The sequence below is a fragment of the Motacilla alba genome, chromosome Z (genome assembly GCF_015832195.1).
Source record: "Motacilla alba alba isolate MOTALB_02 chromosome Z, Motacilla_alba_V1.0_pri, whole genome shotgun sequence".
NCBI classification, from domain to species: Eukaryota; Metazoa; Chordata; class Aves; order Passeriformes; family Motacillidae; genus Motacilla; species Motacilla alba.
The window spans coordinates 10,573,985-10,695,880 of NC_052046.1; the positions used below are offsets into that span (position 1 = coordinate 10,573,985).

The 121,896-nt window shown below is 39.7% G+C and overlaps 2 protein-coding genes across 6 annotated transcripts; one reads left to right on the plus strand and one right to left on the minus strand.

The window, feature by feature from the left end:
• Window positions 1-51,716: 51,716 nt before the first annotated feature.
• NPR3 (natriuretic peptide receptor 3) lies at window positions 51,717-93,933 on the minus strand. 3 transcript variants are annotated; one of them, XM_038123838.1, is made up of 8 exons: window positions 92,919-93,932; window positions 88,187-88,309; window positions 84,120-84,286; window positions 67,388-67,523; window positions 63,495-63,589; window positions 60,478-60,613; window positions 58,905-58,989; window positions 51,717-56,034 (listed from the first exon to the last, which is right to left on the minus strand). In XM_038123838.1, exons 1-8 carry the CDS (start codon window positions 93,616-93,618, stop codon window positions 55,923-55,925), a joined length of 1,554 nt encoding a protein of 517 aa, XP_037979766.1. In that variant the 5' UTR covers window positions 93,619-93,932; the 3' UTR covers window positions 51,717-55,922. The 3 variants fall into 3 exon arrangements, with proteins under 3 accessions (XP_037979766.1, XP_037979765.1, XP_037979767.1); XM_038123837.1 differs by having other exon boundaries at window positions 58,905-58,992; XM_038123839.1 differs by lacking the exon at window positions 58,905-58,989 and having other exon boundaries at window positions 92,919-93,933.
• A 12,745-nt stretch (window positions 93,934-106,678) lies between these two features.
• TARS1 (threonyl-tRNA synthetase 1) lies at window positions 106,679-121,416 on the plus strand. 3 transcript variants are annotated; one of them, XM_038125052.1, is made up of 19 exons: window positions 106,679-106,756; window positions 106,997-107,074; window positions 107,888-108,078; window positions 109,096-109,219; window positions 110,293-110,414; window positions 110,634-110,751; window positions 111,489-111,553; window positions 111,636-111,714; window positions 112,298-112,444; window positions 113,352-113,450; window positions 114,154-114,320; window positions 114,821-114,983; window positions 115,072-115,209; window positions 115,887-115,964; window positions 117,623-117,723; window positions 117,838-117,942; window positions 118,609-118,681; window positions 119,412-119,526; window positions 120,158-121,416. In XM_038125052.1, exons 1-19 carry the CDS (start codon window positions 106,736-106,738, stop codon window positions 120,304-120,306), a joined length of 2,133 nt encoding a protein of 710 aa, XP_037980980.1. In that variant the 5' UTR covers window positions 106,679-106,735; the 3' UTR covers window positions 120,307-121,416. The 3 variants fall into 3 exon arrangements, with proteins under 3 accessions (XP_037980980.1, XP_037980982.1, XP_037980983.1); XM_038125054.1 differs by lacking the exon at window positions 106,679-106,756 and adding an exon at window positions 106,771-106,897; XM_038125055.1 differs by lacking the exons at window positions 106,679-106,756; window positions 106,997-107,074 and adding an exon at window positions 107,162-107,368.
• Window positions 121,417-121,896: the final 480 nt, after the last annotated feature.

Here is a 121,896-nt window from a genome sequence, read left to right on the forward strand (position 1 = left end):
CATAAAGAGCTGCCATATGCTTTCAATTAACATTATTTTGATTTTAGATTAAAACAACAAAATCAGGAATAAAGTTTCCATGAAAAACCACAATATCTGTGTATTTCTTTATCTTTAGTGAACTCCACAAGAAAGTGGGTGTCTCAGCCTTTTCCTTGTTTAAATTAGAAAAATAATAGAAACAATCCAAAAGCTTAAATATTTGTTTTGACTTTGCAAGTTAAATGAGAAGAAATTTCAGGCTACAGCTATCCACCTTCCTGAACTCATTCATTCTACCTCACTCAAACTCTGTAGTATAAATCTTAAAAACAGGAAAAAAAAAAAAGTTTTCTGGAAATTGTGACAGCTATTTCTTTCAGCTCTTTAAATGTAAAGGAGTCATGCTAGATATGTAAATAGTAATGCTTATACCTTTATCTGAATGCTAGCAAGAATTTATATCCTTAATTCTGCCTAAATGGAAATGATTACAATTAGAATGTTTTCACTTTCTCTCTTTGCCAGGTGTGGATGTCATAGGAAGAAAATTACGTGAGACGGGTTTTATTTTATGCCCTGAGTATGCCACTTTACGTGACAGATTTTAGAACTCTGTTTACAGAAAGCAAAACTCTTTTTGTCAGAGGGAAAAAACAGCCACAGGAGTCAATTAAAGGATCAAACTGCTTTCTTAAAACATACCAGGCGCTTCACAAAGTGCACCAAAACATGATTTTCAGAAGGACATGAAGAGTTGTTACTTGACCTGCCAAATAAACCAACAAAAGCTTCTCATCCTGTTATAATATTCTTCCAAATTGAAGTTCATGATGCACTGGGGTAAAATCTTCATTATTTATGAACGGCAAGATGTGATTAATAGCCACAGCAGTATCCATTTAGGTACAAAGCTCCATTGTTTGAATCAATAGGAACCTCAAAATAAATACATGTTTTCTTCAAGAGTTTCTATACAATTTTACATCTGTTGCATATATTGCTCTGCTGCCCTACCTTGCATTTTTCAAAGAATTGCAGTACTCTCACCTACAGAACAAAATAATAGCTTTGGATTTTAACAGCTAATTCTGACAATGCAAATAACATACAGCCGTTACTAATCAGAACATCTTGCAATGTCCCAGAATAATTATCCAATCTAGGAAGAAGTTCTGCTTGGATTTTTTTATCTTTATCCACTATGCTGTGGTGGATGACAGACCTCAGCCATGTTTTTAGATGAAGACAGTATATATTTTAGGAGCAACTTCTATGAGTAGAAGAGGCATTCAATGCTTTGGGCATGCAGTTGAGTTTTGACTAACTACAAGAGTTGTTATGTCCATTAAGGATTTGATCCAAAGAGAAGTTGAAGGACACTTTTAAGCCAAGTTAATGATTGAGAACTGGATCAAGTTTGAAGTGATCTAAATTAAACCTAGTATTTTTGAAAAAAAAGATTGTATTTCCTTGCTAGATTCCTACTGGGAGGCCATCTAAATTTGTCTTTGTAACCTGTTTTACCATCTCAGATAATTGATTAATTTTCCACTTATCCATGGGCTTTTAAACGTCCAGAAAACACAGTAATTTTAGCCAGTAACAGGGTAAGTTATTTGCTTTCTTTAGTTATTTTCATATGACTCTCCTAACTCTAAGCTCTTTCATAGTTTAAAATTCATAGCTAAAGCTACAAAGCTTCTTTTATCCTCTTACTCAATGACCCTGATATTGGAGTGCCTATTAAAAGCAATAAAACTAGTACTGCAGATCCTGAGACTCCATATTCACTGTGCTCTTGTCTGTATTTTCACTAATTATGAGCCCACATTTCTCCCCAAAACACTTCAAAAATTATAGCTTATCATACTCAGTTGCACACACTAAACTTGATAAGACTGAGTCATCACTAAAATAAGGAGGAGTTTGCACTATAACTTTTTACATACACCTAAAAAACTTCTAAATTACTTCAAACCTAATGACTGATCCATGTGCTTAAGAATAGCTGTAGTATAAGAAGATTACATTAATGGATGAACCAGAATGGATATTTGCCATGTTTGTTGTGAAGTCCTTCTTGTCCATATATGATTCTGCATTGTGCAAGGTGAAACTCTGTCTGCTTTATTTCTTTTTTTCTGCGTCTGTGAAAAAAAGGCATAAATGGAGAGCTTGTTCCTACACATATATAAAAGGAAGTCCATGCCACTTAAGTCATGGCAGACAAGTGACTGACAAGGCATTTTTGAGACATGGGTTCATTTCTTCTTTCTTCTGCTTTGTGAGTTTGAGAAAGCTATCATATCCCTCTGAACTTCAAGTCGCCTTCCAAAAACTAGGAACTTAGGAAATAGGCATATTGACAGTAATAAGAGGTTAGATACCCATCTTGCACATAAATGCCTGTGTTTAGACATCTAAATACTAACAGGTTATTGTAAAGCTTTCTATGTTGAAATCCAATCCCATGTAGGAAAAGCAATTTCTGAAGGTGTATTTCATGCAGAAAAAGCAGTGGAATTGCTGTTATGGAAGATGCAAGCACTCTGCAGGTGATCATAAGAGACTGAGCTAACAGAGCTTCATTAAAGTTTAAGACAGCGTTGGTAAGGTAGGTAGGAATGTAGAGGGTTAGTTTGTATTATAAAGGCAGCATCAGAATGTGATTTAAAGCAAGTTTTCTACTGAGAATTAAGTGCTACTGTGGCCTTCAACCTCCCCAGATAAATAATTAAGCCCAAAAAAATGCATCTTCCTGCACAGCAAGGAATAACTATAGTACTGTTAGTCATGCTGTGCTGTTTATTCTCCCATGAAAATGGCAAATTGCTGACCCACCTTCTGGTCTGTGTCTGCTGCTTGACATGATTCAGGCTTGCATATTTAAGTCCTACTTGAAAATAGGACTTTGAAAATTTATCCTTTGAAAACAAAATTACACCCTTTACAACATGAGATTCTGAATAATTCTGCTGTCATAATTCAGACTGAACACAGCTAGAGCTAAAGAGAAAACAAAATTAAGATGCTGTCAGAAAACGTGCATCAAAAGTAGGAGCTTTGAAAATTACAGCAAAAACTGACTTGGATGTGATATATTTTGTCAGGAAGGCCTTTGGATTTACATTTTGTATCTTCAAGGTGCTCAGTCATGTTGAACAAAGGTATTTTTAATACAGAGTTACTCTCTTTTCAGTTGTATATGAATTATTATATGAGGTTTCTTTGTTCCTCAATAGATTTGAATCACAAATTAACTAATTGAGAATAAAAATATTAAAATAATCTTAAAAAGGAAAAGAAAAAGAAAGAATTAAGCTATATGATCCCTGGGAAAGATAGGAAATCAGTAAATTTTGTTTCCTATAAACAGAAAGGTAGAGTTGATCTATCTGTTTATTAGGGTAAATACTCTGAGCAAACAATAATTACAAGCATGGGGGGGCAATATTCTTCTGATTTACACAAATCTAATCCTGCAGAGTAGAGCTGAGCTCATTCCATAAAGGCAATTATGTGATCACTAGCAAGTTGGACTTGTCCCTTAGCACAGATTTACTGATTCCCAACAATTTTAAAGCATGAGGAATACTGGTTTTGATTTTTATGACACATTATCAGTTCAATGCACACTTCTTAAAGGATTGGTATGAGTAACAGCATAGCCTGATTTTTCAGTTTCTGTTCCAGTTTGCTGGGAATATGAAGGAATTTCAAGATGGAGCATTTCACCTCCTGAGACTGAGCCATTTCTAGAGCTGTGTAGTTAGAATTGGAGTCAAGTCTGTTCAGCAAGCATTTAAAAAAATACATTTGATGAAGGGCAGTGGACATTATGAGAGCTGGCAGAAAGGCAGAAGCAGACTTAGAAACAGCCGTATCTGTGCAGAACTTTTGGCAATGAGCCCACATCCAGAGCGAGGCACTGGGGGATGCTCCAGAGGGGACAATTACATGGAAGAGCTGAGAAGCCATGCAAAGGAAAACATGGCATGGAAATCCATGAAAAAGACTGGAGCATCCTGTCCTGATATCTCAGGTAGGATATCTGTCCAAACATAGCCTTCTACTGAGCAAGGTGCACATCAGCCAGCTATCCAGGTTTCCTTGGGGGATGATGGAGAGAAAAGGACAGTTTACTGGTGTCCATGTGAGCTGGACAGCCAGCTCTCCTGAGTGCCAGGGATATCTGTGTGTTGGATAAGAGGGGAACACAGACAGCCAGCTCAGATCACAGAGTTTTCACTGTAGACTCCTAAAGTTGGATGAGGTGAAATTTCACTTTGCATCTGATAAAGCTGGGCTGTTGTTTCAAAGGAACTGCAAATGATGTTCAGGGTAAGTTGTAGTCATAGCGTGGGAAGCAGTGGCAGTGCCCAGTGTCTGTGCCTGTATGCCAGGGAACAAATGCAGAACAATACAGACTTGGAGGGAATGAGAGAAATTAAATGGCTTTTCTGAAGGAATAATTACATTTAATTCTTCTCAAATGTCTAGAAATGTCTTAAATTTTCTAGAAAGAGAAAATAAAAGGCACTGTCACTAACAAAGTTGTGAGCACTCCATGTTTCTCTCTCTGGCATGCTGGGCAGCCTATGACCTGTTAATGCAACCCCCCTGAGTTTAGGAAGCTGCACATTTTTACTCCATACCATTTGCCTTTTCTATTAGTTGCTGAAGGTTGAAAGGGATGAATGATGCAGTCACTGCTGCTATGGTAATTATCTCAACACTCATGTGCACAGCACATTAGGATATTTTCTTCTTATTTAGCCTTCTAATTCAGGAGGCAGCACCTGTTGCTGCTAGTGGGATGCTATACAAATGCAGCAGGAATGACTCTAAACTTCTTTAAACTTAAATACCACAGCCTTCTGCTCTGCCTCACAGCTTACTGTTTTCTGAAAACCACTGGCAGCCTGGGTTTTTTGGTCTACACTACACTACACCTAAGGAGTTTGCATCCTTCTACCTGGATCTTTGTGCTCTATCTGGATACACAGTGATCCCACAGAATAAGTACAGCGTTTTCTTTTGTCTGTGCTCTCTCTGCCATGAGAAAAATCCGCATCTTTTTAAAAGATTAAATTCAGGCCAATAAACGTTTCACACAGTCCTCATTGCCCTTCCAGTGGGAAGATCTGTCACATCCACACTCTGCAGTTGCTGATAACAGTAACTGTCAGGCTGAACTAGAAAAAGTAGTAAAGATTTGAATTTGTTTGTTTTGGCCATGTCACAGCTGAAATCTCTCTCTAATCATTACAGAGTTTTCCCTGACCACAGAAACTCATTGCTTCTGATACACTGAACAATATACATCAACTCCCACTGCTCAGTGCAGAATTACATTTGGAAACTATTGTTGTTTCAACAGTTTTCCTGTCAGATGTACATACACTAGAAATTTTCTATAGGGAGCGTTGATAAATAGGTTGGAAAATTTGTTTATAAACTTATTTAGACTACATACTCATAAGGTGTTTGGGTTAATGTTTCTCTTTCTTTTGATCACAATTCATTCCCAAATAAATCCAAATCTCTGCAAATGTATTAGATATTCACAGAATATCTACGAAGGGAGGATGAAGAGCTTGTCCTTGTAACACAGTATAGATGGTTCTTTATAATTCACAAATTAGTGATAAATTAGAGATGACAAAATGCAGGTTCAATAGTAGAGTGTCCTCTAAAAAAAGCCTACAATACTAGAATAGCTTTCTTGAAAACACTCGAGAAAAAATAAGTATTTTTAAATGTAGAAAAAAATTACCACTTCTTTCACTGATGTGTGATATCACATCTATACTTCTACAGACTGCAGAGATTCCCAAATTGCATTAAAATTAAGCAATCCAGACTGTGCAGTCCATATTTCACAGAGTAAAATTCCACAGACTTGGCTCTTCAGAGCTGACAGTTCTCATGAGACAATTAAAAGCATCCTCACAAGGATTAATTTTTCTTAACACTGTCACACTGCAGCAATTTGATCCCACTGAACACGTACTGACTACTGGAGAAAGGTTTTAGGAACCTTAATCCTTCTCGGGCTCCTGCTGCAGTGCTGATACCTCTCCAGCTGCACTAGCATCACAGCTTCCCATACATCTTTTTGTATGGGATGGCAAATATTTTGTCATTTTCTTTAATTCAAAAAACATGATGGGGAGGTGTCCTTTGATATATGGGCAAAAACTTGTTTACAAAATCTTAATGGACATTTATCCAAACACTGATATTTGTACATGTCTATGAAGAAAAAGCCTGTCATGAACAAAAGAAAAGAGATGATTTACAAATTAGTGTAGTATCTCTCATTAGACTACCTAGGGTTGGTAGAAAAAAAAAATAGCCAAGCTCATGGGCACAGCAGTCATTCTCAAGGTTTTGAGGAGAAAGATGACAGCCTGTACTTGTAATTATTTTAACACTTATTTCTATGACTCAGGGTTTTACCTTCCATTTTATTTGCTTTGTATCTAGACTGCAAATCTTGTGTTTATGAAGACATAAGCACCATGAAATACTTTGACACTCTCAGTTTCCTTCATCTGAAGCAGCAGCATTATCTAAAATAAACGAGCTGCCTGGCCAAGGAAGGAGACAAAACGAGTGCTTTTCCCTGTGTTTCTGCCAGGGACTCCAAGGAGAGAGCAAGAGGGGAAGTGAGGCAGGGCCTGCCGGGGATGCTGCTGGAACAGCCAGGGTCCAGAGAGATACAGCTGCATAAATTTTACAAACATAAAAGAGAGACAAAGGGGTGAAGGCAAAAGGGTGTGTTTGTGCCAGTAGAGATTAAAAAAAAGAACTGCTTGGCTCAGCTTGTGTTGAGGCTGCAGGTTATAGCTTGTGTACCAAAGAAGCATGAGTATTCTCACAGGCTTTTTGTACTCTTTTGAGATACAGGGTGGCTGCACTTAGAAATAAGTACACAATGTACCCTGAACATTGTCCTTTCCACAAGACAAATGTTCATGTTCCCCTCCGAGGACAGTTTTAGTCCATAGTCACGGATTCTTCCATAACAGTAAACTCTTGATTAATATGTTTACTAGGAGATTTTGATTAAATCTGAATTTGGAAATTCAGTCATTCCCTGGCATATCCTTCATTCTTACAAAAATTCTGTTTTTAGAGTCTCCAAATAGTGCATTACTATGACCACTTATCTACCAGTACTCGTGGGAGAAAGAGCAGCAGTAATGACCCACTACAGAAAAAGAGAAACTGGGAACCAATAACAGAGTATTGGTTAGACTGCCCAACATTGTGTCTTTTCACTTCATCCTCATGCAGCTCTTCCCTTCCTGTTATTAAGATCCCCTCCTGCCTAGTAAAGGCAAAACTCTTGCTGTCTTTTCTATAACAGAGTCCTACTTGAAGCTTGCTCTGTCTTCCAGTTGGTTTGTGCCATATGAGCTGCAGAAACAGATTCAGGAGCTCTTACACTCCAGTCAGCCTGGAAAATGGAAATGGACAGGTTGTTCTCTATCCTCAAGCTCACGGAACCATACAGGTCGTATATTTTCCATTTGTTTTCTTCCATTAACATTACTCATCCCCACACAAGCACAAAAGTTAGTATCTTTTTGGCTTTTCTTTGATAATTTTATTAATGCCCTTCTCAATCAAAATCAATTTTCATTGATTTTCTTCGAACAAAGTAAGTTCAGGAACCTCACTTACAACCCTGACATGTAAAGCCAGTCTCAACAATAGAAAGCATATTGTATAAATGATCTTCCTAGATTTGTTGCAGAAACATGAGTTCAGGTCATTGCTTTTCAGCAGTTGCTACTGCAGCAAAAACAACAACAACCAGTAGGAAAATTAAAAGTAGTCTTACCTCAGCATGGCATATTGGGAACCTGTTTCCTTGCTCTTCTTGCTACTGGCCTCATCATTCTTCTCAGGCAGCACTGAGGTTCCACTTAATGCACAGACTCACTGACTGGACCAGTAAATATTCTGCTGGCTTTTCTAGAGCAAAAATGTACATTAAAAATATTTGTCAGACCTGTGTACAGTGATTCCAAATTCTTCTGCTGTATTCTAAAAATGAATGTCAAGTGATCCAACTGGAACAGATACCTAATTTACTTCTCCTCCCATGCTTCTGTCCATGTGTAAAGCTGGGGTGAAGACACAGAGACAGATGTTTAGGTCCTTGCACGTACATTTTGATCTTGTAAGAGAGAATTCTCTTTGGTGCTGAATGTTTCGTTTTCTTCACTTGCTTTTAACTTCTTTTAGCAGACTGATTTTCAAGTGTGCGAAGAGCAGAATTTTGGGCCAAGCAATATGGATGCAGTAAATATTTTAATAACCTATCTATGCCCTTTTTAGTATTTGGGCTCCATCAGCTAATATATTTGAGTTCTTTAGCTGAGCTCTTTGTACTCACTGATGATAATATTATGGGTTTAAGAAAAGAAAATTTCAAAGTAAAAGCACTGAGATTAGCCATCATCCATCAAACAGGTAGCTAAATATTTGCTGAATATGAATATTTTAAATGCAAAACTAAAATTAATACAGCATCAGGGTGCAGTGTAATAACCATACAAGAATACTAAAGCCAGAATTTATGAAAAAGAAAAATTACAAACTATACAATCACACAGGAAAATAAAAAAGGCAAGGACAGTAAATCGTGTAGAAACTACAGCTCTCCTTTATTTTCTTTAGGTGTTTCTGTCCTGTCCTACTCCACCAGTGAATCTGTGCCTGGCTTTCTTCCACACAGAGCTTTCAAGTTTGCATTGATCCAGGACAGTCTCTTACAAACTACCACAGAAAATATGTAAGAGTATTACATTCATTCTTTAGTCCTCCTCCTCCCTCCCCTGTAGCATTAAGAACTGCAGAAATCAACAGAACGCTGGTAACTGAGTAAACACTGATAAAACAAACCACTACTGCTTCAAGTGGCTGTCAGGAGAATCAGAAATACCTTGCTAAGCAGCTCATCACTGAGTGGATGTGTGGGTTTGACTGCAGTTCCTCTCCACTCCTATTATTTGTTACAACTCTTTCACATCCTATTTTAATAAACTCTGTAAGTTCTCTTATGGGGCAGGGAACATACCTTCCCCTGTGCTGGTAATAGTACCTTGGTTCTGTGCCCCGTTTCATCCCTCTCTTTCTAATGGGAACTGAAGGCGTGAAGATATTTCCTGTACCCAGCTCTGTGCCAGTGCTAGCTTGACTTTGAATCGGTCATAGTTACTGGCAAACAAATGTCAAAACTAAAGGCTAACCTCAAGAAAGTGAAGCATCTGCATTCCACTGGCTCATGTGCACACCTTGGTTCTGGAATACTGCAAATCAGATCTGCCTCAGGTTACTGGAGGACGAGGAGCACTGATCTCCAGATAAATTAGCTCTGCTGAGCTGTGGTCCCTGCAGCTACAGTGCTGCTGCTATCTCTGCCCTACACTGCAAGCAAGTAGAAACTTACCCAAAAGCCAGAAAGGGTTATCCAGTCAGATCTCCCAGAAAGCAAAAACCATAGAATTAAAGAGTAATTTCAGTTCTAAGACTGGAAGAAACCTCAGGACGTCATCTTGTGCAACCCCCTGTTCAAAGAGGGACTGGTTTAGATTAAGTTGCACAGGCCCTCAAGAATTAATTCCCATGTCAGTGAAAATTAAGTGACTTTAAAAAATTCTGGGAATTGGAAATCCACTATGAATCCACAAATCCTTCTGTAACCAGTTGCCACCAACTTTTGTTTTTGTTCTTGGTTTCAGTTTGATTTGTTTTTTTCCCCAAAGACCCATTTTTAGCCTTTATTTGTCTAGATTTATCATCCTCTCTTTTAACTCTGATTTCTTGTTTTGATACTGCCTGGCAGAGGCTGTCATCACACAACCCTTTGAATCAGACTGAGCTTCATGAATTTGTTAAAGTATTATGTTGTTCATGTTCCAATTACTTTTGCAACCCTGCTCTGGGCTTTCTCTAATGTATCAACACACGGATTACAAGAGGAACTGTCCAGATAACAAGATCAACTGTCCAGTCTTGGGCAAGAGAGCTGGATAGAATTTTCATAGTTACAGCACCAAATACAGAGGTAATTTATGCCTTTTCTATCTACTGTAAATGTTCCCCTTTATATTTATCCAAGGGTTTCAATAGCAGTTTTGGAAATGGCATCATGATGGTAGTTCATATCCAAGTTAGCTGTCTGCCATGAACCCCAATTTACTCTTCCCTAGGAAGGCCATTCATATGCTACAAGAACATTTCTAGGTATCAGAGTGCTCATTTAGATATGTTGATCCATTGATTCCATTGATTTGTTTGTGACTTCCTTGTGAAATTATGAAATTATACAAAGCTGTTCATTCATTACGTTATTTAAATATTTTTTGTGGCATCTGCAAAATTGGTCAGCAGAGATTTCATTATTTTCTCAGACCATTATAAAATTTGATAATCATCTCAGCATCAGAAAAGGGCTTTTGGAGTATCACTAAACGGCAGACTATTGAGGATTCTCAATTTGCATCTATATATCAAGAACTAATATTTGCTGTTTTTTTTATTTAGTATGTGCAATATTGGTATTTTAATTTTTATCTTTCCTTAATCACAATTCCAGCAGGTACCAGATGAAATGTTTTAAAAACCCTGGACTATATTGCACTCATATTAATTTGGTGGTCACATGTAAATGTCAGAGTTGGGGCTACACATGGGACAGAACTGTCTCTCCACAAACTACCAGTGTGAACTTTCCTTTGAAAACCTGATTAGAAGAGAGTTTTGTCCCTGAGAATTTCTCAGTTGCTAGGGATAGAAGCATTTACAACAACATGTACAATTATTCTCCAGTTATTACTTTCCACACGGACTGCTTTCTTGCACAAATATTAAAAGCTGCACATGTTTGAAATACACTCAGGTATTTCACTGCTTCTAAAGAAGGAGAGAAATTTTTTTTAAGTTTTGTTTTTTGGTGTTTGCTTGATGTTTTTCTTAAAAGTTTATCTTAAATGAAGGAAGGGAAATATTTACAATTGCAATGGAACAATGGCCTGGAACTAAGGAAGGGAAAGTTTAGGTTAGGTTGTAGTAAGAAGTTCTTAACTCAAATAGCCTTAGAGTCCAAAAGAAGCTTTTTGAGACAGCATCATGGAAGATTTCCATTAACTGTGCAGGTGAGACACTCTGGAGAAATACTTTATAAAGAAGATAATCTGGTGAAAGTTGAATACTAGACAATCGTCACCTTTTAATATAATCTATCTTTCTTTCTAAAGAATTACCTAAAATTTTATTAGTGACACAAAGCAGATTTAAATTTGAAGCAAATTTTAAAACCTGACATACTTAAGAGGCATATCCAGCATTGCACAGATCCTGTTGAGAATGAAAGCTCAGTGAAAAAATCCAGATCCAGTTTTTTATTTGTTATGTTTACAATTAAAGAGGAACATTCAGGTGCTGGATTATCAAAAATCTCACCTGTGCAGTACAGCCCCTCCAGAGTGCCGTAAGGATACATTGGCCTTTAGAACTGCCAAGACACCAAAGATTAAACAAAAGTGTAGGGGGAGATTAAGGTGGGACTTTCTGTGAATTTTTAAAAAAGACAAGAGGCAGTACCAGACAAGTCAGGAGTTCTCACTTTACTCTTTCTAATTCTCTGCATAAAACAACTAAGTGAGAAGTTTAATTCACTTTGGTACTTAATTCTATTTACCTATTTGAAGAAGTATGGAAAGTGTATTTAACAAAATTATCAAGTTTCCTTTTAAATCAGAATTTAAATATGCTCTCTTGCATGAAACTCAATTTTCCTAGTTGTACCATATACAATTGGCTGGGGGCTGTATAGTGCTTGTTCTGAAGCAAGTCCATTTTATGTGGTGAAAATGCTGCACATTTATGGTAGCAGAAAAGTGTTCCGTTCTGCTTAATGATACCTGAAATTATCGATTTCAATATTATGAGCATTCATTTCTTCTTTTCTGTCACATTCATACTTAAATTGTTAAATTTAAACAACTTCTCTGGCAGTTCTCTCCCAGAGAAACATCTGTCTGAGCTGAAGGGAAAATGTACCTGTATGTATCTGTATGTCAGATAACTTTGAGGTATTAAATTACTTTCTGATTTTAGAAGATGAAGAGTAATGATATTTGGCCTGCTACATGCAGGATCCACTACAAGCAGTGCCAAAATTACTTACTCCTTGAAGCTGCACTGTCTTTGACTGTGACACATGTTCAGGACTGAAGAAAGAGTAAAACTTGTCCCCCTAGTGTACTGTTGTTGTAAAATATTTAGCTCTCTAACCTGCTGGAGTTTGTCTAAGGGTTCATTGTGACCTCTTCTGTATATTCAGTGTGTTTTTACTGCACTGAGCACAACTCCAGGTGAAGGACATATCTCTTGAACAATTTTCTTATGACTCTAGGCTTCTGGGATGGAACAGATTCCACCTGGTAATAAAGTTCCTATGGAATGTAAGAAAAAACTAGATAATATTTTGCTTCTGTTTATCAAAGCTTATAAGAACTATATTGGCATTTATTCACGCTATTAACATCTGTATTTTTGTTATAAAATTTAATTTTAAATCTGTGTGTATATATAACAGTTTTCATTATGTATTTCTAAATAGCATTTCCACTGCTTTGAAATACTGAGCTAAAAAAAAGGTCAGATGAGATAGGCAATGAGTCAGTGACTTATTAATCAATATTTTATTCTGGAAGATGGCTCTTACAGTCAATATTAATCTGGTATTATTATATTATTGGAGATATATTTTCTAAGTTATATTTATAGTAAATTATTATGTTATTCACAGAGTATCAAAGACAATTTAGTTGTTTTATGCAAATGCATTGTACAGAATGCTGAAAAATATTCTTGACTATTCAATGAAGAGCCTCACTAAACCTTGAAGGGAGGCTGTGAGGAATATGTAAATGAGTGAGTACCAAAACAAATGCAAATTTGGAAATTTACAATAAGATATTTAGTAAAAGAAGTTTGACTAGAATGGCTACATGCTGCATTAGTATTGCAGAAAATATTTAGCATTTATTTGGAATGTAGTCTGCGAGTCTGTGTCTGGCAGTTGTTTGTGTAGGGGTCTGTGGAAGAATCTACACTGGGAAACAGATCCTTATGAATCTAAAGGGAAGGTAGAAGCGTTTTGTTGCCTTTCTGGCTGAGGTTGTTTGGCCTAGGAAGGGAGTGATCGGGGAAATTGGAGTATGTGCACAGTGTAATGCAGCATTGTGATGTGACAGCCAGCTCCTCACCCCTTCCTGGCAGCCACCTCAGACCACCCTGCTGCACCCACAGTTGCTAGTCTGCACCTCAGGCCATAGGAGTCTTCTCCTGTAAAGTAGGAAGAAAAAGGTTTAAGCCTAGGCCACCAGATTAAGGGCTGCCAACAGGTGTCTCTACCACCAAGCAGTCCATCCACTGAGCTTAGGCATATTTGGGTTGGGGAATCATCACCTTCATGTGTATTTTGAAAACATTCAGCTTTTTTGGATAGATTTTGGATGAGACCAGTGTTGACAGGCTCACCCTCAGAACACCCTCAGACTGGCTCTCCAGCAAGAAGGTTGAAGAACACCTCGCTGGTAAATCCCAGCAGGTTGAAGTCATAAGTTAAACAGGAGTTATCACAACTGCCATGCACAAGAGGACAAAGATACTTCCAAAAATTTCTTCTGAAAATCTGAACTTCCTACAGGCTTTACAATCTTCCACATGCTGTAGTAAACTGGAATTTGGTTTTGCCATTTAGGCATCAAATACTGCTACTAAAGTCCTGTTTAAACCAACTAAATCTAACTATACATTTAACACAATACTTAAATAAGTACCCCTTGCATGCTGTTGCAGTGAAGAATCTCCACTGCTTTTCATACACTGAGTTACCCTCAGTGTGTATCCTTGTTTGTATCAGAATCAGGTGATGGAACTTAACAAGAACAGTTTAAAATAAAGAATTTGATGGACCAGGGATGTTTCTTGTCTAGAAAGGACATCTGCAGGGACAACTAGGAAAACAGGTAATTTGCAGCCCTTCACTTATTATCTGTTAATTGTGGTTTCATAGTAGTATTTATTGAAGCATACCTTATGAAAAATATTAAAATTATCTAAATAAACTGGCCACTTTCAGGATGTTCTCTGTGTATTCAGAGCATTGGCATGGGCAAAAATCTATACATGTAGCACTTATGGCATATAAAAGATATTTTCTCTGGGTCAGTTATAGAAAGCTTATTAAATAAACAGCTAGAAAAATCCTAATGTTATTTATTTTTGTTATCTCAAGATTAATTTGTTCACATTAAAGGATAGTTTATTCCCAGTAATTTACTTGTAGATATAGGATATTAGCTCAGTTTTTCAGAGCATGGTACTAATAATACCAAGGTTGCGGGTTTAATCTGAATATGGGCCATTCACATAAGAGTTAGAATTCAATGATCCTTTTGGGTCCCTTCCAACTCAGAATATCCTGTGAAATCCTGTGAAAATCCTGTGAAAATGCCATGTCCTCCCTGGAAGATGGAGAAGATTTGGATTTAGATCTTTAGCAACTCATTCTACCTGCTTGTCTCAATTAGACTATAAATGGGAATTCCAATCACCTCAAATTGTTCTTAGAAGAATATTTTGTCTCAAAACCCTTTCAAATATGCTTGCACCATGTATCATTTCTACAAGCAGCATGTTTCCTTAAGCCGCCTGAAATTCCTGTCTCCACACACAGAAAATGGCACATGAAGGATTTGGCACAGTCGCCTCCAGGACAGAAGGTGCCTGCTCATTTTGCCCTCTATCTCACCCTAGGTAGCACAGCTTAGTTCACTGCATGTGTGTACGGATGGTGAGCTCTGTCTTGGATGTGTTTCAGATGAACTCCCATGGAATCCCAAGCAATCTTTCTGGCAGAAGATTTTCCAGTGAAGAATCAAATTCATCATATGAGGGGAGGACATTTTCAAAGCTGAGGGTACATTGCAACAAACAAGGCTGTCAGCCTTGCCCTCAAGGTCAAGCCTTAATTTTTCAGCCTAGTGATAGGGATTGTTTGATTTAGAAGAAACTCTGCATGCTAACTCCTTAGAGAAGAATAACTGAAATTTCCTTGCTTCGTATGTTACCTAACAATCCTTTGTATCACATGGTGCTACATTGTCTGATACTGTGCCAAATCCTTGGCTATTATAAATAATTCTTATCAAATTAATCTATTTTTGTCATCTGAGGTTCTGACTCTTCTGACTTATGCTCTCCTCCTATTTAAGGTTAAGAAAATATCTCTCCAAGTTGTACAGCCCAAATTTATGTCTTTTGAAAACAAAGCTGATAAACTCCCCCTGTTAAACCAACAAGTCAATGGCTGGAAAAGAAATACAAGCATTTAAAAAGAATTATTAAATGCATCCCAGGGTAGCTGGTTTACAGGCTTTTCTCTTAACCAATTCCATCAATATCTGAATAAAAACTTGCTTACACTTCTTAGAGGCAAGAAGGACATATCTAAAGAAACATTCAACCTGAGCATGGTACAGATCATATCAGGAGAGAGTGAGCAACAAATTCCTTAGAGAATTTGCCTTCTCAGCTGGTGTTTGCGGCTAAACTGAAATGAATGTGATGCAGAAGTGTAATACAAAGAGTAACTGTGTGAAAATAGAGAAGCATGTGTGACAGATTGCACATAACCCTGTAAAAAAGACACAGACTGAATTTGATTTTTAATCACTTCCCTGTGAACCTGCTGAACCCACTAGGGTTGCCTGGGGATAAGTGAAATACAAACCTGATCCATTTGGTTTGCTACAGCATCTGGCAGTCTAAATGTAATTTCAACCAAATCAGAACAGCAGCAGTTTATCCTTAGCCAGCACAGATGCAAGAGATGACTCAAGAAGAAATGAACCACTAACACATTTTGGAGCAGGAGGATATCTCTGGCTGTTTTTGAATTCCAAACCAAAAAGGAATGTAATTTGCTCCCCATTTTGTAGCAGCTGAGGGCTATTTTCCATGTGAAAACAGTAGTTGTAAAAGGGACATCTTGCGACATTATGCATTTCCTTTCTTTGCTGCAGCAATCACTCATGTGGCTCTTAAAATTGGAAATTCAAGTTCCAGTTTCTTGAGATCTTCTACTCTTCTGTTGGAGTTGAAGAGCAGCCTTGATGCCTATTCACTGGTCATAGAATTCCTTTAACTGGGAAACAGGTTCTGCTCTGAAAGAGCAACTGGGACAGACACTGGATTGTACCCTTGCACACACTGGGCCTCTGCTCTCTGTGGCCCCAAGGCAGAAACACAAAGGAAAAAGCAAAAAGGGCCTGGACAGGGCCTGAGGAATTCTTTCAGCTAGATCTACCAGCTCCCACACTTCATTTGCTTCTAATCAGCAAATACACTTTCACATGCTGATGATAGCACATTAGCAATTAAGCAATCTGGAATCAATGCTGGCTTTAGACCAAAATGGTTGCTGTGGATATATCAAGGATAACTGCTGAACTACTGCCAGCTCATGTGCTCTATGCTGTATTTACCTGTCTGGCAGACACAAGCAGGGAAAAAAACTTGTTATTGCTTATCAAGAAGTTGAGAGCACTGCCACTGCAGGCATGAAGGCAAGAGGATAGAAACCCAGCAAGATTTGAAATGCAGCTGCTGAGCTTTAAGAACAGAAACGGTTGCCTGAAAGTAGCTCAGTGGACGAGCTGATCTATTGTTTAAAGTGACAGAAAGTACTGTTCAGACAGGATTCAGAAATATTTCTTCCTGTTTTCTAGGCAAGGCACAATGATTGCTTTAGTTCTCAGTTTGGAAGAAATGGCTAATTCTTTGGAAGAAGCATATGATGTATGTCATATCTGATTTTTAGTTCAATCCAGTGGAAATAAATCAATTCCAAAATGTCGGTATTGGATCTCCTTCCACATATTTTATTAAAATAGAGATTCCTTGAAAGATTTTTATTTTTTGAGAAAAATAATTTAATGTTAATGGAAATATCTGAGTTTCAACAGAACTTGAAATACCTTTTAAAAGTAGAAATATACTTAAAATTTTTTCAAAATTTTTCTCTCACTTGGCTCTTCCCCAGAGCTTTTTCAAATTAGCAGGTATTTCACTAGAAATCAGAGTAGAAGGGCAGTGCCTAATATTACTCTTGTCATCACAGACTGTAATGTAAACTTGCATATTACAGAGATGAACAAAGGACTGAGGCTTAAAAAGAGAAACTGAATGATTTTTAGAAGGTAGTAATCAACAGAATTGGTGTTTTCTATTTGCTTTTGAATCTAGGAAAGAGAAAAGAAAATTTCTTCTCCAGGTTTGTTATGACATCCAGGTAGGATGGGTTCATTCCTCTGATTTTGGAGTATCCATAAGGTGCCTAAGTTACTAGCTCATTTGCTTCAGCTTCTGTCTACATTTAATAGACAGGTAGATGACTGGACATTTTCAAAGGTGATTTTGACTTAAAGGTGGCTGACTAATTTACAGCTCCTTTCCCTCCATTGATCAGAAAACAGACTAAGGAAAAAGATGTCTTTAGTAGTGGAGCACTCAAACAAGCACTTACAGTTAAATGGAATCACTCCAGGCCTACAGGGTTTTGTTTTACCACTGAACCTATCTCCCCCACATTTCTTTTCTGTATACAGCTCCATTTTGAAACTAAAATTAGCAAAGATACATGTCTTAGGACTGCCAGCCTTAAATTTCACTGCCAATTTATTCAAGCATAGCTTTTGGTTTTCTCAGTGTTCCTTCAGGCAGTGACACTTAAACTGAAAATGCACATTTTCATCAGGATGCTCAAAATTTGTACACACATTTTAGAAACAAAACTTATACATGTAAATCATATTTCCTCATGTAACTAAATTTCAACAATCTATTGAAACTTAGATCCGCCCAAGGTACATATGTAAATCTGATGTCCCCTTATAAGCCATATTACTTGTTCCAACAAACATTGATTACCAAAAAAAAAAGCTGTAAAAGAAATTTTGAAGTGGATTATGTGTCTATTTGATAGCCCCGGAGGATTTTTTTCTAAATGCATGCCTAATTAATGTAACAGGTTCAATAATTCTTGCTGTTTGTCCAGGACGATAAAGCACGTGTTAATGGGGGGAACATAAAAAGTAAATCATGATTCTTCCATTCTGCTCCCTAGTGTCTCATAAAATTTCTTTCATCTGAAGCAAATTACTTCAAAATGTGTTAGACTTGTAAAGGTGAACTCCATAAATTAAGCTTTTACAACCTAGTTTTCATAAAAATGGGCCAAGAAAGTTATGTCATTGCACATTGGTCAGTGGTGATCTTGAACTTTACTATATTCCTTCAAACAAACCACCCCATTCTGGTGTTCTGAGGACCTAAGCTGTTCTCTCCTCACATATTTCTACAACTCTAGCTTAATATTTAAGCTGATATTAAGGTAAAATTTGTCCTTTTCTTCTTCTTGGGCTATGCCTTTTGCACTGAGCACTAACAACTTGTGGTTCTGCAAATCTAATCTGCAGCTCTGGATGCCTTTGAACAGGACTATACAGTCACCAAGCAGCTCTCTAAACAGAAGGGAATTCTTTTCTGCACAGAAAGCTGAAATATGATACCAAGCAATATCCTATTTTACCCTAGAACCTTTCTTACCCTTGGAGGGGATTAAGGTCTGCCTAGTTTAGAAGAGCTTTGTAGGGCAGCCTGACCCATGCCTCATCGTTTGGCCTCCCATATCTTCTGAATTTGAGGTGGGGAGGAACACAAAGGCAGAAGTACACATTTAAGTGCTTACCAGGTTTGAATGAAGGCAAATTTTGATGCAACCACAGTCTTTTACCTTGGTTTAATAGATGGAAACTAAACTCTTTCCACCCTTTGGCTCTCCCCTAGATAAATATTCAAAATATTTAATTTTCCAGGAGTCCTTTAATCTAAATTTATAGATCTTGACTATTCTTAATTGAAAAGAGGGGGACATCTGGATGTAAAATAATAAAAAGTTAGTAGCTTTAGTATCATTCCCACTGCTAAATATTAGCTGATATTTGGCTCTCTCCTCCTTGTCCGCATCAGTCCCACACACCTGAGTAACTGACACATTCCACAATGCCAGGAAAATACAGCAACTTGATATCCATCATAACCCCAGATTCCTGTTTATCATTACTCTACACTAGGTCCTTAACAAATAAAAAGGAAAACATCCTGTCTCTAGGAGTTTTGCAACATAAAAACATCAGGAAGAGTTCAAGAGCAGATGGCAGAGGATGCGGAGTACAAAGAAGGAAATCAGAATTCTAGTGCACGCTACAGATGGTAACATTCAGGGTCAGACTGGACAGGGTTTTCAGTAATCTGATCCAGCTAAAGATGTCGCTGCTTGTTGCAGGGTGGCTGGCCTAGATGACTCTGTAGGTCCCTTCCAACCCAACCTGTTCTGTGATTCTGTGCCCTTGTGAATCTGTTTGCACCAGCACAGACTGGGGCACTACAGCAACACTGGGAAAGAGAAGCAGAATAAAAAGGTGAAAGCAAATAGCCTTGCCCTGAGCTCAGCTGAGCAAAGCACATTCCTGGGGATCGCACAGCAGGACTTGCAAAAGGCTTTCTAAAGTTCCATGCATTTTTCAGCTGGGTTTTTTCCTAGCGGTGTGACGCACTTCAAAAAGCACCTGTCGTCAATAGGAGGTTTTTTTATTTTTCTTATTGCAAGTATACGAAACAGAAGATTTCTTTGTTAGAGAGGGGCTCTGTTGAAAAGGGAAAACAAATCAGAGTCAAAGGATGCAGTCCAAACCACAGGTTCCCATCCCTTTGCTCACCATCTGTGTAGTCAAAGATAGCAAAGGCTTCCTTGCCATTGAATAATGCAAACTTGGGGACTTCCTTGACGTCATTGTGAAGGGTGGGTGGTCTGTGTGAGACTGCTGGCAGCATGCCAGTGATCAAACTCGTTAGAAGACCTTCAGTGGTAAAACATAAAAAGTAGTTCATGAAGAAACTGTGCAAGTCTTTAAGCAAACATGTATGGTCCTTATTTTTTTAAAGAATATTTAACTCAGATGTACTATTTTTCTAATAAATGAACTCCCACAGGCCAATCTGTAAAGCTGCGCTGAAAATGTTTTAAACACCAAATAGATATCCAGAGAATAAGATCTAGAATGCCATATAGATAAGTATAAAAAAAGATCTGTTTCTGAGAGTCTTTGAGCTATCAAAGCTGCTAAAACAATGATGGAAATGCTGGAAGAATTGCAGCTGTCTTCCTGTTCCAATTCCAGGCACAAATTCTGCGAGGAAGAATGATATTTTATAAATCATTTCCTGCCCCTTTGCAGAAACAATGCAAGTACTTGGAAGTTCAATATTTCCTAAAGCCTGAAGTGACCTCTGAGAATGAGTTTAGGAAAAAAAACTTTTTTTTTTTTTTTTTTAAGCTAGCGAGCACCAAGATGATATTGAATGCAAAATCAACAGTTACAAACTGAGACATCTTTTCAGGGTTATCAAGGTTTTATCTGGCATCTGATTTGGCATATCTAGAAGTCAGGGTAAAGGTTTTCCATAATGTGGGAGTTAAAAGAGATTCTTTCATTATGTTCACCCACTGACGGAATCTCCTTTTTTTACTTTGGTACTTGGCAGTCCGAAATCAATCCTCACTCACACCAACAGTTTCAAGAAATACATTTATCCTATCTCTTCCTTGGATTGCTTTTAGATTCACCTGATAAAAACAGGGAGATTAGGCAAAAATGGACCCAGAGCAAAAGCAGAAATGGTAGGGAGGAAAAATAAATGAGATTCCTGTGGTCCAGCCTTTTCCTTCAAAAAGGAACCCACCAATTACAAAATATTACCTGCAGGTATCAATCATTTTGGTGTTAACTTGACCAAGGAATCACCCTAGATCTACAGCCTTTCCCCAGGGAGGAAGATCAAGACTCTAGGCCAGGTTATTCTTGCAGGAGAAATCTGGCAGGTCTGTTCTCCACAGCTTGATGATGTGCTCAGAAACACTATGAGGCACCATCTGTTCCTTGAAGAAGTTTGTGAAATGGCTCAGAGATTTTGTTGGTAGTCACTAAAGAATTCAATAATAAAGAAGAACCAATTTTTACCTCAGCATAGAAAATGCAGAAGTCTATTTACAGGGTTTAAAAACATACATATATAAGTATGTCCTAAATGTAACAAATGAGGCAGAATGCCTATAAATAAGGTTATCATGTGGTAATTCTGAGTATCTCAAGTAAATGTTAAGGATGGTTTCCACAACCAGTGCAAGTTACTTCCAGAGGCTGGTATCAGCACTGATAACCTCCTTGCATTTGCAACTCTCTTTAGTATCATCTTGTTCATCCCTGAACACTTGTAAGCAGTGATATCATAGCCATCCTTTTTCACTGCTCACCTGGAGATGATCTGAATGTGAATGTCATGGCAAATACAGGACACTCTTGCTGCTCTCACAGCCATTGCAAGTCAGCCTTCAGATAAGGGCAGATCAAAGCACACTTGAGCCATCCATGAGCACTTTGATGTGATTTGTGACTGCACACAACCCATTCCTCAATCCCCTCAAGGCCCAAATTTGAGATGAAGTAACCTCATCTTCACCTTCCCTGCTCTTCAAATGATTTGCATCTCTAAAGGTCAGGTCTTGAGCAGAAGACATTACTGTCTTACACTGAGTTTTCTGAAATTACAGCAACTTTGGCTAAAATTGTGCAATGAAAAATGTCAGGCATAAGTGGATTTCAGAAGGAAGAAGATGTTAAGAGGCATGAAGGAACAGAATGGAGTCAAATAATATTCCTAAAATACTAACGAATAACTCAGATATCAGCATCTTTACAGGAATGTGACATATTACAATCCAAATATCATTCTTGTGGTGTACAGAAATATGTTTAAAAGACATCTTAGAAGCATACAGTTGAAAGATGTAGAATGATGTGTAAATCCCTTGGCAATTTTTTTTCATCCCAACCTTACAGCCTCCCATTTCAGAACAAAAAATCCTACTCTTCATCTTCCAGTGAAAATGAGTGTCACCTAAAAAGTCATAATTCACCATGCACTAGGATTTGTCCTCTGTTTTTGCCAGCCTTAATGGAAGAAAAAAAATGGAGAAAAAGGCATTTATGCTCTATCAGACCACAACCTACTTTCCAAGAATGTCTCAATGCTGAGAGACATACATCTCCCTTGACATCACTGCTATATTTATCCTAACAATAAAACAAAATAGCAATGCAGTAATATTTCATACCTCTGTGGTGCTATTTAGATATCAAGATCAAATGCTTCACAGTTAGGCAGTACTTGCAATAGCAGTAGCTTAAAATAACCATGAAAACCTTGAATTTAATATTGGCAGTGCAAAGAGGTCAAGTGTTGGGTGCAAAAAGTGATTTATTTGCACTTTGAAACAGCTGGAATGACAAAACACTTATTTTCACCAGAAGTTATCACATGTTAAAGTGACTCACTCTGGATAGAAGAGCAGAAGATGGTCCTAAAAAAGCTAGCAACCATGTAAAAAAATCCACAGATTTTACTGTGGATTCTGTGGAGAAAAGCCCCCAAACTTCAAGACCTCAAGCAGTCTTTAGGAAGTCACTTCATTTTGTGTGGGAGGTATGAAATTATACATGCATGTAGTAGAACTGACAGAAAACAAGAGTATTGTATAAATAACCATCATCAAAAAGAAGATGGGAGAAGGAAAATTACATTATCTCTACTTCACATTTAGAAGATAAGAGAGATTAAGGATCTTACCCAACAAACTAAACCCTGGATTCCAGCCAAAAGTCTTGAGTGAACAACATTCTATTCCCTTGTCTCTGTTAATGTTCTTGTCTTTGATGAACCACAAAAAACTCAGAAATTGGTGTATTTTTGGTTTTTTTTTTTCACATGGAAATTAATAGGTTTGCGGTATTGCATCTTCAAGACTGAAGGGCAGAGGTTAAAAAGTTTTCCTAGATCACATAGCAGACCAGTGAAACTGTGGCATCCCAATTACTAATGTCCTGCACTAACTATGAACCCTTAGGACATCATGTCATGTCCAGAGCTGCTGCTGGGTCAGGATAGTGAACAGCACAGTTAACTCAGATGGTAACAGAGCGCAATTCCTCACCTTATAAAAGAATAAGGCAATTATAAAATAAGGCAAATACGAAAACAAACAGATAAAAAAATTAGTCTAAAAAATCAGAGTGAAAACCAGCAAATTTTACATATGTAAAAATAAACAGACTGGACTTTCAATTTCTTATTCTAAATGCTTTCTGAAAGTCTTAGAGAACTTACCTGTCAAAAGGATCTGCTTTGCACATGAAACTGCACACAATTTTGAATGTCAGTATTCCTTTAAATTTTGAGACTTTCTAGTAACCTTCACAACTTCTTTCTGCCTGTTTTTATTGTCCTTCACATCCCAGAGTAAATGACCATGTATTGAGTTAAACCTTGTAAAGACAATGACTGCACTGCACAAGCCTCCTTCAGCAAATCTCTAAGGATGAACTTAGCTTTTTTGTTGAATGAACACTGCAACAGTAAAAGACAACAGCAGAACACACAAACACAGCAAACACAAACAGCAACTCAATGGAATTGACTACGAACCAGCTCAAAAAACTCCCTCGAGAGCACAACACCGAACATAACAAGAAGCTATACAATCCAGTTTGGAACTTAGAGGTGGCTGGCATGGGGCTCAATAAAGAAAATATCATTTCATCTCTCATTCAGGAAAACAGTCTTTGCAAATGAAAACACTTGAATCTGTTGTCCAGTTTTCCTTGTAGTTGGAAGAGCTTACAGGACTCTCCTAAATGTTTGGGGCAGAAAGCAGAAGACAAACAGAAAGATAAAATTCCTTTACTGCAAATGGGCCGAGGCAGGAGGAGAGTGAGCCCATGTTGATGTTAACCATGATGAAGAACTTCAAAGCAGGCACTTTTTCACTCATGACCTGACCAGCAGCTCCTCTTCCATGGCTGCTAAGCCCGGTGTTGCACAGACTTGCCCACAGGGCCAAGTCTAGGTAAAATAGTAAAGACCTCACGTAAATACTCTAGAAATTCTTCTAGACATTCCTCTAGAAAAGCCACAACAAAAACAGGAGTAAGTGCATTTAGATTTGTTGTGAGCTGCCTTTTTTAAAACCAGTTTGCACAGTACAGCTAACTTTAGCAGAATCCTCAGCTGGTTAGTGTACATTAAGCACATTAACAATTTTAAATACAATGACATATGCTTGTATTAATTCTTATATATGGCATAGGCTTAGGCAAGTCTATCAAAATTAGGTTATGTATCAAAAGTTATACAATATTAAGGCATGCTTGAGAGACATGGATTCCAGAAGGAAAGTGCAAATTCACAGCAAAGTTATAAAGACTGAATCCAATTTTGATTTTTTCACTCTGCTAAATCTGAACTTTCTGATTACTCACAAGTTTAACATGTCCCAAATCAGGCTCAGCTTTATATTTGGAAATTCCCAGTGTTTCATTTTTTTTTTAAATAAAGAATATTTATCACACAGAATTAAATATTACAATCTCTCTAATATGTAAACACTGTTCCAGGTTTTTGGGAAGAGCTTAAGTCTCCAAACAATTTCTGATTTCTTGGTAACACATGGTTCATGGTTACTCTATTTCTGTCATGGAAAATTGAAGGGGAAGAAAGAAAAAACAAAAATCAGGCTAATTTTTTTTAAGATGAAACAACCACTTACTTTTTCTATTGTTATTTTCCTTTCTCAGAAAGGAAGACTGCCAGATCATGGAATGAATGAATGTCACTGATTTAAGGAAAGTTAATCCTCCATATACCAAGACTGATGCCATAAATCACATGTTCACGGAAGAAAGGGAATGCATTAACAAAAAGAGTAGTTTCCATCCCTGGTAAGTGGGGCAGGCAGAGACTGAGTGTTACTATCCTTTCCCTGACAAATGACCAGACCTTCTGAACAAGAATAGATCCCTGTGCAGAATACCCAACATAGCTTACCATGTGTGTGGTACAGAATGCATGCACACAGACAAACCTCCTGAGGAGGCTGCAAAAAATCAGATTATTACACCTGGGGTATTGAGTTTAGGCCAGAAGATTCTCTCTAATGGGGTGAATTCAGAATGGGGGGAATTGGCTCAGCATCCATTCATACACTATGCACTGCAGTAGGGAATAAATACCTTTGGGAACAGGATGATTTATGAAGTTCCTGCAATCAAAAATATGTGGTATACTTGAAAAATGTTTGCCATACAGCTATTCTTCTCTGTTCACTGTTATGATGAGAGGAGGTTTGGGTAGACCTTGGGCATGCTGTCTGTTCTCTATTTTTGGGCAGCTGAAAATGAAAGACCACTCTGAGTTAAGGTACAGTATATCAGCTGTAAACAAATACTAACCTGTATGGGTATCTTTGAACAAAATTTCAATTTGCTAGACTTACAAAATTTGGGTTATCCTGTAAACTTAAATATAACTACTGCAATTTAAGAAAAATAAAATGTTTGGGTGTATGCAAAGCCCTGATCTCATCCAATTACTCTTGAGGCAAACCCAGCATCTTACAAGAAGTCCTAGCTACTTCTCTATGAGTTCTTCCTTGACAAAGGCTGGGCTGAAAACTCAGTTCCTTTGAAAAAACTAGGAGTTCCACCATTCATTTTCTTGAGCCAGCGTGGATCTGGTTTCCACCTTGGTTCATAATTTGTAATCTTTAAGAGTTGGTGTTTAAAAAATCTCACAATGAAGTATGGGATGTAGCTGAAAACATATGTTTAAATAGAAAAGGTGTGCTAAATGCTCATCATTCACAATATATGTTCCTTCTTTAGTAGATGTCATGAGGAAACACCTACACTTTTCAGAATAAACTAGTAAAAGTGCTCAGGTAACCAGCCTGAGCTGCAGCTTGGGTAGAACTCCCTCACAAATCCAGCACCAATTGGCTGATCTTTCATGGCATTTTTGTATAATACAAAGATACATATACATATAAATATCATACAGTAATATTTTCACTGGGGATGTGATCACCATTTTTGAAAGAGGTTAGATTTCTCTTTTATATGCATAAATTAACTTGTCCAATATGATGTGCAGCCACTGAAAAAAGACTCAGGTATGTTAGAGTAGAAACCTAAAGCACTTGGGTATTGAATACAAAGTTCTTTAGTAGATTAAGATCTAAAGTCCCAGTTTGGCTCTTTTTAAGGGATTAACTCTGTTCAACATGTCTGAAACCCTATGTATGCTACACAGAAAGCTTAACTGAGATACAGGTAAAAGATATGAACTCCTGAAACAATTAGTAGTTGTTTATGTCCTGCTGTGGGCAGAATGGCAGAGGCAGCACTCAGGATTACCAAGCCAACTGATAACACAACCTTCCCATGGCAGTTCTAAGGCTGAAGATACGTCAGCGTGGAATTGCTGAGGTCACTTCTCTCCTTTGTTATTCCCCTTTTTGGGTCTCTTCTAAATTCAAAATTGTTTTAAAGCTAACAGGATTTACAATCATGTAAATAAAGGACATTATATTAGCTTGCATATCAGATACGCTTGTTTATTCTGTCCAAGGAAGAGCTAGCAATAGCATTTTCATGACATCAGAGGCGAAGCAAAGGAAGACATTTCAACTAATTAATCTCAGTATTGTTTATAAAGAAATATAGGCAACTGATCTGTGTAATTGTTCTAAGGAGTTACAGTTTGCACACTATGTTTAAACAATGCATGACTATTAAGGGCAACTTTGAGGATGGATTTTTAATTCATCGGTAAAAGGTACTTTTCAGAGTTTATCAGAAGTGTGAGGTCTACAATGGTAGAGATACAGAAAATTTTCAGACTTGTCTGTAATTAAAGCCCAGGTGCATTTTTAGAAGGAATGACAAACCTTGTCTAACACCAGTAATTTGTGAACTACATAGCAGACAGTTAACAGCTGGCACCAGGATTAAAATTATTAAGAAAATAGATTTCCATTAATATTACAAAATTTTGTGTAGAGACAGTAGAACCTAAATAATAATTCTGAAATATGGTTCTCATTTTCTTCTACCTGATTTTCACCAGAATATTTGTGACTTCTAAAGGGATTGGTTGAAACTGCAATACAAACAGTGAAAGCATCACTGTGGTTAAAATGTGAGTTACATATGGGAATTAAATGAGGTAACACTGTTTTATGAACATCAAGTGTCCAAAATTCACCCTTTTTCTGTGTAAGATTGAGTTTTATAGTGATTTGGGAGCAGATTATTTAAATTCAAGTTAATTTTACCAGCCTTCTAAGAAATTGCATGTCAAAGTTTAGGTTAGTTTATTTAACAAATAAGTTTAGTAATCTTTCATACTTCACTTTAAACTTCTTTGAGAATTTTAGAGGAAACTGAGCTATAAACAGAGCAAATTGATACCAGCTAGTACCAATACCATTGCAATTTTTTCCCCTGCTGTATTTAATCAAATAATCACCACATCTTTTCTCTAGCTAGCTTTCTGTCTATACATGTAGATCAGTGATTTTTACACGTGCACTGGGTGGTTAGTAGTATCTAGGTCAATTTGAGTTTAACTGTAGTGCTCATGATGCTGCTGAACACAGAACTAAAGTCTAAATGGGCTGGGGAGCTATGGTGTGGAAGGATTCCTGGTTGTTCTCTACTGCCTTGCATGCTGTTTTGCAAGCAGAAATCCTTTCCATCTAATAATTAAAATTTTAATTTAATAATTAAAATTAAGATGTGCCTTTCACCCGCTGTACTGTATAAACTTCTCCCTCCATGCCCATTGCACACTCCCTCAGCCAAAACTACCTGGGAGTGGTCCCTCTTCTCCTCAGTGCCTGCAGGTCAGGAGCTGAGCTCACCTCTCCTTAATGCCCCTTGGGTTTGGTGGGAACACTACTACACTTACAGCTTCCCATGGCTCCCTCCAGTCGTCTTCAAATCACATTCCACCTCCCCTTACCTGACTTCCCTGCAGCAGCTCCCTGGGTCCTCAGCCTTCCAAATTCCTTCACCAAAACAGTTGTCACTGCCCTGTGAGAGGAGAGGGAATACATCTGACACAGGTGATTTCTTCCACCAGACAGTAGGAAAGAACATACCTCTTTTCAATTCCAAAGACGCAATTGAATTTTTATTCATAATGTTTGAAATACAGCAAAAGTAATTCAGAAGAGCCACACTTCGCTAGTCAGCAGCTGCCAGCATTTAAAAAGGCACCGCTCATTGACCTCAGCCAGGCCTCCAACAAACAGAAGCACACATCAAAAATCAATGTTGATTCACTAAATTAATCTATTTCTAGGGCTGTTCAGTTGAAATTAAGGGGGATGGTCCTTCCAAAGTGCCCACTGGCTTCTGAGGTTAAAATTTAGCCTTGAACAGCCACCCACAGAGCTCCTGAAGGGGCGGCCTTCCCTCACACAGGGCCAGCCCAGCCTCAGCGCCCCGCTCCCATACAAAACACCTTCCAGCTCTCACTCTGCTGTCTCCTCCCTTGTTCTCCTGTGCTTCACTACACTTGTTCTTCTCACACACTGTAGGGGGACAGGGCAGTCATTCAGATGTCTCCCAAACCACTAGCAGTAAGGGGAGGTGGCAGATATTTTGTGTGTAAGATGATCCCAGTGTTGAAAGCTTTCCTCTAGGTCTCCATGAAAATCTAAAAAAATCACTAGATCCACAGAGGAATAGTAAATTCTGCTAAGACTGGCACTGTTGTGACTTTTCCGAGAATTTCTTTCAGCTGCCAGCTGAGCTAGGTCAGAAACCTTCTGTCAGTGACCTGTGGCCAGCACAAGGCCAGCAGACCTGTTACCCAGCCAGTCTGTCCTTGCAGAACCTGCTGAGGATAAGGAGCGGGGATGACAGTGGAATTCCTGTGTTTACACAGGATCTATTTAATTGAAATAAAGTTTTGCTGTCATACCTTCCTGTTTTCAGAAGTTATCCAGCTGTGAGCTTCCCAATCGAAAGAGATGTGGCAGCATGCCATGGAACAGCCTTCCTTCCAGAATGCAACCCAAAGTATTTCCAAACCCTAGAGAATGCCTAGAAACCCATGCCTTGCATGAAAATTTTACTTTCATGCTATGTGCATCACAACATACATTCATTTAAAAGAAAACAGAGAAATAGCAGGCACCAAGATCCACAGGCCACTTTGGAGAAAACCTCAATGTGGAGTGAAGCCAAAAAAAAATCCATTCACTTGTTTTTTAACAGATAGGTATGCATCCATGAGGGATATATCTCACCAAATTGCACAGTTGAATCTTCATGTATTTAAATTAATGTCTGAATTTGCTTTCAGCACACTATAAATTCAAAGGCCTCATACATATAGCATTATAAATCTTTGCTGAATGCAGTAAAAATGAGGTAATAGGTCCTCTGAGTCCTTTGGTTGGTGGCATGCACGATCCTAGTCCTTTCACGCTTCACCTGAGGGCAACATGAAACAAAATTCCAAGTACACTGGAAATCTGACTGCCTGGCATTACTTCCAAAAGGAATTTTTGTTCCTATAGATTTTAGTTTGGGATTACTAATAAATAACAATAATACAGGCTCTAGGGGTTCTGTCGTTCTGTCAGCAATCTAAAGGCATACTTTGTTAATTTCGAGGATCCAAGAGTAATATTCCTGACTTAGGGCTAAGTCTCATAGCAGCATAGCATTGCTTTTTTCTGCAGAGTGGGTGGGTGAGATGTCCCTGACTTGGATTGAGCTGCTCCCATTGTGAAAGATGGAGGAAGGAAGAAGGTTTGAGGCTCTTGACATGAAGAGGAGAAGGTACAGAGTAGATGTCATTGCTTAAAGGTGCAGTGGTTTCCCCAGCCACAGCTGCTGTCCCATGAGCTCTGGCAGCAGGGATGCTTAAAGGTTCCTACAGCATGGAAACATAAACTGTGGGGTTAAGGTCATTTTTTCACACCAGCAATCTACTGCCTTGGATTAACTCCAGATGATGCTAGGGCTGTCCCTGGCCTGTATTCAGCAAATTATATTTGAAAATCAAACTCTCTTCATCAATGAGCATATTTTCCATGAAAATTTTGCAATAAAAAGCAATAACATTTTTATTGTAGTTGCTAACATTATATCAATTTGCTGAACTCAGTGGTACATTTTTTTTAATGGTCCTATAAATCCAATGCACAACCTCACTGTCCTAGGTTACCCAGGTGTAAGTGTTTGGGCTCACAGGAATCCTTTCCTTTGCATCTGTGTATCTACAATTCAGCTCATAATTTCTTATATATAAATGCCATTCAAGTGTGGATTTGACTTAATCTCAGGTAAAATCTCTAGATATAACAGAGTTTTGATGTGTAGTGAGCTCCATCCCCACACATACCCTAGAAACTGCAGCTGAGCCAAGTCATGGGCACAGCGCTGGGACTGGAAAGCACTTAATCCCTCCTGCCTTGCATTCAGCATGAGCCTTGGATTCCCATGGTGCACCTTCCAAAAGTCTGCTCAACAAGATTCTTAGGGAAATTTCAGGCTGCAAAATTCCCACCCATGTCAACTACCTACAAGCCTCAATTCAAAACCCTCCTGTGAACTCCTTCTGCTATATTTTGGATAGAGGCAAACTGAAAATGGAAGAAATGGTCATCTTTTACCAAATCACCAAGATATCTACTCTGAAGTCGAGCATGATCCTTTTCTCAAAAGCCAGCATGACCTTGATATTGAGATCATATCTGGAGATTGTTGCCACCTTATGCCTGAAAATGTTTTCCTCGTAGCTAAAGATGAACAGTGCACACTTTTTCACTCTTTTCTGATGCATATCTGGACATTTACATTTGCCAGCCTGGGCAGTGCTGTTTTAATAAAAATATAAGTGTGATTTTTGGGGGCCTTGTCACACTTTCATGTGTTGTCACAAATCTCCGTAACAGAAGTTGTGTGTTGTTATTGCAAGAGACATCAGTGATGTGGAATCTGTGTATGAGCTCATTTATAATTTTATCTGTGTAGCTGTTTTTGCCTCTGAAGAAAAGGATGCGGACATATTAACCTAAACATGAATGAACTGTTTATTGAAAAATTTTCTTAAAAAATGGACATCATCTGGAAATACCAAAGCTAAGACTAGTCACATTTGCTGTCTGTCGCATCTCTCCACAGATAACTCACACTGAACAACAACAACACAACAGTTTTCAAAAATTAAAAGCATATTTGTAAATTTAAAAATAGAGAGAAACAGAATCATAGATGACTAACTGAACCCTACCTCCAACTCTGACTGTAACAAGATACAGTCTGTATTATTTATAGGTATCTTTGAAGTACGAAGACCAAGAAATGTTTCTTCTTTCCCTGATAATGAGACTGTATCTCCTCTGGGCTCTCAAGTGAAATTAAAGAGAAAGCCTGGCCTAGCCAACTGAAAAATCAATTACTTACACAGGGCTATATGCAAATATCTAGAATTCAATTTTTCACACCTGATTGGTGAGCATAATTGAATGCATTTTCAAAAGCCTATGAATCTGAGCTCCAGTTTGTGCAGTGTTCACGCACATAAATTGGACAAGTAACTTTTTATTAAATGCTAAGAGAAATTTTTGCCTGGTTCACGATTTGGCAATGGGAAATTTACATCACTATCCTTGAGCTTGCATCAGACTATTTGCCACATTTACTCTTTCTGACGTTCTTCTTTGAGATTTTACTCGCCAGTTGGTGTAACTTTTTGTGACAGCACTGAGAATGCTTCCAGTTCCTTGTGTTTTGCTGACTACTATTTGCTGACTAATCTTTGCATATGTGTATCTGTCTTGCAGAGCTTTCCATTCTCTGCTGTCTTTCTGCTTGGTACTCTGTGCATTCCAATGATTCTTCTACTCCTCTATGCATGGTTGTTCCATCATCCAGGATTGTGGAGGACAGTGATAAACTGACCAACAAGGTATGGTCTAGTTATTAATGACAGCTCCTCTTGAAAGCAGGGACTTCTTGTTGACACAGTGGCTCCCCCAAATGATTAGGATATCTGTGTAGAAACCTGAGCAGAATGAGTGTACCTTTAGCCTTTTGAAGAGCCAGAGGGATGCTGTCTTTCAGTGCACAAGGCAGATAGCATGGCAGAACTGTACAACAAGGACACATAAACAGGCATTTCCCTTCCAGCACAATTTTGGAGGAATTTACTTGGTTCATCATTCTTGCATATTTCTTCAATCTTCCTTGTATTGTGAAGAGTCTCCTACAAGCATTAAATCCAAATATTAATACCCAAAACTTCAAGGGCTGCCTGCAGACATGCAGACGTAATTACAGACGTGTCTCCACCCAATCCACTCTCTCCCTTGCCTCACATTCAAGTATGCTTCATGGTTTGAATACTAAATATGTCCCACTTCACACTGTAAAGCCAGATGCTGTTGTCCCTTTGTCCAGACCATTACGTCAAACAGCCAGTAACAGTATGTGGTTCATGGCAGGAAGATTCATAATTTGGCCTGGAGAAAATTCAGCCAAAGCAAGGAAATGCTGACACCCAGAAACAGGGCCTTTCCTTCTTTTAACCATTATCTACAACCAATATAAACAAAATGCCAAGACACCTAAGGTGAGCTCAGTTATGATCTGCTAACTACTGTGAGATGGAAAAAAGAAGATAGGCCAGAAATCTATCAAGATCACAGCAGAAAGTGGAAACAGAAGATATCTTATTCAGGAAGGAAGGAAGGAAGGAAGGAAGGAAGGAAGGAAGGAAGGAAGGAAGGAAGGAAGGAAGGAAGGAAGGAAGGAAGGAAGGAAGGAAGGAAGGAAGAGAAAGGAAGGAAGGAAGAGAAAGAAAGAGAGAGAGAAAGAAAGAGAAAGAAAGAGAGAGAGAAAGAAAGAGAGAAAGAGAGAAAGAGAGAAAGAGAGAAAGAGAGAAAGAGAGAAAGAGAGAAAGAGAGAAAGAGAGAAAGAGAGAAAGAGAGAAAGAAAGAAAGAAAGAAAGAAAGAAAGAAAGAAAGAAAGAAAGAAAGAAAGAAAGAAAGAAAGAAAGAAAGAAAGAAAGAAAGAAAGAAAGAAAGAAAGAAAGAAAGAAAGAAAGAAAGAAAGAAAGAATGAAAGAAAGAAAGAAAGAAAGAAAGAAAGAAAGAAAGAAAGAAAGAAAGAAAGAAAGAAAGAAAGAAAGTTAAAAATCTATGTGATAGCTTTGGGCAGCAGAACTCTTATATGAGAGAGCATTTACCTGCACTACAATAGTGCTCACAGGGCAGACCTTCTGGGAATGGTACATGACCAGCTTGAAAGTTAAGTTTACAATATGCTGCTGAACTCATCAAGAAACTGGTAGAAAGTTGGGCCCTCCCCAGATCTTTACTCTTTCTCAATGGTTATAGAGTTTATATGTCCACTGATGCAATGTTTGATTGATAAGAACATTGTTAACATCTGATTTGACTCTTGTAAGGCAAAGCATGTGAGGCTGAATGCACAGTAAGTGGCTGCTAAAACCATTGATCCTCACACACAACAGCAAAGTATTGTGAATTACAGTGGTCTCCACTGCCAAACCAATGTATTTAACTTATGCTGTTCTGTGAAAAGTCATTCTATTTTCCATAAAAGCATAATTTCCCTGCATATGATACATCTGATGAATAAAGTCACTTTATTTTGATGTTCCATGTAGGAACCCAAACACTCTCTGAATGTGCTGTCATTGCCAGTTGCCATCTGGGAATACCTCTTGTTCTTTGACTCCATGAAATATAGTCTCCTTTTTTCTCATCAATCTGGAGCAAGCAAGCAGGCACTTACAAGGGAGGTAATGTTCATAATCAGTCACTTAAGCACTCTCTTTTCCTGCTCCAACTCTTAAATATACTGTCTCCACTGTCAATCTGTAGTTTCCCAGGAAAAACTAATACATCTTTCTGCGCAAACTCTTGCTTAAGGGCATAGGGCATGGTAGGTCTTTTTTTTCCAAAACAGAAGCAAAAATTTAAACACCGTGAGTATCCCCTGTGAATTTTGGAGCCATGTCTCTTTACTGTTCATTGGTTTGTGGCTGTGGTGTTGGAGAAGCCACCGTTCTGAGCAAGCAGGTCATCAAAACCTATAGAGAAATTTCTGTTTAACCACATTTCTTTAGAGTGTTTCATCTTGGTGCAGCAGGCAAAGTCCAGGCAAACGGGTGCTATTAAGGCATCAAAGTCACATGGAAAAAGCAGTAACACCACCAGGAATCTCCCATGCCTTTTTATGTGTTATGGTACATGCTGCTGTGCTATTGCCATTTCTGTAAGATTGACATGGCAGAGATCCAAAGAACAGAAACCATCACAATTCTTGTATTGCAATTGTCCCCACTAAGCATTACAGATCTGCAGTACAGTGCAGTTCCCCAGCATGTTCAATCTTTTACCTGTGCTCAGAAAATGAATTTATTTCAGAAATTGTTTATTTCTGCTTAGTATTCCCATCTTCCTCCTGATGTCATCACCTTATCTGAGCTGCTAAATAACCTGTTAGAATCCTATGTGTTTTCCACACACAAATGCAATCAGCTCTTTTGTTTGAGAGGCTCCTAGGGCTGTGGCAGAAGGAAGAGTTCCCTGATGGCAGCTTGAAAATGCTTTGGTTCACCAAAAGAAGATGAATCAGTGCAAATGTGTAGCTTGACCACAAGTCCTGCAGCTCTGGCTGATTCCAGCTGGCTCTGCAGTGTAGTCACAACACGTTGCAAGAGAGGATCCAGAACACAAACAGCTAGCTCACCATCTGGAAAAAACAGCACAGGATTCCTGCCCAGAATAGGCCCCTGCTGTCTTTATGCCATTGTTATGGAAATTAAGGAGGAAACAGCTGGCCATGTGGACACAGTTATTGCAGAATATCACTTCTGCAATAGGGTAACAAGAAAGGTCACTGAAATTGTCCATGTGAAATGAGATTTTCATATGCACATGACTTGGTCAGCTTGCAACATCTATTTTAGAGGTGAGGCTTGACTTCTTTTGCTGCTGTCCTTTGCCTTCTTACTAGGTTAAACCTCAGCAGTAATGCTAAGAAAGAATTTTTCACTCATTACAGGAATAAGATAGAAGATAATGATAGTATGTTAAAGTTTTTGATGATCGTGCCTCCAAATAGCATTGCAGAGAACTGGTGCTCAGGACAAAGTACTTCTTCATGTCTGAGAGCCTCAAGACAGATAACTAAACAAAATTAGTTATCTTGTCATGGTAAAGTAAGTCTTTAAAAATCCTTCTTTTTCACTAGTGGACACTTCTGAAAAGTTTAGGTAAGAGCTTGTTTCAACTCTGTGCTTTGAAGGAAAAGTCGAAAGTAGAAATAGTAGGAAGAAGAAAATGCCGAACTCCTTAGAAGAGTAACTTAACCCAAAAGAATGCTTAAGCATGAGGAAACTGAAACAGGCAAATGTATACAGACAGCTTATCGTGTCTGGGTTTGGAGATCACTTGGGCTACCAGAAGTAAAGATTAATAGATTTGGATCTTTTTCAAGGCCTGTGTCTGTCTGCTTCCAGTATTGTGCATCCGTGAATACATGAAGTCTAAGTCAGATTGCCCATGAAATGGAACTCCGTGAAAGGTTATGCTCAGGCACAGGGGAGCCCATGGCTGCTCTACTAATCACAGTGCCTAAACTCAGGGATCATGGCCTTCCAGCTCTCAGAAATGGGTTATTAAGCACCAAAATCAGAGGGAAGAACAGAATAAGCATTTTACTATTCACAGCAACCTCAGGAATGTGAAAAAGTGGTGGCTTCATGATTTTCTTGAGCACGGACACTTTGCAGAAGTCCCCTTTTGACATAGCACAAATGCCTTCAATTTTTCTCTTCAGAACTTTTAATGAAAAAGGATGCTTGCAAATATGCAAATGTGTTGTCAGGTTTGCATTACCTGACATGGAGCTTTTGGTTCATAATAGAGTAACAGTTTTTGATCAGTATTCTGTAAATCCCTGCATGAGAAGGAGGTAGGATTTTTTGGATTTCATAGTTTGGTTTAGGGCTGATTTAGATCAGTATGCCTAGAGACAGACAGGTCTGCTTAATTGCTATAGATTGCATTTTAAGTTTCATGGAGGAATACACAGCAGGTCTGATAAACAACTGTACATTGAAGTCTGTGAACCATAACTGGTGCCTGGATGATTTGTGTATAGTTCCACTAAATATGTACTCCATGCATATGACATATACTTGGGTATTTATATGTGGAGTTAAACTAGCATTAAACTTTGCATAAGTAGGAATTAGGGAAGATGAGAAAGAGAGGAAATACTGAGGAATATAAATAAGGTGAGATTAGAATGAATGACAAAATGCTTCAAGGTACATATGAGAGAGCAAAGAGTGATTTTGTGAAAGGGTCAGGAAGTCAGGGTTATTAAAAGGGTAGCATAGTATAATTCACAGGGCAACCAGCATGTCTTAGTTCTTCCATTTATGAAACTTTTTTTTTTTTTAAGCTGAAAGCCACACAGACGTGTTTGGATTAACTTATGTATTTTTCTGCTATCTGATAGCAAATGTTCTGTGTTGCATTTATACAAAGCCAGCCTTCTAGACAACATAAGGTTTTTCAATTACAGCAATATACCAGCTCTCTATTAGTGCTGTGGGAATACATCCAGCAGACAGGAAATAATTTCTATGAGAAATTATTTGCACTTCAGCTTGATTAAGGGCAGCACCATCAGGGTCAGCTTTCTGTTGCATTGCTTGCTGTCTTTTCATTTTCCTTCTACTTGCATGAAAGTGAGAAATATTTTAAAACTGTAAAATTACATGAGAAACAATCACCTCCAAAATTCCTCCTGGAATGGCTAGACAGTTTTTTTTAATGATACAAGGCACAGGGAAAAATCAACATGCATTTCCTCATGTCCATGTACTCTTGTGAAAGCTCCAAATCTTGCTGAAGACGTGCCCTGGGACAGAGTTACTGTTGTGGCTTCTTGCTGTGGTTGTTGCAGTGTTCAAGTGCCTCTCTCAAGAAAGCTGTAAAAGGTCTGTACAGCCTGCAACTTTCCTTTAGTCACTCTTTGTGTTAGGGGTGCATTGTACTGTGCAACTTTCACCTAGACCCACTGTGGTGCTTTAGCACAGAAAAAATGTCCAGAGAGCCCATTTTTTAATTGTGTTACATCCCATTTTAACTGATTCACTATAAAATGGGGTTTAATTTGCTTTTTAAAAATACCCAAGGCACAGCAGTATCTGACAGAAATATTCTGGAAACCCATCACAGAAAATGCTGTCTTTTCACAGACAGATAACTGCATGAATTCAAATAGGAATTGTAGCTTATGTTTATGTATGAATCCTTCACTTCAGGACAAAAAATAATCACTAATTTTTACAGACTGGGAGAAATTCCTCCTCTGGGAAGGCTTTACATGATGAGATTTTTCTCAGCTTTCTTCAAACCATGTAACCACTGCAGAACATAGGGTAAATGCAATGAAATTAAAGATCCCTTGGAAAAATCTGAGTTCTTTCTCATTATTATTATTCTCCTGAGTAATGCATATATTTCTCACTATCAAAAAAATCATAATGTCCCTCATCAGGAAGAATCAGCCTCCCTGTTTTCTTTTTCCAGCTACAGCAATAGAACTTCTTTTATATTAATCCAATATCCCATCCAAGCATAAAAATGAAATCTTGTTTCAAGTCAATTGAGACCTTAATTACTCTAGTATTTACTCTACATTTTTTTTAACCCCAAACAAATCTATGTTCCTTAGTTTTGTGTTTGATCCTGACTATGCGTGGTCAGAAGTTTGGCTGGCATGTTTTCTTTACCTTTAAAAATGCTAAATATCACCCTCTTTAAAAGTTTTCTTCCTGCCTCCATCTCAAGTTTTCTTCAAACTAGCTGCTAGAGTGAATTCTCTTACCATTGCAAAGAAGAAAACAACTAAAGAAGGGTCTTTCTGTCCAATGGTCAGTAATTATTCAACAGAGAAATCCCATAAGAGACCAGATTCAGCAACTGTCCAGGACAGCTGCAGAAAACTGAGGAAGCAACTGAATTTTGCAGGCCAGGTTAGGTTCAGCAACATAAATCTTAAAAATTGTTTCAACTGGTAATACTTAGAGGTTTCAAAATCTCTATCCCTTCCAGAAGTACTGAGCTCTTTTGGCAGAAACTCCTTAGGACAGGAAAGCCCATGGGGTACTTGCTTCTCCTGTGACTGCCAGTAGTACCATTTCTAAAACTAAAGACTGGTGATCAAAATCTCTCAAATCTGCAGGTTCTTATATGTGCCTTGATAAGTAAATCAAATTAAAGAGATGATTCCTCTCACGTGCCGTGTTACTCCCACTCAGCTCCATCAATTTCATGGGGAAAATATGGATAAAAATAACATCCAGCAAAAATCAGTTCATAATAATGTGTAAGGGTTTCCCCCTAATTAAAGACGTTAATTTAGTTAATATTATCCCAAACATTTTGCACCATTAAATTACTCATTTCAATTCAATTTCAAAAACCTCTATTAGAAACATCAGCTAGTATTTCTCAAGAAGAGAAGGCTCTAACATAACCACAATTTCACTTGGCTAGGTGTTACTAACTTCCCTTGTGCTTATGTACTCCAGAGTGCAGTCCTATGAAATAATTCCCTGTTGGGTCCTTTTCAAATCTTCTCTTGCATCACTGTATCAGCCTAGCTAATGCAAATGAAGGATTGTATTTGTGAGTTCCACAGAGGTGATTCTCTGCTTCTCCTTTACTTTAACATAGGTTTTGAAACTTTTCAGAACAGAAAATAAGATCAGAAAATACCTCTTGTAAACAAGAAGTGGTGAAGTATTTTGCTTGGAGACAGAGTTCCTACGTCTTTGGGAACAATGTTCCTTGAAACATTTGTTATCATTTCCTCTTTTAAACAGTTAAATAAAGAGACCTTAAACCAAGGGTTCACAGCGATACTAGCAAAAGGTTAAGATAATATTTGTAGATTATTTTTTCATCAATGATTTCAAAGGGGAAAAGCAGCATAATTTAATTTTAATTGCTGCTCCCATTTCCACAGAATGGTGGGTATTGATAAAACAGATGTAATCACACTGTGTCTGGACACTCTTACTCACTGTGGATGTGGACATGGTAAAGTAACCAGAACTGAATAGGAGGAAGTATGGGTTACATGAAAACACTTTAAACTAGTAAGTAAATACTTTATCAGAAATGTGCTTTGTAAAATGCTCTTTGAATCATTTGGCAGCCTGTCCTCCAGAGGTTGATTCCACAGTTGCTCGTGATCCCAGTGAGACAGAGCTCCAGATGTGCTGGAGCTCTGCAGGGCAGCAAAAGGATCAGCTGCATCAGTAAATCACCATCTCCTCTCACCTTGGGCAGGGGTAGAGGTGCACTGCAGGGTTTTGCCTTCTCGTTGCAATAGCCCAAGGGGTTGTTAGAGTACAACAAGCTTGTAAACTAACCATGTCCCTAAACTTTCCCAAAGTGTCCTCTTTGTGCCATAAAATACATCTTACACTGAATGCAAGCCCCATCTCTGTGCTGAAGGAACCTGCTGCAATGGTGGGGGAAATAATTTGCAATTTACTCCTGGTATTCAGGAATCAGTCAAGACTTGATGAGTATTTCAAAAAACAGTTTGTATCTGTGGCTTTAGTAGTACAAAGAAAAGGTCCCACGGGACGGAGAGAAAAAAACATGAAAGAGTAAGAAAGGAAGATTGGAAGCCACTGATGTGAAGAACAGATAAAAGATCCAGCCAAGCAACCCAAGCATATAAAGAAGCTATAATCCTGGGGAAAAATGCAAAGTAATTTACTGAGCTAAGTTTTCATACTACTACTGCACAATCTCTAGTCAAAAAAAAAAAAAAAAAAAAAAGCAGATTCTTTTTCCTCCGAAGAATTTGAAATATATTACCATTTTATGAAAGAGTAGAATTAAAGGATCTTGTAATATACAGCCCAGTTAATATGTTTTTTTTAAATTAGTGATTAATTAAGTGACATGAAAATATCTGAAGACAGAGAAACAGATTCAGACCAAAATTAAATAAAACCAGGTTGTTTTCCCAGCTGAGAGCAAATAAAACCACCAAAATATTTCAGATTACCTGAAGTCTACTGCTAAATATAAAATAAAGGGGTTTTTTTTGATGATTACTGGTTCCCTTCTTTTGCCCTTTTGTCCTGCTGCACAGCTGATACAGGCATTTGACCTAGAGGGCAAGAAGTGCATGTAGAAATAAATCCAAGTAAAAAGCCAAGAACAAATGCTGCAATATTTTTTGTCCTGTCTGTTTTTCTGCATCTCAGATAACAACCCCAATTTTTAAGGAATTCCACCTTGATATCCAGATCTGGTTCAGAAATCTAAACTGACATCTTTTTCCATGTTTCAAACTGCAAGAATGACAAAGAAAAACAATTATTTGAAAATCCCTATTAAAAATCTTATAATGAAACTGTTTTCTCATAAGTGAATGAATTAGGTTTAGAACTGGCCTGAAAAATTCCTTATGAGTTTACAAGTTGCAGCAAGTCTCCAGGGAGCTAGATTCTGAGCTATAAACCTGCCAAAGTACACAGATCTAGGCAGTGTAGACAATGTTTGGGAGCTGACAACTTTCCACGTCTCCTGTGTTAAATCACACTTTGCACTAATGTAAATGTAAGGTAAAAATGATAAAGCTAAGAAGAAGGAAAATTCCAGATAGTAGTAGAAAAAACAAAAATAAGAGTAGCTGTTCCCAATCTAACTTAGGAGGGTTTCTTCCTTGTTTCCTTTGATTTGCAAATTCCTGCAGAAATGATTTAATGTTCGTTAGTGTTTTAGATGTGTTTTGCAAAAATGTTTATCCTTCCCCTTCCTTGTCTTTTTCCTCTGTTTATTTCAATGCCAAATGAAAAATAATTACTCCAACTTACACTACCATTCAAAACTGTTATTGTGAAATGAGCCTGGGATGGCTGCTTGACCACCAGCTCAGTGCTTGGATTTGGCCTGGCTAGCAGCAGGACAACAGAGATAATAAATGCTGAACCCAGCTTTGATTTCTTCCATTAATAGAGACTTTTAGCTGTTTCTCTCTGCCTCTTACTCTCATCACCTCCCTGTACTTAGCATTTGCATGAAATCTCTGAACCCCAAGTATCTTTAAGACTCATCCACCCCTCTGTCAAACACAGTTGAAACTAAAGAACTATTTCAAAACTTCCCACTGATGGACAAACTACTGGAGGGCGTAACCCCATTCCTCCAGTAAAACAGGCAGGCACAGGGGAAAGCATAATGATGCTCTTAAACTACAGAAAAGCTTTGCTGCAAAACTCTTGCTTCAACCCCTGATTCTTTTCCAGCAGATAATGTTGAAGGTAATATTTACCTTACCTTTTAGTGACTCCTATGTGTTCCATGCTTGAAAACAGCTTTTTAAAGGAAAAAAGTAAAAGGACTCTTTCTCTTGCAGAAAATACTGGGGTTTTTTTTCAATGGGCTGACAGCATTTTTCATTTTTTCCTTCAAGAAGTAACAGTCTTTCCAAGATTTTGAAGGAAAGAGTATTAAGAGCAGGGCACAGTAGTGTTTCCTTTTTTCACTGAGTATATTCATATTTTTCAGGCAAGCTCACATATAAAGCTTTTTAGAGGTGATCACCAAATCATTAGTAAGAATGGCAATAAATAGAAAATAAAACAAGAAGTTTCATAAGCTGAAATAGGCATTGAAAAACTTTTTATCCTTGAATGTATTTCGCTTTGATAGAATTACATATAAGTATTTGTGAGAAATCTTGCACACATATCTTAAGGGTGGGACAGTGGAAAAAATTCTATCAGAATTCATGTATTTTGGTAGATCATGCCTTGAAGAATTTCAAAAGCTTGTCTTTTATTTTTAAAAGCTGTGTTTTCCTTTTCTGAACACTATGAACTCTGAAGAGAATTGTGCAAAGAAGGATGTTCCAGGAAGGGAAAAGAGCCCTCATTTCCATTAAAAACTCTTGTTTCTCAACTATTAGTTTTCTCCCCAGCTATTGGAGAGAAATCTATGTATATATGGAGGAGGAATGATTTTTATGACACATGAAGCATTTAGGCTTGATATTTTGAAAAAACCACATAGCTACACAACCTGGCTTTGTTTCCACTATGTACTTAATGTGTGCTTGTAGAGTTTCCAATATTTATGTGGCACAGTCAGACAGAAGACAATGTGTTGTGCATGAGAATGCATGAATATAATTTGCCCACATTTAATAAATTGCGGTTAAAAATATTAGTTTTTAACTAACAGTGTAGTATAACATGACCACCTTGATTTTTAAACTGGAACTACAATAGGAAACAATTTTTTTGCAACACTGTCCAGCTTCCTGCCTCCCACCTGGGATACTAACCTTCTTGAAAATCATGAAGTAATCCAGTTACCCTTGCAGCCACAAGGGAGCCTAAGCAACACACGAAACACAGAGCACTGGAGCAGTGTAAATGTAATGTAAATATGTGGGCATTTAAAGCAACCCGAGCTGCAGACCTGAAAGGTGATGGTTTTGATTGAAAGCCTTGCTTCAGATTGCATTTCTAATGCAGGTGTTAGTCAAGCAATGACTCAGGGTTTGTTACATCCACAGGGCTGGTGGATTTATTTTCCAATGGTTTGAATTTTCCTATACACTTTTCTTGCTATTTCAGTGTTTTCTCCCATATGTGCATTTGTGAAACTACTACTGAGAAGAAACATGTTTCCAAAAAAGGCCATAGTAATTTTTTTATGTAGTAACTAAGGATTTGAAGGTTTAAGAAGATGTGAGAACTGACTTTTTAAAAAATATTTCTGTTTTCCAAGTGATTAGGTGATTTTGGATGCATTGTTGATATATGGGCCTGCATGAGTCATCTAAAGTAGATGTGATTTTCTCAGGCTTTGACAAAGTCAAGTTACATCAAAATATCTCAAAGTAGGCATCCTCTGCATAGAGAGATTTAAAACCACCAGTTCTTTTTCTAAGCCTTGGCTGCTACATTTGGAAGCATTTTAACCCAACCATCCTATTCTGATGCAAGTAAATTGTGGCATTTGCCCCATAGACAATTTCAATATTTAGCCAAATCAACAACAGAAATGCAAGGGCTGCATCAGATGCCTGATGTGTCATGGGGCAGATCAACTTCTGCAGCGTTTCAGCTGAAGAACTTATTCCACAAGGAAAACCGCGCTGGCATTCAGCCAGAAGATTAAAACATTCTTTGGGAGGCAGCACTGCTGATTGTCAAGGCCATGTGGTGTGTGCTGGTAGATGTTTCCGTAGGATTTTCCTAACCTTGTGAAAACTTGTGTAAGGAATGTAACTACCAGGGTCTGAAACTCTTCGGCTGCAGTGCAGTTCTCCTTGCTGCCCAAACACAGGGCTTTAGGTTCACAGATAAACTCAGCTTTAAATTTTACAGGCCTCGAGGGATAGGAAGGATTGTGCTGGCACCATGGGCTGTGTAGGGGTGTGTCTTTGCTCCTCCCTCTGTGATGGCACTATCCTGTTAACATTAGTCTGCCAAGTTAGGTACATCATGTTCTAGCAGGACACAGCCTCCTAATGATGTTTGTTTGAAAAACAACAAACTTTATTTCCAACAGGTCTATAAGGGATTAAAGGCCGCTATATTGCAATTGCATTTTGGTCAGTCTGAGAAATCAGAGCAAGCCCATTTATTTGCAGTAAAAAGAAATTAAAGATAAAAATATTCTACAGAAAGTTGTGTTGATTTTTATAGGAGAAAGAAAAAAAATCATGACAGCCTCTGACATCCATGAATCCTGAAGGAATGGAGTTTTTTGCAGTTAGTTTTACTTCTGCTGTGGGGCAGAAATAAAATCAGAGTACCACAGAAGTGGAGTCCCTCAGTATCAGACCTGCTGCAGTTAAGGGGGTAGAGCAACACGCAGAGCAGGCTAGTGAGAAAGGAGCAGGATGCAGCACCCCTCAGCACAGCCTGGGGGCACAGCAGAAAGAACCCACGACTGAGATTTGTTGTGTCAGGCTTCCAGCTTGGCTGGCACTTTTCTTCCAGGAGTATAAAATCTGGGGGGCTCTTAAAAGTAAGTCAACAAAAATGTTTAAAATGGCATTAAAGGAAGAGAAAGAAAGCACTTGGGAAAACTGGCAGGCAGAAGGAAGGACATAGGTTAGGTGTGGAGTAGAGGAATTGGAGAGGATGATGGAGGAAACAAAGGGAAAAAATAACAATGTGAAAACAAGTAATGAAAGGAGTGACTATAGAAACAACTGACAATGTAAATGAGTGAAGTAAAATATAATCTCTTATGCAGATATTCACGATTAGGAAAGGTTATTTCTCTTTCATTTTTATTTCTTTGGCAGAGAAGAGGGAACTGTAGGGAGGAGGAAATTAGGTGTTTGGTACTGGTGCTGATGGAAAATTTTGTTTCAGCTTCAGTTCAGGCAGAGAAAGAATTTTTTCTGGTGAGACCCAGGTGAGGGTTACAGAGCAGTGGCATCTGTGTCCAAGGCAGAAATCTTTGATATCTGTATTAATTTGCCAGCTCTTGACTAAGGAAAACAATACTAATGAGACTTTAACATACTTGCCACTGGCATGTGACATGTGTCTATAAATATTTAAGGAATAATGGGATCACTTAACCACTCTTTCTTCATTTCAGCCTCAGTTCCCATCCCAAACTGAACTGGAAAATTTTTATGCACTTTGGCTTCTCTCAGTTAAATTAACACCCCCACCCCTCTTTCTATACCTCCTTTCCTGTCTAGTGCTTCTGAATCACTCTCTCAAGCTATGGCCAGGCTGCTTTCAGCTCCGGTGTTGAACTGCAGCTTGTCACTAAAGACACCTTGGCATGTGCATAAAAGAGATTTGAAAGTGGAAATGACCACCCATTAAATCACCTCATGTCTCCAGTCAGTGTGGGATTGTTCCTGCAGTACAGTCCCCAGGGCCTGGGGTTTTTATGCTTTGAGCAACAGAAATTTTACCTCCACCCCCTTTGGGAGGAGTGCATGAGGGCTAATAGATCACACTCTTACGCAATTTTTCCTGATACGTAGCCTGCATTTTCCTTTGTTTGATGTCTTCACTCCGTTATTCATATTTATAACTGGTTCTGAGTGAATCCCAGGTGGTTCTAAGGTTTATTGCTGTTTAAGAAGGCATGCAAAAAGCCAGAGACTACTCTGCATTCTTTAAACCTTTTGGTGCCTTTGTGACAGGCTCTGTTATTTCTTCCCAGAAACTGCCTAGGACCCAGTAGAAAGCCCCATTTCTGTCTATCCCAGAAGGGTAGAAGATTGGAAGCTGGCCAGTCCCCTGCTCTGGTAAATCTATCCTTAGAACAGACACTAAAGCCCTCATGTCCTCAATCTACAATATGCCTTTTTCTTGTCATTACCCAGTAGCCTAAGTCCTCCAGTTTAATTTCCTGTAGTGATCAGGCTGTTGCTGTGGTTTTTGTATTCCCTTACCTAATTGAGGAGTTTATCAATCTGTTTTTATTGCACTGCTTCCTTTGATGTCTGAGCACAAGAGATACTTCTTTAAGTATTTTTTCTTAAGAAAGAAAGGTATTTCTTAAGCTGTTGTTTCAGTTGATACCCCATGAAACTCTGCACTAATCAAATGGGAGCAAGTGGGATCCCTTCATTTGTTCTGATGAAATCTTGCTCAGCAGGATTTATTCAGGGGCTGTGAATTCTTCTTCTGGACCCTCCATCCTGCACATGGAGCCAAATACTGCAGAAGAGTCTCAGGATACTCCATTCTTTAAGCACGCCTGAGCAAAAGTCCAACCTAATGGTTCCTGGCAATCCAGTTTAGCAGGGGCACATTATACATGTGTGCAAGGCAATGACAGACAGTGCTGCCAGGACTTTCTCACTATCTGAAATTCTTCATTATGGGAGCAGGCTCCTTCCTCTTCAGATCCTCCTCCCTCCCTTCAGCCAGAGGGACTGCTCCTAATACTGTCATTTTAACAACTACCAGTTACCAGGGCTGCAGCAGGTGCCAGATCATACCTCTCTTCTGTAAGGGTTGAAGAGGGATTTAAATCCATGTTGCTGTCAAAATGGCACCAGTGCTACAGTGAAGTCTGTCTGCTCACTCTTCCCCTTTGAAGATTAAATAAGGATAAAAATTGTTCTGCTGCAGCAAGAGAAATAAAAAGTGAGAAATGTCTGCTGTAGTCTGGTAGTCTAGGCATTCAGATTATGGGAAAATTATTTTAAAATGCCTTTACCTGAGACATTCTCATTTTTTATGCAACAGTAAATTGAGTACACACTGTTCTACAAATAGCATGTTTTTTCTCTTAGGACACAGGAAGGCTGCAGTTCTACACCTCATCCAAATGCAGGATGCTGGATTTCCTCCAGTCACGCCACTACTGCTCTAACACCAGGCAGGACAGGAGGCAGAGGCACAAGCACCACTTCTATGTGCTTTATATGGTTTAAGTGTACTTTTAGTCTGCTGGACCCCAAAAGAGAAAGATTGCTGGCTCACAGGCAGCACAATGGTGGTTGTTGGCCTTTGGAGGTGCTCATGTAGTGAGCAGCTGGGGACCTGGTCTGTTTTCATACCACAGAAATAGAGGTGGGAGAAAACCAGAGCTTACATAGATATGAGCTTCCTATGTCCCTGTCCTGGACAATTATAAACACATGGTTACATTTTTTGCCATGAGCTCATTTTTGAACTACATACACAGGTATCAGAAACCTGAAAGCAGGGATTTATTGTCTAAATTAAATGGCAGTATCAAGAAGTAACTGACGCTGATAATAAACTGCAAGAACAATTAACTGGGAAGAGTACTTACTTATAGAAAAAGGAATACATTTCTTTTTTTCTGAGGCAGAGGACTAAAGGCCATCAAACCAACCCTAAAATGACACAGGAGACTTACCAGGAGTAGCATATGTACACAGGGAGACCCTTTTTGGTTCATACAGGCTTTACAGACTGTAAATTATGGTTATTCCTAGGAGGAAAGAAAAGAGGTTCTGTCAGTTGTACAATTACTTTTTATTGGCAGTGCTCTTTCAACTCAAGAAAACATTGGCTGAGGTTCAAGACCAAGATTTGGCTCAAATGCCACCACAATTTTTCAGAAATGTGATGAATGTTCCTCAAGAAATAGTTTCCTAAGGAAGCCACAAAAATGTGTCCAGCTAGGTTTCAGGATATCTAAAATGATATCCAGAAGTTGCTACCACTGAAGATCAATTGCCTTAAGTAATTTCATCAAATTACATTTTTACCTGTCAGACTGGCTGAGGCTCTCTGACAAAAGGGATCTCTGACACATTTGGATGAACAGTTTCATAAACTTTGATGCATGTATACCTCTACGGAATTCATCACACCCATCTCAAGCATTTATTTTGAAGCATAAGCTATTTAAAAAAAAAAAACACAAACCTACCCATCTAGTAACAGTGGAAGACAGTCCTGTCATTGTGGTATGTTGGCCTGAGGGTCATATACTGAACATAAATTCAGTCAATGATCTCTCATGCCTATGTGAAAATATTCCCAAGCCTGAGTGAAAACTCCATTTTAGAAAAGCTGATGAGACTTATTTCAATTGCTGTCAATGAAGGCAAAATGTCAAGATGCTGTCTGCCCTGAAGATGTGTTCCTATGATACAGCAGGGTTAAAGCATTAACTACTCTCAGTTCTAGAAAATTTAGAAAATTAGCAAATATTGGTAAACTAATCTATAGCTTACCCTGACCTGAATCTTAAATTGCTAGAAGACACAGGAGATGTTTCATTTAAAATATCCACTTTTGTTCCCAAAACACCTTTAGTGGTTACTGCAGTTATCTAGAACAAAAAAGGCTCTTTGTACAATTTTTCTATGATGCTTTATGCAGAAATACTGGAAAAATTCTAGGTACTTCCAGAGGATTCCTGTCTGTAATGGGATGAAGATATAAAAATATAACCATCAAGCAAAAGCAGAAGAAGGAGGCAGATTTAAAATAAGCTAGATTCTAACAAATATTGGGAATATCTTTTACCATTTCAGAAGATTAGTATCTTTGGACTTTTAATCAGCTATACAAACTGGCATATTTTTTTTACAGTATTGAGTTAATTAAATGTAGTGACATATTTAGAGATTACCAGTGAAAGGCAGCGCTGCTAGGATATTAGTTCAACCCTCTCCTAACTGAATGGTCCTCTCCAAATCTGTATTTTTACTCTGATTTTTTTTTTCTTTTTTCTGCACTGTAGAAAGGTCTACAGTTAGCCCAGGGGACTTTTATCTCTTCATCAACTCTCCAGTGAATTCTTAATGCTTGAAGTTTTGATACAAGTGTGACCAGATTCTTCTTCCTCACACTCATTTCCAGTTATTTCAGATTATAAAGGCCTGGCATACTCTCAAGCACAGATCTTAAATCTGGCAACATTGCTCCAACAGACACATGCATACAGAAAGCAGAAGGCTAGACAAAACAGGATAATGTGAAGACTGTATTTAATAACACAGGAAATCAAAATTCTCCAAATTTGATAAGATTGCTGCTAAGAAATGACTTGCAGCTTAGTGAGATATATAAATTTTGCCCCTCTGCAGACAATAAAAATTAATGCTTGCTAGTTAAGGTTTCAATGCATTTCAGTTGTTTGGTTCATAATTACTCGCATTTCTAGATAATTGAGAATAAATACAAAAATAGTCAAAGTTCATTTGGATTTCACTGACTAAAACCTCTCCCAGATCTTAAAATGCAAAGGGGGAGATTTTTTTTCTCAAGGAAAGGTTAGATTGATTCCTGATTTAATCAGTTGCTAAGCATTATTAAAATCAGTGGTTTATACAGCTTCTTAGACCAAGAATAACCCTCCTGTTATTAACTCTGTACCATATGACACTGCTCTCTTATGTGGAACAGACCAAGGATGTAGTAAATAGATGACAAAAGACGCCATAGAAACAGGTGATAAGATATTCTTATGTCTTTAATGGAAACATTTTGTTACAATTTAGGTTATGTGATATTCTTGCATTTTTAAAAAGTGTGAAAGAAAACGCACAGAATAAAAAGTCAAAGGACAGCAGTGAATGTAGATATTTTAAACGACCAAGTCATAGAAGAAATAAAATACATTACACAAATAAACAAAGGTTATTTCCACAGTCATGAATACGCACTCTCCTCTACACAGAAACAACAATAAATAAAATCACATTATATGCAGATAGTTCTACTTACATCAGTACAATATACTGTGCAGCTTTCCATTTGTTTTCTGCTCAACTGGCACTTGGTTTCTCTTTTGTCCAGTATTTTTCCATTAATAGGGAACAGCATCACCGTAAAAAAGGGGACAAAGTTCCTTATAGTGTCTATCCTGAGTCCTGTTAGTTTTTGATTGTTACCCCCTATGCACAAGAAACACAGCAAATTCTACCCATTGCCTTCATCCTGCCTCTCCAAGTTTTCTCATCACTTTCAGACCTGCCCAGTAAAGACTCTTTTTCTGAGAGAAAGAGAAGTCCAGACCATCCCCAAGAAAAGCAACTCAGCTGTGCTCCTTGTGCCTGCTGCTACTGAACAACACCAGTGAAACCTCTGCTTGTAGCTGAGGCATGGGCACGGGGGCAAAATTGTGTGTTCCCTGTGCATACCAGTTGACATTACAAAAGAAACCCCTAAAATAAGATTTTTTTTATTTTTTTTTTTAATACCGAATTTGGTACATTTTTGTTGCTTACTCAAGTGTTCTCTGGAAACATTCATGTCACAGAAACACCAAGGAACAGTTCACTCAGAGTTGATTTTAACCTTTCAAAGATTTTTTCATTAGATTCATCTAATGAATCCACCTAACATTTCTGAATATAGCTTAACATACGAACTGTAACAGTGTCAGATTATTCAGAGTAATTTGTCTTTGATGCAGAATATTATTTTAGAGGTTAGTGAGAGATTTCGAGGGAACTGTAAGCCTCTCCTTTTTTGCTAGTTTTTAATGCTGTAAATTTGTTGTATGTCAGTTAGGACCTTCTAAAAGGTAAATTCTGGGAGAAGTAATAGCATAATAAAAGTCTCTGTAGTGATACACTGGACACAATTAAACATTAACCAGAGAAAGCCTGGAAACTGTGGCAGTCTTATCTTCTTGATCAAATCCAGCTGTAACTCCATAAAAAGTCCAACATTAACCTTTTCCCTCTCTTCCTCTATGTGTGAGATAAAGTGAGAGCTGCATTCATGACAGACTTAAGGCTTCACTGGGGCAAACCACAGTGCTCAGGCTTTTTGTTGTAATTCTTTAGAAGAGAACAGACACTATTAATGTCTGCTGTACAGCTTGCTGACCCTGCAGACAGCCAGGTCTGATGTCTCTCACAAACAGCTATTTGTTTTCATTTCAACAATCATCAGTCTCAGAGCTCAGATGTTAAAAGGTATCTGAGAATGGAAAACAATTCAGCCCTCAAGCCATCCAAATTAATTTCTGCCTCTAAGCAGGGATATGCACAGTGCAAACTCTTCCATTTCTTCCACTCGAAAGTTTTCATACACACACAATTTTTTTTGTGCTTTCAACAGCGAGAATGAAAGGGGGGCAGGAGAGGTGACACACACACAACATATCTGAAAGCAGAACTTTTCCCAGCATGTCCTTAAAAATACATTCCAAGAGCAATAGCTGTGTTTCTTTGTTTCTAAAAAAGTGCTAAAACTGACTCCTACGAAACATGCACTTTGAAATTTATCACTTTACAGCTCAGTGTTGTGAGGTGAGTTACTAGGGCATGTTGCTAACCAGGAGAAAAGGTAATGTACCATGAGAAACTGGTATTTCTGTTCCCTTGTGCCCTGTTGTGGGGAAGGTGGTTGCTAGACTTGACATCCCTTTTTAGCAATAACAATACGGATGAAAAAACACAACAGGTAATTCTAGGGCTAGAACTCTGATAGTGGCTGACATGGCCATGCTGTGTTGACACCACGAGGTGTGTTGACAGCTGAGCAGTGCTCAGCAATGAACCATGCCTGAAATGGTTCAAGACATAAAAGCCAATACTCCCAGAGAGGAAGGAGCATTTCTGACCAAACGATAGAAAATGGCTGTTTTCTTTTCTAAGTACTTCAGAACCTAGACAAAAGACCGTGAAAAAAAAGGGTAATTAAAGACTGTTCACTCGACTCTTGGAGAAAATGAGGAAAAATAACCTTAACTGCTTTATTGAAAGAACCAGAATGCCCACATGGCTACACTCTGAAGAACAGAGGAAGGCAGTGAAGGATGTGGAACTGTCTTGAGCTCCGGAAAAGGTGGACTGAATTGCCAAAGAAATTTATGACCAGGACTATTAGCTTCCTGTCTTTGATGTCTATTCTTGGCTTTCCAGGAGCATTATGGCATTCATGAGGTGAAAACATCACTGGAGCCAAGGTCAGCTAAGGCTGATGCAGCCTGTTCTACTGCAAAGCTGAGAAACTCACTCTGAACTGCTTCAAGCCTGCAGACACTCACTGAGGGCCTGAATTTACTTCCACTGAATCAGCAAGAGGGTTTTTTTTTGTCAGTTTACTGTGTGATTGTATTTCTAAGCCAAAAAATGAATCAGAGATCAACCTCCCAGTAAAACATGTTGTCAGGGAGAACACTCTTTATTTTGTCCAGCACAAATGTTTTCAAAGCATTAGCTACACCTTAATAACTCTCCACTGAAAAACCCCAACAAAATACTTCCAATAACACAATGGCGCATTGCTTAAGAACAAGTTGAAAATAGATCAACATGGTTTATTTTTCGAAATTAATTAATACAACTCTTCAATAAACTGAATTCTGGTCACAATCTTCCAAAGTGCTCTCAATCACACTCAATCTCAAGTTTTAGCAAAGACTGAATGTGTTCAGAGCTCAGCTAGGTGTGGTCTTCAATGAAGTACACCAGAGTAGGAACTGGTGTTGGTGGTAGTCACAGACAACTCAGAACACACAAACTGTCCATAAACAAAAGTTTTAGAACAACCAGTGGCCCAGGACAAAGCACCAAGACATCTGACTCTGAAGCTGTGAGTTTCAGGAAACTAAATAACAGATACTTTTGAAAGTTCTGCTTCATCTTTGTCACTTGCAGTAGAAGCCTGGGTGTTGAAATTATGAGGGTAAAAAGGCAGGAAAACTGTCCATAGAACCCTCAGAAAGAGGATTCTGAGGTGAATCAGATATTAAGCTGACCGCCATTCAGTAATTTTAATAAATACAAAATTAGCAGAATTTGTCAAACTTTAACAAACAGAGTATAGAGCCACTAGTTCAATTTCAATTTAAGAGGCACAACTCCAAGCATTGGCAATAAATATGACCTACACAGTCAGCTTTTCTTAAATTCAAGCACATGGCAAATCTCCCTTTGGTTCAGCCACAGCCAGGATTATACCCTTTGGTCCCAAGTGAGCAAAGCACTTAGAAACTGAAGTTGAGGATATTTTAAGTGTGTTCTGAAGTGCTGAGCTGAGTCAAGGGTCTCCTTGTGCTTCTCTGTAATACACATCTATGTTTGTAATACGGGCAATTTGTTGAAGCCAAAAATGTAGGTTTTGAAACCTCTTTTGAGGATCAATTATTATTATTTTGATTAGACATTCCCTTACAGAGTTCGGAGCCTAAACATTGTGGCATTGAGCTAATGCAGATGAACCAGAAAGGAAAAGTGCATTAGCCAGTAAAGAATCTCTCTGCTGAATAATCTAAACTCAAGGCAGCTTCTGATCTATGCTCCATGGAAGACTTGGGAACTATTAGCAAGAGGCCTGTGAAAGGCAGCTAAGAAGAGTAAGTTTATTTATGCTATGAAGGAATCTACTTATGTGAAATGTCTTAAATGATCTCCACACTTCCATGGGAAAAATGCATTATTTTTTTTTTCTTTCTGTGTGCATCAATTTGCAAACATTAAAGACATTGATCTAAAATGCTCTAAGGTGCAAAGAAGGTTCACCTTTCTTGGGAGGTGCTGGGATGCACAGATTTGGCTAAGCCTAGGTCACCCCCACCAACAGACATCTAATAGAAACACTTCCTGAGGTCATGATTTAAAACACTACATAAAGGTTTTAAAGCATTAGAATTAATATTCTTTTAAAAAGTGACCTTTTACTACACTTTTTTATAGGTATCATAAAATGACATAATAAATTAACTGTCATGAGAATTTATTGTCCCAGCCAGATCTCCCATCTTCTGGTGTGACTCAGCTGTGCATGGCACAGAAAAAATGCACATCTACACAATTGTCTTGATTCCAACCCAGCCACTGTTTGAGTACTAGCTCATACTGCAAAGCAAGTCACAACAAAAATAATTTCCAAAAGAGCTTATGCTTCAAATTATACCCTCTTCTCTACACATTTAAAAATTTTCCTTGCCTTTTTTTTTCTGTGGCAGAGTAGTCAAATGGGTAAAATAAAGTCAAAATACTGAAAGGCTTGTTTGCAAAACCAGAAGTAGATCAAAACCTCTATGGAAAGTATCTAAAAAAAAATCCAAAATTTAAGCATGCCCAGGGGCTAGACAAACTCAACTGCTTGGGGAAGAAAAGAAATCCAGAAACTAATCAGAAATCTTTTTCCCTCCCCAAGTCCCTATCAGTATAAATGCTGCTCTAGCCTACTTCTGGTGCCCATGAAATAAGGAGAACACTTCAGAAAACTGTCCACTGATCAGTGCTGCTTTGGCTAAAGCACCTTTGTAGAGGTCACACAGGCCCAGACTGGGAAATGGGATACTGGAAATCAATTTCCTGTAGTGGAGCTGCCCTGACAGTCAGGAAGCTTTTCCCTCTGGCTGCCTGGGACATAGGACAGTATATCACAAGGGCAGGTGATGAACCCTCCATAGGCTAAGAATAAATTTAAATATAAGGGAAAAAAGCCATGTCCAACAACAAATAAAAGGCGGCAGAAAGCAGACACAGCAAGTTTTTGCTCTTCACTCCCACATATCCCAAATTGGTTTCTCAGAGTTGGTAGTCTGGCCAACTGACTTTCAGGGCCTAGAAGTTTTGTAGAAATCAGATTTCAGAGCCAGTTTTGAGATTAACTTTCAAGTCTGGCTAGAACTGCTGAGACCAGAAATGAAATCAGAAATCAGAATAGAATAAACCAAAATATCTAATGGACTCCTAGAATCAGAGTCACAGCTCTGTTTCCCCACTGACAATACTTTTATGGATCTTCTTCACCACATTTGCAGTGAGCACGGTTCATTTCCATTTGTTGGCTAGAAAGTGCAAAGCTCTACTTTGTCTAGTATAAAATAACCTGTCAGTAGCTAATTCAACACAGATTCAGTTTTGCTCCTGGTAAAATAAATGGCAAAATTTTCATGGATACTGATGGCAGCAGCATTAAAGTCAGCCTCAAATAGTGCTTTAACACATGATTCCTGAAGATACTCCTGGGTGTTTAATTGTACACAGATGGATAGTTAAATCTCACTGACTTCTATAGGACTCCTTAACATGTGAAAAATGCATTATTTACAGCATCAAAGTGATCATCACATAGACAATTCAATAACTCCATTTGTGTTGTTTAAGCAACTATTTGAATGTTGCTCATGCCTGGAGAAAAAAGTTGGGCAAAAAATTTATTACCATCCACAAAGTCATTTCTCCTCCCCTAAATACTGGTTCTAAAATGTATTTACAGCTGTTGACTTCCCCTGCATTTTACTCCTATCATACAAAATATGTCTTCAAAACATCTTCTTCCTTCATTTTTAAACCTACCAAAGCAAAAATAGATACTTTAATAGAAAAATACAAGATTAAAAATATACTAAAAATAAAATGGTTGCATGGAATGTCATTTTTATACACACAAAAAAATCCCCTTTTGAATTGCATCAGCTATACAGACACTTTCATATTTACAGTTATGGATGCAGTCCTGTGCTCACTGAAGTTAATGGGATTTTGCCATTGACTTCACTAGGAACAGGAGCAGGCTTGACATGGACTACATCTGCTGCTCTGAAAAGTCATGGCAGTGGACAGAAAAGAGTGTGGCAAAGCACATATAAGACTGAGGAATTAATCAGTCCTCTCCAGAGACCTGATTCTCTGTCACTACTTCATGTGTGTGAAACTCCTCATCCTTCGCTGGAGTTTTTCCTAAGTCCCACCAGCTAAGAGGGAGAAACAGTGCTTTGGACTGTGATGCCACACAAACAAGGAAAGAATGGTTCCTGTGTTTCCACCTGCCTGACTTTCTCAGAGGAATTAATTAGAACCAAGTGCCAGTTCTCTCCCAGAACTAAGGCCCGTACACCAACTTTCATATCCCCTGTTATCAAAGTCAGTGATTTAGTGATGCAGGATCATACCCTGAACCAATCTCTTTTTTCCTTTTGACAGCAACCAGCACCTGTGCTTCTGAAACCATATTTGACACCCAGGGGTGAGATGCAAATATGGAAGGAGGTGGTAGAAGCTAAAAAAAAAGAAAAAAAGAGAACAAAACGAGGCATTCCCCATCAACTAAACCAAGATCTGCTAGCCTTAACATACGCCTTAGGAAATACTGTCTTTACATATTAAGTACATCCTGTAACATCAAACTGCATAATTTTCTTTTCTCATGAGATGAAAGGCCATGCGGCATAATGTGATTAGTAAATCATTCCTGAGCTTCTGAAAGAAATTAAGACAAAATTACTGCTTAAAGAGTGAGTTCTTCAAGAGCCTCTTCTTTTTACACTGATGTCTTTGGTTGTGTCCTTTTCTCTAATTCTTTCTTTTCTCTAGGAAGAATGGGATTCTTTTTCATCTTCTTCTTTATGCAGCAGAAAAATGAGATCTAATGGAGTCTTCACGTAACTGCCGATGTTTCCCCATGTTACAGTCCTCCTGTTGAGTTCGTCTCTCAATAGTTATTCTGTATTTCTTTCTGCATGAAAGGAGAGGAACAGAATGAGAAATCCTTCTTCAGCTACAGGCTAACAGACTTCCCTTATGAAGAATGCCTGTAGGGGACAGCTGGGTGCCATTTGAAAAATGAAACGTGGCAGAATGTGAAACCCTGGTCAAAGATTAAAGTAGTTTGCCTCAGAACATTTTACCCAGGCTCAAGAATGATTGTTAATTTCTACATGGCAGTCTCAAAGCACTAAGGCACAGACATTTTCTTCTTTGAAAATTTCTGATCTAAGTGATTAGGAGTTTTTGTGAAGTGTCATGTGAACTGTGTTACTTCACTGCTTTATATTGATCAAAGCCAATTTTCTTTTCAGTATGCTGGGTGGGGGGGGACTTTCTGCAGAGTTCAAACAGCTCTGACTTTTCAACTGTATTTCTCACTGAAACTATGTATTAACTAACTAATCTTCCTATTTCCCTCTGAGAAAGCCACTATGTTTGTAGTGTCAGAGGAGGTAACATGATGAATTACGAAGAGGGATGTAGAAGACAGATAAGAAATAAACACAAATGCTCATGTATCAGACACAGCTCTTCCTGTGTGTCTTCCTCTAGGGCCCTTTGAAGAATTCTGCTATGCTTTGTACATCAAACAAACCCTCTGACTGCCTTTTAGCTTCCCCTTTAGTACCTAAATCTCCCCCCAAAAATCATCAGATCATTCACACTTACATTTTATATGTTTAGGTTTCTACTCAGTTTCAGGACAAATTTTTCAGAAAGGCATTAGTCCAGCCCCATGTGCTTGTAATGCTGGAGGAGATGCATGGCAAAAACCTTGTATGCCAAGGAAAGCCCTGTTCCACCAGCACAGGTAGCAGGAGTCACAGCTAGGTATGCAGCAGTGGAAGAAAGATTTTCAAACACCAAGGTTTTGATTCAAGCAACATGGCTGAATAGAAAGTGGCAACCTAATAGTTCTGAAAATACTCCCTCAATACTTGTATCTGTATCAGTAAGCTCCAAAATAACTTTAAAAACCTGTGTTGTTTAATCTCTTTATGTATATTCAAGTCAGACCCTTACCTAGGTCAGAGCATGTACAGTAGTAGCTCTTGCTGAAGGATAGGTCCAGATTTTAGATATACAGGTGTTTAAGTTAAAATCTGGTCAAAGTTACATGTCAGGACTACTCCACAGACCTTTTAACTGCATGCACGCTCAAAACTGTATTTGTGTACTCATTTGTGACAATTAGAGATCCAAAAGAAAGGTAATCAGGAGGGTATATTTACAGTTTAAAAGCTACAGAAGATGAAGTACAAATTATTTCAGGCACACAAACACTAAACCTACATTTTCTGAAAATCTGACCCATGCACCCTGATTTGTTAGGGTTCAAATATTTATTCTAATGGTGGAATAAGGAGGTTGTCCCTGCTCCTGCTTTGAGCAATTGCAATCAGATCTCCAGAGTGAAATTCACCCACAGGTCTCTAGACATCTCCAACATGCAGATCCATCTGACAGCACCTGCAGCTTTCTTCAGTAAACAGATAAACAACCACTTCTAAGAGACCTGGTTTAGCTTTTACATAAAGATGACATGAACTGCACAGAAGAAAAGTGTTCAATTCTCCCCTTTGAGCATACATAAAAAGACTGGGTGTTGAGCTCAGGTGTATTACATCTACTTCTACAGACACCCACCTTTGCTCACATGGATTTCCAATCCAAATCTTTGTGTCAGATGACAAGAAGTTTAAGATGTATTCTTACAGTGATACTTTGCCTAGCTTTACACCACACCAGGATATTTGTTGTTTTATTTCTTGGCCTTACATACCAATTCCTTCCCAATATCAGCAATGCTACAAGCCACACCTAACAACTATCATCTCTGGTTGAGAATCTATGCAAGATGCAAGAACCTCTGATGACATAAAATATAAAGACAGATTTTTATTTTCTTTTTATTTTAAAGATAGTCTTTATTCAGTCCAAACCAACTGAATTTTATCTCAAATGCAAAAAACATACTATATAAACACTGAACATATACAAGAATAAAATCACCCTGCAGAATTCCAGTTGCAAGTACCTGATGAATAAGCTTGGTTCTTTGAAACCATGAAAGTGTCCTGGTGAATTGAAGCAGGCTTTGCCTGTTTTATTTTGTTAGCATTTTTTATAAACAGTTGTTTTTTAATGGATAGAATTTTTTGATTCTTGTATGCGGAGGTTAATTCCTATCTGGCTTTTCCATAGCAGGAGGATAAATTACTGTATACATAAGGTGCTGAACATGTATAACTAATTTATTCCATCAGTAAAGGATCAATTATCAAGACTTTACATTTGCTGACTAGCAGTGTAAGAATTATTTAACTTAAACACGAATAAAACACTGATCACCCTGCACTGATCTCAGTTTATTAAGTTAAATGCACAGCTTTGGAATCCAAATGCTCTCTTACAACAAAACAGAAATCTCTTTCTGTTCTGCAGTACAATTCCATTCAATACCAGGCAAATGATATAAATCTCTTGCAGATCACAGCCTGCACAACTGTGCTGGCAAGGAGCAGTAAACAAAAGCAGCTTTCAAGGCCAGGGCACTTGACTAAAGCAACTGTGAATGTCTGGAACTCACTGGAATTACTTCCATGAGGAACATTACTTAGGGATCCTGTAAGAAGTTACAGGATGAAGACCCAAGTCACTAAAATTATTTGGATAAACACAAAAGGACAATCAAAGTGTGTTCACTGTCTCTGGTGAAAATGTTACCACACACTATTATGGTGCCTCTCTGTCTCCCATCAAGGATGTTCTGCCAGGAGCTGAGAAGTTTGGATGACAAATAAAAGGTTTACAGAACTTTCAAGGAATTGGACTAACCTGAAGAAGTAAAAAGCCATTAGCAATCCTGCTCCAAGCAAGGCGCCCACAACTATTCCTGTAACTGCTGATTCTCCTAGACCACCTGCTTGAAAAGGGGAAAAATAAACAATCAGGGTTTATACTGGGAGCTATCTGCATTCATGTATTGGAAAATACACACAATTAGGAAATTAGTGATGAACATTAGATAATAACTAAAGCCTTTCAGAGCTCGGGACTCCATGGGAACCTGTTCCAGTGTCTGTACATTTACTTTTTGTCCTTGCTTTCCTTGGGGCTGAAAAAGCCCCCAGATCAGTGTCAGATGAAGGCACAATTCTGGAGATGTGATACAAGGAATTATTGTTAGGTAACTGGTCTGAACAGCTTGGTCTGAATCATAACACTGAGCATGGTTACAGTGATGCACATAATGGGAATCAGCACTGAATATGCCTTGAGTCACTGTAACAGAAACAAGCTCATCTTACCCAGATTAGAATCATAACCCTCTATCACCCAGGTTTATTAAAATGACTATGATTATCCAACAGTTCCTCAATTTTTTCTAATTTCCTGAAGATAGGTTGTTTCAAGTTAAAGCCATATGACTTTCCACTTGTTCCAAATCTCAACAGAGGCAGAACAGGGACACACAGGCAGAAAGGGAGCCCAAACAGGGACTGTCTCTGGGAAGTGCAGGGCTCCTGAAGAACAATAGCATTTTCATGTGCATGTAGTCTACTCCCACTTCCATTCCCACCTGGGTTTGTGGAAAGGAACAGAGAAGAAAATCATACCACTCCCTCCTTTTCCTTCATCCTTTACCCTTCAAGGGGATTCTGTCTGTAAAAAAGGAAGAAGGTACATAGCTACACCACACTGAAGCAGACGGTCTCTATTCACACCAGTTTTTCAAGCGTTCAAGAATTATCAGGCTGGAATTACCTTTTCACTGCAGGACTAGCAATTTGTTTCCTGTGAAAAGTTAAGGCCACCTTTTGTCACTGAAGCATCAGTATCCTCCTACCCCAATCTCCCTGCAGTGTCCTACTCACTACAACAGGGTCTGTGATGTCAAGTGTGCTGGAAAGAATGGACATCCGCCCTTTGGAGGGTAGTCTCAGCCTTCTGAATTCACAGATGTCACCCTATTCAATTGTCTTTACTCCTCCTCAACCTACTGAGCCCCTCACAGTGCCTTCTCATAATGCTGAAAATCATTCTGCACTGGGAGAATGCTGCTCCCACCGGCACAGCTGCTAATTATCAGTGTGATTATTCTCTGCTGGGGTTTCAGTTACATCCCTCTTTCTGGCTAAAAGGCTGCTGCAAAGACCTAAAGCCTCCAGGGCTCTGGTCTGTGCATGATTACTGTTACATTTAAATTCAGGGGAGTGATTCAGACCATGTACTACCCATGGCTGTCAGACCTTAACCTCCCAAGCAGTCGGGAGAGAGAGAGAGAGCCAGTCACATGCCTCAGTTGGACAACAGTGCTGAACAATTTAATACGGCCCATTATGTTGCAGCAACTCACGGATTCTCCTCTTCGGAGCTGGTGCAGAAAGCATTAAGTCACTAAACTTACATGATTTACACGGTGTATTGTTCGTGTGCTCTGAAACTCGGCTTTCATCCAGGCGCAGCCTGCCGTGGTTCCACGGGTATTTCACATTCGATCTTATTTCAAACTGCCCCTGCTTTCCATAGTAGTCCCCAATCACCTATGCAAAACAAAAAAGCGATGAAAATATTTTCCTATCAACTTAGAGAAGTGAAACAAACAGGAGAGAAGCATCACTCACTCAACCACTGTGGCATAATGTTGAATGTCAGAGAAGAGGGCTGAAGGGAGGTTATGTAGTGCATGGCCTGCCCTAGGGCAGAATAAGCTGAACAAAAGCATTCCTGACAGATGTTTATCTCATCTGTCCATGGAAGCCTTCAAAGATGGAGACTTGACAATTTCTGCACCAATTATTCTGGAACTTAGCTAGCCTTACTGTCAGTTGTTTTCCCTAGCATGTAAAATAAAATTCTTTTTTTTGTAATTATCCATCACTTGTTACCAAAATGTCAGTGGTCATAGGAACCCTTCCTTTTTGAAATGCTGCTTTATATATTCACATGCTCTTATCTGATTCTGCCCTCAGGCTTCTCTTCAATATAAATCCAGTTTACACAAGCTTTTTAACCTTCTGAATATTTCTCCTACTCTCCCTGGGATTTTATTCATTTGCTCCATAGTGAGTTGAGTGCTCAGGATGGTCACCTAGCTTAAGCTAGACATGAGTCCTGACTGGGCATGAACAGACCCAGAGCAGCCCTGCCCAGAAAGATTTGGGGGTGCTGTGGGTGAGAGGCTGGATTTTTTTCATACCAATTCATAAAAGCCCCTCAGAATTTCAATCCTGTCTTCAGAAGTTCCAAGACAACCTATGTTGAATCTACTGCAGCAGTATGTCTAAAAATATTTATGTACAGCAGCAAGACCATATACTGACACTTAAGTGGTCAGAAGCAATAGCAGAAGCACATCAATAGATCTATCTGTCCTCCCACAGATAAAACCCAGATATTAATACATAGGTTTAGAATTCATGGATAGCTTCTTCAAATCTTTCACCTGAATTTCATTTTGAAGCCAATGACTTTAAAGAATGTTTGCTCTGCTTAAATACACAAAAGTATATTTTGCACTAAATAAAGACACTTATTTCTCTTGCAGTTGAAACTGGGATATAAATCCTTTGTAGAGTGAATGTGTTCAACATTTGTCCAAAAATTAAGGCAAATCCAGTAAACTGGAAAAAATAGAGACCATTCACAGGCATTATATTATTTATTAAGAGATTGTTTAATTCATCAAGCAGGAGTGGGTGAGTCCTCTACTCGCACAACTTACTAAATAAGAAAATAAGCAGAATGCTTTCAGAACAAAAAGTTATAAGCAGGAGCCACATGGATTCAGATCAGAAGCATGATACAGATGTTTGAAGACCAGGAGTGGTTCATCTGTGGAACAAATATTGAGGGCACCGGCAAGGTAGTCCCTGTCCTTTCAGCATCTCTAAATAAAAAATTAATGCCTGTTACAGCATGAGCTTTAGTCATGTATAAACTACAGGGCTATATAAAAGTTAAGAAACCTGCCTGTGTCTAATATAGCAGAGGTCAAACTAGGAAATCCAGGTTTTCTTCTAGCTTTAAACTCTGTGAACAGACTGGGGAAAACAGCTCTTCCCAAACACCCATCTGTCTGTCACAGTTCAGCTGAGAAACATTCTTGTACACAGAAAAAAAAATCCAGATGAATAGAACAAGTTATCAAAGAAACTATGTTTTTAGAGTGAGGCACAAAGGTAGTAATTATATGGCAGACAAAAGTAGTAAGTAATCGCGTGTAAAATGTTAATTGCATGTATATTTATGTACCTAATAAAGCAGAGGGAAATTCCACAATAAGTTAAAAGAATAAATGAAACTTTTTTTTTAAAAAGTAGTTTAAATTGCAAGTGAAAGAGCAATGGAAGGAACGGTAAGAGAGGGAAATTAAATTGATAAATGAGATAAAAAGCTACTGGGCTAAACAAAAAGAAACACAGATTGTTCACACCAAAGTTATCCCAACCATTTTGTACTCCTACTGCCCCTGGGAGTGTCTGCAGGTTTCTGCTGTAATTTTTCTATCACTTTTACACATTACAACACACAAGACATCCTTACACTTTTAAAAGGGCTCCTAGAATTTTTCTCTGCTGCAGCACCACCAACAATGTAACTTCACTGGACTCAAAACCACACATTGAAACATCCAGCTCAGATATTGCCACTTTTTGTTTGAGCTTGTTGAAATCAGGGAGACCAGCAAAGCTGAGGCTGATGCTGATTTTGCAACTAACAAAAGCACCCACTGCAGCTGGACTTAGGGCACTGCATGTATTAATAAACTCAGCCCAGACATGTTGTTTTCTGTGTGCAGCTGGTGCTGTTTCTCACAGACTTTTTCACAGTTCATCTCTTCCAATCCTTCTACGTCCAGTGGAATAACCTATCTGGTATATATAGAGCATCTGATTTAAAAGTTTCTTAAATGGTGAAAAGAAGGCGCTCAGGAATGTCTGCCTGACCAACAAGGCCAGGCAAGGTCTGCACTCCTGCTTGTGGCTGACCACAGTGAAAGATTTAAATACCTCTACTCGCTGTGTTAATACATCAGGACAACTTGTGCATCACTGTTGCTGTAAGATTAATCTTTCTTCCCAGCAATAAATAAAAATTCTTGCTCATTTTTGAACAATAATTTCTCATATTCAAAATTAGTGGTGCTTAGCCAGCTCTTGAGAATTCACTCTTTAGTTAAAGGCTAGCATCATGTGAAGTTGTATCGCTAAACAAAAGAAAGAAGTTTAAAAAACTTTTTATAACTACTTCAAGACAGCTATTTATAAGGAGCTTATTATAACTACTTCAAGACAGCTATTTTACAGAAAGGGTCTTTAAGTTGATAAGATTAAGCCACCAAGTAAAGAGATGATATCATGTTACTTCACAGTGAATTACTAATTCATCAGTGTCCAATTGCAATCATGTTTGTTTCCTTACCTCCTGTGTGCCTGCCTCCGGGTCTGTCATTCCAATCACAGAGAAATCCCCATATCTGTCTCCATTGGCATCAATAGACACCTGTCCTGCAATGCCTAAAGAATGGCATGTGAGGAATCAGAAGATTAATTAGTTAAAATACTGAGCCTTTCCAAACAAAACATGAAAACAGTGGACAGGTTTTTACAGACTGATATGACAGGAAATCTCATCAGTCTCCCTGCATTTTTGTTGGCATTCCAGAAGAAATTGTAATTTCATCTCAGTGTCTGCATTCCTGAATTCTTAACATTTCTCCTTTTTAAATACTAAACGTGTGAAACTGGAGAATACGTGAGAAAAATCTAATCCAAAAACAAGCATGTAAGACTAAAACACAAATACATTTAACATAAATTATTTACAGAGAGCCTAATCCTGAAATATCTGATGATGCCTCATTAAAGAGAGTTCAGCTCATATGCTGCAGAGGACACAAAGGCAGAGATGTAAATCCCACAGGCTGAAGGGGCTGCTGCACCCATATAAGCAGTCCAATGCTGATTTCACCTAATGGGATACTGGAGATGGCATGGACAAGGGGCACCATGTGCACTACATATGCATTAAGCCCTGCATTCATCTACTTAAGATTAACTACATAATACACGCAGTTCAGTTTATATTCTTAGAGCCCCCTTCCACTTCTGTTTTACAATTTCTAGAAAACTTTAGGGGAAATGGGAGTCATTGATTCATAGGATATTTCAAGTTTGAAGGGGCTTTGGAGATCTTGAGCCCAACCTCCAGCTCAGAGCAGAGTCACCCAGGAGAATGCTCCAGGTTTTATCTGCTCTCCAAAATCTCCAAGGATTGAAACTGCACAGACTCACTAGGGCAACTTGTTCCATCTGTCATGGGAAATGAACACATCCTTGGATTCAATCTAAACCTCTTTTTAAATGTATGTCCTTGTGTACAAAAATCTTGGCTTCAAATTCTCAAGGTGTAAGTCAAACAGGTTCTTAAAATCCATCAAACAATACTAATTAACTATGGTGAAGACATCTTAAGACTGCTGATACACTTTTTCATCTCAGATATTCTCAAACGTGATCCTCCACTGCCTGACACCAAACACAGCCAATTACACCCATGCAAGGCAAAGAAGCATTATTGTACATCCATGTTACACCAAATACATGCCTAGACCAGGCACAAAACCATGGAGATTCAGGCTCTCAGTGACAGTCAGTCAGAAAAGAGGGGTCAGATATTCAGAGTATAAATTTCCCCCAATGTGCCTAGTGATAGTGAGTTTGCAACAGACTTAACACACCTCCATTTATTCTGTATCTGCTCAGATTTAGTGATGTCAGGAACATTTCACCTTGCTGTGGTTTTCAAAATATGTGGTGGTAATCAAAATTATTGTCAAGCACCTATTTCATTATAACAACACGGTAACCAAGCCGTTGTCAATTCAGTTACTGCAGGGAAATCAAGTGGGTGTAACAAGCACTTTGCTATGAGACACGGAAAAAAGAGGCCACTCTGAAGAACTGTGATGTCCCTGTTTACACATCAATTTGGATTCAGGATCTGACAGGAGGTACTAATTGGAACTGATACTCTTGTGACTTAAGAAAACCATAACTCTCTTTTTGTGAAGAGGTACTAAAATTGAAACTTGGAGTTCCTATGGGATTATTTTTCAGTCAGAAAAGATAATTTTTACATTTTTCATCTGAATCAGAAATAAAAATTTTAAAAGCTGCCATTTCCTGCAATTTCCTTAAGAAATGGAGGTAGGAAATTTTGAAACTATCTTAATGAAGAATTGCATTTGCATAAAGGTGCAATGATTTTATATCAACTTTCTTTCTGGTTTTTTTTATGTGGGATACCTACCTACAAAAAATTTTGCTACTTTTCCATAGGAAATGCCAATGAATAGCAAATATTCTCCACCAGACGTGACCTGAAGTTATATCATGCTGTCTTTAACAGCCTAATCACTAAGAAATCCTTTGATCACCTCAGCCTTATCCTTTCCTAAGCCCATAATGTCTGTGCAGCTGTGGCAGGCAGATGGAATTCTGGAGGAAGCAGCATCTACATTCTGTTGGGAGTCCTGATAAATCAGAGCAGGCTGTAAAATGAGGTGCCAAGACAATCAGATATCTATATGTCAGAAGTTAAATTAATGTCATTAGTGAAACTGGAGTTCTCATTATCAAGGCCTGCCAAAGTCAAAGGAAATTACAAAGCTTCAGTCCTGCAGCAGAACCTGATGGGCGTGCATGAACCATACTCTGTGATGCTGCATCCACAGCAAAGAGAGGCTCACAGGCAAAATAAAGATAAATTATCCTCCTTAAGGTACTGGTTTGCAAGACACTGAGTTAAAGGCCTCTTTCAACATCAATTTTATGTCCAGCAAAGTACTGCCACAGGGAAGGAAAGGCACATGGCTTACAAGAATTTTGACCAACTGCACCCTCCACTGTAGCCCAACTCGGCTGCATTTTCAGAATTGGTGGAAGAGGTCAACCACCAGCAACAATCTGGTTTTCACAAGTGGGGGAAGAGAACATTGTTTCCTCCTCCCAGGTTTTACAAGCAAGGTGTGAGAATCAACCATGTAGCCCACATGGAGCACATGGTACTACAAAGGATGCATGGGCACACCAGCCGGTGGCTTCCTGGAGCACAGGAAGAGGAGCAAACACAGGCTGTGCTGGGGCATCTGCTCATGCACAGCACAAACAAACAGAGAGGCAAATCCTTAGACACCAGATTCCCTCCCTTTTAAAGCAGAGTGTTTTGGGGAGCCACAGATATAAAGAGATATAATGGGATGCCAAGCACAACCTACAGATGGTGCAGGGCTGCTTAGGGGATGATTGCAACCAGCATAATTTAAAGCAATCCCTTGCTTTAAAGTGCTTAAGTGTTCCCTTAAGCTGCCCTGAGTATTCTTTTGCCTCATGTTCACACCACAATTTGAGAACAGAACATTGGTTTGGAGCTGCTGTCCTTCTTGCCTTCCTACAGTATGTCCAGTGTGTTCTTAGAGCTGAGAACCTGGCCACTGCAGTTTTTCTTACACATTCAGATAAATCATTCACTTTTTATCTAGGGGAAATGTTTCCTTCTCTCAGGCATTTCCACAGGAAATCTTGCCAGTCCTACATCAAATGATTGGACTATCATATGAGATGGATGGAAATATTTTAAAGAGATGACAGATGAAAACAATAATCTTCAGTTTCTTTTTTTAAAATTCCTACCTGGCAAAAGCATCTGCATTGCTTTGCATCAGCAAGGTGACACAAAAATGCCAGTTGCACTGCAGAATTGCAGCCTCGGGAGTTAGGCACAGAAAGGCACAGTGGTGTTCAGCTGCTGCCTCTGAGACAACACACACAGCTCCTGAAAGGAGGCTGGGGGAAATCCTTCTAGGGCCCAAAGGAATCCCATTGAGAAACACAAAATAATCCCAACCCTGGCACCTGCTTGCTTCTATCCATTCCCAGGCTTTCAAGATAAAAAAGTGAAATGGAAAAAATGAGGCAATCTGAGACCTAATAGATGAACATGAGCAAAGTGAGCAGCTGTAATCTTTTCAAAAACAAAAAAGGAGCCTGAGAAAATTATTGCTATTTCTTTACAACATTAGTGAGGGTCATTAAATTGTTAAGAGTTTTTTAAACTGAGTTAAGACCTCAACAGTTGATGCAAAAAAAAGACAGACTGGTGAGATATGCGAGCCAGCCTTAAAGATGCACATGGTTTCATATGTTTGCTTTCTTCTCTCTTAGGAGTGGAATAGGCATGGGCTCTTACTTTGCACAGAACAAAGACCTGGTGGTTTTTTACTCTGAAAGCTGGAATTCCATATTAACTCTTACCTTCGTATGTTCTGTTTCGTGTTTGTTGAACAATTTTTTCCCCATCTTTTTTACTGAAACCAATCTTCAGGACTTCCTGTAAAGCTAGGGCATAAAGAAGAATAGCATCATGGAATCCTTCCACAAACATGTTCACCTAAAAAAAAAAAAAAAAAGAAGAAAAATAAAACAATGGCAATTGACACATAACAAAATTTTTCTTTCCTAAGTAATTGACTGACTAGAGAGAATCTACAAATTAATCACAGTGACTAATTTGGAGAGTTACTTTCTCAGCTGCTGGAACAGAAAGGAATATATCTCAAAAAAACCTCAGGGGAACAACAGGAACTTCTGACCCATTTTTAAAAACAGTTTACACTATCTGCTATTCTGGACATTCATAATGTTGTGTCTGAATAGCTCTGCAGACAGGGGTGAAATTTGCAGATGCCAGTTCCCATGCCCAGAGGCACAAATTCTGCACTTGACCAGGTGAGATTCTGTTAAGTGCTGAGCACCCTCATTCCACAGCAGCAAGTATAGCCCCCACCCTCTGCACAGGGGACTTAGCACCTCTCAGGACTGGGAAGTATGTTCTCTCATGATTTTTTTTGGAGAGCACAATTGGTGGATTTGCTTGTTTAATGATTACCACTTCCACTTCTGGCCCTTGTTCAGCCAAGCATCTCTCCACTAGCAAATGAGCAATGGAGAAAACTACTTATCATCTCCAGTAATGTGTTCTCTGGAACTGCCAGGAGAACCTTTTCCTGTCCTTTATAGTTGTCTCAGTAAGTTACATGAAACAAATAAAATAACCCTAATAACTCCAACCCTGCTTTATAAGCCTAACACAAAAGAAGATTGCTGCCAATGAACCTTCATAGGCAACCTACAGTTTTTGGTCTGTGAGTTACATAAACAGCTAACACCCGAGTGCTGCACAAACATCACAGGTTTGCTCTCAGGAGCCTGACGTGCTTCAGTGGTGAAGCAGTAATTATTTCAGGAGTGGAGTTCAGATGGAGACCCATCAGCAGAAGCTGATGCAGAATGACCAGAGCAGCACAGGTATACCTCTTCTGTAGGCAGCAATGAACATTTCAGCAGTGCAATGTACTCACTAAATGCACAGTAATTCAGAACTAATTATCTTTTCAGCTGCAAGAAAGATGTTCCCATACACTCAGGCTTTCACTACAATAAAAAAACTCCTGACATCCTAGCAAGGGTGTAACCACATTATGGGGTCTCTTACTGCCACTTCCAGTGAACCACTCACCTCTATAAATACTCACCCGGGCAGAAGTAACATTTAGCTTATCTTCCACTTCAGTGTATCTACACAACTTAAAATGCCAGTAGATGAAGTGCTACTCTAACTCTCCCAGGTTTAGCTGGACATCAAAAAACTTACAAGACATAACATGTGGCCAGTTAACTAAATAACTGTTCCACAGATAAGAAGTATTACCTAGTTGATTGGCTGACCTGAACTAATCAAACCCTGATAGTGTAATTATATCCAAGACATTCCTTCACTCTTAAAGTAGCTGCCAACAGCAAGGAAAATTTCGGAATTATTTACTGATAATATAAAAGTTTACATTGCTCTGACATTTAAAAGTGGACTTTCAGTAACTCCAGCCTATGCTGCAGTTGAATGCATCACATTCATCACAGGGAAGAGCCCATGGTACTACAGGAGGGGCAGAATAGCTCAGCTCACTCTGACAGTCACTGACAAGGGCAGCTGCAGTTATTCTGAACTAAAGAAAAGCCTGAAAGAAGAGGTGAAAGTCAGGCTTTTGGTGGAATAAAAAGAGCTGATGGACAGACTGCATACTAGGACAGGCTTTGCCAGCAGGGGCTTTAACTTTTCAGAATTTAAAAAAACCCAACCAAACCAAGAAACCACAAAGCTCGACAACTGCTTCGTGTGCCAATGTTAGAGTCCAAGTGGCCTGTGGAAGATCAAACTTCAGCTTTCTTAATGTGACATTCTTTCTCTCAGGAGAGAAATTAGACTCTCCAGTAGCTATACCTCCCTGCTGGCTGATTTACAGTTTGTGGCTGGCATTTGTTTCAAGGAAAGCTATTTGTCACTTCTTTTGTCCATGGCAGAGACCTCTCAGTGTAACACAGCAACCTTCAAAATCCATTTTGTCAGCTAATTTGCTCAACCTGAAATCTACTCATGCTACCAGCCTAAAAATCCTTCTGTAGACACTGCAGATTTGCCAGATAAGCCCTGTCAAAACTCACTTGGCAGTTTGGAAGGTTACTGCCACAGCATCTTGCCAAAGCTCCACTTGGCCAAAACTCCTTACATTACATGTGAAAAATCACATTAAAAATCATCAGAATGTCATTTATGCCACTGCTCAGTTGTTCATACACAAACCTCAGCATTTGATCTCATGTTGTCAAGGAAGCTGAAACTATGGATAATTTATGCCATTCAAAATCTTCTGAAAGAGTCATAATTACTATTTACAGATGGGGATTGCACTTACACTCCCAAGCCAAACCATATGCTGGCCACACTTGAGACTTTTCACATTAACCAAGGAACACATTTAAGCAGCAGTTCTTGAAAGCTGATACCGGATTCCATGAAGGGAATAAGGTTTTCCTGCCTATCATCTTGTTCAATCATTTGTAAGTTGCCACAATTCCACACAGACCACAGGTTGCATGATGTGTAGGACAGAGGAATATTAAAATGTGAAGTAACGGCTGCAAAAATTGTTGAAGAGTTTGCTCTTTGCTTCAGGAAAGGCATTAAAAAGGCCTAGACAAAAAAGTTTGTATTCCAGGAATGCTTCAAATAGGAATGAGAGTAACTGTGAAGATGTCTTCACAGGCTGCTTGATGGTGTCCATGGTAATTAATAATGTGTTAGTTCAACCTTAGACACCTGCAGGATAAAAACTGAACAGAGTATAAAATCTATTAAAGGCCCACTAATCTTACAGGTAATTAAAAGTTCTTTTAGTTGAGCTCTAATACAAAGCAGAGTCCTTTTATTGTAGTGTTTCCCACTTTCATTTAAGCTGCCTTTTAAATACAGGTGTGAGCAGAGCTCCAAATGCTGTGATCACAATTTGCATGTCAGAGCTACTGAAATGTTGCTCCAGGGCCACCCCCTCAACGTGGCAGCAATGCCAATTATAAATATGTTCAGCAGGTTTGCTGAACATATTTGGAGGCTGCAGTACAAATAAGTAGAAACCTCTTTCTCAGCTGTCTTCTGTATTACTTTCACATCCTGTTTTAATACCATGCACCTAAAAAGCAAGAATGCCAACTGCATAGGTGAATAAGACATATACTCCTTTTAACTTCCTGCCTTTCTACTCTAATTAATCATCTTCTATCAGAAAAAAGAAAGCAACCAAAACCCAACAACCCCTCTCAGTGGAAATCACATGCATAAATTTTACCCAGTTGGAAGTTATAGTTCCCTAAGCAGCTATATTGTGACCACACTGTTCATATATACCAAGGTGTTAACAGCACACACAGCGATGCAAAATACTACCGATGTGGAAGACAGCCAAGATACAGCTATGCAGGGCCCATAATTTCCCATATCCTGCCTACTGACTGTAAAATAAGATTATTCTCCTCCATCTGGAACTGCCCAGCTCTAAATCACCGCAATTACAGCAATTCATACCACTTCCATGCTTAGTGGGGAGCATCATCATCACTTTTTTCCTATTGAAAAGGCAAACAGCATCTCCCACACTTGGTCTCTGCATCTACTTTCCAGTACATCCATAGTGATATTAAAGTTGTCAAACTATCGTTTCAGCCCCGATCAGCAAGGACCCTAGGGAACTGCAGAGGTCTGCACCCAAACATTTTGCAAAAATCTTACCAATTTGTGTATCTGACGTAATGCTCCTACTTCTCACACTGTTGCAATGTATCTCAAGAGAAGTATTTTTCTAAGCAGTTGCACTTTAACTGTCAGTTCTCCCCTTTTAATCCTCCTTCACCAAGCCAATTATAATTATGGTCCCTTCTTTATGAGCTTTTCTAAGAAGCCGTGACATAATTAACTTCACTCACATGCATTCTTGACACATGTCTTTGGCTCTCTTCTGCTGACTCACTATCTAGCGCTATTCACTTAACTCTACAGCAGGGATTTCTTTCTTTAATACCATTTGTTGATCTTGCATCTTCCCATTCAGGACACTGCCACAGCTCATGCTGTTTTAAGTACTTAACTACAGTCCTGAGATGGTCAGGGGCCTTCAGCAGTTCTTTGATGAGTTGCTACAACCTTGCTGTGAGCAGCACAAATCTAGAACAAGGTGCTCATGATTCCCATACAATAGATGATCAAAATATAGAAATGATTCATGTTTAAAGATAAAATATCCTTATTACACATTGATTTCGTGTTAAACTTCTGGTTTACATAATCCCAATGAGAAACTGGATGGAACTGACATGTAGATTGAGAACGTGAAGCTGTGGGAAGAATATTCTGACACCTGATCATTACCTGAGAAAAGGTGAAGTGCATTTCAAACCATGTACAGGTCCAGCTCATGTGTAGTTCCAGCTTTGCAGTAATGTATTAGTCCTACTGCCATAACACTACCACGTATCATTCTGCATGCTACCACCCTAACAGGATTATCAAAGTTTTCACTAACCCACCATCCATCTCCTCAGATCCTCACAGGATTTCTTCATTTGATTACGCAACAGAAACTCACAGAGCTCCTGAATATCATCTGTGGATAACAGCTGGGTAATGCTAACATCCACTAGGACTGGCATTCCAAGGACTCCCAAGCACACGAAATCCAAAGCCACAGGATACACCAGTAGTCAGCTGTCATAAACAGCATGTCTTGGGTACCCACAGACAGGGACGCATCACTGTGGAAACAAAGCGGGAGCTGAAAAGGAGAATGAAGCTAAAAGACAGTTAATCAAATTTGTATGCCTAAGACTAAAAACACAGACTGTTTGCTTGGGCAACCATACTGCTCCCCTACTGGACCACAATGCTTCAAACAAACCGTAAGAAAAAGGAAAAAATAATAGAAACACATGCTTTCTTCTGAGAAGGCCATTTCCACAATATTTAATTTAAAATGAAAAAAGGATAATATGGCATTACACCAAATTCTGGGCAACACAGCTGTAGCCAAAGAGAGCCTCACACTCTATTCACTGATATCCAGTCTCTATAAATACATAAATTGGCACCTACTCAAGGACACAAGGCCAGGGCTCAGGACTTGGTTTTCTAAAGATATATCCAAACTCACTTTATTATTTGGGGCTGGAACTCACATCTGTCCCTAGGAAAAGAGGAAGAGGATAACAGTAAAACCTTGTGCATGTCTAAGAGAGATTTATTCAAGTACTGTTGCATCAATTTCATGTTTCACAGGGAGACAGTGTTTATGTGGAAACCCATAAGACATTTTTCTTATAGGGGAGCACATGACTTTATTAGTGGGATTCTGCAGACTGAGGCTTATACTCCACTCTAAAATTTATAGCTTAAAAATTCAGCACCACAGTCAAACAAGACCTCACTTCCCTTTAAGGAGGCTCCTTCCAACAAGGCTTCCTGCTTGTGTTCATCTCCTTGACAGCATTCCCTGGAGAAGCAGTGATGCTGAGAGCAGAGGAGATCAGGTGTGTGCTCCACCCAAGCACTCTGCACACCAAGCAATGTGTCCCTGGCATGAGGAAGCCCACGTTTAGAGAGTCTTGGGCACAAGCATTGCTTGCAACTCATCAGCCACCCATCTCCAAAATGAAAGAGCCTGCATGCACCATTTGAGAGATAAGATGTATAGACCCTTGTTTTTTTCTGCACTTCCTGTTTGATTTGGACACAAAGATGCTGTATTGCAATTAAACTGATTTCTTTGAGGGTGAGACCATGCCTCTGCCTGCACTGTTCAGCTGGTACATGAACTGATGTGCGCTCCAGGCATGCCAAACCACTACTGCCTTTGTTCCTCAGACAAGAGGATGCTTATTTGAACAGGACTGAAGTATCACTAGGGACAAACTCCAATCCACTTTAAAGCTAATTGTGGATGAGAAGCCAGCCCTTTGTTCCAAGAAAAGGTCTGCTGAAATAAAATAAATTAACAAGAAGGAAATAAAAGTAAATTCACAAATTACAGCAGTATCTGTGATTTACTTAAAAAAGGCATCCAAATCCAGGGAGTTAAGGGTATTTGTCAGTGAACGTCATTTTCTTGCTATGGAAAGAAAACTAACCACAAAGCCAGCTTCTTTGCTATTGTATCTCATCTCATTCTTCAAGACTTCTTCCTTGTTTTTCTTAATATCCCATTCTTGAGCAACTCGTAGATTTACCCACAATCATCTGGCTGGGGCAGCCACAAGTTGCTCTACTGTCTCAATGGTGAACTGAAGCAAAAATCTATTCAGTCCTAGACTACAGGGCAGCTGCACTGTGAAATACCAGCTAAAACACATCAGGCTACAGTGGCAACTGAGACACAAAGAGAGAAAACCCTGTGGAGAAAAACTGCCACTCCACTGCTTGCAAATGCTGCCCATTCTTTGTTTACTGCTCCCAACACTCTCCTATGGTTATCTAAAAAATAGCTGTAAATGCCCAGTGCCTGCTGCTAACAGGCTGGGCAGAAATTTCCAGCTACAGCCAAAATGAGCTCCTTCTATTGAACATGGAAACAGGAACTGTCACCTCAGCAGAGTTAGAACCTTACCCACAGTCAGTTCACATCAAGGAGCTCTAACTGCTGCAGTCAATCCACAGCCTTACATCACTTGGCTCCCAGACTCCCCCCAGACCTCCACTGGCATGGCCGAAGCAGGGGCAGGCTGAGCTGAGAACTGCCCTGCTCCAGGAACAGGATGCTCTTCTAGACCAGATTTTCCCCCTGAAAACCTGTGTAGGGTTTATTTCTGGCTCTATCCATTGTGTTCACTGATTCCTTTTGCAAACTGCTACCAGCCACTTTACCCCTCTTTGGTTTTGGTTCCTGCATTACCTTTTAATGTTGCCCTTAAAAGGGTGCAACTGATGTATCTAAGGAGCAGAACTGTTTTGTACCAGAACTCAACTACCTACAGAACAATCATTTTAGAGGAATTTCTCCTTTATGTATGATTTACACACATACTATGCACCTCAGCAATTTAGCCTTAAAGGGCTCCAGGTCACCTATCAAGGAAAAGGATAGAATCACAGAATACATTATTGTGCTCCTGCAGCTAAGGTGAAATATCCCATGTTTATATTACATTTCTAACATGAGATAAACAGCTAATGCAAAGGATCTCTAGCACATAGCACTGTACTGTGACTGCCTGAATACCAAACGGATCTTAACCATAAAAGGTACAGCTGTCATTTATAAAATTAACCTTCCTACTTTTTTAGGATTTCCTGCCTTCTAACAAACTATGTGACCATTCACATGATGAGTTCCAAAACTATGTCCAGAAATTACACATCTAGTCATAGTGGTGAAACACAAGAGATACTAAAGAAATTACTCTTTTCAGCTGAAAACACACAGACATACAGAAACTAAAATATGCTTGTTTTAAATAGATTTTTCTAAGAATCCCCACTGGTAGTCTGATAATCTGTTACACAGTTGTAATGAATGCTAACATTTTAAGCTGGCATTTAAATTGGAACATTTCAATTATAGATAAACATTTAGCAGCAAAAAAACAACCACCCCCATCCTTTCATTAGATATTAAGTTTTTGATGTCAGCAGGCAAGAATGTTTTACAAGTAGGAACATCTCAGTTTTCAGGATGACAGTCACTCATCTGAAAAAATCAGTTCCACTTGCTGAAATAAGTTAAATTTGTTTAAATTAATGCAGAGATAGGACAAACAGGAAGGACTTTTTTTGTTAAATGTTTATCTTTGTGCAACAATGTACAATTGTTTTGGGTTCTGGATTACTAAAATTATCACCAAACCACAAAAATCACAGACATATTTTATTTTTTGTATTAAAAACTCTCAAGGTCACATCAGTTCTCATGCAAAACTCAGAAAAATCACTGTATCACTTTGGAGACAACTCACGTGTTCAAACTGAGTTTAGTCGTGCTATACTAGCTGGTGGGCTGGTAAAATCTTGGATGGGGTAAAAAACACATCTGATGAAAAGGACCATTTGATCACTGCTTTGCAGCAGATTAGCAAAGATTACACAGAAGAGCATTTGCTTTACAGTCTTAAGGGCTGGATAAACACAAATGATTTAGACACAGCCAAAAGTGGTGCTTATCTCAAAAGTATGCTTGGAGCTGAGATTAGTAAGCTAAGATCTTTACTCAGTACCAGGCAAAAATTAGGCACACAAAACCAGGATTCATAAGAACGGTATCTCACCTCACCCTTGCCAGCAGAGGAGGTAGAGAATGAGGGAAGATGTGACCCTTTTAGTCTCACACAAGCAGATAACAACTTTCCACTGCATGAACTTGCATTAAGGCCTACACAAAACCTCACAGGGCACCAGTCCTTTTAAATTCTCTGCGCCTTTCATCTAAAAGCCCTGGGCCTTCTATTACTGAGTTGGCATGAGTGAACTTCAGGTCCAATCTCTGCTTGCAGAGAATCTGAATTCCACCTTTCCCCTGCCCTGTCTGCAGGGCATCCTGAGGTGGAGGCACCCCTGGAACTGAAATCCAGGTGCTGCGGGAAAGGTATGACCTGCCAAGACCTGGGGGACCTCTGGGCTGGGAGTAAATAATTTGCTAAGAGAGCCCACCTGAGGCTGTGGTTGCCATGACAAATGATCCTTTTATTAAATACCAGGGTAAATGGGCATATGAACTTGTAAACTTTAATGGCATGGAACTAATGCAAACCCTCAGGCTGCTATTAGTCATGCTTTCATTCCAAATAATTTAAAATTTAACTATTTGGTTTTGTTACTTTCTTTCAGATAGTGAATATCTGATGAAAGGTGTTCAGCTGGCTGAGTAACCACCCTTTGCTGGCATCCCTGCGAGGATCCCATTAGCACAGGAGAGGCACAGCAGCTATCTCAGCAGATATTTGTGTGTACCTGTCAGCAGGCAGTAAGGTTCCAGCTGCACACCTGAAACACATTCTTCCACTCTTCAGCAGCAGCATGGTAGCTAATGCCTCTAAATCTGAGGATTTGCAGCCCCTCCAAGAAACTAAAAACTCACTCTTGTAGCTCCTTGCATCCATATTGACTGTCTGATCCCTGAGATCCTCCTTGGTTTTGCTCTCTGAGGGATTTTGTAGTCTGCAGGCTGACAGGCCAACTGGATGCATTGTACACACACATTTCCCACCAAATGTAAATGTCTAGCTCAGTGAATGTCACCCTTTACTCCAGCCACAGTGTAAAGGGTGTCCTCCCCTACCCTCATCCCATCACTCCATGCCCCTTCACATGCCCCTCTTATTCATTTGCTCTAGGACAGAGGCACTCCTTGTCTTTTCAATATGCTTGGATATATTCGTTCTTTTTGAATGGGCTAGACCTTCTCATTTTTGTCCCAGACTTCTCCTCCTAATGAAAAACGTATCTACTAAAGAGGGAAGGAAAGTTTTGAGCATCCTCCTGCAGGTTCCTATGCCTCCTTGCATTCATGAGAACACCCTGCCTCTATTCACACAGCCCATTTTCACAGGATGACTACATTACCCCCTCTGCATTAGCAAAATTGCTAAATATCCCCTGGAAAAAAAAAATCAGAGCTGGCACATTGTACATTGACCTTTTCTTACAGCCCAATGGAGTGGAGCACACTCAAGCCCTGCTGCCTGTCTTGGTTCTGCCAATATTCATACACCAGGGTGACCTGACTCACCCATGGGACTGGCCTGCCCTTCTTTTAAAAGATTTTTTTCCCTCTGGAGAATGAGCCTTTCCCACAGCTAAGTTCACCTTAACCTTCAAGCACTCAGCTGTAAGAAATGAACGTGCAGACACAGCAGAAGATCTCAGGCTTGAGGTGTTAATGATTGCCACTTACACTGTTTTTTTAGAAGACTTGCCACTTGTGAATATCACAAAGTTAGACCCTGCCCTGCTGTCACCATACCAATACCCCAGATGAGTGCAAGAAAGCTTTCCTGGACCACCTCAGTCTGGAGACACCAACTCTTCTGCCCTGCTGCTCTCAAACAAGGAACTCACATCTCTTGCCTGGACTAACTGTTCTTCCTTTACATCCCTGAAGAAAACAAAGCATGGCTCCTTCCCCACACCTCCTGTCACCCTCATAATCAAACCTTCAGATTAAACTGCTTGGCTCAGACAGAATTCAAACACTGGACTCTTAACCCAGTTTGTGTAACCACAGTGTACCAGCACAGGTGAGGTGAACCCTCCACAGCATCCAAGGTGCTAAGGCTGGAGCATCACATCAGCCATCTAGCAAGAGCAAAACAGCTTCCAGCTGCCTGCCCAGGACCCTGCTGCTGGCTGCAACACCATCCTGACATGGGACAGACTTACCCAAACCTCCTCTTCATGCCTTGTTGAGCTGAATATTCTTTCAGTAAATAAGGAAACTTCCAATTCAGTGATATTTTCATGAGATACCGAGAGAATAAGGCTCACAGAAAAAGGAGGTGACAGCTAAAAAGTCTGTTAGGCAAGATATTTCATTTTTCAAGTGACATTTTATACAAAATGAGATAGCCTACCTTTTCCTTCATTCAAACATCTTAGAGCCCAGCCTAAAAATCATTCTATACCAGTGTCAAAAATCTTACAAATATACATTAAAACAATACCTTAATGTGACAAATTAGCTTTGGGTTTGCTTGCAATGCAAACAGCATAGAGAAGCACTAAAACCAGAAACAGCCTTTGAATTTTGCAGGAGGACATATTTTTCACATTTTATTAGTGGAAAATGAGGTATATTTCTAGCAAGTACTTTGAAAAGCACCTTACCCATAAATTTCTGAGCACCTGTTTAGTAAAGTGGAATGTGAATATCAGTGAAATCCAAGTTAAAAACATGTTGCTATGGAAAATATACTATATAACCATGAAGATCAACTCTAAACTTTTACATTACCAAAAAGTTCAGATGTTACTATTTCCAGATATACACACAGTTTTACACTATCTCCTCCATGGTTTAAGACAGTTTCAAAAATATGTTTAGATAGGCTAGAAAAACTAAACAAATCCACTGGAAGAGAGAATAATAATTTCTTTCTTTTACTGTCTTTTATAACATCTGTTACTGGCAAATAACTTTACACTGTAGTTTTGCCTAAGACCCTGACGTGGATGACACCGGTCTTTCATACACTGAGAAAGCATTAACTTCAGGGGAAAAAAAAGTGTCTGCTGTATTCACCAAATTTAGCAGTCCACAGCTCAGTACTCCTCTTACAGAAAATAAAGACACTCTCATTAATTCCAAGGGGTGAAGGGTTGGTCACGAAAATCCTAAATATGTTTTACTATTAGAATTCATTTTGTTAATAAGCTGGCATGTGAAACCATTTTTTCCGGCTGCTGAAAGCAGCTTGTGGTTTGCTTTTATTCTTTCGAACACAATTAGCAAAGCACTCCAGCAGCTGAATAGAACCATTCATTTGAACAAATTATTCCCTGGCAGGGTTTGGGGGTTCTTCCCCCCTGCCCTCACCCTTAAATCTCCTTGAAACTCTCTCCCATCCTCATGCAGTCAGAAGACACAAAAGACTGCCTGACATTAATCTCGCCTGCCTGTGCCTGAAAAAAGACAAGTGAGAAGGACATTGCTGAATAAGTTAGATTTTCAGCATCATAGCTACAAGACTGAATTGTTCACTTCTCCCAGCCTTATCTTAGCTGGTGTGCAATCCTAATTAAAAGGCTGACGTAAGGAATACACACAGGGAAGAGTCTGGCATGGATGTTATGGATGAGATGATAAACTTTACGAGCACAGCTACCTCCCATGAAGCTTTTGTAGTTAACTGTTGGAGCTAAAAAGGTTGCTCTTGAGTGCATCTTTTCTCCTTTCAGAGGGCTGAAAATGTTAAATAAAACAGAGTTCCCTTTCTAATAGGGAGTAGCATCTTGCTGATCTAATTAATCTACACAGCTCATTCTTTCATTGAGATAACTTTACTGGTAAATCAGGCTCCAGTTCCCTTCTCCCAGTGCTCATTTTCAGGGTGAAAAAGGCTGTGGGTAGGAAAAAACCCATGCATTCACCTTGTGAACAATGCTGTCATGTAGTTAACACAGCAGAAATATTTGTTTAATTAGTTGCATTTTCAGCTTTTAAATGAGAAGAAAAAACAAGCCATGGGTGGTCTGTAACCTCAGAAGAGCAAATATTCCTGGCTGTAAAATCATCTGAGCTCAGAATACTGGGTTGGACATAAAAAAAGCATTTATTGAATCCTAGACCTGAGTCAGGAACAGAAGGTGCATTAAGAACTTCCAAACTGCACCCTACCACCAATTCATTAAGTGTTCAGCATTATTTAATAAAAATGGCTTGTGCATATACTTCAACTGAAACACTGTTTATTCATAAACATTTTTAACTACAGTATGTGTTGGGAATTATTCACACACTCCTTTAGAGACAGTTTTAAATTCTTCCTTCAAGTAATTGCATGCAATTCCCACTGCTGTCTGCCTCAACTAGGCTATAGGTCTGCAAGCAGAGCTTGCCCTGTATTTTGCAATTAAACCAAGGATGTTAGTTGGCTTACAGAGAACAGGACTCCCTGCTGCTAATGTCTTGTTAATGCATTAACATTACAAAAGTAAGAAAACAGCCACCATTTGTATAAAAGCATTAAAGCAATTCTATTGCATGCTTGAAACCCAAATTTGATTAGATTTTTGAAAGCATTCCTCCTTTTTTTTCTTATTTTTTCAGAGAAGTTGATCTTCAGGTAGACACAGAATAAAATGGTCAGACTTTCTATAAACCTACAGGATGTTTCTTGAAAAAACATGAGACACTTGAACGCTGAAATGATGGCTGAGCAGATTTATTTCTTCAGCCCACAGTTCTTTGGGTTACATTAACATGACAGTAACTGCTCTCACACTCAGACTGGTGAACAAGCAAACTAACAATATTTGCTAATGGATTCAGGGGCTGCTGCAATGGGACATTGCAGACAAGGAACATCACCATTGCCCCACATTGTGCAACCCAAACATTTCTAAGACACTTTCTCAGAACATCTCTTTCACTCTTGTTTTCAATGCTGTCTTATTAAAAGGTGCTTAAGGAAGCTTCTTACTCCACAAGAGAGATTTCTGGAGAAGTTGTTTTTTGCACACTTTCCTGCTCCCTCAAAAGGCTTTGGTTCTCCCACCTGCCTCACTTCCAAAGCATAACACTCCTGCAGAAACACTGGAAACTTCTGAGCTGGGAAAGATGTACCCAAAACACGTTTTTCTCTTTTCTTTGTGATCTCACAGCTGGAGATGAAGACAGCCAACACTCTTTGACCTTACTCCTCCAAGAGCCGTATGTGTTCTGCATCTGGCAGTGGGACAGCTGCTGCTTTAGGACTTTGCCCTTTCTGTCTCCCTTATCTTTCCTTCTGTCATCTGCTTATTTTCCATTTTTATTATATTCTTTTTTGGTAGATAATAATGCCTTTAGGATTAGTGCTGGCAAGAGGCCAGGACAAAATGGCAGCACTAATGATTTTTGTTTGAGTTAGGGTCACTGTGAGATAATTTAGACCATGGGCCTGGGGCCCCATTTTCCCATGACATTGGAAAAATCCACACAGAAAAGCAGACACACTGAATGCTTCAAATCCAAACCTCCCTAAGCGTCTCCTCTTGGGACACAGCTTGCAGAAAAGAATGAGGACTATATTTCAACACCCGTGCATATGACTTGAGATGGCCTGTACTATTGATTATCTTTCTACATAGTTTTTGTTTTCAGGAGCAGAATCCAGCAGAGCAACATCCATCTCTGTCCCTTCCTACTCACTCAGCTCAAGGACTTTTCCTTCCCAATTTTCGCATGGAGGACACAGCTTTTCCTAATGCATACCCAGGACACTTTTTTCCCATGTTGCCAAAGAAAGCACACTTAATGGGTGCCCACTACGCAGAAATTTTTCAGAGGGGAAGGAATTGGCCTTCAGTCTAGCTTTTTATTTTTCCCCACAAGTTTTCAGAATGCTTTTTCTTTCTTAATCCTTAAGGCTGCCCCAAAATGTTTCTCCTCTGAATAGGGCAGCAGGACAATCAGTTAAGGGAATATGATGCATGTCTTTTCCACTGTCTAAAGTGGGGAAATGTATAATTAATCATAAACGATGCAAAGCAAACCAGAAAGTTGAAGTTCACACACTGTTAATGAAGGAACACAGCTATGGGTTTTTTTGCTATACTCAACCAGAAGCTAACTTGCTCAGAGACATTTTATTTTACTATTGTTAGAAGGCTGTGAAAAAGCAGGTAGGGGAGGCTCCGTTGAGGTCTATTTTATTTAAGCATCCATCTAATACCAGGATACACTACATTTGAAATCAAACCGCCTTCTCCCATAGCCATGACTTGTATCTCCTCTACAGAGAGCTCCAGATCCCAGTGGCCTCCACCATGGACGTTGCCTGTGAGCCAAGGGCTGATGTTTTAGATGGCAGGATTCTGTGGTAGGTGTACACAGATCATAAGATGCTCCCTGTGTCCCATCAAGAACAGACTGGGAAGCAAGAAGCCAAATGAGAAAGGAAGAACAGGAAGAGGAGTAGGGGAAGCAGGAGGAGGCTTATGCAGCTTGCCTGGCCCTAACAAAGGCTTGTGGTTTTGTGTGGAGGAGTGCTTGGAACAAGGTGAAGGACCTTGGATCACAGGTGAAAATGGGACACAGGGAGAGGCAGCCCTTAGAGCCACACAGAAGGTGGTCAAGGATGAGACGGTAGGAAGCCAGCCCCTGTTGCTGGTCCAGGACAGCCGGGAGCACTGACAGCACACACAGGAGCCATGCGGTGAGGAGTGACAACAGAGGACTTCTGGCAGTGGGTGTGCAGCTGTGAGGGAGTCTCCCCAGCAAACACATCAGCCTGCAAAATCTCCCCCATGCTGGCACAGGGGAATTTGCTCTCCCCTAGATCCAGTCCTGGTTGACAGGATACAAGCCCAGAACAGGGCTTGTATCTATGCAGCCCTAGACAACACTGCCCCCACCCCAAAGAAGAGAAAAACATCCTTTTGCCTGCCTCCAAACTGCCCACAGACAGCACCCTGAGCTCTCAGCAGTATGAGGCTTTTCTCATTTGGGGAGATGTCACACTGCCCAGACTAAAAGAAAACACAACACTGCAGATGAATGAATGGATGTGAAGTATTTAAAATCACATTTCTCACCAACCACAGCCAAAGGCACATAGAAGGTTTTCAAAGGACATAGCCTCCTAAGTGAAATCTGCAAAAGGACACATGGAGAGAAAAGGGAGCAACAGCACAAAATAAAGTCCCATGGCCTTCTTCAGAACTCATTCAGCAGGTTCTTCAGAGCAGCACCTTGAAACTGTGAGGTGGGGTTTCTCCACTAACCCAAGACAAAACATGCCAACAAAAGACTAAGACTAGATTTTGAAAGTATCACAGGAATCATGTAAACCATTGTTGTGATTCAAATTTAACATTTTGGGTAAAATATTTTAATGAAACACATTAAAGTTCTAAGAAGCACACATTTTCTAAAGGTAGACAAAGTTATACAATAAACTGCAGGAAAGGTTTTTTCTTTAACAGAACATTCAAGCACAAGGTGATAAACTAAACTTGGACACAATGCTTAAAGCAAAAGGGATGAGATGGAAGTCTAGGTGAAAGCTGGAAAATTAAGGGTTTGGGTTGCTTTCTTGAGTTTCAGGCTCTCATTTCCTGCAGCTAAAGACTGACCAAACTCTCTTCAAGCCTCTTTTCTTTATAAGACTATTTGGAAAGTTGACACTGCACCATGGAGAAGGCTGACTGTCTGGGAAGTACTTGTATCAGCATGCAGAAATCCCTGCAGGTACATGCTATACATTTTTGCTTCTACAGATGACTTTTCTATGAAAATGCATAATGAACTAGTTTAGCATTAGCTCAGCGCTAGCTCAAAAGCAATTTTCAAAGGCATTTTCCTCCAACATTTTGAAAGGTTAAAAAAAGGCATAGTTTCCCATGTCCACCTCTGGAAGACACTGGTGTTCCTCAAGGCTTAAAGCAACTTGCGAGGACTGTTGATATTCTAGACAGTTCAAAATAAAAACAGCAACTACTTAAATATTATTTTCTTTTTCTTAAATATTCTTAAAAATTTCTTTTCTCACTCACATCAGGAATGACTTCATTGTATGCAATACAGGTAGTGTAACTTTCTGAGATGGGATTCTAAAAAATAAATTTAATTATTGGGAGAAAACAAAAAAGAAGGCTGTATTTTTTGCCTGTTAGCAAGACTTACTGGTGGTAGAGTGAGAGACACCTGCCTTTGCCCAACCTTTCTGCTGATGAACTAAGAAATGAGCACAGGACAATTGGTCATGGATGTTGGCGCACAGATATAGCGCACCTAGACCAAGCCTATCCTTGTAATTTGCAGTATTCACAAAAAAAATTAATTATATGTGCAACAGCACATTTTTGCAACCCAGCCCAGGTGATTCTGTCCTGGTAAGGTCTCACTGCCACTTCTGCTTTAATTAGAACCACGTTTTTCAAGGTGCTATGATCTGAAGACTGTCATCAAGTACTTACATAGTCATCTTCATGAAGACCTTGCTTCTGAACAGAACTTTTCACCTCCAGGGAAAACTTCTCAAACTCAGGCTTCACAGTCCTCAGCAGAGTGACTGTTTGGAGGTATGAGTATGCTTTCTTGGCTTCAAGGTCATGTTTGTCTCCTCTTCTCCAAGAGCCATTTCCTACAGAGGGAAACAAGCACATTTCCAAACTAGGTACCATTATGGGATTCCTCCCCCAAAGTCCCCTTTTCTGATCATTGGAGAGTTACCAAAGAGAGAGAGTACAAAGGAGAACAGACCCTTCTTTAAGGTGTGTGAGGAATAACTAAGAAGTAAATGTGCACACCAAAGGACAACTTTACTCCCACACTGTTTTTGCTTATTTTAAAAGGATGGAATAAATCCTAAGTGCGAGATTTGGCATCTTGGAGCCAAACACATATGCCAGATCTCAAATGCAGAGATATTTAAGCTAGAAAAAGTGAGGGAGGATTCATGCAAGAAGTTTGTTACATGTCACTCCTCTTGGACTGTCAGAAAGGCACCAGTAAAGTCAAGAGCATGATCATCACCCCAAATGGGAGGCAGATGGTGCAGCTCTCCCACTGTGGTCAAGGACAAATCCATGTGTGCCACTGCTGCCAGACCAGCCCTGTTTTTAATACGAAAGGAATACATACAAATAAAAAGGAATTCTGCGCCTACGCTGTATTTACACGTGTTTTGTGTCACAGCAAGGGAACAATTTAACTCAGACCACTCACTCAGTAAAGAAACCACATTTATAAAAAGCAGGATAGCTGATTGGTTGTTTAGTAGAAAAGAAGTCCTTACAAACATGCCCTGGCCTTATCAGGCCCTGAGATCCTGATCCAAAGCTTCAGAAGGTCAGTGGAAAGGCTCATGTTGCTTGGGAGCAGGTTTTGTGCTATTTGATGTAAATGATAACTAAAAAAGGCTAGAGGGAACAGTGGTAGCCCTAAGCAGTGAGCCTTTAAATGTTTACAAGTAATTAAAAGCTAGACAGCCTTTATTTTTTGAACAACAGCAACAAACTCCATTATGGCTAAATGAGCCAAGACAAAACTAATGCTAAACTCCCAAGGTGACCTGGAGGCACACAGGAACCTGAAATCAGAGAGGATGTGGTTATTTCGCTTGGGTTGAGGACCATATTGTCATTGTGTCATTGGACAAGGAGAACCAAGTTGTAGAGATGCTAAGGGAGATGGACTAAAGGTAAAAAACCCATGGTACTCCCTGCACAGTGCTTCCCAGCTGCATCACACAGCTGCAAGAACAAGTTCTTGGACCTGAAGCAGGTAAACAGAGCTTGCTTTTTCTCCTCCCAGCACGGCTGCTGGGACTTAACAGGAGATTTGCTCTGCTTCCTCAGAGAACACAAAGGAAGGAGTAAAGGCCCTGCACTTCTCTGGGGAATAAGCCCTTTCTCCTGTAGTTTTTGGGTCCAGGACAGCTCCTGTCAGTCCCCACACAAGGCAGGAGACACAGGAGCACCTTTTCCACATCTCTTGTCCACCCTCGGAAAGCCTTTTACCACAGCCCAGCACCACCTAGGACTGTAATCTTTAGTCACAGCAGGAACTTTGCTATTTTTTTAAAGTGATTTTTTTTTTTGTTTTTTTAGGAAGGCACTCTATATACACATGCCTTGGTTGAGGGATTTATTTCTCAATACAAGGTCAAAATCACACAGAACCATATTTATCACACCCAGTGGAGACACTGGATAGCAGTGTCTGGTTTGGCCACTCACCCCTGCAGTGCCTGCACCTGACCACTTCACTGCTTTCAAAGAGAAGGAAATGCACATCTGGCAGTTGTAAGCCAGCACATTTTGCTACCTTCCCCAAAAGAGAGTACAAGCCTTGCAGAAGCTTCAAAGCTGAACAGCTTCTGCCCCAGCTGGGCACCTGCATTTTGGAAATGCTGGATTCAAGGAGTACAGCAGAGACTACAGCATGGAGGGCTTAGTGATAGCTTTGCATTTGCAAAAGGACATAGCTAAAAAGCATGAGATTAGAGACATATTAAGAAAGGTGGTGGTAGTGCTTAGCAGAATGTAACTCTTAGTCCTGGAAACTAGGAGTTTAAATCCCAACTTTAAATCCCAACACTGGGACTGGGGAAGGTTCACTTGCATAACAGTGTTCCTAGAATAATTTACATATTTAAATTCCTTCACGGAGTATTTTGTGGGAGGTCATCTTGTTACAATACTTGTGTACAATTATTGCAGTCTTGGCATTTAATAAGCCTGGTCTTCTGAAAAATTAGAACTATTCAAAACAGAGGGCAACAACAAACTGCAATAAAGTCATCTGAACACAAAGACAGTGCCAATTGCCCAATCACACCCACTCTTAGGTTTTATGAAATACAAAACCTAGTATCTCCAGGCACTGGGAACAAGGATTTTTGGGAGAATTTCTTTTCTCTACGCTTCTCTTGTGTTTGCTTTTTACATGCAATGACCATCTGTACAAAAGTCAACTTCTGATGCACAGTCATTTCCCACTACATGGGAAACAGCTCCACAAGCAGAAAATTAGTTTAAAACAAATGTCAGGAAATGCCACATTGTAACTACAACTACACTAAATCAGAAGCCAGAGATTTTTCATCCCTCAGAAAAGCTACAAGAAGAATGGACTACCTGTGATGCAAAGGAAGGTGGCAATGAGGCTTTGATCTTGATCTACTTCATGTTTTAGATATTTGAATGATTTACTTCTTACCTGGCAAAATTTGGCATTCTTTAGCTAATCTTGATATATGTAGCAGAATCTGTACTTCTGTACATATCTAGATCTCTGAATTTCTACAGTTACATACCTTCATTATACAGTGTGTCACACAGCACTGTTTACTGTGAAATGATTTCAGGGGTAGTAGATGAGTAACAGAAAGCTTGTGCAAAAGAACTTCCAGTTAACAGATTAATTTAAAAAAAAATTATGCTTTTTAAAATTCAGTTGTTTCTGTTGGTCAGCCGTTGCAGCTTTAAGAAAGAAAACCCCCACATTTTGCCTTTTTCTCAACTTCCACTTGGTTACTAACTTGAAATGAATTTGTTATTGTAGTGGATTAGTTAAAGTAGTCTGCATGGAGGAAATTATTTTCTCTACATCTGCAAAAGAATCTGCTCCTTTTAAGAGCCACATTATACTTCAACAAAACCTGCCCCAGCTTCAGCCATCTGATGTTTGATCTCAGCAAACACATAGCTCCAATATTACTTTGAATTTAGGTCAGACAGCTGCACCAGCTGAGAGCAGGTATAGTCCCTGCCATGCACTGAGGTAACATGCAGTTACAATTATATTTTGGCATACGGGTATATTAGGTATATTTCAAAAAGAAAATACATTTAATTTACAATTTGAAGTAATATTTTAGTTTGACAAAAATGACTCATTTTACTTATGGGTGTAAACAGCCACTTTTATTCACTCTGTTTTAGAAAATTTGGACTGTCTGTGTCCCATCCAGTGTTTCCCTTTAACACAGCATGGCTGAATATTTTTGCAGACAGAGTCTGTGATCAAAAGATAAATAAATTAGATGAGTAGATGTCCCAGCACAGAGGTGATTTCTGGAGGCCCAAATCCTGCAGCTGCCCACAATGGTGGCTGTTGCTAATTACTCCTTCCAGCCATCTGCTCAGCGGACAGGTCACCAGGCTGCCAGGAATGCCCCTGCCCTGAGAGCTGGCAGCCACAAGGCTGGGAATCGTGTAAGTCACCTAGACCTGAGCATGCACACTGCAGAATGGGGTACCCACACCATAACCAATGTCTCTGTCTGGTGCTACTTCCCCAAAAAGTAATCACTGTAGCATATTTAGCATCTTGTTACCCACCCAGTAGCAACTATAGGCACAAGGTCAGTTTTATTTCCTGCAACACCATGGCCCAAGTGGAAGATAACTGCAACAACAGGGAGAAACAGTGGTGTTTTCTGGGACTCAGTGCTGCGTGTTTTGAGGCTAAAAAAATCTAAAAATACTACCAAGCTTACAAAAGACTTTGCAACACACTTGGGCAAGAAAAACATTACCATATGATGAGCTGTTGAAGAGTTCAATATTGAAGAAAGCATAGTCCCCATTGGTCATTCCTTGCCGATGAGCAGCCAACATGATGTTCCTGATAGTGTCACCGCTGGCACACATGATTACAACTGAAAAAAAAATGAGAAATACAGATAAGAAGCAGCTCAAGAACTTCAGAGAACAGCATGTGAAGCAAGAATGCTGCCAGAGACACTGACCCCAGCTGTCCTCACAGTTTTGCAACAAACATGAAAACACAGATTGCAAACAAAGATGATTCCCTAAAGAGCTGACAAGACAGGTAGTGAACACAGAAAGGCTTCCTCTTTCCTTGTCTCCTCTGAAGATAATTAAATAGATCCTTTGTGTGATCTGGATTTATACCCCTGCAGAATGTTGTAAGTTCTGGCTCCAAATTCCTTTACCTACAGAAATTTGTAGACTAGACCACAATCACAAGCTTCTGTTGTTATTTCTAAGCAGACATAAGACAAAGATGGAGATACCATGACTTACCATTTCAGTTTCCATTCCATTGAACAGTTTGATGTAGACTGAACTTGCCTACACCTCAGCTACCTAATATTTAGGTACCTGGCCTAGATTTTGCTGCCTCTCTGCACTTCAGGAAGAGCAGCACCTGTGCAGCATGGACAGTGGTATGAATTTTTCCAGAAATGACTTCCTTCCTCTCCAGACACCATGCAATATGCCTAGGCAACAACCTGTGATGGGATGCCTAATGTTAATAAATGGAAAAACCAAGCACCATTTTATAAGCATGAAGATTAAAGGTGGGTACAAACACCGCAGAGCCCCATTTATCATGGGCCAATAGCTAAGCAGAGGCTCTGCTGCTACGATGAGACCTACAAGCCCACAGGTGTGTCCCTGTGTGGGCACCGTGACCCTCACTGTGATGATTGTGGTTGCTGGGTCTCTTCCCAGATCTGCTGGGCAGGGGGACTACTGTCCTTGCTATTCCTTCTGCAGAAGGAAAGGAGAAGTGAGGTCTACAGGTGAGGTCTTCAACATCAGGGGGAAAGCTCCCACATGGAGCAAGTTACACTACAAGCTTTTACACCGGATTACAAGACTACAGGTATGAAGATCCTGATATCAGAGCAAAGTATTTTATCAGAGTGTGCTTCAGGAGTGTATCCTAAAGCAGAGACATAAGAGATCTTGTCAGAATGGTGATTCAAAACCAACTGCACGCACATTTCCAAGAACGCCGTCACGCATGGCAGGACTCAAAAGCTGCAATAATGTACGCAAATATTTTCAACCCAACAATAAAAATGAATCAAAACCACATTCGGCTCTTCTGGGTGGAAGTGTTTTCTATTATAAGAAATGAAAACGCCAAACAGGCCAAATCTTTTCGCACACAATGAATCTTCTCCCATCGCCTTTCTGGTTGGATGCCATCACAGGCATAAACCTCCAGATGTGCCGCAGGGGTGAGTCATATTCAGTACAACCCCACGCTTCAGGAGAATTATACCATGCATAGCTCTGTCCTACTGATTATGGCAGAGTAATATAATAATTTCCAGAGCAACAGAGCAAGACATATTTCATGATCATTGTGAAGTATATTAGCATGAAGGAAAACGAACAAGAAAAAAATTTTCTTACAATAAAATTTGGACCAAATATTTTCCAGATGAACATCAGGAATGAATTTGTCTCACTCTTCTTAATTTCAGTATAGGTGAGAGATTTCCTTTTGAAATGTTTCCTTGCTGCCCTCCCAATTCTTCCTTGACTCTGCCTTTGTAATTCACTTCTATCATAAAATTGTAATCTGTAGATGGAATGAAAGGGATTCCCACAACACCAATAAAAGACTTTGAGCAAAAGGAATAAAAGAAAGAGAGTGTGTGGGGAACTACTTTAACATACATTAAATCATATTTTGTAAGCCTCTAAAGGAATGTAAGGGAAGTAATATTAACCGTTTGGAAGGGGTTTCTAACTCAGCAGGAAAGCAAAGATTACATATTTCAAGATTCTGAAACAAATAAGCTATGGATATGTTTCTCACAATTTTCCAAAAATGTAAATTATGTATTTAATCTGCATCTGTACCTTACCATTGTGTACATACAAATGTGATGTACAAACCCATACAAAATACCTTCCCTCCACCATAATACACACAGACCCCAGTAATTCTAATACTAATATGCTGAATTTATTGACTAGGATTATTGACTCATCCTTAAAATACTTTAGAGTTTAATTCCAGTTTAAAGGAATAAGTGTTCCCTTTGCTACACACATCTTTTGGATTATACGCTTATACATTAAGCACAAGCCTGCATTTGTGAACCTTACAGCAAGCCTGAGCCTACAACATGAACTCTGCAGCAGGCTTACCTGAGCCTGTAAGAAAGCCTGAACTACTCAAACTAATCAAACAAATTGTAGACAAGCACTTAACTTTAACTATCATATTTTCATCATTATTTTTTGTGGCTCCAAGACTTCAGTCATTTCACACAGCTCCAGGGACTGAACACGCAGTCCCTGGTACACAGGGGTGAATGGCAGAGTGGGTGTCTTTCTCCCAGGCATCTGAGAGATCAGTGCAAACCCCCTGCCAGCAGCAACCTAACCCCTGGGGCCAACCTCTGTCCTGCTTCCCACAGGACAGCTGGTGGAGCAGTTTCTGTCTCAGCTCTGAGAGAGTTTCAAGCAAGAATCCCATATCTGCTCAAAAGCCCACTCCCAGTCAGTCAGGGAGTTCAGTGAAGGCTGACCAGTCAGGTGGGACCCCAAACAGCAGCAGTCTTTGAAAGTTAGAGAAGGTGAGACTTAGAGCCAAGGACAGCGTCACAGCAGGTGTGACACAGGAGTCATTAAAAACTGGAAACCAACCAAGCAAAAATATTTCTAGAAAGTGCTCTGGACAGTGTGCTGCTGCCCAAAACTCCTGCTGCCCTGCTGGGGGGATTTCCAGTGAATCCCCCGAACAAATGAAGACTTTGACTGATCTTCTGACCTCCTCTGGTGCACCCACCACATGGTGTAGGACTCTTAAAATATTGTGGTAACCTGAAAAATGCCACGAGCAGCAGGGCCAAAGGAATCTGCCAGGTGAGTCCTGCAGTGAGTCTTTAAGGTCAGAAAGGCACAAGTGGAAGCTGGAGGGCCCCACTTGAGTGGCAGGAGTCACAGAACAAATAAAGAGGTGAGAAGGAAGGAGGGACCCCACAGGGCACAATGGGGAGAAAGGAGAGGTCTGCTTCTGTTCAGTCATTTGAAAGCTGCAAGAATTGTGAAAGATCAAATGTCTCAGCTCAGCATAGCATTTCAGACCAGGATGAAAGCAAGTTCTCTTCCCTGACTCTCAGCATGGTGTGAAGAGTGGGGCTGGGGTGAACACTTGTCTTTTCCTACTGTAAGCATGCTGTAATGCTCTCAGCATCAGGAAAGCCACACACACACACTTGACAAGCATCTTTCCCCACACTGTGGTTTCCTCCAGCACTGACACATTTATTTCTCTGCATTCATTATATTTTCCCAAATGATACTTAAAAGGAAAGCTCTATGTAAAGCACCTGCTTCAGTGAATAGGGAATTAAAAGCCCTAAACTGTTAGACCTCAGTTATCTCACACACTCTGGCATGTTAATGATTTCACAGCAGCGTAACATCAGCAGTGCAAGGCTGCTCCATCCACAGCCTATACCACCATAATACCACTTCTGTCGGCCACACACAGCATGATCTTTATCTGTCCAATTCTGATGCTATTTTAACATTCTACCACAAGATATGTAAGAATTGTACAAAGGGCTTTGTACATCCATGGTTTTCTTGGAAAATACCTAAGGACTTTAAGTTCACCCTCCAGTTCACTCCTGGAACACATATTTTCCTTTTGCATGATTTACTGGGGAAGTCTGCGGCTGGTAAAACCCTCTAACTGGAAAAGTGCTTCTGATAAGCCCATATATCCACACATCACTAGGCAATATCTCACTTTAAAACACATCTACCTACAAAACTGCACGTTCCAAAGCACTTTGCTTTGCTGCTCCACTATGCAAAGTCTGTTCATCCAGCCCAGACATGACTGTCCCAGATATTCTACAAGCCATTTATCTCCACGGTGTCTTGCTAACTGTTGGTGACAATATCACGGCATTCACTCAGGTGTCTTGCATGCACACATTCCCTGAAATTGCCATTTCCCCTAAATGAATCTATTATTGACGAGGTACTGGACAAGGCTCCCAATAGCTGAAGTCGTGAAAAAGTCTCCCGCGGCCAGGCACAGCCTGGCGGGAGAGGAAAACATGTTTGTTTAGTCCCTGAACTTATACAGTGTCACTGCAAAAATCTCTAGAGAGTAAGCAACAGATTTGCTGCCCTGCAGACGTGGATAATTTGGGGTAAACCAGACCGCCAGAAGAAAGCTGATTTCTTACCATGCCACAAAGCCCTCCTGAGGGGGTCCCCTAGGGCAAACCGCTCTCTCCGCCGTCGGGAGGCAAACTCTACCTCAGCGGGCAGAGCTTTCACTCCGGGCTGCTGTTCCCATCCGTCGGAGGATGCCTGGCCCGGGGCTGCCGTCGCAGCACGGCAGTGGGCTTCCCCACGGGCATGGATGAGCCGTGACTCTTCCCCTCCCGCATATCATTCCCTCCGCCGGATTCCCACCGCCCCAGCCGCCACCGAACGCCACGGAGGAGCCCTGCCGGGCACTCCGCCTCCACTCACCCCTCTCTCCCGTCTGGAGGGCGCGGACGACGTCGTCGATGTCGAGGTGCCGGCTGGTCTCGTCGAAGCTGTGCACGGCCATGTGGAAAGCCTCCTCCTGGAAGACCACATGGACGCCCTCCATGGCGAAGTAGCAGCTGCGCTCGGGGTTGCTGTCGCTGTAGAGCAGCGTGGCCCGGTTCCACTGGTGGTGGCGGAAAAGGGCCAGCAGCATCTCTCCCATCTTGGCGTAGGCGGGCGCGACGCGGGTGAGGTGCGAGTACTCGCCGCCCTTGGCGCCGAAGCCGGCGGCCAGCGCGCCCGCCGACAGCATCGGCACGTCCCAGTGCGCGGCCAGCCGCGCCACCGGCGCCGCCGCGTACTCGCACACCGGCCCCAGGAGCAGGTCGGGGCGGCGGCGCTGCAGGGCCACCATGTCCACCAGGCTGAAGAGGGCGCGGTTGCCGCACGCCGAGTCCTCGTAGGTGAGCTGGAAGGCGTAGCCGGGCGGCAGACCCGCGCCGCTCTCCCGCAGGCTCCGCACCGCGTACTCGATGGCCGGCCGCACCCGCCCTAGCGAGAAGAGGTAGGCGTCGTCCTGCGGCAGCAGCACCAGCACCCGGATCAGCTTCTCCTCCTCCTCCTCGCCCGCGAGGCCGCCGCCCAGCGCCGCCCGCGCCGCCAGCACGCAGCAGAGGCTGCCGAGCAGCCAGGGCGGCATCGCGCCCGCCCCCCCGGAGACGCCCGAGCTCCGGCAAACTTTTCGCCCCCCCCTTCCCCGCCCGCCTCGAAATTGTTCGGTCGTGCTTTATTTCTCAGGTGTTTGGCGGATTCACAACCTGCCCCTCCCCACCCCGCTGGCGGGTCACGGACGGAGCATCTCAGCTGTGCTTTTCTCGTTCTCTTATAGATGGACGACAATTACTAGATCACTTTCCCCCCCACGCCGGATCCCCCCGCGGGGCTGCCGGGCTGCGCCCTCCCCGCTTAAGTAGCGCGGGAGCGGCGGCGGCGTCTCCGCACGCCCGGCGCGGCGCGGCCGGGTTTGTGCGCAGGGAGGAGCCGGCCCGGGCGCTCCCTCCCGCCCGCCCCCTCCCTGCGGCCCCCCCGCCCCACACACCTCCGCGGGCGCGCGGGGGGTGTCCTTATCTACATCATACATCTAACACTGATGTGTGTGTTTCGCCTACCTTCCTGCTCGGCTGCTGCTCTCCCTTGCCAAGCGAGTCCCTGCAGTCGGGCCCGGGGAGTAAAGGAGCCCGTTGCACTTCCATTTATTTTCTTAAATATTTTTGGGGGTTGTTACAGAACGCTTAACTGCTTGAGGAAGGCTTTTGAGGCACCCCGAGGGCTCAGGGGTTCGGCGCTCGGCAGGGCTGGGGCATTTGGGTCAGGAGGGGTTGCAGCATCAGTACCAGGGGATGCAGGCGGCAGCCTGAAGGGCGCTGCGGGAGGGCACAAGCAGGGCTGCCCTGCTCCCATCTCTTCACCCGGAAAGGTGCCCATGCACAGCATAAGCCTACGGAGAAGTTGACAGTGTGGATGTGTGGCCCCTGCCTGTATCCCTTTGGGATCTTTCTGAGCCCCCCATGCCAATAAGATCTGGATGCCCGGTTTTGTCATTTCCCACTGTGTTGAGAGACACAGTTTCGTGCCCCAAGCAACAGAAGTTAACATCAGTGAAGGAGAGATGTGAGCTTATTTTACTGGGAAAAAAAGAACTTTTGGAATTACTGGGACAACACTGCCTAGTCCTAAGAGCATCTCTATTCGGTTCTACTCACTGGCCTACAACTGCTATGTTTCAGATTTTGTTAGCCTTTTCTGGAAAAAAAGTGATGTGAAATGTGCAAGATGTTTTGTGAAAGAGGCTTTGGAACACCTGATGCTTTTTGATTGCAACAGCCTAAAGGATGGCGCTCTGTGGAGCTTTGTGTGCCCTGAAACAGCATGCATCTTGAAAGCCAGAGCAGGGCTGCATATTTTGATGTTTTATGGTTGCTAAAGAGTGCCAGGTTTGTGTTTGAAAGGGGAGAGAACTGCTCCTGGCTTTACAGAAGGGGTTTGTTTAGTTCAGTACAGAGGTCGTTGTCAGGGCAGTATGTGTAAACTTAACTTTTGTTGCTGCCTTTGCTGTGCAGGCTGTGAATGGGAAACCTGCACTCCTGTGGTGACCATTTGCTCACCTTTAAGATGCCTCAATTAAATAAAGCAAGCTCAAAGCGCTTGTGCAATTACAATCGAGAAGTGGAATGAAAACAGCAGATAACATGATGTACAGAAATAATCATCAACATTTATCTAACAAGGCTCGGTAAAATAAAGAAGCTCAGAAATTCAAAGAAGGGTAGTGTCTCTGAGAAATGTGCCTCTCGTAGTTTTATTTGATTACTGAATCAAACTTCAGAGTGTTCTTGAAGATTACATAAACATGCACCCTGGTGAAGCTAGTTTTGTGTGTTCCTGTGCTGTAAGTTATGTCAGGCATTTTTTGTTGTAAATGATTCCATATAACATAGAGGAGATTAAGCAGAATGTTACAATATACAACATGCCAGCCATCTTTACCACAAAGCTTGCAAAAACATTTTCTTAAGACACATTTTGAAATGCTGACCTTTGTAGTCATTGCTTTATGGTGACCCAACAGATGTGTTTACAGCACCAAAATCTGTTCGGATCTCTCTTGATTTCTTTCTTCCCTCAGCAGAATATCTTTTTCATGAAAAAGACATTTTACATGTGAGCTCCCTACTCTCCTAGCTGTCTTATTTGAGTGTAAGCTGTGTAAACAGAACAGAAAAGATAGTAACCCCATAAATCACAGGGCTGCTGCCCCTTTACACGGGCTGCTCCTTGTGAGGTAAAGTACTGCTGGGAATGAATAAGAGTGGGAGAAGCAGGGCCAGCATGAGGCAAATCAAGAAACAAAAGGCATCTAGCCAGCACTGTGTAGCAGTAGTAGCGTCAGAGTCCAATTTCAGTGTTTCCATAAAAACATTTGGCCCATAGTATGTGGCTCTTGCTCACCTGAGTAACTGCATTCAGTGTTATGGGAGTTAGTGTCTCTGTGGGCCTAGAGTGCTATAAACATTTCTATTCCCCTTTGCCCTAAGTGTTTTTGTAGAGAAGAATCCCAGCCTGTGATGGACTTATTTTTCTGAGCCAAGAAGTTATGCATGAGAATTTACTTGTTATTCCAATTCAAAATGTCACTTACTACACCATCATCAGTTCACTTACAGTATTTTCCATAGCTATAAATTCAACATTTCTCCACAGACATTATTTTTTTCAGCTACATAAATGCTTTTTAATAGGAACAAATCCTGCAGTTGCAGATTTGTAGCAGGCAGAATGCCCACAGACTGCAGTGAGAAGAGAGATTTCAGAATAGCCGGTTAAGGACTAAAGTAATTTTGGACACAGGCTATTTTCTCCCCAGAAATAACTCAAACACAAGTCAAGAATCACTTGACTCGCTCCAGCTAGCATTAGCAGCAGCCTGAGCTGCCTGATGCCAATTCAGAATTTTTTTCACAGATGGGTTCGCTGAAAACATAGTCCCACCTACAGGCTGAAAAGATGAAACGCTTTAACATTGCCTATACTGCAAATATACCCAGCCACTCCGACCTGCAAACTCTTTCCCTGTTTTTCAAGAAATCTATTATCTTCTTATTTTAACGAATCTATACTCTTTTGGAATGCACCTAAAGGATTTCTAAATGCATCATGATATATCTTGTGACACTTTTTGTGTTCTGTGAACTTACCTTCATATACGTCTGTTATGTAAAAAATGGTTTTCAGGTGAAAATACTGCAGCATGAAAACCCAAGATGAGCCAATCTGATGCTAAAAAAACAGATGGAAATGTGAATTCTTTTTTCATTGTAAGTGGCACCAACTTCTGTGGTGATATAAGAACCACAAGGTCACAAAAGTGCACACAAAACATAGAGGTATGTACATATATATATATATATATATATATATATATATACATGCATAGTAATAACACTTTGCTATTGTTTCTATCTGAACAGCTTCCACTTCACAGCAGAAAGTAAAGGCAGGCAGGAAATGTCATTTTTATTTTATGAATGAGACCCTAGGATGCAAAATATTGGCCTCCAATCTGTTCTTTTCCATAAATAATAAAGGTTAAACTTCTTGTCATGACTGTTTAAGGAGGAACAATACTTCTTTTCTGCTGCCTGCCTCCAGACAACATGCAACATTGGCAAAATGCAACAAGCAACATGGGCCAAATGCAGTTTTATACAAAGACTAGTTGCATCAGTCATTAGTGTTTTACCGAACATTTGTGTTTCCACTGAAGCCTATGAAAGAACATAATGGTGAGAAGTTGCCATCATTACCTTCCAGATAACTTTTCTTTCTAAGAAAGGTGTTTTTGCAATTATTTTCACTTTAAAAAAAAGTATACCTACATTACCTATTTTGCAAGTGAAGTAGTCAGGATAGTAATATTAAAAATGCAACTATTGCATTCTTCTTTACAGTGTAACCTTATACATTACCTTGAGTCATACTGCCTCTCTGCTAAACTCACTTTCCTCTTCTGACTGGACTATGTTAGAAAATATTCACTTTGTTAAGGCAACCAATTTCTGTATGTAGAGACAATATCTGGATATAGATAATGTCTGGGTATAGAACAGACTTTTTTTGCTAACTAAACTAAATTCTAAACTAAATTGGCTGGAAACCAAGTTGTTCCTGTGATTTTCACTTTTGTTTTGATTTCCATGCCTTAGATAGGTCAGCACTGGATGGTCGCTGGAGTGCACAGGATGGTGGCCACCTTGTTCCTCATGTGCATCTGCCTCCATCAAACAACTGTATCATAGTTTGAGATAAAGAGTGAGTGGTGAAATATGAACACCAGCTGTACCTTACCAATATAATGGCATTTCTGTCCAGAGGATTTTAAAGGTTTTGGAGAGCAAAGATCTTTTCTGCTTGAGATCTAGTAACCCTACAATGGGTACCCATAGTGCTTGTAAGAGAATAGTTAGAAATACTATCATGGTGTGCCTCAAAAAAAGAGTTGGGATCAGACATCCCAGACCACTGACAACCAAGGAGCTGCATTGCTGTCATGTGTAATCTCAAGAGAGGAACTATCCCAAAGTCTACTTTCACATGTATTCCCATATAAGAGGAACAGAAGTCTCGCAACATAAAGAAACCAGACATCTATGCTTTGTCTGGATATTCGGCTCTTGCAGACTGTGTCAGTTTACACAGTAATATTGTCCCAGGAGCTGACTGATCTTTAGAAGTATTCTGAGGCAAAATGTGGATTTTTTTAAACTAAATCAGCTCATTGATATGGTTTGTGGTTGTGTTGGCACAGTAGAGCAAGAGATCTGAAACGAGCAGCAAGATGCCAGAGATGAGAGACAGGAACTTCTTAGTGGAAATTAGTACTGAGATCTCTGTACGTCCTTTCTCTTGAATGTTAGTTAAATTACAAGGAATGAATAGAAAAAATTGATACTACTGACAGATCTTATACAACTGAGCTGATACAAAAAAAATTTAAAATATTTAATTCAATAAAAATAAATTATATTAAATAAACTTGTGCTTCATGAGTCCTGTAATTTCCAATTTATTAAAGCACTAATGTGATTTTAAAAAATTAATGTATGGACTTGGTGGAATACACAGTTGTCATTTGTCATCACATCACAGGAATGGGAACAAATTAGATCACTGAGTGAGAACACTGAGAGATGAGTTGATGGAGGAAGACAAAGTGCAGAGCAGAGTGGGATGCCAACAGTCAACAAAGCAAATCAAAAAAGGAGACCTTACAATTAATGGCAAATTGGCCATTTCACACATCAGTTAATATAATTAAATTATACCAAGATGGATAAGGGCTCAAAAAATAAAGCGAACAGCGCTTCACAGGTTCTAGTTCCTGCTAAAAGGCAGAACTCAGCAACGAACACTTCTGCCAGAAGCAGAGTGGGAGGAAATGGAAGTGTCCTCATGCTCTATGCAGAGAGAGAAAGGCCTTTTGGAAGTGTGGCTTCTATTTGCCAACTGATAACAGAGACTTCTGGAAAGTGATATATTTTTTTATGTGCAGTTTGTCATGTATTTCTTAAGAGCTTGCTTGTTCTTTCCATTAGTTTTATATTTTGCTCTTTCTGACAGCATAAGTGTTTTTATCACACACACAGAAAAAAACCTGCTTGAAAATATTTAACTCATTCTCCTGTATGTACACTTGTAGACTAAGGTCAAAAGGACATAAGCTTGTGTTTGTAAATAAAAAAATTTCCTCATGTCTTTTGCTGCCAAAGCAGACAGAAAGAGCAAACGTATGCAGTGGTGGAAATGTTATCAGGAATTAGACATCTTTCTGAAGAAGTAAGCAACTCTTCACTTCCTTTTTCCTCTAAAATTTTCCCAACAGTTTTCACATTTAAAAAAGGACAGAAAATATTGGGGTTTAATTCTTTTTGTCTTCAACCTTGATTCTTATACTCTTCTTCTTTTAACACCGGACAGATCTTTTTAGGCAGATGTGTTTGGTCAATTTAATTTTCTCAAAGGCAGCTGGGAGCTGGTCCAACATAGGGCAGAGAAGAGCAAGACCCCAAAGTAATTTGTAGCTGAAGCAGGACTATTGGGTTATTGTGTACAACTGCCAAAATCAATAGGACTTCCATGAGTTAAAAAAAAAAAGGCAGGAAAAAAAATACTTAAGGTCATGGCCATTCTGGCAATAGCTGATGTGAAAAATGGGGCTTTCTGGCTGGTTTCTGCTGCCAGACTTTACTGCCCTTCCAGATATGTCAGGACAAGTGCATGTGTAATTGCTATTTACCCTCATTCTGTCAGCCTGATTAGAGTGTAAAAGGTGTTTCTGCTAAACTAGGTCACTAAAACCGGGCTAGGAAGTGGATCCACATGAAGAAATGCCAAAAGGCTGGAGGGGGTGATAATCTCTGGTGGAGAAAACAGCTCAGGGTGAGCTGCAATAACAAATTTCTTATCCCAAGGCAGCTGCACCTGAGATGGCATATTAGGCTCAGGTGATACAGATGATGAAATACACAAATAAATGTAGGAATACATATTTTTTACTGTATTTCCTTCTCTTGTGGTTAACCTTTGGTGTCAATATTAAACCATGCCATTGTTTAAAGGAATGATTGAACCTATGATGTTTGTGAAAGGAGAGCTTTATGTAGCAACATGGGCTGTGTACAATGAAGGATGCAGTGCTTTCCTTGTAAGGGAGAATCACAAGAAGACAGAGCCAGAATCATGCCATACTAATGGGGAGACATCAGGGAGACATAAGAGCAATGAGAAGTGCAGCAGCTAGTTGAATTTATTGAAACAAAAAGCTCTGAATTAATATAGGCTGCATTAATTGCTGAACACTTCCATGATTAAACGAAACTGTGTTAAACTAGAAGGATATTTCAAGTTAGTTGTACCCTGATTTTACCATGTGTTTGGTTCTTGCCCGAAAAGTCATTAGCTGTTAATGAGGGAGGAAAGAGTACATGGTAAAAATCTATGGCCAATGAACTGGAGAGATAGTTTGAAATCAAAGAAACAATTTGCTAGTGCTTTTCTGCCCAGGGAAATGTACAGAAGAACAGGATACAGTATGGAATGGAGAGGCTTATCCTAAAAAGCCACAAACTGAAGGCAAGTGAGCGATACAGAGCTGTCGTATCAAATGAAGTGCTCTATGTCAGGTCTGAGCCATACATTCTCTGCTTTACAGGAATACTCTGCTTGTTTTAAGCACCATTGTTTTGAGAAAATCACAGACTGAGAAGGGAAGAACCATCTGGAAGCATGTTTCCTGAGACAGATTAAAATATTAAGTTTGCTTAGTCTAGGAAAGAAAAGACTGAAAAGATATGTTGTGGTCCTTCCATATGGAGTGGATGTTTCAAACATAGTGATGAGCTGGGTTTTTTTTGTCCATGCTATTGCCAAGATATCCCATCCTATTCTTCTAGGTGAATTGTGAATACTTTAAACTTTGTATGTCCCCTTGGAAAATCTTTTTCCTCTGACCAGCAACTAAGAATGAAGTCCCTTCTGCCCTCTATCCCTGTAGTTATAAAATTTTGAAATAATTTTCCTGTTTAGTATTATTTTTAGTAATGTTCCATATACTTCCAAGTGAAAAGGACACAAAGAAAAAAGCTTTTATATAACTTGTCACAAGAGGTCTAACAAAATTCACAGTTATGATATACCTCTTTTCATCAGCTTTCATGTGTTCCTTTATTTGAAGCAATGTTACTGGATTGTGTCCACGAAATATCACTAAAAAGGGATGTTAATGAGAACATCACCAGAACATTTGAGTCATAGCTAAAAAGAGAAACCAAGAACAGACTTTTCAAATAAAATGAGTTTTTCTGGAAATGTGTGAAATTAGGTCATTACTGCAATGAAAAATATGGTCAAAGAGAAAAAAAAATCCTAGAATGCATTATCTGACCTCCCTGTGTTGTCTGCAATTTCCTCCCCAAATTGTCAAATGGAGCATTAGCAGAAAGTAATGCAAGCATTTTCCATACCTTGGTATCTGGAGATAATTTCTAGTGCTATGGAGTATGACAAATATTGCCTGGAGTCTGGAAAATCAAAGGTTATGTACTGTACCCAGAAAATTACTGGAAAAAGCATTTCCTGCTTCTAATGGCGTTATGTGGAAAATTTCTCCATGTGGCATGTTATGCCATGGTATGGAGGATTTCACCCACAAAGAAGATGGAGGAACACCTCGATCTCAGTAACGTGAAAATCAGTGCATTTTCTGGTAAGAGTATCAGAAAGGGTTTTTTGGCATGGTTTTTTGTGGTTTTTTTGGTTTTTTTTTTTTTTTTTTTTTTTTTTTTTTTTTTTGATTGGTTTTGGGGATTTTTTTGTTTGTTTTTTTGGGGGGTTTTGGTGCTAGTTATTTCTTAAATTTTAGAAATTATAAAATTTATCTTGTAATTGTATAGGCATTACATAAATATATCCATGATCTGCCATTACAGAAATTTATTCTCAGGGAAAAATTAAGGGAATTCCTTTATTAAAAACATATCTGTCAAACCCCACATTCTCAGACTTCGAATTCTGAAATGCACACTAAAATGAATAATATAATATATAACACATAATATTATATATAATACATAATATTATATACAATATATAATATATTGTATGTTATATAATATATATAATATATTAAAATATAAAATAATATATATAATATATATAGTATATATAATATAATACATTATATGTTATATTTGGGGGGGGTTAAGAACAAAAGGTTAACAATAAAGTAGTTTGTATTCTGAAAAATTACATATATAACCAAAAAAGTTTTATGTAGTGCTATAACTTGGTGAAATGCTCAGTTAAAGTAAAAGCTATTTTTAATTTACAAAAACCAAGGATGTTTAATTTTAATTTAACAAAAACCAAGGATGCATCCAAGATCCGGAAGCTTGGCAAAAAATATACCAATGTAATTTTTAACATGGTATTTAAGGACAGTCAAGGACACACGATTTGAATTTTTTCTTAGTTTATCATCCCTCCTCCTCACTACACAAAATAGCTAACATTTTATTTTCCTTGTAAAATGACTGGTGCCTCACTGCTTGATAACCTACAAACAGTAAATGGAAGACAGGGACTCAGGATCCAAATCTCACAACCCAGTCATAAGACAGAGTGGAGACCAGAGTGGGAGTCACATCTGCAGACAGCACATCTTTCTCTGAGACCAGTATCCAAAAGAAAAGCTTTAAATGAAAACAACATGATTTTTAAGTGCAAATTCTACTGGAAAATAGAATCATAGAATAGGAGTTTGGAAAAGTATCTTAATCCTAGATACATCAATTAATAATGGATTAATAATACACCCTCCAAAATGACATGTCTGAGCTCTACAAAAAGAACACAAGAAAGAGATGAGTTTAATTGGATCCATGTACACCTACTACTTTTTATGATGTGAGACAAAATATTGCTGGCTCAGCTATGCATGCTAAATGCTAAAATATTTAACCAAGTGAACTAGGGGTAAAAATACAGGGGAAATGAGACAGCAATTAAAATTGGTATGTTTGTTATGAAGAAGCAGAAAGCCAAATCTTGTTTATTGAAGGGAGAAAAAGCCAGGGAGGGAGGGAAGAGAAAATCACACAGCATCTCCCTCCTTTAAAGGGCCCAAGGATTCCTAGTAGATGATGCCCATCTGATGTCATGGAGTGAATCCTGGTTTAAAGTTTCACCTGGAATGTGTAAGCTCTGATCTCAGCACCTGTAGCTATGAGCAATGAAACTGGTGGTCTCCTACATTTTACCAAATACACCCTTATTGTGTTCTTCTCAAAAAACCTGCCTGGCCATAGAGAACAAACTGACCCTGAGTAACCTGAATGTATTATCTGTACCGCTGCAGGTAGGAAGTGGGTAAGAGGGGAAAGTGGAGAGGATCTGCATCCTGGGGGACAGAGGTGGGATGAGGCTGTCTCTGTGACGTGTGTTTTCAGTTTACAAAAGGTCTGGGATTTCTGCTGTTAGTGAGGATTTTCTCCCTAGCCTGCACAAGCGAGTATCTCTCGTGGAAAAAGCGGAAACAAGCCCAGTATTTGGGCAAACCTCTTGGTGCATGAAGATTGCCAGACTACAAACAATAGTGGCTGTACACAAAGCCACCATAGACAGAGAACCAAACCAAAATTGTCTCCATTTTTTGTGTGAAATACCAGTTATTTTTCTTGCCCTCCTAAAAAGATAAGTATTTTAATAATAAGTCACCAGAAGCTGAAGTAATATCAAAGTCATGGCTTAGATTTCATTTTCCTAGCATGTTCCAGTTTGAATCAGGGCTTCAATTATTTTCACTATATTTAAATTTAATGTCAAATTTATTTTTTTTATTTACCCTAACACATTTTTCAATTTCTGAATATACCTTTCTAAGACAGTTATACTAGACTTCTAAAAAGTTTACTGCTTTGTTGCATTAGCCCAGGGGAAACTAATACAAGAGAAAACTGCACGGAAGTTTTTCAATTCTTAAACCTGAAATTCTCATATTTGTATGTTTTCTTAATTTTGAGATAATAACTCTTTGCCTGAAGTGGGCTTATGGAAATCCACTAGGCCTGGAATTCAAATGATATATTTTGAATCCTCAACATAAATGAGTGGCATTCATACAATTTTATTTTCCAATTAATTCAGAGTTTGTGAAATTACTCAATACTCTATAGTGAATAGAGTTGATTTAATGTACACAAATATAAACAAATCCAGACATTTCACAGAATGCCTAGTGCTGTATTACAAGTCAGATGGTTTCCCTCGAGCAGCTGGTGCAAGTAAATGGTGTAAATGTGTTACATTCATTGCTCTAAGTTTTTACTTGCATTTTGATTTCAGTTTGATCTTTAGTTTTCCTAAATGAAATATAAGCCAAGTAACCCTGCAATTCCACTAGAAATTTCTGACCACATTTTCCCAACAAACTCCTCATGAAACAGAAACATCTATTCATTGCTGATAATCATTAAAGCACACTGATGAAATCAATTTTCACTACTAGAGCATGGCTGAATTTAGTCGCACATCATTAATTACACTGCTTAAGAGCGAAGTCAGTAAAACATTCATTTAATTTTGTGCTTTTTCCCATAAAACCTACTTCCTAAAGCCAAGAGCAAAAGGGAACTTGTGTCTCAGCAGATCAGCGTGTGTCTCTGCTGCCATCTTCTGGCACAAGACACAATTCTAGAGTTTCCCAATTGCTTTCAAAATAATTGTTTTTTTCTCTGGAACAGCATCAGTACACGTTTTCGTTCAATTTTGGCCTAATATAATTTATCTATAGTGTTTTGCAACGTTCTATCTCTTAGCCACTTGTAATTTGTCCACCTGAAAAAGATTTTAGGAGACTTGCAAATATTAATATTATAAAATAAATGCCCTTTATATTACTAAACATTGTATTTCTACAAAAGATCCTACATATATTGTTAAATGTATCTGTTTCATAAATATTTTTGCCAATATTTATGCTGTTTATACTTTACTTTCAGACAACAAATTAACTATCCAGATCTAGGCCTGATTCTCTCTTTAAGTTCTTATTTACTACACCTTCCCATTTTCATATTTTAACAAATAGATTAAAACATTTGCATTGTTTTTGAAGCTCATACATTTGTGGTGAAATAGCCCAGTGACATTCTCTCAACCATCCTTCACCGCTACATAACCACATATTTGAAAGATATATAAAACGTCCTTTTTTTTTTCCCCTGAACCTTTGGCTCATAGCACTTAAGTCCATGGAGAATGAGGTGCCCTGATATCCATCTGGGCACATTTTAGACACTCTAAACTCCCCAATCACTGCTGCAGATGAAGAGAAGGCAGCTATTCCAGGAGGCAGAAATGGTGTTGGGTCCTCTGCAGGCAGCAGAAGTCCAAGGCAAGACCTGACCTGTGATTTACTCTGTCCAAAATAAGGATGTTACGCCAGAATTTCTTGAAAATATTAAATGTGGTAACAAACATCTTGCTTAAACTGGATGAGTTCACTGGTATACCAGTATGCCTAAGGTTACCAAACACACCTAAGGCCTTGGGACTGGCCACTCTGGGAGTCCACAGCCACCATGAGATTGTGCTGAAAGATAGTAACTTTCCTAAATGAAAATATTATTATTAGAGAACAACAGCAGGAGAGGAGGGAAAGATGGTTGCAGAGCAAAAGTCAAGCCTGAATATGACATATTTTTGTTAGAGGTGTCTGTAGCTTCTGAGCCACTGAGCTGAGGCTTCCCTTGGGACAGCTGCAGGTTCTCCTGCAGTTCAAGTCTGATACAACCACCTCAGAATCTCTTCTACTTTTCTTTTTGCCCCTCCCCTGTGAAACCAGGCAGTGGTGAACCCGATTTTTATTTTATTTTAGTTTCTTTCACAAAGAGTACTCCCAATCACTGATCCATCCTTGATTGAACATCTGTGTCCGGGGGAATGGTAGCCAGGTATCCCTGGGTTCTGGAGTGAGTCCAGAGAAGGGCAAAGGAGCTGGGAAAGGATCTGGAGCACAAGTGTGATGAGGAGCAGCTGAGGGAGCTGGGGGTGTTTGGAGAAAAGGAGGCTCAGAGGAGACCTGATTGCTCCCTACAACTCCCTGACAGGAGCGTGTAGCTGGGTGGGAATCCACCTCTTCTTCCAGGCAACAACTGACAGAACAAGAGGACCCTCTTCAGCTGTGCCATAGAAGGTTTAGGCTGGACATAAGGAGAATTTCTCCACAGAAAGGGCGATTCGACACTGGAATAGGCTGTCCGGGGGATGGTGGAGTCACCGTCTCTGGAGATGTTCAGGCAAAGCCTGGACATGGCACTTAGCCCCCGTGGTCTACTTGACAACGTGGCGCTCGGTCACAGGTCCGACTCGCTGATCTCGGGAATCTTTTCCAACTTAAATCGATTCTCTGATTCTTCCCGCCACAGCGAGCAGAGCGCGGCTGTGCTAGCGCCGAGCCGCGCTCGCCGCCCTCACGGCCGCAGACACAGCACGGGCCACGTCCAGCCGCCGCAGCCCGTGACAGGCCCCCTTCGCTCGCACCACCCCAGGGCGGCCCGGGACAGCCCCACCACACCGCTCGGCTCCACCACCCCGCTCCCGCTGGGGCCGGGCCGGCGCGGCCGCCCCGGGTTGCATCAGCCGCGGGCCGAGCGGCGCCTGCGCCGGGCCGCGCCCGCCCCTTCCCGGGCGGCTCCGCGGCCATGGCGGGCGCTGACAGCCAGGTGGGCTCCGCAGCGCGGGCGGGCGGCAGGAGGCCGGCGCGGGGAGCTGGGCCTCTTCCCCAGCATTTCCCCAGCTCCGGGGGGCGGTGGGGTGTGCCCCAAGGAAAAGGAGCGGGGAGCTGCGGCACGCGGGACGAGGAGGTCGGGTCTTTTCCGCGGTGTGTGGGGCAGAGGGGAGTTAAAGCGCCTTAGGTGTGAGGGACTGTCGGGGCATGACTAAACGGTGCTCGCCCTCCGCAGGTGGACGCTGGGGAAAAGAAAGCAGACTGCGGGAAGAAGAAGATGAAGGAAGGGGCTGGCGATGGAGGGCGGTCGGAGGTGAGCAGCCCCTGGGCCACGGGGGTGGGAGGATGCGAAATCCTCGTTGCTGCCCCGCTGGCATTGCTACAATTTGTCCTTCTGGTGTATTTTATCAGGCGTTACAGTTACACCTCCGATAGTGTGCCTTGTAGTGCCGTTGTTGGTTTCTTACATTAAGTTGCATTGATGAGAGCAGGTCAGATTCCCATAGCTGGGTTAGGTTATGCTTTTCCCTGTGCCTCTTTGCAGCGGGAAGCAGGCAGCAGATCGCCGAGGTGAAGAAAGCCTGCTCAAGGTGCTTCTGTCTTCGTGGTGGGTAAACACAGATCCCTCTGAGTCCACGCATAGCCAGCTGCTAGTCAGCAGCGGTGCTGAGCCAAGTGCATGGCTGTGCCCGGGCGGATAGACGTCATTACACGTGTTTAAACTGCAGTCAGTTCCTGTCTGAGTGGCTCAGACTAGGGTGCTCGCTCAGCTTTTTGACCTAATAAGAAAAGTCTTTTTTTTACGTTGAGCTTACTTTTTTTTCCTAGTTGGCTTTTGTCCTTGTGTAGTTTATTAGGTGGTGTAGTTGTTTGGTAACATAAGTGGTTTATTGAACAGGTGCACAGTGGTACAGATTTCATTAAGCTGAAGCCTTGTGGTATTATGACATAATTAATGCTATATAATCTGAAATGATGGTTAATGATTATTTGTTATATGTAGCACACAGATATCATCACATAGTTGCTTATGAAAAGTATATCTGTTGTGTTGGCATTCTTGATGTGATGTGCTGACAGATTAATAATCAGATTAATCATTTTCCTTTGTCTTTACTATATACAGCTAAATCCCTGGCCTGCCTTTATCAATGAGCGTTTGGAGATGTACAATAAACTTAAGGCTGAACATGATGCCCTCCTTGCAGAAAGAGCTGCAAATGACAGTAAACCCATTAAAGTTACATTACCTGATGGCAAGCAGGTTGATGCTGAATCTTGGAAGACTACTCCTTATCAAATTGCTTGTGGAATTAGGTATGTTCTGTAATGCTACACAATCATTTTCAGACAGTGAGTTTAAGGGGATGGATATAATGTATAATTAATTTCTTTGTTATTTATCTCAAGTCTTCTCAAAGCATCTTGTATGCAATGAACTGAAGGTAACTAGCAAGGTTTTAGTTTTGGAGTGCAGTTTTCTTTTGCCTTATAAAGATGCAGTTTCTGACATGAAATAAGAATAAAACGGAGGTATTTTAGACACATTTTAATAGTGTGTTTTTCCATCCAAGTACGGCTGTTGCATTAAGAACTGATTTGCTAATAAATTACCAGATGGAATGTTAGCACTGCAAACCAGTTTGCGTTGACTTGAGGAATATGACTGCTGGGTGATGTTTCAATTGATTACAGAGAAATTTAACAATATGAGTATTCTTCCCTTTATTTGCATGGAGATATCTATTAAAAAGAGCTTTGCACGTCTCCAGGTTACTCATAACTGCTGTGGAGTATTTTTGAATCATACACAGTGAACACTCTGACAGTTAACATTGCAAAGATTGGGTGATTCCTGAAGGTGAAATGCCTCTTTTTAATTTTTTTTTCCCCGTCCATAATAAGGTGCCATGTCATTGGAACCTCCTTTGCTTCTGTGATTTGGGATCATGAAAAGAGTATTTTGCCTTGTGGATACAAACAGTAAAGCTACTATGTCAAAAATTGTATTTGGTAGCTTTTGAGAGAGTGGTTCGCTCTTATATTGCCAGAGGATTGTGAAGTCAGGTTTGTTCTTGGAGGATAAATACGTGTGAAGGTCAAGCATATAGCACAGTTTTCTTCCCATATCCCTACAATACAAGTAGGATTTTTCATGAATATTCAGGGCTGGCTAAACTGGTCATTTATTTAGAATTTATTTATGACATTATATCCACTCTGAGCACTCTAAAGTCTCATTCAAACTGGAGGTCAAATTTGGGGAACTTCTGCTTGCTGATTTCAAAATACACTGTACTTTCTTATAATTGTACTTCTGTGTTTGTTCTGTAGTCAGGGATTAGCTGACAACACGGTTATTGCCAAAGTGAACAAGGTGGTTTGGGATCTAGACCGTCCTTTGGAGGAGGATTGTTCCTTGGAGCTGCTGAAGTTTGAAGATGAAGAGGCTCAAGCAGTGAGTATCTTTTACAAAAATATTTTTTATTTCAGGTTTACATTTAACTCAGCGTCATGCAGTTATTTAAATATTTACTGTGTTCAGAAGATGAAGAAAACAGATTTGTGATTTAGGTACATCTGCATTTCCATATAGCTCCTTACCAGAGGAATTGTGGTACTACAGGTAATGTACATTCTGCTGTGTACTTGTAGCCAAGTCTGCTTGCAGTTGCTGTAGTTCTTGTTATAAATTTGTATTTTCAGCCTTCATGTTAATGTAAAGTAGGTCTTTTGAACTGACATTTTCAGCACTGATTTTGGGAACAAAACTGAGTACAAAAATACTTCTTATGTAGAATCATAAAAGTGTTGAGTAGACTGCTCTTTTTCTTTGTGTATGCAAGAGTATCTACTTTTTTATTTTGGCTACTCAATCAGATAAATGTGCCCAGCCAGTAAATTTGTGATTAGATTCTTTAGAAAAAAAGATCAGTTGGTACAAGAAACTGTCAGTCAAACTCATTGTCACAGAAGTCTTACATTCAAACCTAGGGTTTTCATATTGGCTAAATGACAGTTCCCAATCTATGATTTCAATTTCTGCTAACCAGCAGACTAACTCTTAAAAGATTTGGTTTTGTCAAAACCTCGGGTGTTCTACAAGATGGGCTGTGCAGGATTTCTTATGCATAAGATTCCTGGATTAGAACCACAGCCTTATGTTGAAAGCACATCTTTTGGTCATGATGCAGATCTGATTGATGAAAGTTCATAGAAAAAAATGGTTTCTGAATTAGTATCTTGACTTCTTGAGAAGAGTTAAATCATGTCAGCAACAGTTGAAAATAAGAATTGTTTGCTACCACAATGTAAAGTTTCCATTTGCAAAGTTTTCCAGTGGAAATGCTTGTTTTTGGAAACATTGATGCTGAGGATGTGAGTGCTTCTGGGCAGGTCACTTCTGTTCTGCACACTGCTCTAATGTGGGATGTGCCTCAAGTATCCTTGAAAGCAAAGGTTTTAAATGAAACAATTAGAAATGCATTGTGTGTATCCAAGACTGATCCCTTGTTTTTTTACTTCTGTTAGGTCTACTGGCACTCAAGTGCTCACATAATGGGTGAAGCTATGGAACGAATCTATGGTGGCTGTTTGTGCTATGGCCCACCAATAGAAAATGGATTTTATTATGACATGTTTCTTGAGGAAGGGTAGGTTTTGTATTTTTCTTTATTTAGGAGCTGGGGGTGGGTGGCAGTCACAGCAAAATTTCTGCTGTGTGCTTGTTCCTAGAATAAAGTCATATGTACTCCTGCAGATGGCTTTGGTTTTTTTGCAGGAATCCAGCCATAGGTTGGTGCATTGCACCAGGATCACGAATTGCAAATGAAAGCAAAAATTACTCACCTCTCTTTGTGTGTTTATTTTAGGGGTGTATCAAGTAATGATTTCTCTGCTTTGGAAACATTATGCAAAAAGATAATGAAGGAAAAACAAGCCTTTGAAAGACTGGAAGTTAAGAAGGAAACACTGCTTGAAATGTTTAAGGTGGGCTGTTACAGAAGGTCTTTTCTAGCTTCGGGCAAGTATTTGTAACTTCAGGGCATGTGTTATTAGTGGTAGAAGAAAGTATATCAAATGAACTTTTTAAGTTAATATGTTCTTAGAAACTCATTTATGATACTAAACAAAAAAAATATAAAAGAAAAAGTAATTTTTAGGTTCTTGGAAGTAGGCATTCTGATTTTCTGAAACTGTGAGAATTCTCATTCTTTGCTGGGGTGATCTGACTAAATTTGGTGAAGCCACATTGTTTATTTACTTCCCAGAAGTCTAAGTTTGCAACATATTATGTATGCAGTTATGTTGTGTTACCTTGTCTGTGGTGATACTTTGTGATATCACCAGGAATGTGATAGCATTCCTGAGGTAGGCATTAATAAGTGTTCACTGTTTGGACATCAGGAGAATCATGGCATCATTCAGGTTGGGAGGTACCTCTGTAGGTGTCCATTCCAGTCTCACGCACGGGACATGGGGTGAGACATGGGGATGCTGAGGCCAGTTTCCTGGCCTTGTCCAGTTGGGCCTTCAAAACTCCAAGGATAGAGATTGCACATGCTGCTCTCTGGGCACCTTGCTCCACTACTGTCTCTACTCCTGTCTCTTTTACAGGCCTGTTTTGATCCAACATAGCATCAGGTTTGCAAATAATTTAAACTGTTGTCCGCTTCTCTTTTTTTAACAAGGAATTAACATAGTATGTGTGCTGCTTTTCTTCTTAGTATAATAAATTCAAGTGTCGCATCCTGAATGAGAAAGTCAATACCCCAACTACTACAGTATACAGGTAATTATGCATGGATCATAATACTACTGCTAGGTTTATGGTTCTAGGATTAAATATACCAAATAAATTTTCCTTTTCTTAGGTGTGGTCCCCTGATAGATTTATGCAGAGGTCCTCATGTCAGACATACTGGCAAGATAAAGACCATAAAAATTCATAAGGTAAGTGCCGGAACTGTCCTACACAGATGTTTTCACTGCAACCCTTCAGATGCATAGCTGCCTGTAGGCTTAGCCAGGAATGTACTGTGAAACTGTACATTCCTGGCTAAGGAATTCCAGGTTACTCTGTAACCTGGCCAAAAACTTGGTGTTACAGATTGTGAAAGAGTTCTATGCTAGAATGATATTCACATGGTGTGAAGCCCAACTAGGTGTCCAGGGCCTGCACTTCCAGTACAGGAGTGTGAGTTTGGTTTAAAGTTTGGCTGAACTGTGTAAATTAGAATTTATAGTTTCTGCTTAGCTGATGTTTATAGCTATTTGTGAATAAACAGAATAGGATAGCTACAAAGCAGATAGCTTTTTAAAAAGACAAGAGCCTGAAACCATTTTTACTTACTGTATTTACCTTTAAGGATTTTTCCAATCAGTGCTCTGAATGTCACATTTAAAATCTCCTTATGACTTAGTTGTTCCACAGTAATCATTTATTAATAATTGTATGCCTTTTCATAGCAGGCAGAAGTAGTAAAATGTGGAGGCTTCTCCCTTTCTTCAATGTTTCATTTCTTTTTACATTCAGAATTCTTCTACCTATTGGGAAGGCAAGGCCGATATGGAATCCCTCCAGAGGATCTATGGAATTTCATTCCCAGATACAAAAATGCTGAAGGAGTGGGAGAAATTCCAGGAGGAGGCTAAAAGCAGAGATCACAGAAAAATTGGGCGGGTGAGAGAGCTCTTGTAGTAATGTATTCTAAAAGCACTGAGTGGATATAAGCCCTTAATTGAAAGCGTCTTGAAGATAGCCTATGCTTGCTGCCACAACCAAGGTGTGACACAATTTTATTTTTAGTTGGGTTGTGAAGTCAACTGCTTTTCTCAGGAGCATCAAAGTCCTAAAATAAATAACTTTTTTATTCTTTCAACACAATGACATCCTTATTGCACACATTGATCAGAACAGAATATAAAGACTTGGGTCTGCAACTCATGAATGCTTCAGTCTGCAGCCACTGCTCATTCCTGCACAGTTTGCTGCAGCTTGTTCGCACAGTTCTTTCCTTCTGCATGATTTCAGAATTTGCAGTATACAGCTGTGGTTTTTGGTTGGCTGGTTTTTGGGTTTGTTTTTTCATATGGAAACCCCTGTCAGTTAAACTGTTATTTCTGAACAGGATTAAAATGTCTGCTGCTAGTACATTATGATAAAAATTCTGAAGAATTCTCCATATGCAGATCTCAGGTGTGTGCACAGTTTGTAACAGCATTAACCAGCTGTAGTTCACACATTCAGTTTATGTGCAGATAATTAGGAGAGCTGCAGAAGCAGAACTAAACACTGACAAGTAAATGTGCAGAGGGAACTGTGAGGGCACAGTTGGGAGTTAAGTGTAAAGTTTTGGCACATCAGTAATGAGTGAAGCAGGAAACTGAAAAATTTCCTTCCTGTGTAACTGCTGACATAAAAATACTAGTGAAAATGCATCTGGTGTATTGGATATGGCTTTTTTCCCCATGTTTTTCTTTTTGAAACTCTTGTTAGTGATGACCAGTCTGTAGCAATCCATTTGTGAATGTTAAGTGAAAAAGGTAAAGTGCAAATACTAAGTTCTTAAAGTATTATTTTCCCGCAGGACCAAGAACTATTTTTCTTTCATGAGCTCAGCCCTGGTAGCTGTTTTTTCTTGCCAAAAGGAGCTTACATTTATAACACATTAATTGAATTTATACGGGTAAGTAATATCCTTTGGAAATCTTGTAGCAGAAATTGCATGATTTTAAAAAAATACGTAACAGCATGCTATGTTTAACAGTATTAATAGCCCTTCATTTCTAGTTATCTTTTAGTTGTGTAAGCCATGGAACTAAAGTAACCTTGTTTCTTTGAATTGGTCTTGTCACAATGTCTGTGAAGTTATGTTTTATCAGTACTTTATACCTGCAGTTAAAGCTGTCATAAAGGTGCTTTGTTGTAGGAATTCTTCGACATCTAATAGTAGAGCTAAGCTCACACTTCTGCTGTTGCATTGATGCATTGTTTATATACATATTATATACATATTCCTACATATTTGAAAATATATGTAGGAAAAGAATTCTGATCTTCCTGCTGTGAGATTTGAAGTCTGTGTTATTACTGTAGATTTGGGCTGCAGTGTAATATATCTAGGGTCATGAAGTAATTAGAGACTGCTGCATTGCTTGCAGGGAGGAAACTTGTTCTTCTTGCTTACTTTCTACTAGGGAAATTTTTTGGAGGAATGGTGATGGAAGGGAGGTATCCTGGCATGTCCAGCTTCAAGTTGTGTCTTCCTCTGTTCCCTTCCTAAGGGAACTTTCGAATGGCATTACTTTTATTTTTTTTGGCTGCAGATTGAAGCCGGTACTTACCTTTGTTTTCTTTATTATTTATTTTGTATACTGTGCCTGTTCTAGAGTGAGTATCGAAAACGTGGATTCCAAGAGGTTGTCACTCCAAATGTTTTCAACAGCAAACTGTGGATGACTTCAGGGCACTGGCAGCATTACAGTGAGAATATGTTTTCCTTTGAAGTGGAGAAAGAAATCTTTGCTCTGAAGCCTATGAACTGTCCAGGACACTGGTAAATACATAGCAAATTGAGTTTACCAGAGATTGTGCTGATTGAAAAAAAACCCAAACGAAACCCACTCTGCATCCTTTGCCTGAGTAATTATAAAAATGGCTACCTTCATTATTCATTCTGTCAGGAATGATGTAATTTTATGTCTTGCTGTGTACATGCTGTCTTCACTTGAGACATTGAGAAATGTCATGTCATTTGACCATCATTGGAGTGACCCCATCATTACTGGAGCATTGTCAGTTTTGTGGCAGTTTGGCCATTCAGCTTTTAAAGCTCAGTTTTAGGAGCTGTTTTATCTCCTTTCTGTGAAGAGGGGATGGCCTACCAGCTGTTGAAGGAGATTGTTTTCCTGACAAATCTATATGAGACTGATGGCTCTGTCCAGATAACACTGATGGCCTTAGGGGCATGTGCTTCATCACTGGCTGCTTCTCCCTGACTGTTCTTTGCAGAATTTTGGTTCTGAATGAGCTTCAAGTAATAAACTTTTCCTTCAGCCTTATGTTTGACCATCGGCCGAGGTCGTGGCGCGAGCTGCCATTGCGGTTGGCAGATTTTGGTGTCTTGCATCGCAACGAGCTGTCGGGAGCTCTCACAGGACTCACCCGAGTACGTCGGTTCCAGCAGGACGATGCTCACATCTTCTGTGCTATAGAGCAGGTGGGAGCTATTGCTAAACGAAATTGGGTATTAAAATCAGGTAAACTGAAATTTCCATATTTGAAACATGATTTCTATTATCACCAAGATTGAAGATGAGATAAAGAGCTGTCTGGAGTTCTTGCGTACCGTGTATGATGTCTTTGGATTTTCATTTAAACTGAATCTCTCCACTCGTCCTGAAAAGTACCTGGGAGATATTGAAGTGTGGAATCAAGCTGAAAAGGTAAAACAGTAATCTTATTCTTTTCTCTGATGTAAAGCAGCATCTTCTGTAAGAGCTTATTGCCTTCTGAGAGGTAGATTGAAGCTGGGCTGGGCATGAGCAATATAGCTTTGATAACTGCCTTCAGTTCAGTCTGCCTGCTGTAAATAATTTGCTGTGAGTACAGAGGTAGTCTCCATGTAAGCATCAATTTAACTCTTTCTCCTTGTCTTTTTTTGATAATTAAAAAGGAGGAAGAGAATCAGTTCTGGCAGCCCCTGTAATAAGACTTAAAGCCAAAGCCATCTTCTAAAACTGAGGCTGAAAGGGGTGGGGTTGGCCACTGCAGGTGCAGTACTGGGGAGAAAATAAGGCAGGAATAGACATTTGGTGTACCAGCCAGGGTAGATGTAATCTCAGCATTAACTACAAACTTTGAATTTAGTATAGAAAGTTCTTGTATCTTAGCTTATGCTTGTTCAGCCTCTTCCAAAATGAGTGCATTAATTTTGCGTGTTTAAATTCAGATAAATTTTTTTCTTTTTTCTTTTTTCTTTTTTTTTTTTTTTTGCTGGTGCTCTTCCAAAACTTACTGAGAAGTAGTGAGAATTTGGTAGGGTCACCTATTTGTAGGAGCAGGCTGACCTGAAACTGTAATGTGTAAAGAAACACTGAGTGTGTGTGTCCTTTTTCTCCAGCAACTTGAAAACAGCCTCAATGCTTTTGGTGAGAAATGGGAGTTAAACCCTGGTGATGGAGCTTTTTATGGACCTAAGGTTAGTGTGTTGCTAAGCCCTTGCTGGATTTGGTTTTTAACTCTGGGTAAGGCAAAAGGCTGGGATGAGGAAGAAGGGATTTTTTTTTTTTATGTTAGCCCATTTTAAGATGCTGTCTGACTGAAATTCGCTCTTTTTCCAGATATATAAACTCTAATATACTTGAAAGAGAAATAATCTTCTATGATCCTGGTTTTCACATAGTTTTAACTGCTTTAAGACTCAGTTAATTAAACATGAATAAACTATTTGTCTGCTGCTCAAACAGCTGACAGGTGGGTGACATAAACACAAGGTGGCACTGTATGACCTGTTTTAGCAGAGCAACTTCTGCATTGCAAATAATCCTTTCAGCAGTAAGTGAATCCTAAGTCAGGAGAAAAAGTAAACTCACTGGTTGAACAAATTTTTATTCCTTTAACTGCACAGTTTTGAAGTTGCATTGAGTTACTGGTAGGTTTTGTTAGTTTAAGAATCCCCATGCATTGATTGTTGGAATTTGTGGGGTTTCTTAAGAACAGTCTCCTCAGTTTAGACAGATTAAATAGGGCTTTTTAGAAACTTTGTTGTTATCCTTGCACGTAAGGACACAGAGTAGTATGAAATGGCTTTTAAATCTTTCCCTAATATGCTTACACTACATTTATATTTGTGTTCTCATCTAGTAAGCTGGTTCTGATTTCTGTATTTGTATGCCAGTTGAATCAGTTTTGATTTGTGTAGCTTTTTAGGTAAAATGTGTCACAGCAGCTCATATTTAGTAATTTCCATATTTGATTGAAGGAAGACAAATATACAGGAACCTTTGTTAACATAATTAATCTTACACTTGCTCTTCATACAGTCTGGATTTGAAATTAAATTAGGTTGTAAATAATGTATTTTGATTAGAAGCTCTTTGGTGACTAGCTGAATGATGATAAATTGTATTCTAGATGCAAAATTGAAAGACATTTAGATCTTGAGTTGTTAAAATACTGATCTGTTTGTTTATTACACAAATTAAAATAAGGTGTACTGCCTTAATATATAGCCTGATACTTACTCACCATTTCACCAGTATATGAGCATTGTAATAAATAAATAATGTCAGGACACTACAAGTCTACTCTTTTCTGTAAGTCTTTTTGTCTAAGTTGTATCATTAGTGTACTCAGAATTTAGGTGTTAGATACAAAAGAAAGAACAGGCTTGACTTGTAGGTCAGAACAAGTGTCACTGATTGATAAGGAGCTCCTGCTGGTTAGTGGACTGTTTAACAGATTTTTGTCCCTTGTTCATGCCCTGAATTTGTAACACAAGCTACAAAGTCTTCAAATACTGTATAATAAAGAAGTGCAAATTTGCCACTTTGAGGCTGAAGAAATCTTATTTGTGGGGAGACATGTTCAGTTCTGCATTTATGTTCTGCTGTACTCACTCAGTGAAAAGGCCCATGAAAGTTCCAGACTTTCATACTCACACCCTATTTTAGCTCTAACATTTTTTGCATGAGAACCCACAAATCCCTAATGAAAGCTGAAGTAAAACTATGCTGTTTAAACTGCATAGAATTTCTCTACATTGAGTGAAACTTTCCATCTCAAAACAGTGAACTTGCTTTCAGAGAGGAATGCTTGTCTCTTAACTGTAAAAGTTTATGTCTTTTTGTTCTTCAGATTGACATTCAGATTAAGGATGCCATTGGCCGCTACCACCAATGTGCTACAATTCAGCTTGACTTCCAGTTGCCAGTCAGATTTAACCTCACCTTTGTCAGGTAAGCACAAAGGCTGGTGGTTTTAGTTTCTGTGTAATCTAACTTCAGTGACACTTTTCTTGATGCATAAGGTTGCATCAAGAAAAAAAGCCTTACAAAAGCATTTCTTTACAGCCACGACGGCAATGACAAGACAAGACCAGTTATCATTCACCGGGCTATCCTGGGATCTGTGGAGAGAATGATTGCCATTCTAACTGAGAACTATGGAGGCAAATGGTAATGTTGAAAAGTTATTACTCCAGTTCAAGCAACTACTCTTCATGTAGGAGAAAAATTAGCCCCAAGTACTGGAGAGTCAAGAGGGTCTGTTTGTTCCACTTGCTTGCTAGGGCGACATGTCTAGGAATACCACAGGGCAGTTTCTTCTGAACTGTGTTGAAATTACTCAAGTTATGGTAGATTCTACATGACACTGCCAGTGCAGGTGCAGCATAGAGCTAGTCTGCCCACAGCATATGCATTCCAGCTGCTTTTGCAGCAGGACCATCTTGTAGAGAGTCATTTATGTTGGTGGTCTGCTTTACCTGTTTTAATACCCAGTGGGAGTGACTCCTTTGATTATGACAAGACTCAAAAGTAAAGGTTTTCCTGTGCTTAGTTAGTAATGAGCTCAATCAGTTAGGCTTTGCTGTCTGCCATAAAACACAACAGCAATCTTCCAGTCGGCAACTGCTCGTGCCCACGCTGCAATCCTTTTAGACAGTCAGTTATTTTGGGGAAGTAATTGTAATGAATATAGGGCTCTCATCACCTCTGAACCCAATCTGTGCAGCTGGCTTTAAGAGTCTCTTGTGTAGATTTTATTCCTCTCTGTAAATAGTACTTTTTGTACTGAAAAAAACAATGAAAGCTATATAAACTTGTCTTGTTTGTTTATTGAAGGCCACTCTGGCTGTCCCCACAGCAAGTAATGGTGGTACCAGTGGGACCAGCATGTGATGAGTATGCTCAAAAGGTGATGTATATGGTTACAGGGCTTTGATTTCAGTATATTGTATTGATCTGAAATACTTATTCATTAATGTTTAATAGTAGTTATTTCAGAGACGTATTCCAAGTCTTTACATATTACATTGAGTCATTTTTTTATATCATAGTGACAATTAGCTGCTGAAGTTGTAGATCTCTTAAAGATAACCTGAGTTAGATTTTGGGTATGTGAATAATAAATGTTGATCTTTGAGAGACTTTTATTTTTGGAAAACTTGGTTTTTCTCTTGCTCAGATCTGTCTTACCCTTCAGGTTCTAGTCCCCCATGGCCATGTGCCTCTTGCAGAGCATAAAGATGAAAATGAGTCTTTGCATATTTAGCATCCAGCACACCTCTGCCTGTAGTTCTTTCAAGCGCATTATATATAAATAAAATAGTTTGCAAATTTTTTTTTTAAAATCTCTTCTAATCAGTAAGCTTCATTATCTGTTGCCTATTACAATATCAAACTCAAGTCACTACTGAGCCCAAACATTAGATGTTCACATCACTGCTTACTTATTTATTGTGTATATAGTTGCATGATACCTGACATACTTTAATTTCTCAGATGGGCTCATCTCCAAAGTCTGAACCCATTACAGTGCCTTTGTTTTCGGGTTCAGATAATCTGAAATGGTTTAAATCTACAAGTCATGAATAGTTCATGGTCATGAATATCCAGTAGTGACAGTTCTGATATTTTTTCCTTAGGTCAGGCAGCACTTCCATGATGCTGGATTTATGGCAGATGTTGATGTAGATCCTGGGTGCACACTGAACAAGAAGATCAGAAACGCTCAGCTTGCACAGTATAACTTTATTCTGGGTAATGTATTAGTTACCTTGTATTGGCTGACCCTTTTGTACAGGGTTTGATAATTCTGTGAGCAAGGCAGAGAGTTGTAATCAGTGTTTTAGGTCAATTTGTCCCTGAAAGTCTCTCCTGCAGAGAACCTCTCCTGCTGATACCATAGGCATTCTTGGTTTGGATAGCTGTCCCTGAAGGGATATCACTGTGACCCAAGGCATTATTGATACTTTTTGCTGTCTTCTGGTCAGCAGTATGGGGAGAGATGGGAAGTCTCTTGTCCTTTATCAGTCAGATTTTAAGTGATTTTCCATCCTCCCAATAATTTATGCTCTTGCTTCTACTTTAGCAAAAGAAGTGTGTTGCCATTGCATTCAGCTGTGGTACACTTCTGAACTAGGCATGCATGCATAAGAGAAGCCTCTTTCAGAGAGAGTGATGCGGGAAAAATTAGAAACTCATCCTGAAGTACATGATTTGAAGCAGCATGTTTGTCCTGTTGTGTGAATTGGGGATCTAGCATTGGCCTTAAAACCATCTGGGATCCATTAAGAGTAGAAGGAGCCTTTGACAGAGAAACTCTACCCCCCAAGTAATTGACAGAATTGTGAAGAAGCAGTTAATTCCTTTGCCTCTTGGTTGTTTCTAGTTGTTGGTGAAAAGGAGAAGGCAAGTGGAACAGTGAACATCCGCACCCGAGACAACAAGGTGCATGGGGAAAGAACCATTGCAGACACTGTGGAGAGGCTGCTGCAGCTGAAATGCTCTCGTTCCAGACAAGCTGAAGAAGAATTTTAACACCATCTGCTCTACCTGGCATATAAAGAATTTGTAGTTTTCCTAATTTAGTTAACCAGAGTTTTTGTTCTGAGCCAGATTTTAAGAATATTTCACATTTGGGCCTCTTGCTCATTTTAACGGGGATCTTTCTTTAGTCAAAAATGCCTCTTTTTGTATAAAAAAATCAAGTTCTTCAAAAGCATTGAAGTAAAGTTTCCTGGCTTTTAACCACTGACATATGAAGCAAGATGAAATGACTTTCTGTGACTGCAAGGGAAGATTGAAACATTAATCAGGGATATCTCTGGCATTCTGCCTGCCCTGTTAAGAATAACATACATTTTGATAACATATTTTTCATGCCAGTTTAACGATAGACCTCAGGCTTAAGAACCCACATACTAACCATGTGCTGCTGCAGAAGCTTCTGGAGTGTCTCCATGAGCAAAGAAGGCGATACCTTGCCATCTAGTCTCATGGTATCTTACCAACTGTGAATATATTGACTCTCCAGAGCTCCCAGTCACATGAACAGGGACATGAACAGAGGCCTCCTGCTTCCATAGTGGTTGTTACCCCTGGAAGTGTCTCAGCTCCTGAAGTGAGGCTTTCCTGACTCCACAGTGAGGCCCTGTGCCACAGAGCACAGGGCTGCTAACCAAAGCCTACTGTGCCCCTTTTCAAAGGCAGTCTCTGAAATGTGCTGGCTCTGCAGGTGAGGTCCTCAGAGCTGTAGAAAGGGGATAATGCTGTCTGGAAAAAGCAGGGCAGAGTAGGGCCAAAGCAGCAGCTGAGGAAACCAGTAGTGTTAGGAACACAGGATGTTTCTGTTCTTGTCTCTTAAGCTGTCATTACAGTAAGGGCATGTGTCACACAGAAACAAGAATGTACTAAGGTAGTGATTATTTCTTTAAAACAAATGCTACTTTTCACTTTAATACAGTCCCATCCAGGCTTCCTTCCCAAGCCTCTAGTCCAAGGTATCACTTAATTAGCAGCTCTTCCTGTCTCACTGCTGAGGGCTCTCATCTATTGATTCTGGGTTTGGTTTGGGGTTTTCCTCTACATCTGGCGAACAAGAGGCAAATGTCTGTCACTGACAAAAAATAAAATCTTGGTCTGAGGGTTTTTTGCATCTTTTTTATTTTATTAATCTGAACTAACTTGAACAGTTTCAAAAGGTGGTTGATAACAGTTCATTTAAAAAGAAAAAAATGCTATTGCTACAGCCTAAGCAAAGATCAGACAAGTCTGTGAGGACAGGTTTGAGCTCGCTCACCTTTTGAAAGCCTCCATGTCTTGCCATTTCTATTATTGTCTGGGCAGAAGCATTTAATCCTGCGTTTTCTCACCTCTTTTACTCAGGGGTGATGGTCACATCTAATCAGCATTTGAACACTTAGTGAATTCAGACTCAGCAGACTCTAACCCCAGCAATTTTCCACAAAATCTATTTCATCCCACTTTCATTCATGGAGATTAAAGGTTCCATCTAACTGCTGTGGGGAAAAGAGGGGGAAATTGATTTTTCCCTGCCTTGCTGCTTTCAGAGTTACTTTTGTGAGGGTTATTTTCTGTATTTTGCACCTGCTTTTCTTTGCTGAGAAG

Bases quoted from the DNA above. Each gene is read 5' to 3' on its own strand.
- NPR3 (XM_038123837.1), bottom strand. From the start codon at position 93,618: ATGCCGCCCTGGCTGCTCGGCAGCCTCTGCTGCGTGCTGGCGGCGCGG. The intron at 63,590-67,387 runs GTAAGAGTTAAT...GCCATTCTTTAG, and splicing joins ACGAAACAGAACATACGAAG to GCATTGCAGGACAGGTGTCT. The intron at 60,614-63,494 runs GTAAGGAAACAA...TGTTTTGCATAG, and splicing joins CGGAGGCAGGCACACAGGAG to GTGATTGGGGACTACTATGG.
- TARS1 (XM_038125052.1), top strand. From the start codon at position 106,736: ATGGCGGGCGCTGACAGCCAG. The intron at 106,757-106,996 runs GTGGGCTCCGCA...CGCCCTCCGCAG, and splicing joins TGGCGGGCGCTGACAGCCAG to GTGGACGCTGGGGAAAAGAA. The intron at 108,079-109,095 runs GTATGTTCTGTA...TTTGTTCTGTAG, and splicing joins CAAATTGCTTGTGGAATTAG to TCAGGGATTAGCTGACAACA.